This window comes from Pelodiscus sinensis, chromosome 16 (assembly GCF_052426305.1).
Source record: "Pelodiscus sinensis isolate ZL-2025 chromosome 16, ASM5242630v1, whole genome shotgun sequence".
Classification (NCBI taxonomy): domain Eukaryota; kingdom Metazoa; phylum Chordata; order Testudines; family Trionychidae; genus Pelodiscus; species Pelodiscus sinensis.
This window is the reverse complement of record NC_143067.1, coordinates 1,998,156-2,125,411: the sequence shown is the minus strand read 5'-3', so window position 1 is coordinate 2,125,411 and position 127,256 is coordinate 1,998,156. Positions and strand designations below refer to the sequence as shown.

The 127,256-nt window shown below is 54.5% G+C and overlaps 10 protein-coding genes across 17 annotated transcripts in view; all 10 read right to left on the bottom strand.

Moving 5' to 3' along the window:
- Window positions 1–6,141: 6,141 nt before the first annotated feature.
- LOC142818213 (ovomucoid-like) lies at window positions 6,142–18,513 on the bottom strand. 3 transcript variants are annotated; one of them, XR_016346928.1, is made up of 7 exons: window positions 18,199–18,513; window positions 16,439–16,461; window positions 15,629–15,744; window positions 9,985–14,445; window positions 8,091–8,141; window positions 7,630–7,745; window positions 6,142–6,410 (listed from the first exon to the last, which is right to left on the bottom strand). XR_016346928.1 is itself a non-coding variant. In XM_089769438.1 (6 exons), the coding sequence occupies exons 1-4, from the start codon at window positions 18,254–18,256 to the stop codon at window positions 14,361–14,363; spliced, it is 282 nt and encodes a 93-aa protein (XP_089625564.1). In that variant the 5' UTR covers window positions 18,257–18,333; the 3' UTR covers window positions 6,142–6,410; window positions 7,630–7,745; window positions 8,091–14,360. The 3 variants fall into 3 exon arrangements, 1 of the variants encoding a protein (XP_089625564.1); XR_016346927.1 differs by having other exon boundaries at window positions 8,091–8,224; window positions 18,199–18,489; XM_089769438.1 differs by having other exon boundaries at window positions 8,091–14,445; window positions 18,199–18,333.
- Window positions 18,514–27,264: 8,751 nt separating this feature from the next.
- Window positions 27,265–57,315, bottom strand: LOC102444914 (ovomucoid-like). 2 transcript variants are annotated; one of them, XM_089769437.1, is made up of 4 exons: window positions 57,062–57,315; window positions 56,413–56,435; window positions 55,581–55,696; window positions 27,265–27,646 (listed from the first exon to the last, which is right to left on the bottom strand). In XM_089769437.1, exons 1-4 carry the CDS (start codon window positions 57,117–57,119, stop codon window positions 27,562–27,564), a joined length of 282 nt encoding a protein of 93 aa, XP_089625563.1. In that variant the 5' UTR covers window positions 57,120–57,315; the 3' UTR covers window positions 27,265–27,561. The 2 variants fall into 2 exon arrangements, with proteins under 2 accessions (XP_089625563.1, XP_075756767.1); XM_075900652.2 differs by lacking the exon at window positions 27,265–27,646 and adding an exon at window positions 52,037–55,343 and having other exon boundaries at window positions 57,062–57,274.
- Window positions 35,692–47,966, bottom strand: LOC102460862 (ovomucoid-like). 2 transcript variants are annotated; one of them, XM_075900657.2, is made up of 4 exons: window positions 47,810–47,966; window positions 37,489–37,511; window positions 36,137–36,252; window positions 35,692–35,900 (listed from the first exon to the last, which is right to left on the bottom strand). In XM_075900657.2, the coding sequence occupies exons 1-4, from the start codon at window positions 47,865–47,867 to the stop codon at window positions 35,816–35,818; spliced, it is 282 nt and encodes a 93-aa protein (XP_075756772.2). In that variant the 5' UTR covers window positions 47,868–47,966; the 3' UTR covers window positions 35,692–35,815. The 2 variants fall into 2 exon arrangements, with proteins under 2 accessions (XP_075756772.2, XP_075756771.2); XM_075900656.2 differs by lacking the exon at window positions 47,810–47,966 and adding an exon at window positions 38,794–38,984.
- A 4,423-nt stretch (window positions 57,316–61,738) lies between the features above and the next one.
- On the bottom strand, window positions 61,739–65,712 carry LOC149523490 (uncharacterized). The gene is made up of 5 exons (XM_089769436.1): window positions 65,228–65,712; window positions 64,770–64,928; window positions 63,863–63,885; window positions 62,897–63,012; window positions 61,739–61,935 (listed from the first exon to the last, which is right to left on the bottom strand). Exons 1-5 carry the CDS (start codon window positions 65,439–65,441, stop codon window positions 61,851–61,853), a joined length of 597 nt encoding a protein of 198 aa, XP_089625562.1. The 5' UTR covers window positions 65,442–65,712; the 3' UTR covers window positions 61,739–61,850.
- Window positions 65,713–73,838: 8,126 nt separating this feature from the next.
- LOC112544697 (ovomucoid-like) lies at window positions 73,839–76,414 on the bottom strand. The gene is made up of 4 exons (XM_075900654.2): window positions 76,271–76,414; window positions 75,366–75,388; window positions 74,401–74,516; window positions 73,839–74,035 (listed from the first exon to the last, which is right to left on the bottom strand). The coding sequence occupies exons 1-4, from the start codon at window positions 76,326–76,328 to the stop codon at window positions 73,951–73,953; spliced, it is 282 nt and encodes a 93-aa protein (XP_075756769.2). The 5' UTR covers window positions 76,329–76,414; the 3' UTR covers window positions 73,839–73,950.
- An 11,575-nt stretch (window positions 76,415–87,989) lies between these two features.
- LOC142818757 (ovomucoid-like) lies at window positions 87,990–90,971 on the bottom strand. 2 transcript variants are annotated; one of them, XM_075900649.2, is made up of 4 exons: window positions 90,830–90,971; window positions 89,654–89,676; window positions 88,435–88,568; window positions 87,990–88,197 (listed from the first exon to the last, which is right to left on the bottom strand). In XM_075900649.2, the coding sequence occupies exons 1-4, from the start codon at window positions 90,885–90,887 to the stop codon at window positions 88,113–88,115; spliced, it is 300 nt and encodes a 99-aa protein (XP_075756764.2). In that variant the 5' UTR covers window positions 90,888–90,971; the 3' UTR covers window positions 87,990–88,112. The 2 variants fall into 2 exon arrangements, with proteins under 2 accessions (XP_075756764.2, XP_075756765.2); XM_075900650.2 differs by having other exon boundaries at window positions 88,435–88,550; window positions 90,830–90,966.
- A 5,466-nt stretch (window positions 90,972–96,437) lies between these two features.
- On the bottom strand, window positions 96,438–100,267 carry LOC149523489 (uncharacterized). Its single transcript, XM_089769385.1, has 4 exons — window positions 99,934–100,267; window positions 98,282–98,304; window positions 96,858–96,973; window positions 96,438–96,645 (listed from the first exon to the last, which is right to left on the bottom strand). Exons 1-4 carry the CDS (start codon window positions 100,244–100,246, stop codon window positions 96,579–96,581), a joined length of 519 nt encoding a protein of 172 aa, XP_089625511.1. The 5' UTR covers window positions 100,247–100,267; the 3' UTR covers window positions 96,438–96,578.
- Window positions 100,268–102,820: 2,553 nt separating this feature from the next.
- Window positions 102,821–106,759, bottom strand: LOC102456901 (ovomucoid-like). Its single transcript, XM_006110207.5, has 4 exons — window positions 105,721–106,759; window positions 104,787–104,809; window positions 103,808–103,923; window positions 102,821–103,031 (listed from the first exon to the last, which is right to left on the bottom strand). Exons 1-4 carry the CDS (start codon window positions 105,776–105,778, stop codon window positions 102,986–102,988), a joined length of 243 nt encoding a protein of 80 aa, XP_006110269.3. The 5' UTR covers window positions 105,779–106,759; the 3' UTR covers window positions 102,821–102,985.
- Window positions 106,760–107,792: 1,033 nt separating this feature from the next.
- Window positions 107,793–111,701, bottom strand: LOC142818759 (ovomucoid-like). Of its 2 annotated transcripts, XM_075900660.2 has the most exons (5): window positions 111,471–111,701; window positions 109,755–109,891; window positions 108,955–108,977; window positions 108,179–108,294; window positions 107,793–107,983 (listed from the first exon to the last, which is right to left on the bottom strand). In XM_075900660.2, the coding sequence occupies exons 2-5, from the start codon at window positions 109,810–109,812 to the stop codon at window positions 107,938–107,940; spliced, it is 243 nt and encodes an 80-aa protein (XP_075756775.1). In that variant the 5' UTR covers window positions 109,813–109,891; window positions 111,471–111,701; the 3' UTR covers window positions 107,793–107,937. The 2 variants fall into 2 exon arrangements, with proteins under 2 accessions (XP_075756775.1, XP_075756774.1); XM_075900659.2 differs by lacking the exon at window positions 109,755–109,891 and having other exon boundaries at window positions 111,471–111,675.
- A 13,718-nt stretch (window positions 111,702–125,419) lies between these two features.
- Window positions 125,420–127,256, bottom strand: part of LOC102457303 (serine protease inhibitor Kazal-type 6) — a 6,291-nt gene continuing 4,454 nt past the window's right edge. For both annotated transcript variants that reach the window (XM_075900662.2, XM_006110208.5), the window contains exons 3-4: window positions 126,539–126,654; window positions 125,420–125,628 (exon numbers count right to left, since the gene is read on the bottom strand). In XM_075900662.2, coding sequence (XP_075756777.2) covers window positions 125,583–125,628; window positions 126,539–126,654 — 162 coding nt within the window. In that variant the 3' untranslated portion in view covers window positions 125,420–125,582. The remainder of the gene's footprint in view (window positions 125,629–126,538; window positions 126,655–127,256) is intronic.

Genomic DNA, 127,256 nt, shown 5'->3' with positions numbered 1-127,256 from the left:
AAATCCAATTCAGCCAGGGCCGATGGAGGATCGGTTGTTAGAATGGAACGTGGGGTATTTTAACTAATTAGGCTGTTGTGGGGTCACAAACCATGCCGGCAGGCTGCCAGCAGAGTGGCTGGTGGAGGAAGCGGACCAGAGGAACAGTGCAAAGCTGGCATGGACTCAGGCTCAAGGCGTGGAGTCATCGGGGTGCCGTGTCTGGGTCCGCACTGACTGGACAGAGCTGCAAGTGGGGCGTTTGAAGTGGGGTACGGAGAAAGCTTGGGAAAATGAATGGAACCCTTAGCTTGTTGGAGTAGTGAGCCCGAGGGGCAAAGGACATTGCTCAATCCATTTAAACCGGGAAGGTTACTCACGAATTGGTTGTGGGATTTTCCCAAGCTAATGCCATGTGACCGATCTCTCTCTTTCATTAAAAGTTTCTTTTCTGCGCTCAGACTCTGCACTTGCGAGTGGGGAGGCGTTGCCTCTCTGAGGTGCCCATGGGTGTGTGAATTTCCCAGGCTACTGGATGGGGGCTCGAGCCGGTTGTGTGTGAGATGGATGAAAAGGGACCCCTGAATATTGAACCCGGCTCCGGCTGATTGGTCCCAGTAAAGGGTTCAGACCTTTCCAAACACCACTGGTTATGTCTCGCCATTCTGAAAATTGATCATTTATTCCTACCCTCTGTTTCCCGTCTTTTGAGCAGTTATCAATGCATGAGAGGGCCTAGCCTCTGGTACAACTTACTGTACTTAAGAAGCTTTGGTGAGGGACCCTGTCAAAGGCTTTCTGGAAATCTAAGTATACTATATCCACTGGATTCCCCCTTGCCCGCATGTTTGTTGAGCACCACAAAGCACTCTGGTAGATTAGGAAGGCAGAATTTCCCTTTACAGGAACCATATTGACTTTTCCCCCAACAAATTATGTTCATCCGTGTGTCCGACAATGTTATTCTTTACTATAGTCTCAATTAATTTTCCTGGTACTGACATTAGACTTACCGGTCTGTAATTGCGAGGAGCACCCCTAGAGCCCTTTGAAATGTTGGCCTCACATCAGCGATCTGCCAGTCAGTAGGTGCGGAAGCTGATTGGAAGGCGAGGTTACAAACCACAGTTCATAGTTTCACAAGTTCACATTTTGAATTCTTTCAGAACTCTGGGGTGATGCCATCTGATACCAGTGACTTGTTACTGTTTATCAATGTGTTACAAAACCTCCTCTAATGACACCTCAATCTGGGACAATTCTTCAGATTTGTCACCTAAAAAGACTGGTTCAGGTTTGGGACTCTCCCCAGTCTCTTCAGCTGTGAAGACTGAAGCAAAGAATTCATTTAGTTTCTCTGCAATTACCTTATCATCTCTGAGCGCTCATTTAGCATCTTGACCATCTAGGGGTCCCACTGGTTGTATAGCAGGCTTCCTGATGTACTTAAACATTTTGTTACTAGCCAATTAGCCCATCATAAGACGGGCTTTTCAGGTTTCTCCTCCATGTCAGTCTTCTCTCCTGAGCCTCCAGTCTCTCTCTCTCTCTCTCTCTCTCCTCCTCCAATTCCTGCCTCCCCCCCCAACCTCTCTCAGTTTTCCTCCGCCTCCCACCTCTCTCTCTGTCTCTCTTTCTCTTCTCCTCCCCCTCCTGCCTCTCACTCGGGGGACTACAGAGCCCAAACGGCCGTGTCCCCGAGTTCGAGAGCAACCAATATTGCAAATGAAGCTGTTAAACCTCATTCCGAGAGGAGCAACAGCTAATTCGAGTTAAGGGGTTTACTTCAAACTCCCATTTCACTGCCACGTACAGACGTGGGCGGTTATTCCGGGCTAGTCAGTATCCAAAATGGCGACTGCCCGGGAACATGCTAATGAAGCATGGGATATTTAAATCCCGCGCTTCGTTTGTGGTTTCGGTCGCCATCATTAGCCTTCCTAGTTCGAACTAGGGGTCTAGTGTAGACGTACCCGCAGCGAAGGAGAAAAAGTCATTATTCAAATAGAAAGGGGCACAAATTGTCAAATGATGTGTAAAAATATAATAAGAAAAGCCAAAATGGAGTTTGAAGAACATCTAGCAAAAAACTCAACAAGTAATCATATATATAGTCGCCCAGTGTCTGTGACTCTGTAACGCTGAAATGCTGGCTGTTCCCTCTGGGAGGCACTGTTGTTGAAATGCTGGCTGTGCCCTCTGGGGGGCGCTGTTGTTGAAATGCTGGCTGTGCCCTCTGGGGGGCGCTGTTGTTGAAATGCTGGCTGTTCCCACTGGGGGGCGCTGTTGTTGAAATGCTGGCTGTGCCCTCTGGGGGGCGCTGTTGTTGAAATGCTGGCTGTTCCCTCTGGATGGCGCTGTTGCTTGAAATGCTGGCTGTTTCCTCTGGGGGGCACTGTTGTTGAAATGCTGGCTGTTTCCTCTGGGGGCGCTGTTGCTGAAATGCTGGCTGTTTCCTCTGGGGGGCGCAGTTGTTGAAATGCTGGCTGTTTCCTCTGGGGGGCGCTGTTGTTGAAATGCTGGCTGTTCCCTCTGGGAGGCGCTGTTGTTGAAATGCTGGCTGTGACCTCTGAGGGGCGCTGTTGCTGAAATGCTGGCTGTTTCCTCTGGGGGGCGCAGTTGTTGAAATGCTGGCTGTTCCCTCTGGGGGGCGCTGTTGCTGAAATGCTGGCTGTGACCTCTGGGGGGCGCTGTTGCTGAAATGCTGGCTGTTTCCTCTGGGGGGCGCTGTTGTTGAAATGCTGGCTGTTCCCTCTGGGTGGCGCTGTTGCCGAAATGCTGGCTGTTCCCTCTGGGGGGCGCTGTTGTTGAAATGCTGGCTGTTTCCTCTGGGCGGCGCTGTTGTTGAAATGCTGGCTGTTTCCTCTGGGGGGCGCTGTTGTTGAAATGCTGGCTGTTCTCTCTGGGTGGCGCTGTTGTTGAAATGCTGGCTGTTCCCTCTGGGGGGCGCTGTTGTTGAAATGCTGGCTGTTTCCTCTGGGGGGCGCTGTTGTTGAAATGCTGGCTGTTCCCTCTGGGGGGCGCTGTTGTTGAAATGCTGGCTGTTCCCTCTGGGGGGCGCTGTTGTTGAAATGCTGGCTGTTCCCTCTGGGCGGCGCTGTTGTTGAAATGCTGGCTGTTCCCTGTGGGGGGCGCTGTTGTTGAAATGCTGGCTGTTTCCTCTGGGCGGCGCTGTTGTTGAAATGCTGGCTGTTCCCTCTGGGGGGGCGCTGTTGTTGAAATGCTGGCTGTTCCCTGTGGGGGGCGCTGTTGTTGAAATGCTGGCTGTTCCCTCTGGGCGGCGCTGTTGTTGAAATGCTGGCTGTTCCCTCTGGGGGGCGCTGTTGTTGAAATGCTGGCTGTTCCCTCTGGGGGGCGCTGTTGTTGAAATGCTGGCTGTTCCCTGTGGGGGGCGCTGTTGTTGAAATGCTGGCTGTTTCCTCTGGGGGGCGCTGTTGTTGAAATGCTGGCTGTTCCCTGTGGGGGGCGCTGTTGTTGAAATGCTGGCTGTTCCCTCTGGGGGGCGCTGTTGTTGAAATGCTGGCTGGTCCCTCTGGGGGGCACTGTTGTTGAAATGCTGGCTGTTTCCTCTGGGGGGCGCTGTTGTTGAAATGCTGGCTGGTCCCTCTGGGGGGCGCTGTTGTTGAAATGCTGGCTGTTTCCTCTGGGGGGCGCTGTTGTTGAAATGCTGGCTGGTCCCTCTGGGGGGCGCTGTTGTTGAAATGCTGGCTGGTCCCTCTGGGGGGCGCTGTTGTTGAAATGCTGGCTGGTCCCTCTGGGGGGCGCTGTTGTTGAAATGCTGGCTGTTCCCTCTGGGGGGCGCTGTTGTTGAAATGCTGGCTGTTTCCTCTGGGGGGCGCTGTTGTTGAAATGCTGGCTGTTCCCTGTGGGGGGCGCTGTTGTTGAAATGCTGGCTGTTTCCTCTGGGGGGCGCTGTTGTTGAAATGCTGGCTGTTCCCTCTGGGGGGCGCAGTTGTTGAAATGCTGGCTGTTCCCTGTGGGAGGCGCTGTTGTTGAAATGCTGGCTGTTCCCTCTGGGGGGCGCAGTTGTTGAAATGCTGGCTGTTCCCTGTGGGAGGCGCTGTTGTTGAAATGCTGGCTGTTTCCTCTGGGGGGCGCTGTTGTTGAAATGCTGGCTGTTTCCTCTGGGAGGCGCTGTTGTTGAAATGCTGGCTGGTCCCTCTGGGGGGCGCTGTTGTTGAAATGCTGGCTGTTCCCTCTGGGCGGCGCTGTTGTTGAAATGCTGGCTGTTCCCTCTGGGGGGCGCTGTTATTGAAATGCTGGCTGTTCCCTCTGGGGGGCGCTGTTGTTGAAATGCTGGCTGTTCCCTCTGGGGGGCGCTGTTGTTGAAATGCTGGCTGTTCCCTCTGGGGGGCGCTGTTGTGCTGCATGGGGAGTGCGGGGCCCAAACGGCTGCTTGCGCTGGTTGCTCCCCCGCGGCGGCCCGGCTGAGCGGCGCAGAAGTCAGCCGAGCGCCACAGCGGGAGTGGAAGGGGGGCGGTGCGGTGATGTACATGACCAGAGGTGGAGCCTGGCCGTGTACGTCACCGCCCCGCCTCCCTTCGCCTCCCACTGAGGCGCTCGGCTGACTTCTGCGCCGCTCAGCGAGGCCGCCACGGGGGAGCCCAAACGGCCGCTTGCTCCCCCAAGGCGTCCCGGCTGAGCTGGGAGGAGATGGGACGTGAGGCGATGATGTGCGGTGTGACAGCAGCTCCAGGCCCCGCCCCCTGGCCATGAACATTATCGCCCCGCGCCCCTTCGCCTCTCGCTGTGGCGCTCGGCTGACTTCTGCGCCTCTCAGCCAGGCTGCCGCAGGGGAGGAAGTGGCGCAAGCGACTGTTTGGGCTCTGCACCCCCACGCAGCACGGGGAGCACTGGGGCGGGCGGGAGCCGTGGGGTTTAGCAGGTCCTTGTCCCTTACCGCGATGTGGTCGTACCCAGGGTGCCTGCAGGTCGGTCCGGCAGCCCCAGTGCAGAAATGCTCCATGTAGCCAAGTGGGTGCCCAGGGTGACCAGGTGTCCGGTTTTGAACCGGACAGACCAGTATTTGAGTTTTCTGTTGGGAAACAAATTGAGAACATAGAACTGTCCGGTATTTTCTGAACAGGGTGCAATGCAGACTGTGCTGCCATGTCAAGTGTGTCCGGTATCTTTGCTGAAACCACCTGGCAGCACTATGGGTGCATGTTCTCGGGAAGACACTGAGGGTGGCAGCCGACCCCCCCCCCCAGTACTTGGTGCGCAGACGGCCGGACACCGAGGAGCTGGGCTACCACCGACGCCCGGCGGGAGGGCTGTGTGACCACCGGGGTGGGTCGACCCGCACTGCAGCTGACGGAGTGACCTCGACCCAGCTGGCCGAGAAGGCCCCACCCTCACAGACCTGCTGGGCATGCACCCTCGGGAGACTGGCTATAAAAGCCTTTGGAGCAGCTCACTCAGGGCTGGCTGCCGGAGGGGGAGGAGGTGCTGAGGCCGGGTGCTGTTCCCAGAGACGCTGCAGATGGACAGTGAGCACACGGGGATGACGTCAGGGCGGGGAATTGCACCCAGAGCCCTCAGTGTTGTGCCAGGAATCCCGCCTGAGTGAGCCATGGACCATGCCGCTGCCACAGGACTCTAGGCTGGGACCCGGTGGACGTGGGGGGCCTGGGACATGCTCCCCCTCCATACACCTCCCCGCCTGGGGGAGCTTTGCCAAGGCTGCATTGCCTTAGGCCGCAGGGCTGTAGTACCCTGACTAAGGGGGGTTATCCATGGCCTAAGGCCATGGGTCTGTATGACCTTGACGAGGGACTTGTGTATGTGGACTGGGGCCACTATGCGGTAATGCCATCAACACAGGGGTGGACTTTTTGGTAAAAACCACGGGGGCAATAGCGCCCTGAGGAAAGGGGCGTTTATACTGACTGAGACCGTTGGGCCGGGCCGTAAATAGAATCAGGAATTGGAAGGCTGAGCTGAGGAACTTCCAACCGCTTGCTGCTCCTCGACAGGTGGGTGCAGGCTCCGAGGCGGAGAGGCGGCGGGTGCAGGGCACGCTCCGGGGAGCTGCATGCGGATTCTCAGAGAGGAAAGGAGATGGGAGAAAGAGGAGGCATAATAACGAGTGGGGCCTTGATGGGCACAGTCCTGGTGCTGCACTGTCTATCCCAGTGTTTTTTAAACTTTTTAAGACTGAGGAACACCAAACAATACTTTATTTATTGGGAACACCAAGAATTTCTTTCTTGAGTAAAAAAAAAAGGAGGCTTGTTCCTTTAAGGGTGGCCATTTTGAATCTGTTCTCTCGGTGGCACACCTCCAACTGCCTCGTGGCACACCGGTGTGCTGCAGAACACACTTTAAGAAACGCTGTTGTATCCCTGGCCAGGCCGCACGGTCCCTGTGCTAAGAGCTGGTATGACGAACGGAGAGAGATCGATTTACCTCCTCAGTCTGGCCAGCAGCATCTGGAACAAAATGCAAACAGACACAGTGAAGGGACGCGTCGGAGGGGAGGGCAGTTAAACATGCTGGTCCCTGTGGAGCCCTGGTAGGACATGCATGCCTATTCCCCACCAGCACAGGAAGCAATAGCAGGACCCGGCCGGTAGACGCCGTGAGGCGCTGGGGCTTCCATGGGCCCCAGAGGAGAGGAACTGACCCTGGTGCCTCCGTGGGTGGGTGGAGCCAGGGCAGCTTTGCCCCTCCCACCAGAAGCCTGTCACCAGACCAGGAAGTATAAAGGGCGGCGCCTCCCACTCCGCTGGTGCTGAGAGGCGGTGGAGGCGGGTGGATGGGGCTCGCTCCCTGCGGCTGAGCCCGGGATCCCCCTGCCCACCGGGGCACTGGCTGCTGTGGCAGACCCGCCAGCACTGCAGTGGGCCAGCTACCCAGAGGAGGCCGATGCTGCCCTGCTCCCCCAGATACGCCCCAAGGGCAGGGCAGTCAGTGGCCTGGGGACATTGGAGCCCAGTCTGGCTGCAGGCAGCTGGCGGGTGGGTTTCCCGCGGACCGAGTGGAGGAACACGCTGCCACGCCCCGTTAGAGCCCTGGGCTGGGGTCTGTGGGGCAAGGTGGGCCCCATCCCCAGAGTGACCTGGGCTCGGGGTCGTCAGCTGGAGCCAGGACGCCCGACCCCTGGCGTTTCCCCTGGCGCGGCTGCAAGAGCCTAGAGATACCTGAGGGCTGGGTTTGCCCTGGGCTGGTGACAAGTGCCCGGCTGAGTGACTCTTGCGAGTGCCCTGCCTCAGGCGCCGCTCTCAGTGTTACTGGGCTTCTGGCGGCTCCCCCGCCGCACCACGGGACTGGACTGACTCCCGGGTTAGCTCTGCCTCTGTCCCGGGGGGTGGAGCCGCGTGACTGTGGACTCCGCTCTGCCCTTGCCTGAGGGCTTGGTGCTACCTCGCCCCTGGCTTGGCGCAGACCGCTGCCTGCAGGCTCAGGGACCGTAGCTGGCAGGCAGCCTGGCTCGTCGGCCTGGCCGGGGTCTCCCACGTACGCTAATTCCCCCCGGCACTGGGTGGAGGCCCCAACGGAAGAGGGAGGCGACATGGCGTCCCGGGGAGGCAGAAGGAGAGGGGCGGGCGCCAGGCCACGACAGCGAGATGCAGACGGGCAGGGAGGGGCGTGTTTGCATCGCAATTCTGGTCTCGCTCTTCTGAGCAGGCTGCTCCTTCCGTGACTTACAAGTAGGCAGCGCAAAATTCGCATTCGTTGTCGTACGTCGTCCCATCGGTGCCACAGACAGGGTCGTAGTCGTCAGGGCAATCATCTGGAGGGGAGTCGTACTCACTGCACATTTCCTAAGGAGAACAGCAGTATGGCTATTAATGGAACTGTCTGCGTTTCTGCGGTGCTCCTCTCCCGCCTCCCACGGGGCTGGGCGATCTTGGAGTCCAATCCTGTCCCCTGTCTCTGCTGATCTCCAGACTGACTGCCCCGGTCCTCTCTCGCTGCCAGGCAGAGCTGAGCCCGTCTCCCTGGTGCAAGAGACCCTATGTCTGCACACCAATCCGTGCGCCCAGATCAGCGTGACCCACTCCAGCCATGGTCAGGCTGCGGGTTTTTCCAGAGTAGTGTACTCGGGGTGGTCAGCTCCAGAGAGTCACTCTCCCCTGTCTGGGACACAGGGCAGAGCCTGCCCCTACCTTGAAGCCTGAGTCCTTCCAGGTTTCTAACCGAGGCTCATGGTCCCTGGGCTGCCACAAATGTCAGATTGGAGAGAGTGACCATTCACGAACGGAGAGAGATCGACTTCCCTCCTCAATCAGGCCAGCAGCATCTGGAACACAACTCAGACAGACACAGAGAAGGGACACATCGGAGGGAAGGGCAATTAAACATGCTGGTCCCTGTCGATCCCTGGTAGGACATGCATGCCTATTCCCCACCAGCTCAGGAAGTACCAGCAGGGCATCCCTCCTGCTCACACATCCCAGAATGCTGTTTGCTTCTGCTGCCGCAGCGCGATCCCACTGAGTCATAATCAGCTTGTGGTCCCAGATCCCTTTCCACACTCCTTCCTTGCATTTTTATTATCAGATCTGGCAATTTTTGACATGAAGAGTTTATTATTTTGAAGCGATTCAAGCTTCCAATTAAAAAAACCAATGTCTTTATCTGTGTATTCTGAAGGATTTGTTTCAAAACCTCTTCGCAATTTAGCAGGCACTACACAACTCTTACATGATATTGTGTTACCTCGAACACACTGGGAACCTGGAGCCTTTCCGTTGCTTGTGAATCCAAATGACAAACAGTCTTCACAATACCTGCCTTTCTTATTAGTCAGCTGTAATTTTTCATAATTAACTTGAACTGCCTCAGTATTTTCCTTGCTGAAAATATGGGAGTTTGAAATACTCACTTTTTTCTTTAAAGTTCCTTCTTTTAACCAAGGATCCCTGGGGAATTTGAATATTAACTTGTATATTTACAGTCACACAAGAGCCACGCGTGCTCACAGTGAGTGTGGGCATTTCCTCTCCCCCACAGTGATGAAAGGCTTTCCGGTGGTCTACACCAGGGGTCTCCAAACTTTTCAGCCCGAGGGCCACATTAACTATCAAACAGCAGTTCGTGGGCCGACTACACACTTGAGGTCCAAATACAAAACAATCAAAACATGGATGTTGTTTTTAATTATTTATTTAATATTATTTTATTCAGTTATTATTTAATAACACATTGATACACTACACATGAACACCTGTATTAGTGTGAATGGTGAAATTGTTTCCTGGATGCCAAAATTGTTTCCTGGATGCCAAAATTGTTTCCTGGATGCAGACATTTCTGGCTTTAGATTTGTTGTCCCTAACATCAACAGTGACCTGAGATTATCATCGGACAAGTTTGTTCTCAAATTGTTCTTCACGTATTTCATTCTTGAAAATTTTTGTTCACACAGGTATGTTGTTCAGGTATGTTGTTCACAGGTAGACTCTACACCATGGCGTGGGATTGCACCACTGACTGACAGCACCTTCACCCCCCGCCCACTCTCTGCCTTTACAAAGGGACCTAGCAGCAGCTGCTGGTCCCGCTTCTATTGATCAGCGCAAGATTCCTCTCCCCTGCCGCTCTGTCATTCCAAAGGGACCAGCTGCTGCTGCTACTAGATCTCTTTGTAAAGGCAGAGTGGCAGGGCAGGGGAGGGGAGGCGTCTCAAAGTCCTGCGGGCTCCTCTCTGTCTCTTTAGGAAGGGCAGAGGGTGGGGAGGGGGATGGGAGCGATCAGGTTCTCGCGGAACCCGAACTTTCACTTTGTGGAACCCCAGGGTTCTGCGACCGCAATTTGGAAAACACTATACTAAAGCATCCCTGAGAGTATCTGTCTAACCAGTTCTTCAATTTCTCCGGCGTTTGAGATTCCACACCCGCTCCCAGAAATTATTGTCTTGTTTAACCACCTGCACAGAGCTCATAGGACTATTACCATGAGTCACCTCAGAAATAGACTGGCTGCTACTGGAACTAGCCACTGTGGGGGGCTGTGAACTCGGGTACTGAACCGAGCTCAATTGAAGCGGAATTGACTCACCCAAGTAGAGGCAGCAAAGGGCCAGAGAGAAGAGTAGAACAGCTTCTGTGATTTTCATGGTCTGGTGGCTGTCTGGTCTGCTCCGCACTGATATATAGGGTGCCGGAGACCCCGCCTGCAGGATGACATCATCCAAAATAGGCGTCACAGCTCCAGCAATGGGAAGCAGAGCTCCCAAGGGAAATACCGAATCGTGAATGTTTCCTTGTCAACAAGTGTCCGGGATTCATGGGAGGAACCTGCAAGTCACGCCCTTCTTGTGCTGAAGAATGGAGCAATTCTGTGTGCCGAGTGCTTCCCACGGGCCAGGTGCCGCCCAGACCTGGGCATTCCTGTTTGTTGTGACAGAGTAGGAAGGAACCCATCATGCTGCAGCGTCAAGGCCTAGCAAAGGTACCAGCAACTGGCATTTGCCGTCTTACCAGCCTCTTTTGGCCACGGCCTGTCCTGGGGCCCAGCAGCAGGGGGCCAAGCTGTCCCGAAGGGATGGCCCTGCGGGCTGATCTTACAAGCGTTCGGCAGGGAGCCGGAGCGGGGAGAAGCGCAGAGGCTCTTTAGGGCAGGTCACACTCAATGGCCTGTGACCCCAACAAGACTTGAGATTCCAGGATCGTCCCCCTTTCCCCAGCTCGTGCCCTGTGATAACAGCGGTGTGGAAATCCCCTCTCGGCCAGGAGCGAGGGGCTGTGGCCGGGGCGCAGTGTGCAGCCAGCAGGCCCATGTCCCGGTGTTCACGGACAAAGAGACAGCTCCCCCAGGGCAGCCCCACACGAAGGCAGGGGACGGATCTGCTGGGATCCGGAGACCCTGGGCAGGCAGTGGCTGTGCTGCACAGGGGCAAGAGGGCAGCACGGAGCCCAGATAGAGGGGCCCTTTGTGTTTGAAGTAAACCCCTTAACTCGAATTAGCTGTTACTCCTCCTAGAATGAGGTTTAACAGCTAATTCGAGTGAAGGGGTTTACTTTGAACTCCCGGGCTAGTCAGCTTCCAAAACGGCGACTGCAGGGAACATGCTAATGAAGTGCAGGATATTTAAATCCCGTGCTTCATTTGCAATTTCGATCACCCTCGTTAGCCTCCCTAGTTCGAACTAGGGGGCTAGTGTAGATGTAACCTGCATGTTTTACGTGGTGGTTAAGCCATGATGGCACTCTTTTGGTTCTCTTACTGTGGTTTTTTTTAATTTGGGGTATACATTGAAGTTGAGCCTCCGGTAGAGTGCCTTTGAAAAGAGATAACAGCCAGGGGGCACTGTTGATTTGCCTACTGGTGCTTGATCTCTTAGGGGTCACATTGCCCAGCTTGTCTGCAATCCCAAGATCTAGAGACGGCCTTTAGGAAACAAAGCTGAGACTCCCCCATAACCTGGGACCCTGGAGCTGGGGCGTTCAGAGCAGGGAACAGCATGAGGCTCATTGGAGGAACATGAGGCACAGCAGGCTGTGTGTGGGTGCAAAGCCGAGGCCTACAGAGCAGGCAGCCAGAGTGTTGGGGCGGGCGGAAGCTGTGGGGTTTAGCAGCATCTTGTCTGTTACCACGATGTGGTCGTACCCAGGATGCCTGCAGGTCGGTCTGGCAGCCCCAGTGCAGTAATGCTCCATGTAGCCAAGTGGGTGCACAAGGTTACCAGGTGTCAAGTCCAGTATTTGAGTTTTCTGTTGGGAAACAAATTGAGAACATAGAACTGTCCGGTATTTTCTGAACAGGGTGCAATGCAGACTGTGCTGCCATGTCAACTGTGTCCGGTATCTTTGATGAAACCACCTGGCAGCACTATGGGTGCATGTTCTCGGGAAGACACTGAAGGTGGCAGCCGACGCCCCCAGTACTTGGCACGCAGACGGCCGGACACCGAGGAGCTGGGCTATCACCGACGCCCGGCAGGAGGGCTGTGTGACCACCGGGGTGGGTCGACCCGCACTGCAGCTGACGGAGTGACCTCGACCCAGCTGGCCGAGAGGGCCCCACCCTCACAGACCTGCTGGGCATGCGCCCTCGGGAGACTGGCTATAAAAGCCTTTGGAGCAGCTCACTCAGGGCTGGCTGCCGGAGGGGGAGGAGGTGCTGAGGCCGGGTGCTGTTCCCAGAGACGCTGCAGATTGAGAGTGAGCCCAAGGGGAAGACGTCAGGGCAGGGAATTGCACCCAGAGCCCTCAGTGTTGTGCCAGGAATCCCGCCTGAGTGAGCCGTGGACCATGCCGCTGCCCACAGGACTCTAGACTGGGACCCGGTGGACGTGGGGGGCCTGGGACACGCTCCCCCTCCATACACCTCCCCGCCTGGGGGAGCTTTGCCAAGGCTGCATTGCCTTAGGCCGCAGGGCTGTAGTACCCTGACTAAGGGGGCTTATCCATGGCCTAAGGCCATGGGTCTGTATGACCCTGACGAGGGACTTGTGTATGTGGACTGGGGCCACTATGCGGTAATGCCATCAACACAGGGGTGGACTTTTTTGGTAAAAACCACGGGGGCAATAGCGCCCTGAGGAAAGGGGCGTTTATACTGACTGAGGCCGTTGGGCCGGGCCGTAAATAGAATCAGGAATTGGAAGGCTGAGCTGAGGAACTTCCAACCGCTTGCTGCTCCTCGACAGGTGGGTGCAGGATCCGAGGCGGAGAGGCGGCGGGTGCAGGGCACGCTCCGGGGAGCTGCATGCTGATTCTCAGAGGAAAGGAGATGGAAGAGAGGGGGTATAATAACGAGTGGGGCCCTAATGGGCACACTCCTGGTGCTCCTGCACTGTCTATCCCAGTGTTTCTTAAACTTTTTTAAGACCGAGGAACACCAAACAATACTTTTTTTTATTGGGAACACCAAGAATTTTTTTCTTGAGGGGGAAAAAAAAGGAAGCTGGTTCCTTTAAGGGTGGCCATTTTGAATTCTGTTCTCTCCGTGGCACACCTCCAACTGCCCCATGGCACACCGGTGTGCCGGAGAACACACTTTAAGAAACGTTGTTGTATCCCCTGGCCAGGCCGCACGGTCCCTGTGCTAAGAGCTGGTGTGACACGGCAGAGGAAGGGGAAATGGAGCCAGGGAAAGAATCCAGCGGCGTGTGATTCTTCCCAAGCAGACGGAGTGACGGGGACTGTCAGGATCCCCACAATGCAGGGAGAGCGAGACCTTAAACTCCACGCAGGGTGCTGGTGGTGGATCGTGAGAGCAACTGGATCCAGCCTGTGGCCCACCGGGGAATTCAGCTTTCTGTGCGGTGCCCGTGGCCATGGATTCACCGGCTGCCCTAGAGGCACAGGCTCGACCCTGCGGCCTTCAGGGCCCAAGAGGCTGAAACGCGCCCATTACAGCAGTGAAGTGAGGCTGAGCGCCCGTGAAACGCAGGAGCCAGAGAGGTGCCGGGCTGGAGGTTGGTGCAAAATCTTTGGATAAAACGGTTTCCCATGAGAAAATGCCATTTCGTGTAAATCAACATTTCCCACAAGCTTGTGGCGATTTGGACACAATTTCAGTTTTGAGAAAAATACGTTGGGAGGATCTGGAGGGCGCCGGAATGATCCGCTCCGAGCGGTCACGGGCACTGTAGGAACCCCTGGGTCGGGATGTGGGGACTGACCCTTTCTGGGGTTGGCCGTGCGAGCCGGGTCGGACTGGATTCTCCCCTGGCAGCTTTTGCGATGTGAACGTGCTCCAAGGAGCGCTGCCACTGAAATGCTTCTGCCCCGCCCGCGAGGAGCTCAGTCAGGAGGGGTCACAGCAGAGGCCGCAAGCCGCCAGCTGCCCAATGACTGGCTGGCGAGGCAGCAAGGAGAGTGGGAGAAATGGCTGGAGAGGCGGCCGTGGGGGGGCAGCTCACAGCACGGCTCAGCATGGCCACACGGAGACCGAGGAAGGAGAAGGGCAAGCCCTTTACACCTCCCACCCCCTGGAAGGAGTCAGACACGGGGAACGAGTTTGGAGGGTTGGTCCTTTGGCCTCCCATCCCTTGATGGTGTCACAGGCAAACGCCTTTTCCCTGGGGCGATGCTCATAGTCTCGTTCGGGCCATTGAGCACACTCAGAGCAGGAAGGAGTCAGACACGGGAACGTATCTGGGGTTGCAGGGAGGTTTCTCTTGTAGGAAACGCCCTGGCAGGAGGCGATCTACTGATTGCCAGTCTGTGGCTTACTTAATGCACCTGACTGGTCGTTGCATTCTGGGTTCCCTTTGAGACCGGTCAGTAAACTTGGCAGAGCCTGTGAGAGACCCTGGAGAGCAGAGTCCCTGCTAGGAGAGCGGAAAAACCAGCGAGGCAACGGATTGTGCGGAGTTTCCTTTATTGCGCGGGCAGGGGGATGGGCAGCGACGCTACCGGGGGCCAGGCCGTGGAGGTGGGATGAGAAGCGGCTCCGTGCAGGGTTCTGGGCGTGGCAGCGAGCATCTAAAGTTCAGTTCTGGCTACGACCGCATCATCATATGGGTAACATTCGCCATAATATGCAAAGGAAACATACTCTGGGTCTGTCCTAGGGAAAGAGAGAGAGGCAGAGAACTCAGGGCTGCAGCAAAGCTTCTCCCAAGCCCCCGAAGTATCAACTAACCTGAGCCCTTTTGCTGAGGGCAAACCAGAGAGCGGGAGCGTTGACCCGGCCGGTAGGCGCCGTGAGGCGCTGGGGCTTCCCTGGGCCCCAGAGGAGAGGAACTGACCCTGGTGCCTCCGTGGGTGGGTGGAGCCAGGGCAGCTTTGCCCCTCCCACCAGAAGCCTGTCACCAGACCAGGAAGTATAAAGGGCGGCGCCTCCCACTCCGCTGGTGCTGAGAAGCGGTGGAGGCGGGTGGATGGGGCTCGCTCCCTGCGGCTGAGCCCGGGGACGCCCTGCCCACCGGGGCACCGGCTGCTGTGGCAGACCTGCCAGGACTGCAGTGGGCCAGCTACCCAGAGGAGGCCGATGCTGCCCTGCTCCCCCAGATACGCCCCAAGGGCAGGGCAGTCAGTGGCCTGGGGACATTGGAGCCCAGTCTGGCTGCAGGCAGCTGGCGGGTGGGTTTCCCGCAGACCGAGTGGAGGAACACGCTGCCACGCCCCGTTAGAGCCCTGGGCTGGGGTCTGTGGGGCAAGGTGGGCCCCATCCCCAGAGTGGCCTGGGCTCGGGGTCGTCAGCTGGAGCCAGGACGCCCGACCCCTGGCGTTTCCCCTGGCGCGGCTGCAAGAGCCTAGAGATACCTGAGGGCTGGGTTTGCCCTGGGCTGGTGACAAGGGCCCGGCTGAGTGACTCTTGCGAGTGCCCTGCCTCAGGCTCCGCTCTCAGTGTTACTGGGCTTCTGGCAGCTCCCCCGCACCACGGGACTGGACTGACTCCCGGGTTAGCTCTGCCTCTGTCCCGGGGGGTGGAGCCGCGTGACCGTGGACTCTGCTCTGCCCTTGCCTGTGGGCTTGGCGCTACCTCGCCCCTGGCTTGGCGCAGACCGCTGCCTGCAGGCTCAGGGACCGTAGCTGGCAGACAGCCTGGCTCGTCGGCCTGGCCGGGGTCTCCCACCTACGTTAATTCCCCCGGTACTGGGTGGAGGCGCCATGGCGTCCCGGGGAGGCAGAAGGAGAGGGGCGGGCGCCAGGCCACGACAGCGAGATGCAGACGTGCAGGGAGGGGCGTGTTTGCATCGCAATTCTGGTCTCGCTCTTCTGAGCAGGCTGCTCGTTCCGTGACTTACAAGTAGGCAGCGCAAAATTCGCATTCGTTGCCGTACGTGGTGCCATCGGTTGCACAGATAGGGCTGTACACAGGAGAGCAGTATTCTGGAGGGTAGTCGTACATACTGCACATATCCTACAGAGAACAGCAGTATGGCTATTAATGGAACTGTCTGCGTTTCTGCGGTGCTCCCCTCCACCTCCCACGGGGTGGGCGATCTCTGAACGCAGGGCAAGGGACAGTCCCGCCCCGGGGGCTCGCGGAGTCCATCCCTGTCCCCTGTCTCTGCTGATCTTGGGACTGACTGCCCCGGGCCCCTCTCGCCTCCAGGCAGAGCTGAGCCCGTGTCCCTGGTCAAAGACGCTTCCGAGATCACACGCTGTGTGCAAAGGGGCATCTCCTGACGGGGGATGCTCAGACAGAAAACCCTTCCGGCTCTGTGGGACCGTCCCCTCCCCTGCTGTGTCTCTGAGTTGCTCTTCGCTCTTCCAACAGGCCCAACCCCCCCCCCCCCCCCCGGGCAACAGCGCCTGGGATCCGCCCCTCGGGCCACGTGGCTCGTGTCTCCCCTGCCGTCAGACACCCCTGGCTAGCTCAGGTCAGCTGACTTGGGCTTGGGCTGCACAATTGCTCTGATGGCCTCTATTCTCGGGCTGGATTCTGAGCTGCAAGGAGGGGGAGGGTCCCAGAGCCCCAATGTCTGCACACGCTGCCCTGCCTTGAAGCCTGAGTCCTCCCAGGTTTCTAACCCAGGCTCGTGGTCCCTGGGCTACCACAAATGTCAGATTGGGGAAAGCGAATGTTCACAAACAGGGAGAGATCGACTTACCTCCTCGATCTGGCCAGCAGCATCTGGAACAAAATGCAAACAGACACAATGAAGGGACGCGTCGGAGGGAAGGGCAGTTAAACATGCTGGTCCCTGTGGAGCCCTGGTAGGACATGCATGCCTATTCCCCACCAGCTCAGGAAGTACCAGCAGGGCATCCCTCCTGCTCACACGTCCCAGAATGCTGTTTGCTTCTGCTGCCGCAGCGCGATCCCACTGAGTCATAATCAGCTTGTGGTCCCAGATCCCTTTGCACAGCACTCCCTCCTAGACAGTCGTTTCCCACTTTGTGTGCACGCTACCGATTGTTCCTTCCTAGGAGCATTTTGCATTTGTCCTTATTGAATTTCAGTCTGCTTACGGCCAACCATTCCTCCAGCCTGTCCAGCCCCTTTTGAACTATAACTCTACCCTCCAAAGCACGTGGAACCCCTCCCAGCGTGGTATCACCTGCAGACTTCACAAGCGTCCTCTCTATGCCGGTGTCTAGAAGTTGATGAAGAAATTCAACCGAACCCAGACCCATTCCCTGTGGGACCCCTCTCCATACTCCTCCTTCCCGCCCCCCCCCCCCGCCCTGCCCCTCGCCTTTCCTGTGAGCCACTAATAACTACTCTGTGGGAACGGTTTTCCAACCCGGTATGCATCCCCTTTTGTAGCTCCATTTAGGGCCTGTCTTTCCTCACATTGTTCATGAGAAGATTATTGATTGCTTAATAATTTGCCTCGTTATCATTCCAGATATGGATCAGCTGGCTAGTCTGTAATTTCCCGGTTGTCTTAAGCAACCAATCGTAAAACAACACGGAGAGGTTGGTCTCATCTGTTGGCTTTTGAAACACAGGTCCCTGCCATTTGAGCGGAAGAACTTTTCCTTGAGCTGCCAGCTGTAGTAATATCCCCTGATGTCCTTCCACAGCTACATCCAGGCCACCACAGCCAAAAAATGGCCACTGACATCAGCGGAAGCTGGATTAGACCCGAAGAAAAATGGCTTGTGACTGTCCCTAAAACAGCCTGTTACAGGATAGGCCATTTCATGCACAGACGCTTTTCCGCCACTTGGTTGTCCTGCTCTGCACTGGATCTGATCGGTGACTCCAGTTCCGGTGTCTTTCTTCCCTCGTCTCTCTAACCGTGAGGAGTTTCCTGATCTGCTCATTATAGGGACGCTTTTGAAAACCATGTGATCTAGGACTTCCACAGTCAGTCTGCAAAGAGCCAGTTTAAAGCAAGAGGGGTTGAACTCTAAAGACTGTCTCGGCACCTGTTTTGAAGGATCCAGGACCTCCCTGACAGTCCTAATAACCTAGCCAGCTGTCTCCTATGTTCCGTCTTTATTTGAGTGGGTCTTCATAATGAAATAATAGCAAAGAATTTCATCAAGAAACATAGGGCTGGAAGGGACCTCGAGAGGTCATCTAGTCCAGTCTCCTGCACTCACAGCAGGACCAAGCACCGTCTACATCACCCCGACCAGTGTTATTTAACTGGCTTCTAAAAATGTCCCATGAGGGAGATTCCAAATCAACGTTGGCAATATCCTCCAGTGTTTAACCTCCCTGACCGGGCTCATGGAACTAGCATGCTGCTTGTTGTGAGGATGGTGCAGGGGTATCTCAGACGTACCTCGGCTGCTACTGGAATGGGCCACAGTGCAGGGCTGTGTACCCAAGTCCGGACCAGAGCAAGGTCGACCCCGTCCTACCAACAGAGGGTTTGGAACGGAGCTCAGTAGATGTTGCAGAAAAGTGACTCACCCAAGTAGAGGCAGGAAAAGGCCAGAGAGAAGAGCAGAACGGCTCCTGAGATCTTCATGGCGAGGCGGCTGTCTGGTCTGCACTGGGCTCTCGGTGCTCTGCTCCCTCGGTAAACCCCACAGACGGAGCCCCGCGATATATAGGGTGCCGGAGAACCCGCCTGCAGGATGACATCATCCAAAATAGGAGTCACGGCTCCAGCAATCGGAAGCAGAGCTCCCAAGGGAAATACCAAATCATGAACGTTTCTTTGTCAACAAGTGTCCAGGAAGCATTGCAGGAACGTGCAAGTCACACCCTTGGAGTGCTGAAGAATGGAGCAATTCTGTGTACCGAGTGCTTCCCACGGGCCAGGTGCTGCCCAGATCTGGGCATTTCTGTTTGTTGTGACAGAGTAGGAAGGAACCCATCATGCTGCAGCGTCAAGGCCTAGCAAAGGTACCAGCAACCGGCATTTGCCGTCTTACCAGCCTCTTTTGGCCACGGCCTGCCGTGGGGCCCAGCAGCAGAGGGCCAAGCTGTCCCGAAGGGATGGCCCTGCGGGCTGATCTTACAAGCGTTCGGCATGGAGCCTGTGCAGGGAGAAGCTCAGAGGCTCTTTAGGGCAGGTCACCCTCAATGGCCTGTGACCCCAACAAGACTTGAGATTCCAGGATCGTCCCCCTTTCCCCAGCTCGTGCCCTGTGATAACAGCAGCGGGGAAATCCCCTCTCGGCCAGGAGCGAGGGGCTGTGGCCGGGGTGCAGTGTGCCGCCAGCAGGGCCATGTCCCGGTGTTCACGGACAAAGGAACAGCTCCCCCAGGGCAGCCCCACACGAAGGCAGGGGACGGGTCTGCTGGGATCCGGAGGCCCTGGGCAGGCAGTGGCTGTGCTGCACAGGGGCAAGAGGGCAGCACAGAGACCAGGCAGAGGGGCCCTTTGCCCCTTGTGCACCCAGAGATCAGGGCTGAGCTGAGCTTCCAGGTCGCTGCAGTGGGGCTCAGGAGGGGGGTCATTGGGGCGCTGGCGCTGGGGGGCTCCACACGGCCCAGTGCTGCTGGGGGCAAGGGAGGGGTGTTCTCTGCTCCCATGTGCAGGAGCCGCTGGAGAGCGAGTCACTGGGTGGGTGCCCTGGCCCTGCCTCTGGGCTGGGGGTTCCCTTCTCCCCTTAGCTCTCGAACTCTGGTTTGCTCTGGCCCAGGTCTTACTCCCCAGAAAACGCTGCTATGGAGCCGCTGACCCGTCCCTGGCCCACGACAGGCCCGTTCAGAGTCTGGCTGCTACAGAGCTTCAGTGTCTCTGCAGCGCGGTGCCATCGGGCGAGGGGAGCAGGCGCTGGGCGGAACTGGTGGCCACGCCAGAGCACAGAGCAACCAACTCCACGCTGCGCGGTTCACAACAATGACGGTATCAAGACTGCGAACATAAGAAGAGCCAGACTGGGCCAGACCAAAGCCCCGTCTATTCCAACAGCTTGTTTCCCAACAGTGGCCGATAGAGGTGACCCAGAGGGAATGAACAAAACAGGGAATCATCCATTGATTCATTTCCTGTCGCCCATTCCCAGCCTCTGACAAACAGATTCCGACCCATCCTGTGTAATAGCCATGGATGGACCTGTCCTCCATGAACTTAACTATTTTTTTCACTCTGTTAACATCCAGGTTGTCATAAGATCCTTTGGCAAGGAGTTCCACAGGTTGAGTGTGCAGAATGTGTAGAAATATTTCCTTTTGTTTGTTTTAAACCTGCTACCTATTAATTGTGTTTGGTGATCCCAAGTTCTTGCATTATGGGAACCAGTAAATAAGTTTTCCTTATTTATTTTCTCCACACCACTCATGATTTTATAGACCTCTAACATAACCCTCCTTTGTCTCCTCCTTTAACTTGGAAAGTCCCAATTTTTTCACTTTCTCCTCATATGCCAGCCATTCCAAACCCCTCATTTTTGTTGCCCTTTTATGAAGTTTCCAGTGTCAAGGTATCTTTTTTTAAATGAGGCGACCACAGGTGCCTGCAGTATTTATACAGTATGCATGGATTTGTATAGAGGCAATAAGAGATTTTGTCTTATTCTCGATCCCCTTTTTAATGATTCCTAACATTGGTTGCATTTTTCCACTGCTGCTACACATTGAGTAGATATTTTCACAGAGCTATCAGCAATGACTCCAAGATCTCTCTTGAGTCGTGATAGCTAATTTAGTCCCCATCATTCTGTAGACATGGGATTGCGATTGTTTTCAAATATATATGCCTTTGCATTAATCGACATTAACATTCATCTGCCATTTTGTTGCTAGTCACCTAGTTTCATGAGATCCTTTTGAAGCTCTTCTCCGTCCACTTTGGACTTCACTATCTGAGTAGGTTAGAACCATCTGTAAATTGTGCCATCTCACTGTTTACCCCTTTCTCCAGATCCATTTATGAATATATAGAATAGGATTGGTCCCAGTACAGAGGTCACACCGTTTCCAAACACCACGAGTTATGGGTCTCCATTCTGAAAATTGACCATCCCTACCCCTTGTTTCCTGTCTTTTAACCAGTTTATCAGTCCATGAGAGGACCTTCCCTCTCATCCCATGACAACTTACTGTACTTAAGAGCCTTTGGTGAGGGACCTTGTCGAAGGCTTTCTGGAAATCTACGTATACTATATCCACTGGATTCTCACTTGTCCACATGTTTGTTGACGCCTACAAAGAACTCTGGTAGATTATAAAAACAAATAGTCTACTAGCACTTTAAAGACTAACGAAACATGTAGATGGTATCATGAGCTTTCATGGGCACAGCCCACTTCTTCAGATGACCACACATCTAAAGAAGTGGGTGTTGCCCTCGAAAGCTCATGATACCATCTACATGTTTCGTTAGTCTTTAAAGTGCTACTTAGCTATTTATTGTTTTTTAAGTTATTCCTGCTACAGACTAACTCGGCTATCCCTCTGAAGCTTCTGGTACATTAGTAAGGCGTGATTTCCCTTTACAGAAACCATGTTGACTTTTCCCCAAGAAATTATGTTCAACTAAGTGTCTGACAATTTTATTCTTTACTATAGTTTCAACTAATTTCCTGGTACTGACGTTAGACTTACCAATCTGTAATTGCCAGGATCACCCCAACAGCCTTTTTTAAATATTGGCATTGCGTTAGCTATCTTCCAGTTATTACATACAGAAACGTATTTAAAGGCTATGTTACAAACGACAGTTAATAGTTCCACAGTTTCACATTTGGGGTGTGTCTAGACTACATGCCTCCATTGATGGAGGCATGTAGATTAGACAGATCAGCATAGGGAAATGAAGCCGCGATTAAAATAATCGCGGCTTCATTTAAATTTAAATGGCTGCCACGCTGAGCTGACAAACAACTGATCAGCTGTTTGTTGGCAGATCGGGGCAGTCTGGACGTGCCGCGGTCGACAAAGAAGCCTTTGTCGACCGGCGCAGGTATGCCTCGTGAAACCAGGTTTACCTGCGCCGGTCGACAAAGGCTTCCTTGTCGTCTGCGGCATGTCCAGACTGCCCCGATCTGCCGACAAACAGCTGATCAGCTGTTCGTTGGCTCAGCGTGGCAGCCATGTAAATTTAAATGAAGCTGCAATTATTTTAATCACGGCTTCATTTCCCTTTTTCGAATGAACTAATCTACATGCCACCGTCGACGGAGACATGTAGTTTAGACGTACCCTTGGAGTTCTTTCGGGGGGAAGGAATGGCTGAGTGGTTTGAGCATTGGCCTGTTAAACCCAGGATTGTAAGATTAATTCTCAAGGGGGCCATCTGGGACAAATCTGTCAGGGGTGGCACTGAGTCCTGCTGTGAGGGCCAGGGACTGGACTCAATGACCTCTCAAGGTCCCTTCCAGTTCTGTGAGAGAGGTATATCTCGGTATATTAAATGCCATCTGGTCCTGGTGACTTGTTACTGTTTATCAATTTGTTCCAAAACCTCCTCTAATGACACCTTAATCTGGGACAATTCCTAAGAATTGTCACTTAAAAAGAACGGTTCGGATTTGGGAATCTCCCCAGCTGTGAAGACTGAAGCAAAAAATTCATTTAGTTTCTCTGCAATTGCTCTATTGTCTTTGAGTGCTTCTTTAGCATCTTGACCAGCCAGGGCCCCACTGGTGGTGTAGCAGGCTTCCTGCGGCTGATGTACTAAAACATTTTGCTATTCCTTGTTGAGTTTTGGCTAGCTGTCCTTCAAACTCTTTTTTGGCTTTTCTTATTACACTAGCCAATTAGCCCGTCATAAGAGGTGATTTTTAGGTCTCTCCTCCACGTCGGTCTTCTCTCCTGAGCCTCCGGTCTCTCATTCTGTCTCTCTCCATCTGTCTCTCTCTCTCTCTCCTCCTCCTCCTCCTCCTCCTCCTACTACTACTACTTCCTCCCCCCACCTCTCTCTCAGCTCTCCTCCGCCTCCTGCCTCTCTCTCTGTCTCTCTCTTTCACTTCTCCTTCCTCTCCTGCCTCTCACTCGGGGGATCACGGAGCCTAAGTGGCCATTTGGGCTACACACTCCCCGTGCTGCGTGGGGGGTGCAGAGCCCAAACGGTCACTTGCGTCACTTGCTCCCACGCGGCGGCCTGGCTGAGCAGCGCAGAAGTCAGCCGAGCGCCACAGCGGGAGGCAAAGGAGGGCAGGGTGATGATGTTCACAGCCAGGGGGCGGGGCCTGGAGCCGCTGTCACGCCGCACATCACTGCCCCGCCCCCCTTCGCCTCCCGCCGTGGCGCTCGGCTGACTTCTGCGCCGCTCAGCCGAGCCGCCGTGGGGGAGCAAGCGGCGCAAGCGGTCGTTTGGGCCCCACACTCCCCATGCAGCACGGGCCCCCCAGAGGGCACAGCCAGCATTTCAGCAACAGCGCCCCCCAGAGGGAACAGCCAGCATTTCAGCAACAGCGCCCCCCAGAGGGACCAGCCAGCATTTCAACAACAGCGCCCCCCAGAGGGAACAGCCAGCATTTCAGCAACAGCGCCCCCCAGAGGGAACAGCCAGCATTTCAACAACAGCGCCCCCCAGAGGGAACAGCCAGCATTTCAGCAACAGCGCCGCCCGGAGGGAACAGCCAGCATTTCAGCAACAGCGCCCCCCAGAGGGAACAGCCAGCATTTCAGCAACAGCACCCCCCAGAGGGAACAGCCAGCATTTCAACAACAGCGCCCCCCAGAGGGACCAGCTAGCATTTCAACAACAGCGCCCCCCAGAGGGAACAGCCAGCATTTCAGGCAACAGCGCCTCCCAGAGGGAACAGCCAGCATTTCAGCAACAGCGCCGCCCAGAGGGAACAGCCAGCATTTCAGCAACAGCGCCTCCCAGAGGGAACAGCCAGCATTTCAGGCAACAGCGCCTCCCAGAGGGAACAGCCAGCATTTCAGCAACAGCGCCGCCCAGAGGGAACAGCCAGCATTTCAACAACAGCGCCGCCCAGAGGGAACAGCCAGCATTTCAGCGTTACAGACTTACAGACACTGGGCTACTATATATATGATTTTAACACACAATTTGACAGTTTGTGCCCCTTTCTATTTTAACAATGGCTTTTTCTCCCTCACTGCTTCTTTTACTTGCTGGTTAAGCCATGATGGCTCTTCTGGTTCTCTTACTGTGGGGTTTTTTTTTAATTAAATTTGGGGTATACATTTAAGTTGGGCATCTAGTATAGTGCCTTTGAATAGGGATAATGGACAGGTGGCACTGTTGATTTACCTACTGGTGCTTGATCCCTTAGGGGTCACATTTCCCAGCTTATCTGAAATCCCAAAGCCCAGAGACTAGGCTTGCCAGATGCTTTCAGTAAAAATCCTGAACATGGCAAACTTAGTGGAGCAAAAAAAAAAAGTACCTGCGCCTTTAAATGGCCCCACGCTCCTCACTCCCCCACCCGTGGCAGACACGGCAGGGGAAAACTGTACCCGCCGGGCTTCCGTCTGATGGAAACAGGAAATACTGGACATTTCACATGTCTGGTATTTTCTGGGTTTCTTTACTGGACAGCGGACCTGAATACCGAACTGTCCAGGAAAAAACTCTTCTAGAGACTGGCTTTTGGAAAGCAAAGCTGAAACTCCCCCATAATCTCTGGGGTCCTGGAGCTGGGGCATTCAGAGCAGCAAACAGCATGCGGCTCATTGGGGGAGCACGGGGCACAGCAGGCTGTGTGTGGGTGCAAGGCCGAGGCCTACAGAGCAGGCAGCCAGAGCGCTGGGGCTGGCAGGCCTGAGGGAGACACTGGGGGGCAGCCAGTGGCTGGCAAAGGAGAGGCTGTGGGAAGGGACAGAAGGCCTGCACCCTGGCTGAGGGAGCTGCAGGCCCGTATAGGAAAATCTCTGAGTGGGGGTGTCCCTAGCGCCAGGCCTGAGGAGCAGGGTTGAAACATAAATATTGACCCTCCCCCTCCAAAAAAAAAAAAACCCAGGAAAAAATTCAGTTGAAGGGAAAAAACGGGGGGGGGGGGGGGGAAACCAAAGTTTTTGTTGAACAAGAACCAAAAAAAAGAACTTCTTAAGTAAAAAAAAAAAAAATTTAATAACACAGCATTAAAACAGCATGTCCCCTTTAAGAGTGAGTGCAGGGATAGGAACAGGGGAGAGGTTGAGCACTAAGACCCAGGGGAAGCATTGCTTCCCCTTGGTCTTTTTGCCGGCAGCCATTTTGTGCTGGCAGACTTGGGGAACCAGGTAAGGATGGGGGCTGCGGGTGTCGGGGGAGGCCGGGCGCTGAGTGTTCGTAGGGTTGCCAGGTGCCCATCATTTTTGCCTTCTGGCCAGGGAAAAATTTCAGAGAATACTGGACATCTTAGGTGTCTGGTATTTTCTGAATTTTTTTACCAGACAGAAGGTGAAAATACCGCACTGTCCGGGTGAATACCGGACACCTGGCAACCCTATGTGAGGAGCCCCCCACATCACGCTGGGCTACTCCCCCCTCGGGACAGGTGGGAGCTGTAGGGTTTAGCAGAACCTTGTCTGTTACCGCGATGTGGTCGTACCCAGGGTGCCTGCAGGTCGTTCCGGCAGCCCCAGTGCAGAAATGCTCCATGTAGCCAAGTGGGTGCATGTTCTTGGGAAGCTACTGAGGGCAGGTGACAATCCCCCCTAGTGCTTGGAGCTCTAGTGACCTGTTGGCTTGGGGAGGAGAGAAAGGAGAGGCTGGAGCTCTGGGGACCAGTGATCAATTGGAAGGAGGGGGGTTCTCGCCTGGGGAGAGCAGCCAGAGCCCCCCTGGAGGTGATGAAGAGCGAGATGTGCTGGGTGAAGGGTTGCTGGTCTCAAGGGCCCTGAGAACTGCCTGGGCTGGGGTCAAGCGCTCGTCAGCCCTTGTGTGTGAGGCTGGTGAGAGTCAGGCTTGTCTGGAGATCCGGGCTGCATGGCTCCCTGTGGGCGTGTAGCCCGGGGGGCCACATGGAGTGAACTCCGCGAGGGAATCCACAGCGAGAGACGGGGCACAACGCCCAGAGGCGCGGCTCAGGAGCTCTCAGGGGAGGCCTTGGGGCCAGAGGGCCTGACCCGTGGGACGATGCCCCCTCGACAGAAGGCTGTCACGCCGAAGGGGGCCGCTCCCAGGGGCTGTGTGGCGCCCAGAGAGCACAAGGCCTGTGAGTCTGACAGGCTATGAGAGGGCTCCCTTGGCCAGCCCCTCCCTCAGAGCCCAGAGCATCTGTTTGGGGAGGAAGCGTTAGAGAGAAAACACCACACACACGAGCCAGGCTCCAGCGTGCTACCCCGGGGGGGGGTCCCCGTATTCCACAGGGAGATGCTGTGGAGTCCGTGTGAGACTCAAAGCAGGGTCCCTGGGCCAGTTCTGACTGTCGCTTTCTACCAACGTCCCTGTTCTTCTCTGCTGCCCTTTGGAAGTTGCATCCAGGCCTGACAAATCGGTGACATTCCCCTGGGGCTGGCTCTGCTCTGCAGTGTTGGGCTGCCAGGGATTCGCAGTAATTCCCCCCCATGAGTTCAGTTCCTGGAGGTAGTTCGGTAACTCTCTCCGCAGAGATGTGGGGCTGTAGTGCGTCGGAGTGGCTGCCCACTGACCCAGAGGGGGAGGAGCCCCTCTCAGAGCCCCGGTGGGCAGCGCCTGTTCCCAGCACATCACTGGAGGTTCCAGGAATTGTGGCCAGAGCTATAAAAGACCAGCCCAGGAGGCCAGTCTGCCCCCAGCCACCCGAGGATCCAGATGCCTGCTCCGTGCTCCCATGCTGGGAGGTAGCAGTGAACCTGGAAGAGGCGGAGGACCGGTCCAGACGGCCAGAGCCACAGACAGACTGTGACCTGGAGGAACGACACCCCCTGCCAGCAGTGCCAGGCCCCCAGTGACAGGTGACCTGCCATGTAGCCAGGTGTGCTGGGAGGGGGAGTGCGGAAGGAGCCCAGGGCAGGCATCCTTAGTCTGGTGGGGCCAGAGCCGGTGTCAGCGTGTGGTAGGCAGAATCCGCACTAACCCAGTGGCAGACGGAGCTGCAGCTGGCAGGGCTGGGATGCAGCAGGGCGGGCGGAACTGCATCCCCCCTGCCAGCCCAGCCATGGGGGCCCCCTCTCTCTCCCGCCGCGATGGCGGGCTTGTGTGTGAGGGCTCCCCGCCAGTGCTGGGAGACCCCTCTGTGTGCTAGTCCCCACCCGCCAAGCAGGGCCTGGCTGGTCCCTCAGGACTGTGTGTTTGATGCCCCACCCTGAACCCAGTTGGGGAGCAGCCGGGCAGCCACCACCAGCCTCCCCAGGGCTCACGCTGGCATCAGTTGCAGGCAGGGACCATCAGGCATCACTTGCAGGTAGGGGTGTGGATGGGTCCCAGTTAAGGCCTGACTCCCCTCTGGAGCCTGGTTCCTCAGAACATTGTGTCCGAGCTGCGACCAGGCCACTGTTGGCTCAGCCTGACCGTGAGCCCAAGCCCCTGAACTGACTCCCTAGGAGAGATTGAGCTGGGTGCAGTGAGGCACAGTGGCCACCCCTGCTTGTTCTCCCAGCCTTTCCCTGGGGCGCTGCTCAGGGTCTCATGATTTGAACCATTGATAACACTCCAAATGGGAAGGACTCAGATATAGAGAATATATCTGGAGGTTGTTTTGGGTTATTTTGTAGGAAGAGCCACGGCAGGAGGTGATACAGCAGTGGCCAGTCAATGGCTCCGAGTGTATATGAGTGGGTGTTGCATTTTGTGTTCCCCTTGACGCTGGTCTATAAGCTGGAGGGAATTTAATTGATACCCTGGGGAGCGGAGTCTGTCCTTTGAGAGGGGGAAACCCACCGAGGGCAGGAATGGCTCTGAGTTTCCTTTATTGCAGACAGGTGGGGAGTCAGCGATGCTGTCAGGAGCCCTGGGAATGGAGGCTGAGATGAGAATGTGGCTCCCCTAGTGAGAACTAGCGCCTACAGTTCCTCAACCTTGTGCCCAGTTTTGTCAGGCGGCTGGCATTCTCCATCGTGCTCAAAGCAAAGACTGCCAAGCTGTTCACTAGGGGGAAAGACAGAGACACAGAACTTAGTGGTGAAACCCCCGGCCAGTCGGAGCAAGCGTCTATCCAGGCCCCATTACATCAAATAACCAGAGCCCTCTGGCTGGCAGCAACAAGAATCCAGACACTTGACCTAGGCTCTAAATAGTCGCTCACAGCTCCAGGGCTCTCCAAGCTGTCATTAAAGTTATCTCTACAGTGGTTTCCAGAGCAGGTGGGAGGACGTGCCAGACACACACCTTGGTGACTATCGGGGCAGTGCTGTGGGCTGGGTCCCCCATGGGGCACATGCCGTCCAAGCCTGGGTGTTCCTGTTTGTTGTGACTGTGTGTGCTCAGGCTGCAGGTTGAAGGTGCTGCCCAGCAAAGCCCCTGAACAATTGCAGTGGTACCAGCCTCGTTTGGCCGGATCCTGCCACAGGGCCCAGCAGCGGGGGCAGGGCTGGCCACGAGTCACTGGGATGTTGTCCGGACCTTGCCCGTATTGTGCCTGGGGCCGGTGCCTGGCTCAGTCTGCAGGCGCTTGAGAGCAGCTGAAACTCATTCCAATGGCCAGTGACTCTGACAAGCTGTTTTGAAAATCTGGAGGTTCCAGGACTTCAGATCCTGCCTTTCCCGCTTGCGTGGTAACGTCCCCCTCTCGCCGTTGCCAGCAAGCCGCCTGCCACTCTCCTGAACAAGGAGACCTACTTGCAGAGGTTGTTTACAAACTGTTTTCCTGCAGCCCCACCTGATCCAGGGCCAGGCCTCTGCCATCATTCCTGGCCTGCCCAAACCCAGGGCTCCCTTGTCATTATTTACCGTTTGCCCACCCACCCTGAGGTCAGGGCGCGGGAACCCTGGACCGTCTGTTTGGGTGTTAATTCCCCCGAGACTGATCCGGGTGGACGGGGTTGGAGTGGCCACCCACGGACCCCGAAGCATCATCTCGGGATCCCTTTTGGAAAACCGGCGTCACATTCGCTACTCTCCAGTCATTTGATACAGATGCTGATTTAACCACAGTTGGTAACTAGGCAATGGCACATGGGAGCTCCTCCGACCTGGCGGAAGAGATCCCTCACGTCTGTCTGCGCTTTGCGCTGCCCATCAGAGCCCTTTTTGTGTAGACAGAATTTTCTGAGGCTAAATTAAAAGAGGTAAATAAACAGCCACTTTTCTTCCTGGGGAAACATGAGCGACAAGCAGCGCTCTTCGCCTGGCTGGGCCTGGATCTCTGCCGTCTGCCGGGGGGCTTTGGGGAACATCTTTCCTGCTCTCCACCCCGCCAGCACAGGTCAGTGGCACCGGGCTATGCGAGATTCCCAGGCCGATTGGAGTGAATAATGCAAGTTGCACCAGCTGGCTGTGGAGCCTGTAACCTTCTGTTTCTAAATCAGCCACTTTTCTGGAAAAACTTGCCAGCTGTCTACACTGGCTGCTTGAAATTCCGGAAAAGCACTGACGATCTCATGTAAAATCATCAGTGCTTTTCCGGAAAAACTATGCTGCTCCCGTTCGGGCAAAAGTCTTTTTCCGAAAGACTTTAGTGCGAAAGGGCCAGTGTAGACAGCACAGTACTGTTTTCTGCAAAAAAGCCCCGATCGTGAAAAAGGCGATCGGGGCTTTTTTGCGGAAAACCGTGTCTAGATTGGCCGTGGACGCTTTTCCGCAAAAAGTGCTTTTGAAGAAAAGCATCCTGCCAATCTAGACGCGCTTTTCCGAAAATGCTTTTAACGGAAAACTTTTCTGTTAAAAGCATTTCTGGAAAATCATGCCGGTGTAGATGTAGCCCCCTTGCAGGGATTTAAGCCTATTGCTGCTTGTCCTATCATGTTCCTCCTTGTAACACCCTTAAAGGCCACAACAGTGCACTAGCTGGGAATTGAACCCACACCAACTGCTCTGGAGGCAGCTCTGCTCAGCACTGCCCCACCCAGGAGGACAGCATAGTGTTGAGCAGAAAGACAGAGATAACCCTTTGCATGCTAACTCTGGCTAGCGAAAGAGCCACAGGTGATGCCCCAAGGGCTGGGTCACTAGTCCGGGCCAGGTGCGGGGAATGAACTCATCTGCCCCAGCACACTATAAGAGGGAGCAGAGCGGCACCATCTGTTGGAAGCAGGGGGGTGGATGGTTTTGCTTGCTGGGGGTGTGCCATGGGCATGCACCATGTTTGCTAGTGCTGTGCTCAGGGAGGCTCATAGGATCCTCTGGTGAAAATTCACCAAGCAGCAGGGAGGATTGGGGTGACCCTCTGATTGTGCTCAGCCCCCTCCTAGGGTGTTCCTAGATGGTTCATGGCAGAGAGAATGTTTCACAAGGAGGACACTTAACCACTGGGAGAATTGAGTAGGGGTGGTGGTGGGTTATCCATCGGGGGAGTCTTTAAAACCAGATGACCTGGCTTTCCGAAAGCTTGGTGGGGGTTGAAGCAGGGATGAATTCAGAGGAAATCCTGGGGTCTGGGCTATGCAGGAAGTCAGAGGAGAGACTCGTGATGGTTTCTTCTGGCCTTAAAAATGGACAAATCCTGGAATGGTGCAAGGTTGTAAAGGGCCTAATGACACCTCAGTCTGGGACAGTTGCTCAGATTTGCCCCCCCCCCCCCACACTAAATCTCCCCCACCTCAGCTGTGAAGACCAAGGCAAAGAATTCACTGAGTTTCCCCACAATGGCTTTATTGTCTTTGGGTGCTCCTTTAGCACCTTGATCAGCCAGTGCCCACGCTGGTTGTTTAACAGGCTTCCTGCTTCTGATGTAGTTTAAAAAATTAGCTTTTACTTTTTAAGATTTTTGCTAGTTGTTCAAATTCTTTTTTAGCTTTCACTGCTTTTTTAGTTTGTTGTTTGCTTCTCTTAGGTTACGTCTACACTGGCATGATTTTCTGGAAATGCTTTTAACGGAAAAGTTTTCTGTTAAAAGCATTTTTGGAAAAGAGCGTCTAGATTGGCAGGATGCTTTTCTGCAAAAGCACTCTTTGCAGAAAAGCATCCGTGGCCAATCTAGATGCGCTTTTCCATGAAAAAGCCCCGATCGTCATTTTTGCAATGGGGCTTTTTTGCGGAAAAGAAATCTCAGCTGTCTACACTGGCCCTTTTGCGCAAATGTCTTTTGGAAAAAGACTTTTGCCCAAACGGGAGCAGCACAGTATTTCCGCAAAAAGCACTGATTTCTTACAGTAAGAAGTCAGTGCTTTTGTGGAAATTCAAGTGGCCAGTGTAGACAGCTGGCAAGTTTTTTTCCAGAAAAGCTGCTGATTTTCTGGAAAAACTGGCCAGTCTAGACACAGCCTTACTGTTTTCTTTTTAAATTAGGGGTACACATTCCAGCTGAGCCTCTTCATGGCTTTTGTATTGGAGCATAAGCTTTTGTGGGCAAAGATCCACTTCGTGAGACCTCTTAGCCCATGAAAGCTTATGCTCCAATCCATCTGTTAGTCTATAAGGTGCTAGAGGACTCCTTGTCACATTTGCAGATCCAGACTAACACGGCTCCCCCTCTGATACTTTAGAACTTTTATAACTCTTTAAGCTATAGCATCTTTACAAAGCTTCCACACAGCTTGCAGGGATTTCACTTTTGGCACTGTGCCTTTTAATCTGTTTCACTGACTTCCTCTTCCCTGCATAGTCCCCCTTCCTGCAATACAATATAAGCGCGTTGGGCTGCTGTAGTATGTTCCTCGCCACAGGGATGTTAAATCTAATGATCTTATGGTCACTATTGCCAAGTGGCCCAGCTCTATATACCTCTTGGACCAGAGCCTGCTCCACTTAGAACCAATTCAAGAATTCTCTCTCCTCTTGTGTGTTCTAAGACTAGTTGCTCCAGGAAACAGTCATTTAAGGTGTCGAGAAACTTTCTATCTGCACCTTGTCCCGAGGTGACAACCAATATGGGGATTATTGGTGAGAACTTTTTATTTTTCGTGTCTCCCTAATCGCCCTGACGTAGGTGGTTGGCATTATGTCCCTACTGCGACATTCTTATCACTGTCCAGAGCTTCTGTGATACAGTTTGGCTCTTTTAAGTGTTTTACTTCATTTGATTCTATGTTGACTTTCATGCAGTGCCACTCCCCCAGCAGTGCCTCCCGTTCTGTTTTGTCAGTATATTTGGTACCCTGATATTATCATCTCCCACTGATTATCCTTATGCCACCAGGTTTCTATTATATCAATAGCCTCATTTGCTATGAGGCACTCTTGTTCACCCATCTGGTTATTTAGACTTCCAGAGTTGTATAGAAGCATTCTAAAAACACGTCACTTTTTATCTGTCTGCCGCTCCCTGACACAAGTGAATAGGGTGTCTGGCTTTCATTTGAGGGTTTCTCCTCAGACCTTACCTGTATTATATCCTCTTCCACCCTCTCCTCCTTACTGGGACACAGATAATCTCCATTAATAGACCCTCTCCTAAGAGACGTCTCTGTCCAATCCACATGCTCCTCCACACCTGTTGCCTTTCGCCCTGTCCTGCTTTAAAAACTACTGTAAGTGATTTCAGTGATGCAATAGCAGACAGATCACAGACAGTTACAAAGCAAAATAAAAGAAAACACGCCAGCTAAGCTTACGACTCTGCGACACTACCCTAACAGTAGTTCCAACGACCTTCTCTTACGAGCTTGGCAGCCTCCCAATTCATGCTTACCACACTGCTCTTTAGTGAGCACTTACCACACTGCTCTCTCGCATACGTGATGGGATGAAGTTGGGACATTTCGCAGGGTTTTACATTGTGCTGCAGGTTCTCTATGTGCTGCACATTTCACAAGGTGGTGGGAGAGGGCTTGTGATTTCAGATGAGGGAAGACTGAAAGAATTGGGTTTGTGTCGTTTAGAAAAGAGAAGACTGAGGGGGGGACACGATAGCAGTTTTCAAGTATCAAAAAGGGTGTCACAAGCAGGACAGGGAAAAATTGTTCTCTTGGCCTCTGAGGATCGGACAAGAAGCAAGGGGCTTAAACTGCAGCAGGGGAGGTTTAGGTTCGACATTACAAAAATCTTTCTGCCTGCCAGGGTGGTTAAACACTGGAATAAAGTGCGCAGAACTTTTGCGAAATTTCCATCTCTAGAAATGATGGAGAAGAGCAGGTTGCACAGACACCTGTCAGGGCTGATCTAGACGGTGCTTGGTCCTGCCGTGAGGGCAGGGGACAATTACCTCTTGAGGTCCCTTCCAGTTCTATGACTCTACGAGTCTGTGACCAGGTCTGCTCTCACCTAGCAACTGGAAACCCAGGCAGTGCCCTGGAGATGGGGGCTTTCTACCAACTGGTGACCTGGTGACAGAGACACCCAGCCAGGCTTGGAAGGCAGCTGGTTCTGGCCAGTAGGAGGACAGTGGGCTGAGGACACAAGTCCCTGATCATCCAGTTCCAGCCAAAGAGGGAACAAAGGCTGGAAGCGAGAGGGCTCCAGTGACTTGTTGTCTTGAGGAAGAGTCAAAGGAGAGGGCCGGAGCTGTGGGGCCAGTGATCAGTTGGAAGAAGGGGGATTCTAGACTGGGGAGAGCAGCCAGAGCCTCCCTGGAGTTGAGCAAGAGCGAGATGTGCTGGGTGAAGGGTTGCTGGTCTCAAGGGCCCTGAGAACTGCCTGGGCTGGGGTCAAGCGTTCGTAAGCTTGTGAGGCTGGTGAGAGTCAGGCTTGTCTGGAGAGCTGGGCTGCATTGCTCCCTGTGGGGGTGTTGCCCGGTGTTACCCTGGGACGCAGTAACGATTAATTAAAAACCCTGATTGGATGTGCCCTGACTTGTAGTGAAGATGGTAAATATCCCAAGTCCCAGAAGAAGGGATCACCTGAGGCCGATTACTTGTGGCTGTATCTATCACCGGCGCATGGTTTTCCAAATAAAACTCCGAGTCTCAGTTTAGGGCCAAACCATATATTATAAATTTAAAATACACAACAGCATGTAACAATAACTCTATAATCCTCCCTATCCCCGAAGACAAAGTAGATAGTAAAGACCCCTAAACAATAGGGCTATACATTACATTCACGTGGCCTAGAACAGCTGAGGCGCTCATGACCTCTATGCCTTGGCTAGTTGCAAGCCGTGGCAGAGGAAGAGTGAGGGGATCCCTCGACGTCACTTCAGGATCAGACCCTCTGGTTTGATGATGGATGGGATATGGATTATAAGTGGAAGGCCTTCCGCTCTCCGGGAATAATCCAATGGGATCCAAATGGTTTTCACTCAGGAATTCTCCACAGGCATAAAAACCCCAAAATAGAACCCACCACACTCACACAAACACTACACTAAGCTCACACTCTCGCACTCGTTCTACCATTCATGCTCCCACAGCAAGACATTCGACAGAACCAAACGCAATCAGGAACCCAACAAGGAAAAGGAACCCGAACCGCTCCTGAACGGGGGTATTTAAGCACTCCCCGGCGGGAAGATTCCAAAGGTGCGGAGTGCACTCTTTTGCGGGTGGGGTGCAGAACATTCTGAACCGTGTGCAGCTATTTTGAGCCGAGTGCAGAGCAATTTGGTACCGAGCGCAAAGAATTAGACTGGGGTGCAGAGCACTAGTACCATGTGCAATTTGGAAAGGCGGGAAACTTCCAACTGGCAAACTTCCTTGGTTCGAACTAAGATAGATGGTTTGAACCAACTGCCTTAGTCTGGTTTAATCAGGACTCATAACACACTACTTCACAATTTCCCCTCCACACAACCAATAAACACACAAACTGAGGTAACACCGGGGGGCCACATGGAGTGAACTCCCCGAGGGAATCCACAGCGAGAGACGGGGCACAACGCCCAGAGGCGCGGCTCAGGAGCTCTCAGGGGAGGCGTTGGGGCCAGAGGGCCTGACCCGCGGGACGATGCCCCCTCGACAGAAGGCTGTCACGCCGAAGGGGGCCGCTCCCAGGGGCTGTGTGGAGCCCAGAGAGCACAAGGCCTGTGAGTCTGACAGGCTATGAGAGGGCTCCCTTGGCCAGCCCCTTCCACAGAGCCCAGAGCATCTGTTTGGGGAGGAAGCCTTAGAGAGAAAACACCACACACAAGAGCCAGGCTCCAGCGTGCTACCCCGGGGGGGGGGGGGGGGTCCCCGTATTCCACAGGGAGATGCTGTGGAGTCCGTGTGAGACTCAAAGCAGGGTCCCTGGGCCAGTTCTGACTGATGCTTTCTACCAATGTCCCTGTTCTTCTCTGCCGCCCTTTGGAAGTTGAATCCCAGCCTGACAAATCGGTGACATTCCCCCGGGGCTGGCTCTGCTCTGGAGTGTTGGGCTGCCAGGGATTTGCAGTAATTCCCCCCTCCCCCCATGAGTTGATTTCCTGGTGGTGTTGGATCAGTAACTCTCTCCCGTGGAGTCAGAGCACAGTCCCTCGGTCACACAGAGATGGGACACACTTACAGCAGGAACCTCCCGACCATCCCAGGCACTCGGAGCGTCTGGCCCATCTCCAGGCACTTCCCGTGACATCTCCCCGCTCCCAGACTCTCCCGTACCACTGGGAGGTGGCACCACTTTACAGCACGGTCAGAGATGGGCCCAGCTCCCCCAGGGCAGCCCAGAGGTGTGCTGAGGACCAAACACATTTAGCAGGTTGCTGGGTTCTGGGAGGAATGTGGGGGAATTAGTCAGAGATACAGCCCACAGCCTGACTCCTCAGGGCCACACACAGCAGGGTGGGAGAAGGAGAAGCCCTTTACATTTTCCACCCTGACAGGTAGCCCTGTGCCCTGGTTTGGGTTCTTGATTCTATAACACCGCACCCCTGCTAGTTCTCCCAGCCTTTCCCTGGGGCGCTGCTCATGGTCTCATGATTTGATCCCTTGGTAGCACTCCAAATGGGAAGGACTCAGATATAGAGAATATATCTGGAGGCTGCTTTTGGGTTATTTTGTAGGAAGAGCCATGGCAGGAGGTGATACAGCGATGGCCAGTCAATGACGCCCTTAGTGTATGTGACCAGGCGTTGCATCGTGTGTTCCCCTCGACGCCGGTCTGTAAGCTGGAGGGAATTTTTGTGATACCCTGCTGAGCGGAGTCTGTCCTTTGAGAGGGGGAAAAACCACCGAGGGCAGGAATGGCTCTGAGTTTCCTTTATTGCACAGACTGGTGGGGAGTCAGCGATGCTGTCAGGAGCCCTGGGAATGGAGGCTGACACACAAATGTGGCTCCGTGCTCAGTTCTGCTAGTGGGAACTGGCAGCTACAGTTCTTCAACTTTGTGCCCAGTTCTGGGAGTCCGCTTGCATTTTCCGTAGTGCTGAAAGCAAAGACTCCCACGCTGTTCACTAGGGGGAGAGACAGAGACACAGAACTTAGTGCTGCAACCCCCGGCCAGTCAGAGCAAGCTTCTGTCACGGCCCCATTACATCAAATGAGCAGAGCCCTTTGGCTGGCAGCAACAATTCTTCAGACGCTTGCCCCAGGCTCTAGGAGGTACAGAGCAAGGGGAGCTGGCAGGGGCTTGGCTTCCATCACAGTTGCATGTTAGTTGTGTAAATGGGCTGTTTATTCTGTTACTCACTAGGCTGCAAGGCAAAAGGTGCATTTGTTGAGGTATGTTTTGTCATCACTGCCACAGATGGGATTGAAGTGGTCATTGCACACTATTGGTCGTGTGCTGTACTCCGTGCAGAAACCCTGCGGAGAACAACAGTATTGCTCTTAGTGTTACTGTCTGCACTGCAGTAGAGCCCTAACCCCGCCCTCCACTCCATCACAGGGCTGAGCACGCAGGGGAAGAGAAAGATCCTGCCCCGAGGAGTTCGCATGATCTCATACTATCCTTGTCCCTGCTGATCTTCCGACTGACTTCCCAGTTCCCTACTTGCTGCCAGGAGGATCTGAGCCTCTAGTCTGGGGAATAGTGATAGAGATGTAGCCGTGTTAGTCTGGGGTAGTTGAAGGAAAATGCAGGACAATGTAGCACTTTAAAGACTAACAAGATGGTTTATTAGATGATGAGCTTTCGTGGGCCAGACCCACTTCCTCAGATCAAATAGTGGAAGAAAGTAGTCACAACCATATATACCAAAGGATACAATTAAAAAAATGAACAAATATGAAAAGGACAAATCACTTTGCAGAACAGAAGGGGGATGCGGGGGGGGGGGGGGAGGAAGGAAGGTAAGTGTCTGTGAATTGATGATATTAAAGGTAGGGAGAGTGGGATGTTTGTGAGTTAATGGTATTACAGGTGATAATTGGGGAAACTGTCTTGGTAATGGGTGAGATAGTTCAAATTCTTGTTAAGTCCTTGTTGGCAAGTGTCGAATTTTAACATGAATGACAGTTCAGAGGATTCCCTTTCAGAGTTTGTGATAAGAGCCGACTCGTTCGTTTGACGGGAAGGGGGCACGCAGAGGGTAGAAATCACACGCTGTGTGCGCGAGGGGCCATGTCCGCTAACAGGTGATGCTCAGACAAAAAACCATCGCACATTTGTGGGACTCCTCCGTTCTGTCTCAGAGTCCCCCCTGCTCGTCCTACCATCCCATCCTCGAGTGCCCTCTGCAACAGCGCATGGAATCCCCTCCTCACACCACGTGGTTTGTGTCTACTCACTGCCATGTAGACATGTGCATTCATCCTGAGCCGTGGTACCCGAGAGGGTCCCAGAGCCCAAACCTCTCGCACTGATCTTTAGCCCTGTACACAAGACCCGCTAGCCAGAGTCAGGTGACCCACTGGTCTTTCCTTGCAGTGTCGCTGTTCCCAGCCGTGCTCAGTGCCTCAGATTCAGTCTCTGCTCAGTCGGGCACCAGGCAGACTCTGCTCCTGCTTTGACTCATGAGTTCTCGCCTGTTTCTAAGCCAGAGACCGTGCACGGGCAGCTTCACACAGGAGACAGTTAACGAACAGGGGGGATCGACTTACCAAATGATGGTGGCCATCAGCATCTGGAACAAAACCCAGACAGACCGGAATCAGTGAAGGGAACGTTGGCGGGAAAGTCAGTGAAAAGCGTTCACCCCTGTGTAGGACACGGCATGCAGCTCCCTAACTGGCCCAGGAAGTCCTGGGAGGAAGTGTCTTGCCCACAACACTCCTGCTAGCGGCCAGAATTACCCAGGGGACTGGCTCCGACCTGTCTCCTTCATTTCAGTGTCTTCTGAATTAAGCCTTTGCAAAAATGACATCAGCAATCACTCAAGTGTAATGAGACATTTCACCCCAAACATCTGTCTCTGTTCCTTAACAAACCTCTGCCCAGTGTCCCCAGGGGAGAATTTTCTGCATGAAGCGGCTGTGGGTCAGAAGGTCTCCAGCAGTGGAATTAAAAGAGCAGTAACTGTCTGGGAAGGATCTAAACCCTCCTGCTTCTACCTTGGCACCACTGCAGAGCCTGTCATGCCAATTAAGGATCATGGACTTGAATTACTTCGGCACATGGAGCAACACCTAAGGACAGGAGCTAAGAAGAAACTTTTCCTGGGCGAGAACCGTAGCTTAGAAGAAATTGAGCAGCCAAGGGGATCACAGGGACATTGGATTTGTAGGAGCTGGGAACCTTCTGAGCTGTCTCAGTTACTGGCAGTCAGGGATCTCCCAGGCAGAGAGAACCCCCGGAACAGCCCTTCAGAGCCATGGGATCGGGTCCGGGCAGTCAGAGCTCATGGAACCAGCCTGCTGCTCCATCTCAGGACAGTGCAGGGACATCTCAGGCTCTGTCTGCCCTACAGCATTTTTCTGAAAAAGCTCCAGTTACGTCCACGCTGCAATCGTGTTTTCTGAAATTAAATCGAAAGGAGCCTTTTCCCAAAAGAGGCTTTCGCAAACCGGCCCGTGTGGACGGGGAAGGGGGAGTTCTTTCGAAAGAAGAGGAAAGAGGGAAAAGCACAGGGGCCCTGGTGGCCCTTCCATCCATAGCAGTGACAGTGTACATGGGAGACACTGTCCATTCCGCGTGGATGCTCTCTTTCGAAACAGCACATCGCTTTTTCAATGTGCTGCTGTGTATGGACAGAAGTTTCCTGTGGAAGACGTTTCTTTGGAAGATCTCTTCCGAAAAACGGTTCTTCCGAAAGAAGCCTGCAGTCTAGACGCAGCCTCGGAAATAAACCGGCTGCTCCTGGACTCAGCCACGGTGAATGTGGGGGTGGGAACCCCCATACAGATCCAAGTGAGTCCGACCCCGTCCCTCCAGGGGCAGAGGTATCAGAGCAGGGCTCAGTGACTCACCCGAGAAGGAGCAGTAAAGGGCCAGAGCGAAGAGCAGAACGGCCCCTGTGATCGTCATGGCGAGGCGGCTGTCTGGTCTGCACTGGGCTCTCGGTGCTCTGCTCCCTCCGTAAACCCCCAGACGGAGCCCAGCGATATATAGGGTGCGGAGAACCCGCCTGCTTTATGACATCATCCGAAATAGTCGCTCACAGCTCCTAGGATCTCAGCCTTGCTGACAGCCTGCAATTGCCCTTATCTGCACAGGGCAGGCGGGAGGACTTGCCGGGCACACCCTTGGTGCAGTGACTATCGGGGCAGTGCTGTGGGCTGAGAGATCCCATGGGGCACATGCCGTCCAAGCCTGGGAATTCCTGTTTGTCGTGACTGCGAGTGCGCAACGTACGGCTCAGGCTGCAGGGTACAGGCACCGCCCAGCAAAGCCCCTGAACAATTGCAGTGGTACCAGCCTCGTTTGGCCAGATCCCGCCGCAGGGCCCGGCAGCGGGGGCAGGGCTGGCCACGAGTCACTGGGATGTTGTCTGGACCTTGCCCGTATTGTGCCTGGGGCCGGTGCCTGGCTCAGTCTGCAGGCGCTTGAGAGCAGCTGAAACTCATTCCAATGGCCTGTGACCCCGACAAGCTGTTTCCAATGTCTGGAGGTTCCAGGACTTCAGATCCTGCCTTTCCCCAGGTGTGCGCCCTGCGGCAGCTGCAGGGATGGGGGAGCAGGTCTTGACATGGCACCTGGAGAGCCCCATGCTCAGGGGAGATTCTCTGTGCCCACCTGCCCCACTTTCAAAGCATCGTTGCGATGGCCCCGCCTCATTAAACCACCAGGACTCAGGTGAGGCGCTGACCCGGCAGCTCCCGGTGGCTCCTGGGAGCTGCGTCCAGTTCCCTGCTCAGCCCGACGTGAGATCCAGCCCTTCTCTCCAGCCAGCCTGCTCTTGGGAGGTGCCCTTGGCTTTGGGTCTCACCTCCTGACAGCCCAGCCACTCAGCCCTGCACTGGGCGCTCGGGGGGCAGATTTGAGCCCAGCCTGGGTGATGCTGGACATGTTTGGGAAGGTCCGAGAGCTACAGGGGGTCCAGCCAATAGTGCAGCACAGGCCCCTGGGAAGAGACGGGCAGAGCGTGCAGCTCCTGGGCCTCCGGGCAGGGGGAGGCGATGGGAGGAACAAGGGCTTGCTGGTGCTGAGGGGAGGGCACCCCGCCTGGATCCACGTGGGCACAAGGGCTCCCATGGCAGGCGAAGGACAAGCCATGCACAGCTCTGCCCTCACAAGCAGGCAAAGCCCCACCTGTGTCTGGGATGGAAGCTGCAACGGGTCCTCGGTGGGCCCAGAGCCTAGTGGTTAGTGTCCGCTCGGTGGTAGGGCTGAGCCCTCGGGGGAACAGCAGCAGCATTTGGCCTCGCGGAGCTCCCCCCTGAGCTTTGTGCAGCCTCTCTGGCAGGAGCCCGCAGGGCAGCTCTGCTCTCCAGCCCGGCCTCACCGGCCCTGAGCCGCATGGGCCCCTTTCCAACCTCCTATCTGGCTGGGGCACCCTCAGCAGGGCCGGAGGGGCTGGCCCAAGTAGATAGTCCTGCAACCCCGCCCATCTCCGGGTGCAGGTTGTGCCCCCCTGGCCGTGTGCCATCCCCACTCGCCCCGGCTGTTCCCCCGACCACGGCCTCTTGCTGCAGCTTTGCCCATGACTTGGCCCATGGCTAGCACTCGGAGAGGGAGCCAGACGCTGGGAACGTGCCCGGTGGTTGCACATGCAGGTCGCTAGCTCGGGGCCTGGCAGAGACCCTGCAGAGCAGAGCCCCTTCTAGGAGAGCGGGAAAACCACCGAGGCGTCGGATTCCGCTGAGTTTCCTTTATTGCGCAGGCAGGGGGATGGGCAGTGAGGGTGCCGGGGCCAGGCCGTGGAGGCGGGACGGGAACGGGCTCCGTGCGGGGCTCTGCTCGTGGGAGCGAACAGCACACGGGGCTCAGCTCCTGTCCGCGCTGGACGCCGAGGATTCAGCATTCTCCATTGTGCGCAAAGCAAAGGCTGCCGGGCTTCTCACTGCAGAGAGACACCGAGTGCAGGGCTCTCGCCTTCTGGGCAAGGAGGCACCTGCGCAAACCTCACTGGGCTCAGGTACTAGAGCCCGTTGGCCGGCAGGGACAATTAGTCACCCAGGGTCTGTCTACACTACAGCGCTAATTCGAACTAACTTAATTTGAATTAGTTAATTCGAACTAAGCTAATTCGAACTAGTGCATCTGGACCTAAAAAGTAGTTCAAATGAGCGTTTTGCTAATTCGAATTAGCATGTCCACATTGAGTGGACCCTGAACTGAAGTTAAGGCTGGCCGGAACAGGTGTCTCAGGCTAGCCGAGGGCTGTGCTTAAAGGGACCCGACCCCCACCCCAGAGAGACAGTTCTCAGGGTTCCCCGCTCGCTTGTCTAACTCGATGAGGGACAGCCTGGCTCAGCACATCACAGCACTCGGCCATCAGCCCGGCTGCACTTGCTGCAGGCTGCCATCCGGAGGGGGGGTCAATCGGGGGGCTGCCAGAGAGCTTCCACCCCGAGGAGCCCGCAGAGACACCTCAGTCCTCCCCATCGGGGGCTCGTACCCCATTCCTCCCTCACCTCCTTCCACTTACCCCTCCCTAACCCCCCTTCCTGATGTACAAAATAAAGGACACGTGTTCAGAAATATAAACTCTCTTTATTTAACAAAACTGGGGGGGGGGGGGGGGACTGGGGAGACTGGGAAAAGAAGGTGGGAGAGGGGAAGAGAGAGGGTGGGAGAGGGGAAGGGGAAACCTGGGAGGAGGGAGCTTGAGGGGGGGAAGCCAGGGGAAGAAGGAGGAGGGGAAGTATCAAACTATGGTACGCCATATCTTCAGTACTGTGTACAGATGTGATCTCTTCAACCCAGAAAAGATGTTTTGGCCTTGGAAAGGGTTCCGAAAAGGGCAACTAAAATGATCAGGGGTTTGGAACAGGTCCCATATGAAGAGAGGCTAAAGAGACTGGGACTTTTCAGCTTAGAAAAGAGGAGACTAAGGGGGTATATGATACAGGTCCATAAAATCATGAGTGGTGTGGAGAGGGTGCATAAAGAAAAGTTCTTCATTAGTTCCCATAATATAAGGACTAGAGGACACCAAATGAAATGAATGGGTAGCAGGTTTTAAACTAATAACAGAAAGTTCTTCTTCACAAAGCACATAGTCAACCTGTGGAACTCCTTGCCACAGGAGGCTGTGAAGGCTAGAACTATAACAGAGTTTAAAGAGAAGTGAGATCAAGTCATAGAGGTTGGGTCCATGGAGTGCTATTAGCCAGGGGGTAGAATGGTGTCCCTGGCCTCTGTTTGTGGAAGGCTGGAGATGGATGGCACGAGACAAATGGCTTGGTCATTGTCTTTAGTCCATCCCCTCCAGGGTACCTAGTGTAGGCCGCTGTCGGCAGACAGGCTACTGGGCTAGATGGACCTTTAGTCTGACCCAGTACAGCCATTCTTATGTTCTTATGTTCTAAGCTCAGGGCTCAGGGTCAGGGGTCTCACTGGACCACCTTGATTTTCATGCAAACCTGCTCCTGGGTTCACATGTGGCCTTTGGTGGCCAGGCTGGCAGCTCTCCTGCCCTAGACGGCCACTTTCCTGTGCCTAGTGCGGAGGTTGTGGACGTTGGAGGCCTCCCCCCAAACCTGGATGAGGTCCACGATCTCTGCACTAGACCAGGCAGGCGCCTGCCTCTTACGGCCCCAGGCAGGCTCCTGGGAGCCGCCAGCCTAGTCCTGGGAAGAGGCGGAGAGCTGGGTGGCAGCGGGTGGCTGGCTAGTGCTGTGCCAGGTGCAGGTCTGCTGGCTGGGTGCTGGCAGGCTTGCACCTGGCACGGGCACCGTAGCCAGACCGTGCCCCTTTAAGGGCTCCGGGACCGGGAGGGGGGCAGACGAGTTTCCCTGGTGGTGCCCAGAGTGGCTACCAGGGCAAGCTGGGGAGGGTTAGCCTCCCACTAGTTCGAATTAAGTGGCTACACAGCCCTTAATTGGAACTACTTGATTCGAACTAGGCGTTAGTCCTCGTAGAATGAGGTTTCCCTAGTTCGAATTAAGTTCAAACCAGCGGTTCGCGTGTGTAGCTCCTATGAAAGTTAATTCGAACTAATGGCTGTTAGTTCGAATTAACTTTGTAGTGTAGACAGACCCCCAGGCACTAGGAAGTACTGCCAGGCCCCCAGCCAGCACCTGGACTGGTACCTCCGGACTGTCTGTCTGTTGCGCCCTCAGCCAGGGCTTGGGCTGGTCCCTCAGGACTGTGTGTTTGCTCTCCCCCTGTCCCCAAACCCGGGCCTAGACCAGTCCCCTCAGTCTCTTTGCTGCCCCCCCGCCCCAAACCTGGTTAGGGAGCAGCGGGGCAGCCACCACCAGCCTCCCCAGGACTCAGGCATCAGCAGAAGGGAGGGGTGTGGGGTGGGTCCCAGTGGTCTCACGGTTAAGGCATGAGCCTCTGCAGCCTGGTACCTCAGGACTCTGCCTCCCCACCCTGAGCATGGCCTGGGACCGGATCATTGTTGGCTTGGCCTGACCATAAGCCAGAGCCCGGGATAGCTGACTCCCTAGGAGAGACTGAGCTGGGTGCAGCGAGACACAGTTGCTGCCCTCTGACCCAGTGGGAAAAGTTCCTCTCCCAGGGCCTGGTGGGCTACAGGGACACATGCACAGAAGCAATCTCCCGACCATCCCAGGCACTCGAAGCATCTGTCCCATCTCCAGGCACTTGGCTGTGACGTCTCCCCGCTCCAGACTCTCCCGTATCACGGGGACGTGGCACCACTTCACAGCAGGGTCAGAGGTGGCCCAGCTCCCCCAGGGCAGCCCAGAGGTTTGCTGAGGACCAAACACATTTGACAGGTTGCTGCGTTTGGGGAGGAACGTGGGGGGCAACTTACTGGGCAGAGCGGCAGCCCACAGCCTGAATCCACAGGGCCCCCCACGTATCAGGGAGGGAGAAGGAGAAGCCCTTTACATTCCCCACCCTGACAGGTAGCCCTGAGACAAGCTTTGGGTGGTTGATTCTCTAACACCGCACCCCTGCTTGTTCTCCCAGCCTTTCCCTGGGGCGCTGCTCATGGTCTCAGGATGAGGTCCACTGATAACAAGTCTAAATGGGAAGGAGTCGGACACAGGGAATGTGTCTGGGGGCTCAGTTTGGGTTGTTTTGTGGGAAAAGCCACGGCAGGAGGTGATACAGCGGTGGCCAGTCTGGGACTCCCTTAGTGTATGTGACCAGGCGTTGCATTTTCTGTTCCGCTCGACGCCGGTCTGTAAGCTGGAGGGAATTTTTTTGATACCCTGCTGAGCGGAGTCTGTCCTTTGAGAGGGGGAAAAACCACCGAGGGCAGGAATGGCTCTGAGTTTCCTTTATTGCAGAGACAGGTGGGGAGTCAGCGATGCTGTCAGGAGCCCTGGGAATGGAGGCTGAGAGGAGAATGTGGATCCACTAGTGGGAACTAGCAGCTCAAGTTCCTAAAGTTAGTGCCCAGTTCTGTCACGTGTCTGGCATTTTCCTTCGTGGAGAAAGCAAAGACTTCCAAGCTTCATGCTAAGGGAAAAGACAGACACACAGAACTTAGTGCTGCAACCCTTCTGGCCAATCAGAGCAAGCTTCTGTCACGGCCCCATTACATCAAATGACCAGAGCCCTTTGGCTGGCAGGAACAATTCTTCAGACACTTGCCCCAGGCTCTAGGAGATACAGACTGATGGGTGCAGGAAAGGGCTTGAGTGACATCACAATTGTATTTTAGTTTGTATAAAAGGGGCCGTTTATTCTGTTACTTACAAGACTGCAGCACAAAACTCGCATTTGTTGCTGTACGTGTTGCCATCAGTGCCACAAACGGGGTCGAGTATCCGTGGGCAGCCTCCGGGCGGCTCCGTGTACTCATTGCAGTAACCCTGCAGAGATCATTAGAATTGCTCTTAGCGTTATTGTCTGCATTGTTGGCTATCCCCTTGTGACGTAGTGGGGGGTACCTTGCTGGTTGCTATGCTGGGCAGTGGGCGGTGGGTGACCTCCACTGGCTGCTGTCTGTAGCACGGCCCAGCAGGACAGAGGATGAGTCACTAGGCAAGGGTCTCTCAACCTGTCCGACCAGCTACCCCCGTAGGGAGAGAAACAAAGGAAGGTGGACTGCCGCCCCTGGCTGGGGGCAGGGCTGGAAGAGCATGGAGGAGACAGCCTGAGGCATCCTAGGCCTGCCCCGGAACCAGATTACTGTGCTGTATCCTGGAGAAGCAATAAACTCCCTCTGTTCTACTGGCTGGCGGAGTCTGTCCGTGCCATTACGGGGATGCAGAAGACTGGAAAACCCCAACGCGCCATCACACCCCCACTCCCTCCCCCCCACAGGGTGGGGCATTCTCTGAACACAGGGAAGGGACAGTCTCTATCCCTGAGAGTTCGCGGTATGTAACCCTGTCCCCCGTCTCTGCTGGTCTTTGGACTCCGAGCAACAGCACTGGTGAGTAGCTGTGAGGAATGGTGGGATTTTTTTTTAAAAGTAGCAGTATAAGGATTGGGGATAGCAAGTGATGGAGAGGAGGAGAATAGAGAGGGCGGGGCTTCATGGAAGGGGCGGGGATTCAAGGAAGGGGCGGGGCGGTAGATCTTGGCTTGGTCTGTCATTTAAAAAGTGATCGTGGGTGTAAAAAGGTTGGAGACCACTGCTCTACGCGTTATTGTCTGCATTGTTGGCTATCCCCCTCCCCCATCCCCCCGACGGGGCTGGGCATCCTCTGAACACAGGGGAAGGGACAGTCTCTATCCCTGAGAGTTCGCAGTATGTCACCCTGTCCCCCGTCTCTGCTGGTCTTTGGACTCACTGCCCAGATCCCCTCTCGCTGCCAAGAGGAGCTGAGCCCGTCTCCCTGGTGCAAGAGACACTGCAGCCCCCACAGCACACGGTGTGTGAGCGCAGGGGCATCTCGGCTGACAGCTGATTCTCACACATACAAACCTTGATGCTCCTGTGGGACCGTCCCCTCCTCTGCTCTGTCTTATTGTTGATCCCTGCTCTTCCCACAGGCCCATCCCCAACTGCCCTGTACAACAGTGCATGGGATCCCTCCCTCGACCACGTGGCTTCCGTCTACTCACTCCCATGTAGACACGTGCGTTCACCCTGAGAGGGTCCCTGAGCTCAACCATCTTATGTCGATCTTTCACCCTGTAGCACAAGACCCAGGAGCCTGGGGGAGGGTGGGGGTGCAGAGAGTAGAAATCACATGTTGTGTGCACGAAGGGCCCTGTGTGCTGACAGGTGATGCTCAGACAGAAAAACCATCACACGTGTGGGAATGTCCCCTCCTCCGTTCTCTCTCACAGACCCATCCCCGACTGCCATATACAACAGTGCATGGAATACACTGCCATGTAGACACATGTGTTCAACCCGAGCTGTGGTACCCGAGAGGGTCCCAGAGCCCAAACATCTCGCACCGATCTTTAGCCCTGTAGCGCACGACCCATGAGCCTGAGTCAGCGGAGACACTGGTGTTCTGTTGCAGTGTCGCTGTTCCCAGAGGTGCTCAGTGCCTGAGATTCAGTCTCTGCTCAGTTGGCACCAGGCAGACTCTGCTCCTGCTTTGACTCATGAGTTCTCGCCTGTTTCTACGCCAGAGACTGTGCCTGAGATGCTTCACACCAGAGACAGTTAACGAACAGGGGGGATCGACTTACCTTACCAGGGCTGCCAGCAGCATCTGGAACAAAACCCAGACAGACCGGAATCAGTGAAGGGAACGTTGGCGGGAAAGTCAGTGAAAAGCGTTCACCCCTGTGTAGGACACGGCATGCAGCTCCCTAACCGGCCCAGGAAGTCCTGGGAGGAAGTGTCTTGCCCACAACACTCCTGCTGACGGCCAGAATTACCCAGGGAACTATCTCCAACTTGTCTTCTTCATTTCACTGTCTTCCGAATTGAGTCATAGGGAAAATGACATCAGCAATCCCTCAAGTGTAATGAGACATTTCACCCCAAACATCTGTCTCTGTTCCTTAACAAACCTCTGCCCAGTGTCCCCAGGGGAGAATTTTCTGCATGAAGCGGCTGTGGGTCAGAAGGTCTCCAGCAGTGGAATTAAAAGAGCAGTAACTGTCTGGGAAGGATCTAAACCCTCCTGCTTCTACCTTGGCACCACTGCAGAGCCTGTCATGCCAATTAAGGATCATGGACTTGAATTACTTCAGCACATGGAGCAACACCTAAGGACAGGAGATAAGAAGAAACTTTTCCTGGGCGAGAACTGTAGCTCAGGAGACATTCAGCAGCCAAGGGGATCACAGGGACATTGGATTTCTAGGGGCTGGGAATCTTCTGAGCTGTCTCAGTTACTGGCAGTCAGGGATCTCCCAGCCAGAGAGAACCCCCGGAACAGCCCTTCAGAGCCGTGGGATCGGGCCAGGCAGTCGGAGCTCACGGAACCAGCCTGCTGCTCCATGTCAGGATGGTGCAGGGACATCTCAGGCTCTGTCTACCCTACAGCGTTTTTCTGAAAAAGCTCCAGTTACGTCCACGCTGCAATCGTGTTTTCTGAAATTAAATCGAAAGGAGCCTTTTCCCAAAAGAGGCTTTCGCAAACCGGCCCGTGTGGACGGGGAAGGGGGAGTTCTTTCGAAAGAAAAGGAAAGAGGGAAAAGCACAGGGGCACTGGTGGCCCTTCCGTCCAGAGCAATGACAGCGTACACGTGAGACAGTGTCCATTCTACGTGGATGCTCTCTTTCGAAACAGCACATCGCTTTTTCAATGTGCTGCTGTGTATGGACAGAAGTTTCCTGTGGAAGAAGTTTCTTTGGAAGATCTCTTCTGAAAAAAAGGTTCTGCCGAAAGAAGCCTGCAGTCTAGACGCAGCCTCGGAAATAAACCGGCTGCTCCTGGAATCAGCCACGGTGGATGTGGGGGTGGGAACCCCCATACAGATCCACGTGAGTCCGACCCCGTCCCTCCAGGGGCAGAGGTATCAGAGCAGGGTTCAGTGACTCACCCGAGTAGGAGCAGTAAAGGGCCAGAGCGAAGAGCAGAACGGCCCCTGTGATCTTCATGGCGAGGCGGCTGTCTGGTCTGCACGGGGCTCTCGGTGCTCTGCTCCCTCCGTAAACCCCCAGACGGAGCCCCGTGATATATAGGGTGCGGAGAACCCGCCTGCAGGATGACATCATCCGAAATAGTCGCTCACAGCTCCTAGGATCTCAGCCTTGCTGACAGCCTGCAATTGTCCTTATCTGCACAGGGCAGGCGGGAGGACGTGCTAGACACGCCCTTGGTGTGGTGAATACTGGGGCAGTGCTGTGGGCTGAGAGATCCCATGGGGCACATGCCGTCCAAGCCTGGGCATTCCTGTTTGTCGTGACTGCGAGTGCGCAACGTACGGCTCAGGCTGCAGGGTACAGGCACCGCCCAGCAAAGCCCCTGAACAATTGCAGTGGTACCAGCCTCGTTTGGCCGGATCCCGCCGCAAGGCCCAGCAGCGGGGGCAGGGCTGGCCATGAGTCACTGGGATGTTGTCCGGACCTTGCCCGTATTGTGCCTGGGGCTGGTGCCTGGCTCAGTCTGCAGGCGCTTGAGAGCAGCTGAAACTCATTCCAATGGCCTGTGACCCCGACAAGCCGTTTCCAATGTCTGGAGGCTCCAGGACTTCAGATCCTGCCTTTCCCCAGCTGTGCGCCCTGCGGCAGCTGCAGGGATGGGGAACCAGGTCTTGACATGGCACCTGGAGAGCCCCATGGTCAGGGGAGATTCTCTGTGCCCACCTGCCTCACTTTCGAAGCATCCTTGCGATGGCCCCACCTCATTAAACCGCCAGGACTCAGGTGAGGCACTGACCCTGCAGCTCCTGGTGGCTCCTGGGAGCTGTGCCCAGTTCCCTGCTCAGCCAGACGTGAGATCCAGCCCTTCTCTCCAGCCAGCCTGCTCTCGGCAGGTGCCCTTGGCTTTGGGTCTCACCTCCTGACAGCCCAGCTACTCAGCCCTGCACTGGGCGCTCGGGGGGCAGTGTTAGCTCAGTTTTGATCTGGAGGCCAGACTGGGTGATGCTGGACAACCTGGAGAAGCTCAAAGAGCTATTTAGAGTGACAGCACAGACCCCGTCAGAGGGAACCACAGTCGTCTGTGCCCTGCAGAGGAGATGGATGGAGAGTTCAGCTCCTGCAGCTCGGCTGTATACAATAGTTTGAGAACTGTCTTTATAGGGCATTCCTAAATCCAAAATACCCACCTGGAGAAGTGAAAAAACAGATTGACAGAGCCAAAGAAGTACCCAGATATGAACTACTTAAGACAGACCCAAAAGTGAGGATAACAGAATTCCACTTGTTATTACCTACAGCCCACAACTCAAACCCCTCCAACGCATTATCCACAACTTGCAACCCGTCTTGGAAAATGATCCCTCACTCTCAGAGTGGAAAAGCCCCTTCTCACTCTCAGACAAGCCCCCGTCCTGAAACAAATTCTTTCTGGTAACCATGCTACACAACCACATCAAACATCCAGGAACCCAGCCCGGCAATCAGCCCCAATGACAACTCTGCCCACAAGGGAATTCATTACTGGAGCCAACAACATAAGCTACCAAATCAGAGGATCATTGACCTGCACATCCAGTAATTTGATCTATGCCAGCAAATGCCAACAATGCCCACTGCTATATATATTGGACAAACTGGACAGCCCCTACAAGAAAGAATGAATGGCCATAAATCAGATATACATAAAGGGAACATACAATCACCTGTTGGAGAGCACTTCGATCTTCCTAATCACTCTTTAAAAGATCTCCAGGTGGCTGTCTTATCACAAACCGATTCTACCAGTCAAATACACAGAGAGGAGTTGGAATTGCAATTGATCCGCAAGTTCAATTCTCTCTCTGACGGCCTCAATCGAGATGAGGGATGGCTGGGACATTATCAACCTAACGTTCAATGAAGGTGCAAACAGCTCTTTGGGTATGTCTACACTGGCGGCTTCTTGCACAAGAACAAGGGTTCTTGTGCAAGAAGTCTTGTGCAAGAACACGTCCACACTGCCATGTGCGAGCTGTGCTTTTGCGCAAGAGCGCCCATGGCAGTGTGGACGCTCTCTTGCACAAGAAAGCTCCGAAGGCCATTTTAGCCATAGGGCTTTCTTGCACAAGAAATCCCTGCCGAGTGTTCACACTGCCCTCTTGTGCTAGGGAGAGGCACCCAGCAATGCAAGAAAGGCTAATTGCCAGGACAGCCGGCTGGTGGCGCCGTGGCCCTGTGACTGTTCTCTTCCTATCTATCGCTATCCTTATCCAATCTTCAGGTGTTTATAGATTGCCAGTTCTGCTTCCCTGTTTTTCCCTTTGATATTTTCATACCCACTGCTCCTTGTTTCCTGCCCCCCCCCCCCCCACCTGCCATCTCACCTATTTATTTTGGGTCTGCACATCCTAAACTCAACACTCCAGTCACCTGGATAAGTGGGCTGTGCCCACGAAAGCTCATGATACCATCGACATGTTTTGTTAGTCTATAAACTGCTACCAGATCATTTGTTAATTACACAGTTACAGGGGATGTACCTTAGTTCTAATCTTGAAAACTGTCTGTTTATTCCTACCCTGTCTCCTATCGTTTATCGCGTTACCAGTCCATGAAAGGACCTTCCTCTTAGCCCTGGACAGCTTACTTTTCCTAAGAGCCTTTGGTGAGGGACTTTGTCAAAGGCTTCCTAGAGATCTAATGCCCTACATCCACTGGATCCTCCTTAGGCACATAGATGTTGACCCTCTCAAAGAATTCCAGTGGATTGGTGAGGCAGGATTTCCCTTTACAGAAACTATGTTGCCTCTTCTTCAACAACTGATGTTCACCCGTGTGTCTGAGAATTCTGTGGTTTACTATCTTTACAGCCAGTTTGCCTGGTACTGAACTTAGACCAACCGGCCTACGCCAGGATCATCTCGGAATCCCCTTTTGAAAATTGGCGTCCCATTCGCTATTCTCCAATTGTTTGATACAGCAGCTGATTTAACCACAGTTCGTAACTGTGCCATGCTGGCTTTCACATGCGGTGTCCTCCCCCCGCAGCGCAACCTATTCTGTCCTGCCAATATATTTGGTACTTTGGTATTACTATGTCCCACCGATTATCCTCATACCACCAGACTTCTGGGATGCCTATATGACGATAGCCTCGTTCAACATGAGGCACTCATGTTCACCCATCTGATGATTTAGACTTCCAGTGTTTGTATAGAAGCATTCTAAAAACACTTCTCTTTTTATCTGTCTGCCAATCCCTGACACAAGTGAATAGGGTGTCTCTTTTTCATTTGATGGTTTCTCCTCAGAGCTTACCTGTATTATATCCTCTTCCATCCTCTCCTCCTTACTAGAACACAGAGAATCTCCATTAATAGACCCTCACCTAAGAGAGGTTTCTGTCCAATCCACATGCTCCTCCACACCTGTTGCCTTTCCCCGAGCCCCTACGTTAAAAACTGCTGTAAGTGATTTAAGTGATGCAAGTAATAGCAGACAGATCACAGTAGGTGACAAAAACCAAAGAAAAGAAAACACTCCAGCTAAGCTTAAGACTCTAAGGGTATGTCTACACTACAGTGCTATTTCAAATTAACTTAATTCGAAATAGTTAATTCAAATTAAGTTAATTTGAAATAACGCATCTAGACACAAAAACTATTTCGAAATAGCATGTCCATACTGAGTGGACCCTGAACCGAAGTTAAGGCTGACCGGAACCAGTGCCAGCAGGGCATCAGGTTAGGACTTAGTGTGTGGGGCTGCTGCCTGAGGCTAACTGAGCTCCATGCTTAAAGGGACCCTACTCCCACCCCAGACAGACAGTTCTCAGGGTTCCCCGCTTGCTTGTCTACCTCGATGAGGGACAGCAAAGCAGTCCTGGCTTGGAGTGCCCTGAGCGCCCGCACTCGGGACACCACAGCACTCGGTCACATGGAGCCAGAGCTGCCCCTGGGCATGCTGGTGCATCTCGTGGGATCGTTGCCATCAGCCCGGCTGCACTTGCTGCAGGATGCCAGCAGGGGGGTCCATCGGGGGACTGTCAGGATCCAGGGGGCCCTGAAGGAGAGTGTCTGCCCCAAGGAGCCCTCAGAGTCTCCCCAGTCCTCCCCACCGGGGGCTTGTGCCCCATTCCTCCCTCACATCCTTCCGCTTACCCCTCCCTAGCCCCCCTTCCTGATTTTAAATAAAAGACAGGTATGTTCAAAATTAGAAACTGGGTTTATTGAACAAAACTGAGGTGGGGGGGGGGGGAATGAACCTCTGGGGAGTCTGGGAAAAGGAGGTGGGAGAGGGGAAAAGAGAGGGTGGAAGAGAGGAGGGCGAAACCTGGGAGGAGGGAGCTGGAAGGGGGAAGCAAAGGGGAGGGGAAGCTCAGGGCTCAGGGTTGGGGGTTGTGCTGGGCCAACCTGACTTTCATGCTAACCTGCTCCTGGGTTCACATGTGGCCTTTGGTGGCCAGGCTGGCAGCTATCCTGCCATTGACGGTCACATTCCTCTGTTTAGTGCAGAGATCATGGACGTTGGGGGCATCCCCCCCAAACCTGAATAAGGTCCATGATCTCCATCCTGGATCAGGAAGGTGCCCACCTTCTCCAGCTCCTGTCAGGCTCCTGGGAGCTGGCAGACTGCCCCTGGGGAGTGGTGGAGGGCTGGCTGCCAGGGGCTTGCTGGCTCATATTTTCGGGACATTGGGTCAGGGGCCCCAGTGGCCACTGCTGGCTCTGGGCTGGCAGGCTTGGAGCTGGCACAGGCACTGTGGCCAGGGTCTACCCCTTTAATGTCTCTGGGGCTGGGGGAGAGGACAGTAAGCTTTCCTGATTGTGCCCAGAGTGGCCACCAGGGCTCCCTGGGAAGGGCTGGAGGCCCCCTATTCCGAATTAAGTGTCTACACAGCACTTAATTCGAAATAGCTATTTTGAATTTGGCATTGCTCCTTGTAGAATGAGGTTTACCAAATTCGAAATAAGGGCTCCACTATTTCAAATATATTTCAAAATAGCAGTTTGCCTGTGTAGACACTATTAACATTAATTCGAAATAACTGCTGTTATTTCAAATTAACTTTGTAGTGTAGACATACCCAAAGAAACTACCCTAACAGTAGTTCCAATGACCTTCTCTTACAAGCTGGGGACCTTCCCAATTCATGCTTAAATCTTTCTACTTTAGAAAAGAGAAGACTGAGGGGGGACATGAGAGCAGTTTTCAAGTATCTAAAAGGGTGTCACAAGGAGGAGAGAGAAAAATTGGCCTCTGATGACAGGACAAGAAGCAATGGGCTTAAACTGCAGCAAGGGAGGTTTAGGTTAGACATTAGGAAAAACTTCCTAACCACCAAGCACTCGAATAAGTTGCCTAGGGAGGTTGTGGAATCTCCATCCCAGGAGATATTGAAGAGCAGGTTGGCCAGACCCCTGTCAGGGATGGTCTAGATGGTGCTTGGTCCTGCTGTGAGGGCAGGGACTGGACTCAATGACCTCTCAAGGTCCCTTTCAGTTCTATTAGTCTGTAATCAGGTCTGCTCTCACCTAGCAACTGGAAACCCAGGCAGTGCCCTGGAGATGGGGGTTTTCTACCAGCTGGTGACCTGGCGACAGAGACCCCCAGCCCGGCTTGGAAGGCAGCTGGTTCTGGCCAGTAGGAGGACAGTGGGCTGAGGAGAGAAGTCCCTGACCAGCCAGTTCCAGCCAAAGAGGGAACAAAGGCTGGAAGCGAGAGGGCTCCAGTGACCTGTTGACTTGGGGTGGAGACAAAGGAGAGGCCGGAGCTGTGGGGCCAGTGATCAGTTGGAAGGAGGGGGGTTCTCGCCTGGGGAGAGCAGCCAGAGCCCCCCTGGAGGTGAGGAAGAGCGAGATGTGCTGGGCGAAGGGTTGCTGGTCTCTAGGGCCCTGAGAACTGCCTGGGCTGGGGTCAAGCGCTCGTCAGCCCTTGTGTGTGAGGCTGGTGAGAGTCAGGCTTGTCTGGAGATCCGGGCTGCATTGCTCCCTGTGGGCATGTAGCCCGGGGGGCCACATGGAGTGAACTCCCCGAGGGAATCCACAGCGAGAGACGGGGCACAACGCCCAGAGGCGCGGCTCAGGAGCTCTCAGGGGAGGCCTTGGGGCCAGAGGGCCTGACCCGCGGGACGATGCCCCCTCGACAGAAGGCTGTCACGCCGAAGGGGGCCGCTCCCAGGGGCTGTGTGGCGCCCAGAGAGCACAAGGCCTGTGAGTCTGACAGGCTATGAGAGGGCTCCCTTGGCCAGCCCCTCCCTCAGAGCCCAGAGCATCTGTTTGGGGAGGAAGCGTTAGAGAGAAAACACCACACACAAGAGCCAGGCTCCAGCGTGCTACCCGGGGGGGGGGGGTCCCCGTATTCCACAGGGAGATGCTGTGGAGTCCGTGTGAGACTCAAAGCAGGGTCCCTGGGCCAGTTCTGACTGTCGCTTTCTACCAACGTCCCTGTTCTTCTCTGCCGCCCTTTGGAAGTTGCATCCAGGCCTGACAAATCGGTGACATTCCCCCGGGGCTGGCTCTGCTCTGGAGTGTTGGGCTGCCAGGAATTTGCAGTAATTCCCCCCCATGAGTTGATTTCCTGGTGGTGTTGGATCAGTAACTCTCTCCCGTGGAGTCAGAGCGCAGTCCCTCGGTCACAGAGAGATGGGACACACTTACAGCAGGAACCTCCCGACCATCCCAGGCACTCGGAGCGTCTGGCCCATCTCCAGGCACTTCCCGTGACGTCTCCCCGCTCCAGACTCTCCCGTATCACGGGAACGTGGCACCACTTCACAGCACAGTAAGAGATGGCCCCGCTCCCCCAGGGCAGCTCAGAGGTGTGCTGAGGACCAAACACATTTGGCAGGTTGCTGGGTTTGGGGAGGAACGTGGGGAACTTATTGGGACAGGAGGCAGCCCAGAGCCAGAATGCACATGGCCACACATCCCTGCCCTGACAGGTAGCCCTGTGACCTGGTCTGGGTGCTTGATTCTCTAACACCGCACCCCTGCTTGTTCTCCCAGCCTTTCCCTGGGGCGCTGCTCATGGTCTCAGGATTTGGTCCATTGGTAACGCTCAGAATGGGAAGGAGTCAGAGATAGAGAACGTCTCTGGGGGCTGCTTTTGGGTTATTTTGTAGGAAGAGCCATGGCAGGAGGTGATACAGTGGTGGCCAGTCTGTGACGCCCTTAGTGTATGTGTCCAGGCGTTGCATCGTGTGTTCCCCTTGACGCTGGTCTGTAAGCTGGAGGGAATTTTTTTGATACTCTGCTGAGCGGAGTCTGTCCTTTGAGAGCAGGAAAAACCACCGAGGGCAGGAATGGCTCTGAGTTTCCTTTATTGCAGAGACAGGTGGGGAGTCAGTGATGCTGTCAGGAGCCCTGGGAATGGAGGCTGAGATGAGAATGTGGCTTCCTCTGGGATCTGCTAGTGGGAACTAGGAGCTACAGCTCCTCAACTTTGTGCCCAGGTTTGTCACGTGGCTGGCATTCTCCATCATGCTCAAAGCAAAGACTCCCAAGCTGTTCGCTAAGGGGAAAGACGGAGACACAGAATTTAGTGCTACAACCCCCGGCCAGTCGGAGCAAGCGTCTGTCCAGGCCCCATTACATCAAATGACCAGAGCTCTTTGGCTGGCAGCAACAAGGATCCAGACACTTGACCCAGTTTCTAGGAGGTACAGACCGATGGGCACAGGTAGGGGCTTGGGTTATATCACAATTGCATGTTAGTTTGTATAAATGGGCCGTTTATTCTGTTACTTACAAGACTGCAATGCAAAAGGTGCATTTGTTGCTGTACGTGTTGCCATCAGTGCCACAGACAGGTTTGTAAATCTCCTGGCATGCTGTAGGAGGCGCCGTGTACTCACTGCAGAAACCCTGCAGTGAACATTGCAATTGCTCTTAGCGTGATTGTCCGTCCCCTCGCCCGGGGCTGGGCGTTCTCTGAACACAGGGGAAGGGACAATCTCTATCCCTGGGAGGTCCCGATGTCTAACCCTGTCCCCTGTCTCCGCTGATCTTCGGACTGACTGCGCAGTTGCCCTCTTGCTGCCACGAGGAGCTGAGCCCCCTCCCCCTGTGCAAGAGACGCGTCAGAGCCCTCCCCAAATGTTTGTGTGCAAAGGGGCATCTCCTTCGACCGTCAGGATCTTTTGATACTGTCCCCTCCCCTGCTCTGTCTCAGAGTCGCTCCCTGCTCTTCCCACAGGCCCGTCCCCGACTGCCCCGTGCAACAGCGCATGGGATCCACTCCTCAGACCACGTGGCTTGCGTCTACTCACTGCCATGTAGACGTGCGTTCACCCCGAGCTGTGGGACCCCAAGAGGGTCCCAGAACCCAAACATCTCGCACCAATCTTTAGCCCTGTAGCACAAGACTCCTGAGCCCGAGTCAGCTGACCCACTGGTGTTCTGTTGCAGTGTCGCTGTTCCCAGAGGTGCTCAGTACCTGAGATTCAGTCTCTGCTCAGTTGGACACCAGGCAGACTCTGCTCCTGCTTTGACTCATGAGTTCTCGCTAGTTTCTAAGCCAGAGACTGTACCTGGGATGCTACACACCAGAGACAGTTAACGAACAGGGGGGATCGACTTACCTCACCAGGGTAGCCATCAGCATCTGGAACAAAACCCAGACAGACCGGAATCAGTGAAGGGAACGTTGGCGGGAAAGTCAGTGAAAAGCGTTCACCCCTGTGTAGGACACGGCATGCAGCTCCCTAACCGGCCCAGGAAGCCCTGGGAGGAAGTGTCTTGCCCACAACACTCCTGCTAGCGGCCAGAATTACCCAGGGGACTAGCTCCGACCTGTCTCCTTCATGTCAGTGTCTTCTGAATTAAGTCATAGCAAAATGACATCAGCAATCCCTCATTTTAATGAGACATTTCATTCCACTGGAATTAAAATAGCGGTAAATATTTGGAAAGGATCTAAACTCTTCTGCTTTCTACTTTGGCACCACTGCAGATCCTGTCATGCTAATTAAGAATCATTGACTTCAATTAATTCAGCGCATTAAGCAACACCTAATGAACAGCCACTATGAAGAAACTTTTCCTGTGGGATTACGGAGCTCATGGGACCAGCCTGCTGCTCCATGTCAGGATGGTGCAGGGGCATGTCAGAAACAAACCAGCTGCTCCTGGAATCAGCCACAGTGGGGGTGAGAACCCCAGTGCAAGTCAGGATGAGGCCGACCCCGTCCTTCCAGGGCAGGGGTATCAGAGCAGGGCTCGGTGACTCACCTGAGTAGGAGCAATAGAGGGCCAGAGAGAAGAGTAGAACGGCTCCTGTGATCTTCATGGCGAGGCGGCTGTCTGGTCTGCACTGGGCTCTCGGTGCTCTGCTCCCTCCGTAAACCTCAGAGACGGCGTCGCATGATATACAGGGTGTCACAGAACCCGCCTGCAGGATGACATCATCCGAAATAGTCACTCACAGCTCCAGGGCTCTCAAGGGCAATTGCAAGCTTTCAAAAAGGTTATCTCTATAAGTGGTTTCTGGGGCAGGTTGGAGGACGTGCAAGGCACGCCCTTGGTGTGCTGACTAGAGGAGCAGTGCCGTGGGCTGAGAGGCCCCGTGGGACACATGCCGCCCAAGCCTGGGAATTCCAGTGTGTTGTGTCTGCGAGTGTGCAACATACAACTCATGCTGCAGATTAAAGGTGCTGCCCAGCAAAGCCCCTGACGAATCACCATATTACCAGCCTCTTTCATGAAGACCTACAGGGCCGCCAGAAGGGGACAAGGCTGACCATAAGCAACTCTCACGCTGTCCTAATCTTCCAACTGTTCTGCATGAATCCAGTGTCTGGCTTAATCTGGAGGAGTCGGAGGGCAGGTCAAATTCATTCCAATGGCTTGCATCCCCCACAAGCTGTTTCCAGCATCTTGAGACACCAGGATCTTAGCTTGTCCCTTTGCGATGTAATATTCCCTGTGCTCTGTGAAATCATGTTTATGATACGAATGTTTCATCGGTCACAGCTGCTTGATGCAAGATGGCTCTTGTGACATACCATTGGAAAGGTTGTAATTTACCGAATGTGTTTCTCCTATTTGTGTGCATGCATCACTTCAGCGTCTGAAGTTCGGAATAGGGATTGTGGGTTTATTATCAAGGTGTTCCTGTTTGGAAAATTCTATTTCCAGCCCAACAGGTTTCACAAGGAAGATGCCAGACACAGAGGTAATGGCCCATTACCAAAAGAAAATAACTGTGCGAGAACCTGGTTTTTTTTGTAAGCGTGAGGATTATTCTGTACGACTACGTTTACACTGGGAAGTTTTGGCAACAAAAGTGCTGTCGACATGCAAAAGTGAAAATCGGTCAAACCAGTCTTTCTGCCTCCTGTTGTCGACATTTCCATGGCCACCTGGCCAGCTCCCTGTTAACAGCGCAAAGCATTGTGGGTAAGCATCCCGCAGTGCAGTGTTGTGGGAAGGCAGAGCTGAACCCTGTGCTGCGTGGGATTCCCTCGTAGCTCTGGGAGTGCTCTGTGCTGAGGAATGTCAAAGCAACACAGCAGTGTCTCCAGCCCCTCCCCCTACAGCAGCAGCCTGCCTGCCACTGTGTTCCTAGCCGGGCAGAACAGGAGCACTCCAATGACTTCTTCTCTTCTCCCCAAACAGAGCATCTCATTCAGCTATCAGATACTTCCCGGAGCTTTGAAAGGGGAGGGGAAATGCAGCCTTGCAGGGCAGCAGAGATCACTAAACACTGAGCAGAGCCATCAGGGCAGGCATTGTGGGATACTGGCGGAAGCCATTTTTCTCAACAAATCAAACAGCAGAGTCCACACTGGCTCTTTGTCGACAATAGAGGGAGGTGAAAAGACAAAAGTCATAATTCAAAATGATCTGGACACACTGCAGAAATGGTATGAGGTAAATCAGATGAAGTTTAAGGAGGACAAATGCAAAATACTCCACTTGGGAAGGAACAATTAGTTTCACACACAAAGAATGGGAAGTCGTTGCCTAGAAAGCAGTACTGCAGAAAGAGATCTAGGGTCATAGTGGACCACAAGCTAAACATAAGTTAGCAGAGTGACACTGTTGCAAAAAAAAAGCAAACATGATTCTGGGATGCATTAACAAGAGTGTTGTGAGCAAAACACAAAACTAATTCTTTCTCTCTTCTCTGTGCTGATTAGGTCTCAATGGAGGATTGTATCCAGTTCAGGGTGCCACATTTCAAGAAAGATGTGGAATAATTAGAGAAGGTCCAGAGAAGAGCAACAAATATGTTTAAAGGTCTAGAAAACATGAGCTATGAGGGAAGACTGAAAAAACTAGATTTGTTTAGTGTAGAAAAATTGAGGGGAGACTGGGAGTATCCCGAAATAGCTATCCCGCATCTACAAAGCAAGCTCATTATTTTGGGCTCACTATTCCAACGTCCCTGTAAACCTCATTCTAGGAGGAGTAAGGGATGTTTCGGAATAGCGCTTTATTTCGAAGTTTGGTGCTGTGTAGAGAGCACCATTTATCAAAATAAGCTATTTCAAAATAGCATCGAAATAGGATACAAAATTTACATAGCTCAAATAGTGCATCTTATTTTGAGTTATGGTGCTGGGTAGGTGCACCCTCTGTGACCATTTCACCTGATACTGGGAGCCATCTTGATTTCTGTAATTTTCCATGGGACGCTGGGTGGGGCGGGGGGTGGAGGTGTTTCAAACTTGGAACGAAGGATTCCTGTCTTGTGCAAATCCCACTCAAGGCTTATCCTTGTTGTCAAGTCTGTGTTCCCAGCCTCTTTGAGCCAGATTCTGCCACAGGGCCCAGCAGCGGGGACAGAGCTGGCCGTAAGTGACTTTCATGTTGTCCTGGTCTTCCAGTATTGTGCATGGAGCCGGTGCCTGGCTGAGTCGGGAGGAGCCTGTGGGCTGCTCAAGCTCATTCCAGTGGCTTGTGACCGCAACGAGCTGTTTGCCGTGTCCTGAGACTCCAGGACTTTAGTTTGTCCCTGTCCCCCAGCTGTGTGCCCTGCAGCAGCTGCAGTGAGGGGGGTGGGACCCAGGATTTGATACGGCACCCGGAGATCCCCGTGTCCAGCTGAACCCTCTTTCAAGCAGCTTGACGATGGTGCCGCGCCATTAGCAACCAGGACTCAGGTGAGTTGCTGACCATGCAGCTTCTGGTAGCACCTGAGAGCTCTGCCTTTGGATCCCTGGCAGGCCTGACAAATCGGTGACATTCCCCAGGGGCTGGCTCTGCTCTGGAGGTATTGGCCTGCCAGGGATTTGCAGTAATTATCCTCCATGAGTTCAGTTCCTGCAGGTAGTTCGATAACTCTCTCTGCAGCGATATGGGGCTGTAGTGCGTCGGAGTGGCTGCCCACTGACCCAGAGGGGGAGGAGCCCCTCTCAGAGCCCCGGTGGGCAGCGCCTGGCCCCAGGACATCACCAGAGGACTCAGGAATTGTGTCCAAAGCTATAAAAGACCAGCCCAGGAGGCCAGTCCGCCCCCAGCCACCCGAGGATGCCTGCCCCGTACTCCCACGCTGGGAGGTGGAGGTGGACCTGGAAGAAACAGAGGACCGGACCGGACGGCTGTGGCCACAGACAGACTGTGACCTGGAGGAACTGCCAGAGGTGCCAGCCCCCAGTGACAGGTGACCTGCCATGTAGCCAGGTGTGCTGGGAGGGAGAGTGTGGAAGGAGCCCAGGGCAGGCATCCTTAGTCTGGCTGGGCCAGAGCCGGTGTCAGCGTGTGGTAGGCAGAATCCCCACTGAGTCTGAGTCAGCTGGCGCTGCTCCTGGCAGGGTGCTGGGCAGGGACACAGTAAGGCAGGCGGCTCCCCGCCAGTGCTGGGAGACCCGCCTGTGTGCGTGTTCCCCCCCCCCCCCCACCAACCAAGGCCTGGGCCGGTCCCTCAGCACTGTCTGTTGCTGCCCCACCCTGAACCCCGTTAGGAAGCAGCCAGGCAGCCACCAGCAGCCTCCCCAGGGCTCAGGCTGGCATCAGTTGCAGGCAGGGACCATCAGGCATCGCTGAAGGGAGGTCTGTGGGTGAGTCCCAGGGGGGTAGTGGTTAAGGCATGAGCCTCTGCAGCCTGGCACCTCAGAACTTTGTGTTTGCCCTGAGCCGGGACCAGACCACTGTTGGCTCAGCCTGACCGTAAGCCCAAGCCCCCGAACTGCCTCCCCAGGAGAGACTGAGCTGAGTGCAGTGAGGCAGTGGCCGCCCTCTGACCCAGCGGGAAAGGATTCCTCCCAGGGCCTGGGTGGCTGCAGAAAGACACGCACAGAAACAATCTCCCGACCATCCCAGGCACTCGGAGCGTCTGGCCCGTCTCCAGGCACTTGGCTGTGACGTCTCCCCGCTCCCAGACTCTCCCGTACCCCGGGGATGTGGCACCGCTTCACAGCACGGTCAGAGATGGGCCCAGCTCTCCCAGGGCAGCCCAGAGCTGAGGTAGCTCATAGGTCTGCTGAGGACCAAACACATTTGGCAGGTTGCTGGGTTTGGGGAGGAACGTGGGGGACTTATTGGGACAGGAGGCAGCCCAGAGCCAGAATGCACATGGCCACACACCCCCGCCCTGACAGGTAGCCTTGTGACCTGGTTTGGCTTGTTGATTCTATAACACCGCACCCCTGCTTGTTCTCCCAGCCTTTCCCTGGGGCGCTGCCTATGGTCTCAGGATTTGGTCCATTAGTAGCACTCAGAATGGGAAGGAGTCAGAGACAGAGAACGTCTCTGGGGGTTGCTTTTGGGTTATTTTGTAGGAAAAGCCACGGCAGGAGGTAATACAGTGGCGGCCAGTCTGTGAGTCCCGGGTTAGTGTATGTGACCAGGCGTTGCATTGTGTGTTCTCATTGACGCTGGTCTGTAAGCTGGAGGGAATTTTTTTGATACCCTGCTGAGTGGAGTCTGTCCTTTGTGAGGGGGAAAAACCACCGAAGGCAGGAATGGCTTTGAGTTTCCTTTATTGCAGAGACAGGTGGGGAGTCAGCGATGCTGTCAGGAGCCCTGGGAATGGAGGCTGAGATGACAACATGGCTCCCCTAGTGAGAACTAGCACCTACAGTTCCTCAACCTTGTGCCCAGTTTTGTCACGTGGCTGGCATTCTCCATCGTGCTCAAAGCAAAGACTTCCAAGCTGTTCACTAGGGGGAAAGACAGAGACACAGAACTTAGTGTTGCAACACCCTGGCCAGTCGGAGCAAGCTTCTATGCAGGCCCCATTACATCAAATGACCAGAGCCCTTTGGCTGGCAGCAACAATTATTCAGACACTTGACCCAGGCTCTAGGACAACACTTCTTAAAGTGTGTTCCGCAGCACGCTGGTGTGCTGCGAGGGAGTCGGATGTGTGCCTCGGAGGGAACAGAATTCAAAATGGCTGCCCTTAAAGGGACAAGCCTCCTTTTTTTCTTTTTGTTTACTTTTGCTCAACAACTTTTTTCCCTGGGTTTTTTTTTTCACCCCCTGGGTAATGGTCGCCCTTTAAAGGGGCAAGCTTCTTTTTTTTAATTTTTTTTTCCTCTCAACAAAAAAATCCTTGCTGTTCCTCATGGCTGCGTCTAGACTGGCAAATTTTTCCACAAAAGCAGCTGTTTTTGCGGAAAAACTCGCCAGCTGTCTACACCGGCCGCTTGAATTTGCGCAAGAACACTGACGATCTCATGTAAGATTGTCAGTGTTCTTCTGCAAAAACTATGCTGCTCCCATTTGGGAAAAAGCCCTCTTGTGCAAATGCTTTTGCACAAGAGGGCCAGTGTAGACAGCTAAAAACTGTTTTGCGCAAAAAAGCCCCGATGGTGAAAATGGCGATCGGGGCTTTCTTGTGCAAAACCACGTCTAGATTGACACGGACGCTTTTCTGCAAAAAGTGCATTTGCACAAAAGTGTTCGTGCCAAGCTAGATGCTCTTTTCCGCAAATGCTTTTAACGGAAAAACTTTTCCGTTAAAAGCTTTTGCGGAAAATCATGCCAGTCTAGACAAAGCCTATAAGTTTAAGAAACACTTCTCCACGAGGTAGAAACCTCTGGGTGCAGGCAGGAGTTTGAGTGGCATCACAATTGCATTTTACATGGTATAAATAGGAGGTATATTCTGTTACTTACAAGACAGCACCACAAAAGACGCATTTATTGCTGTATGTCTTGCCATCAGTGCCACAGACGGGCTTGTATTCCATGGTGCACATTTCGGGAGGTTCGGTGAACTCACTACAGTAACCCTGCAGAGAACATCAGTATTACTCTTAGCGTTATTGTCGGCATTGCAGTAGTTGTGACGGACCGGGCCGGGTCTGGGCACAGCTGAGCAGACTGGTCCCTCACAGTGGTACCCTAATGTCCTCCCCACCCCCCACATCTTCACAGGCTGAGAACACAGGGGAAATAACAGTTCCTGCCCCTAGGCACGTGCAGTATCTAATCCTGCCCTGGTCCCTGCTGACCGTCTGACTGTCTTCGCAGTTCCCCTCTTGCTGCCAGGAGGATCTGAGCCTGTAATCCAGGGAGAGTTTTTTGATAGAGAGCAGACTCTTCCTTTGACGGGGAGGGGGACACAGAGGATAGAAATTGTTCTGCATGTAACAGACGCTTCATGTTGTGGAGCGAAGGGGCATCTCCGCTGACGGGGGATACTCAGACAGAAAAACCTTCACGCACGTCTGGGACTCTCCCCTCCCCTGTTGTGTCTGAGTCGCTCCCTGCTCTTCCCACAGGCCCATCCCCGACTGCCCCGTACAACAGCGCTTGGGATCCACCCCTCGGGCCAAGTGTCTAGTGTCTACTCACTGCCATGTAGACGTGTGTTCACCCCGAGCTGTGGTACCCGAGTGCATCCCAGAGCCCAAACATCTCGCACCGATCTTTAGCCCTGCAGCACAAGACCTGCTAGCCCGAGTCAGCTGAGACACTGGTGTTTTCTTGCAGTGTCGCTGTTCCCAGGCGTGCTCAGCACCTGAGATTCAGTCTCTGCTCAGTCTGACATCGGGCAGACTCTGCTCCTGCTTTGACTCCGTGAGTTCTCGCCTGTTTCTAAGCCAGAGACAGTTAACGAACAGGGGGAGATCGACTTACCTTACCAGGGTAGCCAGCAGCATCTGGAACAAAACCCAGACAGACCGGAATCAGTGAAGGGAACGTTGGCGGGAAAGTCAGTGAAAAGCGTTCACCCCTGTGTAGGACACGGCATGCAGCTCCCTAACCGGCCCAGGAAGTCCTGGGAGGAAGTGTCTTGCCCACAACACTCCTGCTAATGGCCAGAATTACCCAGGGGACTATCTCCGACCTGTCTCCTTCATTTAGGTGTCTTCCGAATTGAGTCATAGGGAAAATGACATCAGCAATCCCTCAAGTGTAATGAGACATTTCACCCCAAACATCTGTCTCTGTTCCTGTTCCTTAATGGACCTCTAACCAGTGTCCCCAGGGGAGAATTTTCTGTATTAAGGAGATGTGGCTGAGAAGGTCTCCAGCAGTGGAATTTAAAAAGCGGTAAATGTTTGGAAAGGATCTAAACTCTCCTGCTTTCTACTTTGGCACCACTGCAGATCCTGTCGTGCTAATTAAGCATCATTGACTTCAGTTAATTCAGCGCATTAAGCAACACCTAAAGAGGAGGAGCTAAGAAGAAACTTTTCCTGGGGGAGAACTGTAGCTCAGGAGACATTCAGCAGCCAAGGGGATCACAGGGATGTTGGATTTCTAGGGGCTGGGAATCTCCTGAGCTGTCTCAGTTACTGGCAGTCAGGGATCTCCCAGCCAGAGAGAACCCCCGGAACAGCCCTTCAGAGCCGTGGGATGGGGCCGGGCAGTCGGAGCTCACAGAACCAGCCTGCTGCTCTGGGGCAGGATAGTGCAGGGGCAGCTCAGAAATAATCTGGCTGCATCAGCCACCGTGGGGGTGCGACTCCTGGTGTAGATCGGGGGAGGCCGACCCCGTCGTTCCAGGGCAGAAGTATCTGAGCAGGGCTCAGTGACTCACCCGAGTAGGAGCAATAGAGGGCGAGAGAGAGGAGCAGAACGGCCCCTGTGATCTTCATGGCGAGGCGGCTGTCTGGTCTGCACTGGGCTCTCGGTGCTCTGCTCCCTCCGTAAACCCCACATTGGAAGCTTCGTGATATATAGGGTGCGGAGAACCCGCCTGCAGGATGACATCATCCGAAATAGTCGCTCACAGCTCCAGGGCTCTCTACCTTAATGACAGCCTGCAATTGCCCTTATCCCTACAGTGGTTTCCAGGGCAGGTGGGAGGACGTGCCAGGCACACCCTTGGTGTGGTGAATACTGGGGCAGTGCTGTGGGCTGGGTCCCCCATGGGGCACATTCCGTCCAAGCCTGGGTGTTCCTGTTTGTCACCGCGGTGAGCAGCGGGGGCAGGGATGGCCATGAGTCACTGTGACGTTGTCTGGACCTTGCCCGTATTGTGCATGGGGCCGGTACCTGGCTCAGTCTGCAGCACCTCGAAAGCCGTTGAAACACATTCCAATGGCCTTGACCCGAACAAGCTGTTTCCAATGTCTGGAGCTTCCAGAACTTCAGTTCCTGCCTTTCCCCAGTTACGTGCCCTGCGGCAGCTGCAGGAGTGGGGAGAGCAGGTCTTGACATGGCACCTGGAGAGCCCCATGCTCAGGAGAGATTCTCCCTTTCGAAGCATCCTTGCGATGGCCCCACCTCATTAAACCGCCAGGACTCAGGGGAGGCGCTGACCCGGCAGCTCCCGGTGGCTCCTGGGAGCTGTGCCCAGTTCCCTGCTCAGCCAGACGTGAGATCCAGCCCTTCTCTCCAGCCAGCCTGCTCTCGGCAGGTGCCCTTGGCTTTGGGTCTCACCTCCTGACAGCCCAGCTACTCAGCCCCGCTCTGGGCCGCAGGGAAAACTTCCCCCCAAAATCTTAAAAACCTAGACGTTGGGGGATAAAAATCCACTTCCACCACCCAAGTAATGATGGGGGCTTGCCGCCGCTTGCTCCCTCGCCGGGGCAAGGTGGGAGCGCTGGTCAGGTGGGCTCAGTGGGACAGGAAGGGGGGGCGGGGCAGTGATGTACACGGCTAGGGGGCGGGGCCATGTATGTCACGGCCCCCCCCTTCCTTCTCCCGCTGTGGTGCTGAGTAATGCGCCCCTCAGCTGGGCCACCGCGGGAGGGGGGGCGGTGACGTAGACAGCCCTGCCCCTGGCTGTGTACATCACTACCCCACCCCTCCTCTTCTCCCCCGCGGCAGCCCGGCTGAGTGCACAACACTCAGCCGAGCCGCCACGGAGAGAGGGGAAGGGGGCGGGCGGTGACGTACACAGCTAGGGGGCAGGGCCGTGCATGTCACCGCCCCCTTTCCCCTCCCGCTGTGGAACTCCGCTGAGTGCTGCGCCCCTCAGCCGGGCCACCGGGCGAGCCAGCAGTGCAAGGGGCTGTTTGGGCTCCCCCGGAGTGGGAGGGGAAGGGAGGGCGGTGATGTACATGGCCCTGGCCCCAGCCATGTATGTCACCGCCCTGCCCCCCTCGCTCACGGCAGCACTCAGCCAAGCACCACGGCGGGGGGAAGGGGAAGTGGAAGGGGAGCAGGGAGAGATGGAGGGGAGAGAGGCAGGAGGGGGAGAAGAGAAAGAGACGGAGAGAAAGGCAGGAGGAGAGCTGAGAGAGAGGGGGGAGGCAGTAGGAAGAGAGAGAGAGAGAGAGAGAGAGAGACAGAGCGAGAGAGCTCAGGAGAGAAGACCTGAAAATCCCGTCTTATGACGGGCTAATTGTCTAGTAAAACAATAAAACCTGATGGGTTGATCTAAACTTTACCCTCGATAGTGAAGGGTCTTTTCTTGGAGGGAGACATTCTGTTTCCCTCAGTAGCTGGAGAGAAACTGCCCAGGGACAAAAGAGGGAAAAACCAAAAATTCCTTTGTCCCACTTTGAAATTCCCAACTACATTCCTATTGGCCGATTCTACCTGGCTTAGGTAGAGTTAACCCTTTAGTCCCCAGGCTGCTGGCCATCTCTCATGATCATGACATGCCCCCCAAATCACAGACGGTGTCGGACAGCTTCTGGCCACACTGGCTGTGCTTTCTTCCTGAAGGTCTGAGGTAAAACATAGTAAATAGGTACTTGCACAGCTTACTAGACCTTTGAAATACATGAAAAGTAAACAAAACCCTTCCACATCTGTGGAGCACCATGACTTAGATACACAGAGCGTCCTAAGTAATGGAGTCCAGAAATGCCTCTTTAACCAACCAAACTCTCCGTTTCAAAATCAAATTTCGAATTGCGCGGGGTCCTGATCCAATGCTTAATTGACCAGGTTCTGTGCACCCTGCTGAATACACCGCTGTCATACACCAGGCCGGGTCTTGGCACTGCCGAGGGCGTCAGCTTAGGGCGAATTGCTTAAAACCAGGGCTACTTACCGCCCTCAACTGGGGTCCTTCCCAAGACACCCCGCTAGTTACACAGAGCACCTCAGCTGCCACACCCACCAGCAGGAAGCCTCGCCAGCGAAACCCCTTAGGCACCCCAGCTTCCCTGTGCCATAATCAGAGTTAGGCCTCACACACAGGTGAGAGGTTATAACACCCACACTCACCAACTGATGTCCATCCACACCCAAAAGTCACCCGAGGGTGTTCACACTGGTTAATTCTGTCGACAGACCATGCCCACACTGGGGTCCCCAACACAGATAGTTGAGCAGTGCAGTGGGGTAGGTATCCCATAGTGCCCTCTTGTGGGACGGGCGAGCTGATCTCTGTGCATCCTGGGATTCGGCCTGAGTTATCTCACAGCCTCCTCAGTGGCTGGGAGCAGCACCACGAGTAGCTGAAGCATGTCAAAGCAGTCCAGCGTCTGTCCCTCTTCCCCCGCTGCCGCCTGCCTGCCGCTGTGCTCCTGGTGCAGGGCAGAACAGGAGCACTCCAGTGGTTTCTTCTTCCTTTGTTCCCCAAAGGAAGCAGCATGGATCCCTGTGGGCATGTGTACTCTGAGGGGAAGAGAAGAACCAGCCTTCGTGTTTGCATTAACACCTGTCCGTGAGCTGTGGAGAGCCTGTGTGAGACCCGGCCCCTTTCAAAGCCTCCAGCTGCCCACCTGCTGAATTTTGTATTGGGGTTCACTCACGCTAGCCCCAGACAGAGCTCTTACCTCCAAAGCAGCCTGAGTGCGACGTGTGATGAATTCGGAACGTGGGAGCAGCCCAGCCTTTGGGGCAGGGTGTCTGTTTACGGACAGAGACAGGATGATTAAGATGATAAAAGGCGTCATTACACTAAATCGAGAGTCATTAGATGATCCCGGTAGCATTGCCAGGCACGCCAGTGAAAAGATAGGAAACAATAGACATTACCTTGCATTTATCAACATGGAATTTCATGTCTCCTTTTATTGCCCGCTCACCCCATTTTCTGAGATCCTTCTGCAGTTCTTTGCAGCGTGCTGTGGACTTAACCATCTTGAACAGTTTTGTATCCTCTGCCACATTTGCCAGCTCACTGATTGCCGCTTTCTCCAGATCATTTATGAATATGTAGAATAGGCTCAGTCCCAGGACAGACCCCTGGGGGACACCACTAGGTACCTCTCTCCATTCTGAAAATTGTCCGTTGATTCCTACCCTTTGTTTCCTGTCTTTTAACAAGTTCTCAGTCCATGAGAGGACCTTCCCTCGTATCCCAGGACGGCTTACTTTGCCTAAGAGCCTGAATTAGACCTACCGGCCTGTAGTGGGGTGGAGTGGCCACCCACTGACCCCGAAGGGGGGCACCCCTCCCAGAACCATGGTGGGCCGCACTGGGCCCGAATGAGCCATCTGACCGGAAACCAAGGGTCGGAGCCAGAGAGGTAAAAAGCCGCTAGCCAGGCCAGTGAGGCAACGACCACCGAAGAGGCCAGAGGGCTCCTCTGCACCTCGAAGAAGGGACCTGAGGCGTGGGGAGGTGGAGAGCTGGCGTGGGCCGCCGGGGCCCCTGCTGCACAGCGGCCTGAAGGAGCAGCTGAGACCAGAGGGCTCCCCTGCACGCTGCAGAGAGGAGCAAATGCCTGGGGAGATGGTGAGCTGGCGTGGGCCCTGCTGCACAGCAGCCGGGAGGAACACCGGCCTTGCCTGGACTTCCTGAACTGCCTGCAAGCCGCCGAGGAAGGGCCTATGGACCTCGACCCCCGGACACCGCGGGAGGCCTGCGTGACACCAGGTACGCATGGAGGGGGAGGCGGGACGTGGCCCAGGGGACAGCATGGACATAGACATGCCCGGATCAACGTGTTTCGGGCTGGAGCCCCCGCTGATCCAGCAGCAGAGACCTGCTGCCTCTAGGGCCCTGGGCCGGGGCACAGTGGAGTGGGCAGGCCTGTGTCCCCCCGCCACCCACCGCTTGGGTGGTAGCCTTGCCATTGCCGCCAAGCGGCCTGTCGCCCTCCTGAACAAGGAGACCTACTCACAGAGCTTGTTTACAAACTGTTTTCCTGCGGCCCCACCCCGAGCCAGGGCTGGGCCTTGATTGCCCGTGTGGGCTAATAGACTGCTTGGCCTGCCACCTGGCCTGGCCAAGGGCCGGCTCAGAAACTGTGGTGCCTGCCAGCCCGCCCTGACCAAACGCAGGGCTCTGACCCGTTTACCGGTGGCCCGCCCTGGACTAGGACGGAGCCCTCTTTACCAGAGACTTGGCAGCCCGCCCTGAACTGAGGCCGGCCCTCCGCCATCATTCCTGGCCTGCCCAAAACCAGGGCTCCCTTGTCATTATTTACCGTTTGCCCACCCACCCTGAGGTCAGGGCGCGGGAACCCTGGACCGTCTGTTTGTGTGTTAATTCCCCCGGAGACTGATCCGGGTGGAGGGGGTTGGAGTGGCCACCCACGGACCCCGAAGCGTCATCTCGGGATCCCTTTTGGAAAACCAGCGTCACATTCGCTACTCTCCAGTCATTTGATACAGATGCTGGTTTAACCACAGTTGGTAACTAGGCAATGGCACATGGGAGCTCCTCCGACCTGGCGGAAGAGATCCCTCACGTCTGTCTGCGCTTTGCGCTGCCCATCAGAGCCCTTTTTGTGTAGACAGAATTCTCCGAGGCTAAATTAAAAGAGGTAAATAAACAGCCACTTTTCTTCCTGGGGAAACATGAGCGACAAGCAGCGCTCTTCGCCTGGCTGGGCCTGGATCTCTGCCGTCTGCCGGGGGGCTTTGGGGAACATCTTTCCTGCTCTCCACCCCGCCAGCACAGGTCAGTGGCACTGGGCTATGTGAGATTCCCAGGCCGATTGGAGTGAATAATGCAAGTTGCACCAGCTGGCTGTGGAGCCTGTAACCTTCTGTTTCTAAACACAGGATCTAAGAAAAAAAAATAATGCGGCTCTTGTCTGGGCTCTCAGTGGTTCTGGCCTGATCTTTACAAAATAAGATCGAAATATTCGGCAGAAGTGAGTTTTAAAGGGACACGCTCCCATTTTGTTCGGCCACAAATGCACCAGTCTGCGTCTAAAGGCCACACAATTCTCTCTCTCGATTGGAACCAAATGGGTCGGTAGTTTTTACGTTCTGACGGCAAAAGCTTGGCCCCTGTTAATACTGTTCTAATAATAAAAAGTTCCTATAATAACAAACCCGGACCATCGCCCAGCCCTACAATCACAAACAGCCACGCACCACCCGGCTCCCACAAATAGCAAACTGGTCTGCACATCCCACTCCCCTAAGCAGCCCTATGCTAACAACCCCAGGTGTGCAGCCCACAAGTCACCTGCACAGGCCAACGCTCATGAGCAACCCTCCAACAAGAAACTGGGTGAGCACAGGGAAGAGAGCAAACTCAGCCAGAAACAGCTTATCGGCTGAAGCTGCCAAGAGGCAAAATGATTTAAAAAATGTTTAGGTGCTTCTTAAAATACTGTACGTGGCAATGCCTCAGTCAGACAGACCTTGGACAGCGGAGCTAGATGCAGTTCAGAGCCCAACTACAAGACGCCTTCTTGCCGGGGACCACGCACATTCATAAGGCCTCAGAAATGGGTTTATTGCCTTTAGTTTCCTAGCAGCTATCTCACCCCTAGCCACTTCCTTTAAGCTCTTTCTGCTCAGCATGACACGCACAGCAAAGCAGCGGAAAAGCAAACCCCAAAGCCAACAAATATTGGGGCACAAGAAACCCAACCTCATCCTTCCAGTGGCTTCTCAGGAGTTCAAAGGACACCCCACATGCTGTGCCACCCAAGCAGAACAAGTGAGAAATATTCCCCTCTCACACCAAAGGGGCACAGACAAGTAGATTTTGGGGTGCACCAGGCAGGAGCACCAACTTGGGCTCCCCCACACTGGAGGGACCTCTGAGCCTCAGGGACCCAAATCCAGCTCCCCCCAATGTTCCCCACTGCTGATGGTAGCCCATCCCTAACAGGTGTCTGTCTAACCTGCTCTTAAATATCTCCAGCAATGGAGATTCCATGACCTCCCTAGGCAACTTATTCCAGTGTTTAAAACAACTGTGGTAGCTAGGAAGTTACTGCGCATGGCCAAGCTAAACCTCCCTTGCAGCAATTTTAGCCTGTTGCTGCTTGTCCTATCACGTTCCTCCTTGTAATATTCTTAAAGGCCACAACAGTGCACTAGCTGGGAATTGAACCCACACCAACTGCTCTGGAGGCAGCAATGCACCACACTACCCCACACAGGAGGGCTGTATGGGCTGAGCAGAAGGACAGGGATAACCCTTTGCATGCTAACTCTGGCTAGCGAAAGAGCCACAGGTGATGCCCCAAGGGCTGGGTCACTAGTCCGGGCCAGGTGCGGGGAATGAACTCATCTGCCCCAGCACACCATAAGAGGAAAGCAGGTGGGACATAGATGGTTTTGCTGACCGGGGGGGCTATGGGCATGCACCATGTTTGCTAGTGCTCTGCTCAAGGAGGCTCATAGGATCCTCTGGTGAAAATTCACCAAGCAGCAGGGAGGATTGGGGTGACCCTCTGAGTGTGCTCAGCCCCCTCCTAGGGTGTTGCTAGATGGTTCATGGCAGAGAGAATGTTTCACAGGGAGGACACTTAACCACTGGGAGAATTGAGTAGGGGTGGTGGTGGGTTATCCATCGGGGGAGTCTTTAAAACCAGATGACCTGGCTTTCCGAAAGCTTGGTGGGGGTTGAAGCAGGGGTGAATTCAGAGAAATCCTGGGGTCTGGGCTATGCAGGAAGTCAGAGGAGAGACTCGTGATGGTTCCTTCTGGCCTTAAAAATGGACAAATCCTGGAATGGTGCAAGGTTGTAAAGGGCCTAATGACACCTCAGTCTGGGACAGTTGCTCAGATTTGCCCCCCCCCACTCAATCTCCCCCACCTCAGCTGTGATGACCAAGGCAAAGAATTCACTGAGTTTCCCCACAATGGCTTTATTGTCTTTGGGTGCTCCTTTAGCACCTTGATCAGCCAGTGCCCACGCTGGTTGTTTAACAGGCTTCCTGCTTCTGATGTAGTTTGAAAAAATTAGCTTTTACTTTTTAAGATTTTTGCTAGTTGTTCAAATTCTTTTTTAGCTTTCACTGCTTTTTTAGTGTGTTGTTTGCTTCTTACTGTTTTCTTTTTAAATTAGGGGCACACATTCCAGCTGAGCCTCTCTATGGCTTTTGTGTTGGAGCATAAGCTTTCCTGGGCAAAGACTGACACGGCTCCCCCTCTGGTACTTTAGAACTTTCAGCTATAGCGTCTTTACAAAGTTCCCACACAGCTTGCAGGGATTTCACTCTTGGCACTGTGCCTTTTAATCTGTTTCACTGACTTCCTCTTCCCTGCAGTGCCCCCCTTCCTGCAATACAATATGAGCGCGTTGGGCTGCTGCAGTATGTTCCTCGCCACGGGGACGTTAAATCTAATGATCTTATGGTCACTATTGCCAAGTGGCCCAGCTCTATATACCTCTTGGACCAGAGCCGGCTCCACTTAGAACCAATTCAAGAATTCTCTCTCCTCTTGTGTGTTCTAAGACTAGTTGCTCCAGGAAACAGTCATTTAAGGTGTGGAGAAACTTTCTATCTGCACCTTGTCTCGTTCACCCATCGGATGATGTAGACTTCCAGAGTTGTACAGAAGCATTCTAAAAACACGTCTCTTTTTATCTGTCTGCCGCTCCCTGACACAAGTGAATAGGGTGTCTCGCTTTCATTTGAGGGTTTCTCCTCACAGCTTACCGGTATTATATCCTCTTCCATCCTCTCCTCCTTACTGGGACACAGAGAATCTCCATTAATAGACCCTCACCTAAGAGATGTCTCTGTCCAATCCACGTGCCCCTCCACACCTGTTGCCTTTCGCCCTGTCCTGCTTTAAAAACTACTGTAAGTGATTTCAGTGATGCAAGTAATAGCAGACAGATCACAGACAGTTACAAAGCAAGATAAAAGAAAACACGCCAGCTAAGCTTACGACTCTGCGACACTACCCTAACAGTAGTCCCAATGACCTTCTCTTACAAGCTGGGCAGCCTCCCAATTCATGCTTACCACACTGCTCTTTAGTGAGCACTTACCACACTGCTCTCTCGCATACGCGATGGGGTGAAGTTGGGACATTTTGCAGGGTTTTACATTGTGCTGCAGGTTCTCTGTGTTCCATGTTTCACAAGGTGGTGGGAAAGGGCTTGTGATTTCAGATGAGGGAAGACTGAAAGAATTGGGCTTGTGTCGTTTAGAAAAAAGAAGATGAGAGGGTACATGATAGCAGTTTTGAAGTATCAAAAAGGGTGTCATAAGAAAAATTGTTCTCTTGGCCTCTGAGGATCAGACAAGAAGCAAGGGGCTTAAATGCAGCAGGGGAGGTTTAGGTTTGACATTAGACAAATCTTCCTGCCTGTCAGGGTGGTTAAACACTGGAACAAATTGCTTAGGATGTTTGTGAAATTTCCATCTCTGTAAATGATGGAGAAGAGCAGGTTGCAAGATACCTGTCAGGGCTGATCTAGACGGTGCTCGGTCCTGCCGTGAGGGCAGGGGACAATGACCTCTTGAGGTCCCTTCCAGTTCTATGACTGGATAGCAGTTTTCAAGTATCAAAAAGGGTGTCCTTTGAGAGGGGAAATAACCACCGAGAGCAGGAATGGCTCTGAGTTTCCTTTATTGCAGAGACAGGTGGGGAGTCAGCGATGCTGTCAGGAGCCCTGGGAATGGAGGCTGAGATGAGAATATGGCTCCACTAGTGAGAACTAGCGCCTACAGTTCCTCAACGTTGTGCCCGGTTCTGACACACGGCTCACATTCTCCATCGTGCTCAAAGCAAAGACTTCCAAGCTTTACACTAGGGGGAAAGACAGACACACAGAACTTAGTGCTGCAATCCCTGGACAGTCAGAGCAAGCTTCTATCAAGGTCTCATTACATCAAGTGACCAGAGCCCTTTGGCTGGCAGCAACAATTATTCAGACCCTTGACCCAGGCTCTAGGACAGCAGTTGGAAGTGTGCTGTGTAGGGAACAGAATTCAAAATGGCTGTCCTTAAAGGGATAAGCCTCCTTTTTTTTTTCTTGCTCAACCCTGCTATTCCCTGTAAGTTTAAGAAACACTTCTCCATGAGGTAGAAACCGTGGAGCCCAGGCAGGGGTTTGAGTGGCATCACAATTGCATTTTACATGGTATAAATAGGAGGTATAGTCTGTTACTTACAAGACAGCACCACAAAAGTTGCATTTATTGCTGTATGTGTTGCCATCAGTGCCACAGACGGGCTTGTATTCCGCGGTGCAGACTTCGGGAGGTTCTGTAAACTCACTGCAGTAACCCTGCAGAGAACATCAGTATTACTCTTAGCGTTATTGTCGGCATTGCAGTAGTTGTGACGGACCGGGCCGGGTCTGGGCACAGCTGAGCAGACTGGTCCCTCACAGTGGTACCCTAATGTCCTCCCCACCCCCCACATCTTCACAGGCTGAGAACACAGGGGAAAATAACAGTTCCTGCCCCTAGGCACGTGCAGTATCTAATCCTGCCCTGGTCCCTGCTGACCGTCTGACTGTCTTCGCAGTTCCCTCTTGCTGCCAGGAGGATCTGAGCCTGTAATCCAGGGAGAGTTTTTTGATAGAGAGCAGACTCTTCCTTTGACGGGGAGGGGGACACAGAGGATAGAAATTGTTCTGCATGTAAGAGACGCTTCATGTTGTGGAGCGAAGGGGCATCTCCGCTGACGGGGGATACTCAGACAGAAAAACCTTCACGCACTTGTGGGACTCTCCCCTCCCCTGTTGTGTCTGAGTCGCTCCCTGCTCTTCCCACAGGCCCATCCCCGACTGCCCCATACAACAGCGCTTGGGATCCACCCCTCGGGCCAAGTGTCTAGTGTCTACTCACTGCCATGTAGACGTGTGTTCACCCCGAGCTGTGGTACCCGAGTGCATCCCAGAGCCCAAACATCTCGCACCGATCTTTAGCCCTGCAGCACAAGACCTGCTAGCCCGAGTCAGCTGAGACACTGGTGTTTTCTTGCAGTGTCGCTGTTCCCAGGCGTGCTCAGTGCCTGAGATTCAGTCTCTGCTCGGGCTGACATCGGGCAGACTCTGCTCCTGCTTTGACTCCGTGAGTTCTCGCCTGTTTCTAAGCCAGAGGCTATTAACGAACAGGGGCGATCGACTTACCTCACCAGGGTTGCCAGCAGCATCTGGAACAAAACCCAGACAGACCGGAATCAGTGAAGGGAACGTTGGCGGGAAAGTCAGTGAAAAGCGTTCACCCCTGTGTAGGACACGGCATGCAGCTCCCTAACCGGCCCAGGAAGTCCTGGGAGGAAGTGTCTTGCCCACAACACTACTGCTAACGGCCAGAATTACCTAGGGAACTATCTCCGACCTGTCTCCTTCATTTCAGCATCTTCAGAATTAAGCCTTTGCAAAAATGACATCAGCAATCCCTCAAGTGTAATGAGACATTTCACCCCAAACATCTGTCTCTGTTCCTGTTCCTTAATGGACCTCTAACCAGTGTCCCCAGGGGAGAATTTTCTGTATGAAGGAGATGTGGCTGAGAAGGTCTCCAGCAGTGGAATTTAAAAAGCGGTAAATGTTTGGAAAGGATCTAAACCCTCCTGCTTTCTACTTTGGCACCACTGCAGATCCTGTCGTGCTAATTAAGCATCATTGACTTCAGTTAATTCAGCGCATTAAGCAACTCCTCAGGCAGGAGCTAAGAAGAAACTTTTCCTGGGGGAGAACCGTAGCTCAGGAGACATTCAGCAGCCAAGGGGATCACAGGGATGTTGGATTTCTAGGGGCTGGGAATCTCCTGAGCTGTCTCAGTTACTGGCAGTCAGGGATCTCCCAGCCAGAGAGAATCCCCGGAACAGCCCTTCAGAGCCGTGGGATGGGGCCGGGCAGTCGGAGCTCACGGAACCAGCCTGCTGCTCTGGGGCAGGATGGTGCAGGGGCAGCTCAGAAATAAACTGGCTGCATCAGCCTCCGTGGGGGTGCGACTCCTGGTGTAGATCGGGGGAGGCCGACCCCGTCGTTCCAGGGCAGAGGTATCTGAGCAGGGCTCAGTGACTCACCCGAGTAGGAGCAATAGAGGGCGAGAGAGAAGAGCAGAACGGCTGCTGTGATCTTCATGGCGAGGCGGCTGTCTGGTCTGCACTGGGCTCTCGGTGCTCTGCTCCCTCCGTAAACCCCACATTGGAAGCTTCATGATATATACGGTGCGGAGAACCCGCCTGCAGGATGACATCATCCGAAATAGTCGCTCACAGCTCCAGGGCTCTCAAAGGCAATTGCAGGCTGTCAATAAGGTTATCTCTACTGTGGTTGCCAGAGCAGGTGGGAGGACGTGCCAGACACACCCTTGGTGCGGTGACTATCGGGGCAGTGCTGTGGGCTGGGTCCCCCATGGGGCACATTCCGTCCAAGCCTGGGTGTTCCTGTTTGTTGTGACTGTGAGTGCGCAACAAACGGCTCATGCTGCAGGTTGAAGGTGCTGCCCAGCAAAGCCCCTGAACAATTGCAGTGGTACCAGCCTCGTTTGGCCAGACTCTACCACAGGGCCCAGCAGCGGGGGCAGGGCTGGCCACGAGTCACTGGGATGTTGTCTGGACCTTGCCCGTATTGTGCCTGGGGCCGGTGCCTGGCTCAGTCTGCAGGCGCTTGAGAGCAGCTGAAACTCATTCCAATGGCCTGTGACCCCGACAAGCTGTTTCCAATGTCTGGAGGTTCCAGGACTTCAGATCCTGCCTTTCCCCAGGTGTGCGCCCTGCGGCAGCTGCAGGGATGTGGGAAGCAGATCTTGACATGGCACCTGGAGAGCCCCATGCTCAGGGGAGATTCTCTGTGCCCACCTGCCCCACTTTGAAAGCATCGTTGCGATGGCCCCACCCCATTAAACCGCCAGGACTCAGCTGAGGCGCTGACCTGGCAGCTCCCAGTGGCTCCTGGGAGCTGTGCCCAGTTCCCTGCTCAGCCCGACGTGAGATCCAGCCCTTCTCTCCAGCCAGCCTGCTGTCGGGAAATGCCCTTGGCTTTGGGTCTCACCTCCTGACAGCCCAGCTACTCAGCCCCACTCTGGGCCACAGGGAAAACTTCCCCCCAAAATCTTAAAACCTAGACGTTGGGGGATAAAAATCCACTGCCACCACCCAAGGAATGATAAGAAAGCCAGGGGAGAGGTCACGTGGGAAATCTCAGCCCTACAGTAAAAACCAGGACACACAAAAATTAACTTGAGAGTCAGCTTGTTAATGAGATCCCCTCGTAGGTCAGTCAGCGAGTGCTGGATGCAGGCGGTTAGCAAAGGAGCACAAACTGCTCGCTTAACCGTCTTCAGTGTCAGCCTCAGAGGGCCCTTTGATCTTCCTTGTGTCTTCCAGCTGGAGCTGGTCACATCCAAGCTGCTTTGCAGTCTCCCAGATGGAGGCCTCCGGTCATTGTTCATGGTGCTCCGTAGCATAGCCATTTATTGAATAAGCAGCGGGCAGTCCACGCCCACGTAGTCCTTCCAGACAGAAAAATGTTAACGTACAAGAACAAAGTCCATTCCATAACTGCATATACAAAACCCACAGAAGTGCACACGCATCATCCGTAGAATCAGCAGAGTACAAGCGTTCATTAGACACCTTACACGGGCCCCTTTTCACAGCATTTGGACCCCACACCCATTAGTGGGCACAGCAGTGCCCTTGCTCAGAGCCAAAGAAATTAAATGTATCCATGTCAGCTTCGTCAGTGGCCTGAAGTCTAATTAACGCTGATATAATGTATGTATCCTTATTCCCCATAGTGTAGGCATCTTGGCTCTTAGCCACGAAAACACAACGGACTCGTGCCTCAGTTTCTCTTTTCCACACAGCAACCCAATTCTGGAATGCCCCTTCTCAGGTGAGAAGCTCTAAAGCCAAGTACAGGTATCAACAGTGAAATACCCATATCACAAGGCTTTGGAACATACTGTGTGCCCTTGGGTACATTTCTTAAGAGTTTCCAGGGTTTGGCACCAGATCGTGCACATTGGACGTCGTTTTGATTCTTAGTACCAGCAGCACAATGGTTGCAACAGTTGAGATCAGCAATGGGATCAAACCCGCAGCAAGTGCACTCTGACAGTTTTGGGCTTTTTGATTTAAAAAGCTGCAGCCTTCCTTGGCAACACAAGTCTTGCCTTTCCCCCATTGCCCTGTGGGTTTAAATAGTGAACTCTCCATCTTAACAAAGAGAAAGGGCTGGCTGGGTGAGTCTCCCCTGCTCACGGTGGCTATGGAATTCCCTTGCTCCCCATAGCTAATCAGGAAGGAAGAAGTCCAGACACTAACCTGGCACCCTGCTTTCAATCTAGTTTTCCATCTACTTTTCCAAGTGGGTCACTGCTCACAGAGACAGGGCCTAGGTGTACCACGAGGTGTACCGGTAGATCGGAATAGGAAGCCTAGTCCGAACTACCTAGTTCGAGCCCCGTGTAGCCGCGCTGCACGGGGTTCGAACCAGCGGGGTTTTAAAAATGGCGGCGCCCCGCTTATGCAAATGAAGCCCGGGAAATTCAAATCCCGGGCTTCATTTGCAAGTGCGGTATGCCTACATTACCCTGCTAGTTCGAACTAGCGGGGTAGTGTAGACATGTCCCCAGAGGGCTGTTTCATCTCCCTGGCTGCTTCCACCCCACCTGAAACACCCTCCCATCCCTCTGCAACTTCCTCGCCCTTGTCCACATTAGATCTTTCCAAATCCAAGTCACCTTCACCCACAGCAAACTGCTGGCCAACCTCACCATCAGGATCCTCTTCCCTATGGCCTTCTGCAAGCAAAAGCTCCCCTTTCCCTGGCCCTACAGTAGCTGAGCCACCACCAACTCCTCCTGAGTTCTCTTCACCTTCTGAACAGGCAGGTCTCCTCACGACCCCCCCTCCAGGCAAACGCACAGACTCATCCCGGGGGAGGTCAGAGACGTCTCCCTCCCCCTTGCAGCTTTCCAGACTGCTACACGCTTCCATGCTGCCTGTAGGTCCCACACTTCCCACCCCCTGCTGGCCAGGGTAGCACCCTGATCACACAGAGTCACTCTCCGCCCTCCCAGCAACACGCCGGCACCAGACTGGTCTGGTCCCTGGGATCCTGACATGATGCTGACTGGGCCCAGCCCACTTACAGCACCGCTCTCCCCAGCGCACACAAACCTAGGGGCCTCCCCTTCCTGGGCTTCAGCTGTCCCCAGAACTCAGTCTGGGCCTGCAGCCCTCTCCTCAGCCACCCCAGGCTGACAGGCACCCCCTGCAGACACAGAGGTGGGAAGAAACCCTCCCCCTCAGGCACACTGGCCCTCCAGCAGCCAAACCGCCACACAGCGGCTGTTCACACTGAGCTCCCTCAAGGAAATCGGCTTGTGCTGGTTCAATTGTACCAACCTCACCAGCCAACTCCTCACCCTCCAGAACTTGGCCTCTTTCCTCAACTAAAACTCCGCTCTGGCCAGGCACTCCAGACTGCTCTCCCTGCCCTGTTTCTGATTCCAGCCTCACCTCTGAGGCTTCAGGCAGACATGCAGGAACGTTAGCCACAGACACACAGCTCTCTCCCACCGGCAAACATTGAGAGACACGTTTACCTGGCGCCCAGTAGGCCTGACTAGCCACAGACAATTCCTCAGAATCCGGGCCGGCCCGAGCCATTTTGGTGCCCCGGGTGGGCGGTGCCGCCCCGGGCGCACAGGGCATGCATGGGCCCACCCCCAGAGCATGTTGGCCCATCACCGGGTGCATGGCCATGCATGGGCCCACCCCCAGAGCATGTTGGCCCATCACCGGGTGCATGGCCATGCATGGGCCCACCCCCAGAGCATGTTGGCCCATCACCGGGTGCATGGCCATGCATGGGCCCACCCCCAGAGCATGTTGGCCCACCACCGGGTGCATGGCCATGCATAGGCCCACCCCCAGAGCATGTTGGCCCATCACCGGGTGCATGGCCATGCATGGGCCCACCCCCTGAGCACGGCTCATGGCACATGCACGAGCCTGCCCCCGGGGCATGCGGGCGGGCACACGGCGCATGTGCTGCCCAGCCACCACTGCTGGCGTGCAGCCTGGGGCTGCGCCTGGCGGTGAAGGGCCCCACGGCCGCGGGGTCAGAGCACTGCGGGGGATAACGCTGCCCCCACCCTGGGCAGCCACTGCAGCCCGCCGGGAGCCAGGTGTGCGGCGCCAGATGGCAGCTATAGGGGGCACCATGCGCCCTTACAGCTGCCAGAAAGCGCCGCCCATTGGTTGGCACCCCGGGAAGCTGCCCGGCTCGCCCACCCCTTAGTCCGGCCCTGCTCTGAATCATACTCACCCCTTTCACAAACCTCATACATGTTCTGGGGCTGGGTTAAGGTACCAGCCTAATTACACATAGTAGCCAAGCTAGAATCACATTCCATACCCACACAGTTGTACTCTGAACTCCTGGGCGGATACAGTCTCTGTTGTTCTTCCACTCCCTGGGTCTGGAGTTCCTTGGGACATTGAACAGTGACTACAGCATTCGTGGGAGCAGGATGGTCGGTTGGTGGGTCTTCCCGTTAGCAATCCTCTCCTGTGTTCCGCTTCCATTCGCCTGGTCCCTGCCTTTATTTTCTCTGTTTTTACCTGCGCGTCCGCTTCCATTCGCCTTCTCTTTGCTTGTATTGCTGCTAGCCTGGCTTGATGTTCTTGTTGGGCGCACGTCTCCTCGGCCTCCCATCACACACGCTTCTCCTCTGCTTCCACTTCTATTGCTGCTAGCCTCGCCAGATGTTCTGCTTGGGCTCGCTTCTCCTCCATCTGTAGGGGAAACTCCACCGCTTTCTGAGTTAGAGGTCTGCCGGCTGCCTTACAGGCAGCTTCCCGCAGAGAAGGCATTGGTTAGGGGAGAGGAGGGCTGCTATACCTTCTTCCTGCCTTCTTAAGGTTACTTCCCCCTGGACTCACAGGGACCTGCTCCTGACTCCTCTCCTTGGGGTATGAATGCGTCCTAGAGCTGGACATCACGCCTTAACAAGTCTAGCTATCCAGTTGCCCCGGAAGCTAGAAAAAACCAAACTGTTTGCGTAGGAAGGTCTGTGTCTGGCTTTAAGTTAACCTTCTGTCTGCCCCTCCCCAAGGCAGCATAGAAAAAAAAAAGAAAAAAAAACTGCACAGCTTGCACCTCACATGAAAAACCTGTGTCCTTTTAAAAAGCCTGGGTTCTCAAAATAATCCCACCGCTGCCACCATGTCAAGGCTTTTCCCCCACTCTGGCACAATGAATGCAGAAGTAGGGACCTGCAAAAGTCCCCCAAAACCTGATCTTTCCAGGCTTTGGTATAAAACTTCCCCCCCAAAAATCTTAAAAACCTAGATTTTTGGGGATAAAAAAAACTGCTGCCAGCACCCAAGTAATGATAAGAAAGCCAGGGGAGAGATCACATGAGAAATCTCAGCCCTAAAGTAAAAACCAGGACACACACAAATTAACCAATACCAGGTTAATAGAAAAGAAAGAGAAAGGACTTTTATTCTCCCCTCCATATTCCTGTTGCAAGCATAATGACTAGCTGGAAAAGTCACAAATGAATATACTGCTAGGGGAAACCCCAGCATGGGCCCAGAGCTTAGTTGCAAAGAAGAGGAAAACCCATTTTTAAATGCACAGACATCAGATTCCCATTCCCAAACCATAAAACAATAAAACCTGATGGACTGATCTAACTCTTATCCGCCTTACAGATAGGATGTGTCTAAACTACATGCCTCCATCGATGGAGTCATGTAGATGAGGCTGATCGGCAAAGGGAAATGTAGCCGCGATTTAAATAATCGCGGCTTCATTTAAATTTAAATGGCTGCCGCGCTGAGCCGACAAACAGCTGATCAGCTGTTTGTCGGCTCAGCGCGCTAGTCTGGACGCTCCCGCACCGACCTGAAAGCCCTTTATCGACCTCCCCGTTATACCTCGTAGGATGAGGTTTACCGGGGAGGTCAATAAAGGGCTTTCATGTCAGCAGGCGAGCGTCCAGACTGCCCCGATCTGCCGACAAACAGCTGATCGGCAGAGCGGGGCAGCCATTTAAATTTAAATGAAGTCGCGATTATTTAAATTGCGGCTTCATTTCCCTTTGCCGAACAAACAAATCTACATGGCTCCGTCGACGGAGCCATGTAGTTTAGACACACCCATAGTGAAGAGTCTTTTCTTGAAGGGAGACATTGTGTTCCTCAGTAGCTGGAGAGAAACTGCCAGGGGACAAAAGGGAAAAACCAAAAATTCCTTTGTCCCACTTTGAAATTCGCATCTACATTCCTATTGGCCGATTCTACCCAGCTCAGGTAGAGTTAACCCTTCAGTCCCCAGGCTGCTGGCCATCTCTCATGATCATGACACCTCCAAACCAGCCCAGTTACTCAGCCCCGCTCTGGGCCGCACGGCCACTTTGAGGGCAGATTTAGCTCAGTTTTGATTTGGAGGCCAACCTGGGTGATGCTGGGTAACCTGGAGAAGCTCAGAGAGATATTTAGGGTCAAACTCTTAGCACAGGACAGAGCCCAGTCAGAGGGACCCGCAGTCCTCTGTGCCCTGCGGAGGTTATGGATGGAGCGTGCAGCTCATGGAAGTCGTCGGAGGTACTGAGAGGTGTGTCAGGTTGGGTCACTGAGAGCCCCTTGAGACTATCACTTAAAGGGCTGATATTACCACTGAACCTGTCTACCGTCCCTCTGGACACCTCACCGCCCTGTCCTGCTCTGTCTGACCCTCTGGTCTCTTCCAGTAATGGCACAGAGATTGGGCACAGCCCACAGCAGAGCAACACGGACACTGACTTCTACTCTGCTCTTGTGAGGCTCAGTCACAAGGACTTGACACAGCACCCAGGTGCACAGAAACCCGGACACACGCGTCTTACTTTGTACAAGCTTTATACAGAGCAAGCTCATGAGTTGCTTGTCCCCTTTCTCAGAGAAGGAGAGAGATGCACATCTGTTGGCCCCTCACAGGTAATCATTGTTTACACTGGGTATATTTCTACAAGTGTTTTTATTTCGTATCAAAGGTGATAGCAGACAGGTCACAGTAAGTTAGTAAGAAAAATAAAACAAAACACGCCAGCTCCAATTCTCCAAGGAACTTGTTCCCTGCAACTTCTCACCCCAGCAGTCGTTCTAATCATCTTTTCACTCAAGCTGGGCAGCCTCCCAAGTTAAGCCTGGTCCTTCCCCCTGTTCAGTCTGTGATATTCCAGCAGTCCTCTTAGACTGAGGCTTCACTACCCACATTTGTCTATGCAACCTCCGTCGACACCCAAAAGTCACCCGAGGGTTTTCACACTTGTTAATTCTGTCGACAGACCATGCCCACACTGGGGTCCCCAGCACAGATAGTTGAGCAATGCAGTGGGGTAGATATCCCATAGTGCCCTGTTGTGAGAAGGCCGAGCTGATCTCTGTGCATCCTGGGATTCGGCCTGAGTTATCTCACAGCCTCCTCAGTGGCTGGGAGCAGCACCACGAGTAGCTGAAGCAAGTCAAAGCAGTCCAGCGTCTGTCCCCCTTCCCCCGCTGCCGCCTGCCCCGCCGCTGTGCTCCTGGTGCAGGGCAGAACAGGAGCACTCCAGTGGTTTCTTCTTCCTTTGTTCCCCAAAGGAAGCAGCATGGATTCCTGTGGGCATGTGTACTCTTAGGGGAAGAGAAGAACCAGCCTTCGTGTTTGCATTAACACCTGTCCGTGAGCTGTGGAGAGCCTGTGTGAGACCCGGCCCCTTTCAAAGCCTCCAGCTCCCCACCTGCTGAATTTTGTATTGGGGTTCACTCACGCTAGCCCCAGACAGAGCTCTTACCTCCAACGCAGCCTGAGTGCAACGTGTGATGAATTTGGAATGTGGGAGCAGCCCAGCCTTTGGGGCAGGGTGTCTGTTTACGGACAGAGACAGGATGATTAAGATGATAAAAGGCGTCATTACAGTAAATCGAGAGTCATTAGATGATCCCGGTAGCATTGCCAGTGGCTCCAGGCCCCGCCTTCTGGCCGTGAACAGACCCTGGCCGGGGGGAAGGCAAGGGACCAAGGAGGATGGGGAGGTGGAGGACAACTGGCAGGCTGCAGGATCAGTGCTGGGGTGAAAGGAAACGGTACAGGGGATCAGCTGGAGCTCATAGGCAGCTGCTCAGCCAGGCTGCCACGTGGGAGCAAGAGGTACAAACAGCTGTTTGGGTTCCGCGTTCCCCATGCAGGAGGAGGAGGAGAAGAGAAAGAGAAAGTGAGAGGCAGGAGGAGGAGGGGAAAAGAGAATGAGAGGCAGGAGGGGGAGAAAAGAAAGAGAGATGGAGAGAGAGGCAGGAGATGGAGGAGTGCTGAGAGAGAGTGGGAGGCAGTAGGAGGAAGGGAGAGAGGGAGATGGAGCGAGAGACCGGAGACTCAGGAGAGAAGACCAAGATAGAGAGGGAATAGGACGTGGAGAAGAGACCTGAAAATCCCGTTTTATGACGGGCTAATTGGCTAGTGATATTATGGTCACTATTGCCAAGTAGTCCATCTGTAGTTTCCTCTTGGACCAGAGCCTGCTCCACTTAGAACCAATTCAAGAATTCTCTCTCCTCTTGAGGGTTCTAAGACTAGTTGCTCCAGGAAACAGTCATTTAAGGTGTCGAGAAACTTTCTATCTGCACCTGGTCAAGAGATGACATGTATCCAAGCAATATGGGGATTATTGCTGAGAGCTTTTTATTTTTCGTGTCTCCCTAATTGCCCTGAGGTAGGTGGTTGGCATTATGTCCCTACTGCGACATTCTTATCACTGTCCAGAGCTTCTGTGATACAGTTTGGCTCTTTTAAGTGTTTTACTTCATTTGATTCTATGTTGACTTTCACATGCAGTGCCACTCCCCCAGCAGTGCCTCCCGTTCTGTTTTGTCAGTATATTTGGTACCCTGATATTATCATCTCCCACTGATTATCCTTATGCCACCAGGTTTCTATTATATCAATAGCCTCATTTGCTATGAGGCACTCATGTTCACCCATCTGGTTATTTAGACTTCCAGTGTTTGTATAGAAGCATTCTAAAAAGACGTCACTTTTTATCTGTCTGCCGCTCCCTGACACAAGTGAATAGGGTGTCTCGCTTTCATTTGAGGGTTTCTCCTCACAGCTTACCGGTATTATATCCTCTTCCATCCTCTCCTCCTTACTGGGACACAGAGAATCTCCATTAATAGACCCTCACCTAAGAGATGTCTCTGTCCAATCCACGTGCCCCTCCACACCTGTTGCCTTTCCCCCGGCCCTACTTTAAAAACTACTGTAAGTGATTTCAGTGATGCAAGTAATAGCAGACAGATCACAGACAGTTACAAAGCAAAATAAAAGAAAACACGCCAGCTAAGCTTACGACTCTGCGACACTACCCTAACAGTAGTTCCAACGACCTTCTCTTACAAGCTGGGCAGCCTCCCAATTCATGCTTAAGATCTGACTTTAGTGAGTGTCTACCACACTGCTCTCTCGTATACCCGATGGGATGAAGTTGGGACATTTTGCAGGGTTTTACATTGTGCTGCAGGTTCTGTGTGTTGCATGTTTCACAAGGTGGTGGGAAAGGGCTTGTGATTTCAGATGAGGGAAGACTGAAAGAATTGGGCTTGTGTTGTTTAGAAAAAAGAAGATGAGAGGGGACATGATAGCAGTTTTGAAGTATCAAAAAGGGTGTCATAAGAAAAATTGTTCTCTTGGCCTCTGAGGATCAGACAAGAAGCAAGGGGCTTAAACTGCAGCAGGGGAGGTTTAGGTTTGACATTAGACAAATCTTCCTGCCTGTCAGGGTGGTTAAACACTGGAACAAATTGCTTAGGATGTTTGTGAAATTTCCATCTCTGTAAATGATGGAGAAGAGCAGGTTGCACAGACACCTGTCAGGGCTGATCTAGACGGTGCTTGGTCCTGCCGTGAGGGCAGGGGACAATGACCTCTTGAGGTCCCTTCCAGTTCTAAGACTCTACGAGTCCGTGACCAGGTCTGCTCTCACCTAGCAACTGGGAACCCAGTCAGTGCCTTGAAGATGGGGGGTTTTAACAGCTGGTGACCTGGCGACAGAGACCCCCAGCCCGGCTTGGAAGGCAGCTGGTTCTGGCCAGTAGGAGGACAGTGGGCTGAGGAGAGAAGTCCCTGACCAGCCAGTTCCAGCCAAAGAGGGAACAAAGGCTGGAAGCGAGAGGGCTCCAGTGACCTGTTGACTTGGGGTGGAGACAAAGGAGAGGCTGGAGCTCTGGGGACCAGTGATCAATTGAAAGGAGGGGGGTTTTGGACTGACGAGAGCAGCCAGAGCCCCCCTGGAGGTGAGGAAGAGCGAGATGTGTTGGGCGAAGGGTTGCTGGTCTCTAGGGCCATAACAACTGCCTGGGCTGGGGTCAAGCGCTCGTCAGCCTTTGTGTGTGAGGCTGGTGAGAGTCAGGCTTGTCTGGAGATCCGGGCTGCATTGCTCCCTGTGGGCGTGTAGCCCGGGGGGCAGAGGGAGTGAACTCCCCGAGGGAATCCGCAGCGAGAGACGGGGCACAACGCCCAGAGGCGCGGCTCAGGAGCTCTCAGGGGAGGCGTTGGGGCCAGAGGGCCTGACCCGCGGGACGATGCCCCCTCGACAGAAGGCTGTCACGCCGAAGGGGGCCGCTCCCAGGGGCTGTGTGGAGCTCAGAGAGCACAAGGCCTGTGAGTCTGACAGGCTATGAGAGGGCTCCCTTGGCCAGCCCCTCCCTCAGAGCCCAGAGCATCTGTTTGGGGAGGAAGCGTTAGAGAGAAAACAACACACACAAGAGCCAGGCTCCAGCGTGCTACCCGGGGGGGGGGGGGTCCCCGTATTCCACAGGGAGATGCTGTGGAGTCCGTGTGAGACTCAAAGCAGGGTCCCTGGGCCAGTTCTGACTGTCGCTTTCTACCAACGTCCCTGTTCTTCTCTGCCGCCCTTTGGAAGTTGAATCCAGGCCTGACAAATCGGTGACATTCCCCCGGGGCTGGCTCTGCTCTGGAGTGTTGGGCTGCCAGGGATTCGCAGTAATTCCCCCCCCCCCCAAATGAGTTGATTTCCTGGTGATGTTGGATCAGTAACTCTCTCCCGTGGAGTCAGAGCACAGTCCCTCGGTCACAGAGAGATGGGACACACTTACAGCAGGAACCACCCGACCATCCCAGGCACTCGGAGCGTCTGGCCCATCTCCAGGCACTTCCCGTGACGTCTCCCCGCTCCCAGACTCTCCCATACCACTGAGAGGTGGCACCACTTCACAGCATGGTCAGAGATGGGCCCAGCTCCCCCAGGGCAGCACAGAGGTGTGCTGAGGACCAAACACGTTTGGCAGGTTGCTGGGTTTCTGGAGGAACGTGGGGGACTTATTGGGACAGGGGACAGCCCAGAGCCTGAATGCACATGGCCACGCACCCCGTCCCTCACAGATAGACCTGTGATGTGTTTTGGGTTGTTATTCTCTAACACCGCACCCCTGCTTGTTCTCCCAGCCTTTCCCTGGGGCGCTGCTCATGGTCTCAGGATTTGGTCCATTGGTAACGCTCAGAATGGGAAGGAGTCAGAGACAGAGAACGTCTCTGGGGGTTGCTTTTGGGTTATTTTGTAGGAAGAGCCATGGCAGGAGGTGATACAACGATGGCCAGTCTGTGACGCCCTTAGTGTATATGACCAGGGGTTGCATCGTGTGTTCCCCTCGACGCCGGTCTGTAAGCTGGAGGGAATTTTTTTTATACCCTGCTGAGCGGAGTCTGTCCTTTGAGAGGGGGAAAAACCACCGAGGGCAGGAATGGCTCTGAGTTTCCTTTATTGCAGAGACAGGTGGGGAGTCAGCGATGCTGTCAGGAGCCCTGGGAATGGAGGCTGAGACGAGAATGTGGCTTCCTCTGGGATCTGCTAGTGGGAACTAGGAGCTACAGTTCCTCAACTTTGTGCCCAGGTTTGTCAGGCGGCTGGCATTCTCCCTTGTGCTCAAAGCAAAGACTCCCAAGCTGTTCACTAGGGGGAAAGACAGAGACACAGAATTTAGTGCTGCAACCCCCGGCCAGTTGGAGCAGGCGTCTGTCCAGGCCCCATTACATCAAATGACCAGAGCCCTTTGGCTGGCAGCAACAAGGATCCAGACACTTGCCCCAGGCTCTAGGAGGTACAGACCGATGGGCACATGCAGGGGCTTGGGTTACATCACAATTGCATGTTAGTTGTTTTAAACAGGCCGTTTATTCTGTTACTTACAAGACTGCAATGCAAAACATGCATTTGTTGCCGTATGTGATACCATCAGTGCCACAAATAGGGGCCAACATCTTGTTACACGCTGTTGGAGGCTCCGTGTACTCACTGCAGAAACCCTGGAGAGAACATGAACACTGCTCTAAGAGTTGTTGTCTGCATTCTTGTAGTCCCCTCCCACGGGGCTAGGCATTCTCTGAACACGGGGAAAAGGACAGCCCCTGGCGCTCGCACTCTTCCCCTGTCTCTGCTGGTCTCTGACAGACTACCTGCCCTGGTCCCCTCTTGCTGCCAGGAGGAGCTGAGCACCTCTCCCCAGTGGAAGAGATGCTTCAGAGCCCTCGTCACATGTTGTGGGCGTCTCCGCTGACAGGTGATGCTCAAACATAAAAACCTTCACACACTTATAATACTGTGCCCTCCCCAAAGCTGAGCAGACTGGTCCCTCACAGTGGTACCCTAATGTCCTCCCCACCCCCCACATCTTCACAGGCTGAGAACACAGGGGAAAATAACAGTTCCTGCCCCTAGGCACGTGCAGTATCTAATCCTGCCCTGGTCCCTGCTGACCGTCTGACTGTCTTCGCAGTTCCCCTCTTGCTGCCAGGAGGATCTGAGCTTGTAATCCAGGGAGAGTTTTTTGATAGAGAGCAGACTCTTCCTTTGACGGGGCGGGGGACACAGAGGATAGAAATTGTTCTGCATGTAAGAGACGCTTCATGTTGTGGAGCGAAGGGGCATCTCCGCTGACGGGGGATACTCAGACAGAAAAACCTTCACGCACGTCTGGGACTCTCCCCTCCCCTGTTGTGTCTGAGTCGCTCCCTGCTCTTCCCACAGGCCCATCCCCGACTGCCCCGTACAACAGCGCTTGGGATCCACCCCTCGGGCCAAGTGTCTAGTGTCTACTCACTGCCATGTAGACGTGTGTTCACCCCGAGCTGTGGTACCCGAGTGTGTCCCAGAACCGAAACATCTCGCACTGATCTTAGCCCTGCAGCACAAGACCTGCTAGCCCGAGTCAGCTGACCCACTGGTGTTTTCTTGCAGTGTCGCTGTTCCCAGGCGTGCTCAGTGCCTGAGATTCAGTCTCTGCATGGTCAGGCACCAGGCAGACTCTGCTCCTGCTTTGACTCATTAGTTCTCGCCTGTTTCTAAGCCAGAGACTGTACCTGGGATGCTTCACACCAGAGAGTGTTAACGAACGGGGGGATCGACTTACCTTACCAGGGCTGCCAGCAGCATCTGGAACAAAACCCAGACAGACCGGAATCAGTGATGCAAGCGTTGGCGGGAAAGTCAGTGAAAAGCGTTCACCCCTGTGTAGGACACGGCATGCAGCTCCCTAACCGGCCCAGGAAGTCCTGGTACGAAGTGTCTTTCTCACAACACACTGGGTGTGTCTAGACTACACCTCTGTCGACACAGAGATGTAGATCAGGCACATCAAAATTGCTAATGATGCCCAGGTTTAAATATCCCACACCTCATTAGCATAAACATGGCCGCCGCTTTTTTTTAAACAGTTTTTTAAAAAAAACGGCAGTCTAGACTCAGATTTGTCAAAAATAAAGCCTTTTTCGACAGATCCTGTAAAACTCATTTTTTGAGGAATACAGGATTTGTCGAAAAAGGGTTTATTTTCAACAGAGCTGTGTCTAAACTGACTTTTTTTCGAAAAAACTCCATTTTGAAAAAAAGCGGCAGCCATGATTATGCTAATGAGGTGCGGGGTATTTAAACTCGGCTTCATTAGCAATTTTGATTTGCTTGATTTGCATCCCTGTGTTGACAGAGAGATGCAGTCCAGACATAGCCCCTGTTGACAGCCAGAATTACCTTGACGACTGTCTCCGATCGCTCTCCTTTATTTCTCTGTTCAGAATGAAGTCATAGCAAAAATGACATCAGCAATCACTCAAGTCTAGGGAGACAGTTCATCCCAAACATCTGACTCTGTTCCTTAATGAATCTCTAACCACTGTCCCCAGGGGAGAATTTTCTGTATTAAGGAGATGTGGGTAAGAAGGTCTCCAGCGGTGGAATTTAAAAAGCGGCAAATGTTTGGAAAGGATCTGAACTCCTCTGCTTTGGCACCATTGAAGATCTTGTCATGCTAATTAAGTATCGTTGACTTCAATTAATTCAGTGCATTAAGCAACACCTAATGAACAGGCGCTATGAAGAAACTTTTCCTGTGGGAGAGCCGTGGCTGAGAAGAAATGTAGCAGCCAAGGGGATTACGGAGCTCATGTCAGGATGGTGCAGGGGCATGTCAGAAACAAACCAGCTGCTCCTGGAATCAGCCAAAATGGAGGTGCGACTCCTGGTGTAGAACGGGGGAGGCCGACCCCGTCCTTCCAGGGCAGAGGTATCAGAGGAGGATTCAGTGACTCACCTGAGTAGGAGCAGTAAAGGGCCAGAGAGAGGAGCAGAACGGCCCCTGTGATCTTCATGGCGAGGCGGCTGTCTGGTCTGCACTGGGCTCTCGGTGCTCTGCTCCCTTAGTAAACCCCACAGATGGAGTCACGCGATATATAGGGTGCGGAGAACCCGCCTGCAGGATGACATCATCTGAAATAGTCGCTCACAGCTCCAGGGCTCTCCAAGCTGTCGTTAAGGTTATCTCTACAGTGGTTGCCAGGGCAGGTGGGAGGACGTGCCAGGCACACCCTAGGTGTGGTGAATATTGGAGCAGTTCTATGAGCGAGTCACCCCATCGGGCACCTGCCGCCCAAGCCTGGGAATTCCTGTTTGTTGTGTCTGCGAGTGTGCAACATACAACTCATGCTGCAGGTTAAAGCTGCTGCCCAGCAAAGCCCCTGACCAATTACCGTGTTACCAGCCTTGTTTTGCAAGACCCGGCTGGGCCCGGCAAGGCTGACCATAGGCAACTCTCACGCTGTTCTAACCTTCCAAGTATTCTGCATGAATCCAGTGCCTGGCTGAATTTGGAGATGCCAGAGGGCAGGTGAAACTCATTCCCATGACCTGCATCCCCAACAAGCTGTTTCCAATGTCGTGAGATGCCAGGATCTTAGTGTTGTACTTAAAAGAAGTACTCAGGATCTTTTTCAGGGGGATAAGGCAACACGCCACATGTATTGATCACACATAGAATAATCAATACTTCTCATATGCATATGACACATCACACTCATGCACTCTGTCACACACACACACAGGCACACTCCATCTTGTTGTTACCAAAAGTTGCTCCCCCTAACTGCACTGGCCAGGGGAGTTAGATGGGGGAGAGATGGAGCCGGGCTTCTGCTGATCCGGATCGATGCTCCCATGATGACAAGATGAAAACCCGGGATCCCTCTGCAAGATGCCTCCTATTTATCCCTCTCCTGCAGCCAATTAGGCATCACCTCGCCTTTCTTAATGCTGCTTCAGAGAGAGTTCTTCCAAGGGCAGGCACTTGCTGCTTGACTCCCAAGGCGTCTGTCTGTCCAGTCTTCTTAACGAGCTCACTTTGCAGGTATTGTCTTGGGTCTGGCTCCCAGCCACTCTTCACCCTGGCAACTGCTGCTGGAGGTGCTCACCTTTCATTCTCCATTCACACCTCATTCATTCCAACAGGGCAATCGAGGAAAGGGGAGAGCTCAAAAGACATTTTTTTCTTACAAGATCTATATATCTTAATACAAAGTTATCGGAGAAATGTTACAGAGATTCTATAAGAACACTTAAAGATACATCTAAAAGGACAAGATCTTAATACAAAATATAATATTACAGGGATTTATCCACATTAGCTTGTCCCTTTTTTTGTGTAATATTCCCTGTGCTCTGTGAAATCATGTTTATGATACGAATGTTTCATCGGTCACAGCTGCTTGATGCAAGATGGCTCTTGTGACATACCATTGGAAAGGTTGCAATTTACCGAATGTGTTTCTCCTATTTGTGTGCATGCATCACTTCAGCGTCTGAAGTTCGGAATAGGGATTGTGGATTTATTATCAAGGTGTTCCTGTTGGGAAAAGCCTATTTCCAGCCCACCAAGTTTCACAAGGAAGATGCCAGACACAGAGATAATGGCCCATTACCAAGAGAAAATAAATGTGCTAGAACTTGGCTGGTTTTGTTTTAAGCGTGAGGATTAGCCTGTAGGGCGATGTTTAACTGGGAAGTTTTGGTGACAAAAGTGCTGTTGACTTGTAAAAGTGAAAAACGGTCAAACGATTTTTTTTTTTTGTCTCCTGGGCTGTGTCTAGACTACATGGCTCCATCGATGGAGCCATGTAGATTAGGGTTGTAGGGAAAGGGAAATGAAGCCGCGATTTAAGTGGGATGAGGTTTACCAGGGCTGCCGACAAAGGGCTTTGATGTCGGCAGGGGAGCGTCCAGACTAGCGCTGAGCGGACAAACAGCTGATCAGCTGTTTGTCGGCTCAGCGCGGCAGCCATGTAAATGTACATGAAGCCGCGATCATTTAAATCGCGGCTTCATTTGCCTTTGCCAAAAAAACAAATCTACATGGCTCCGTCAACGGAGCCATGTAGTTTAGACGTACCCCTGTTGTCAACATTTCCTGGCCACATGGCTAGCTCCCTGTCGACAAAGCAAAACATTGTGGGGAAGTGTCACGTTTCTGGATTTTAGGGGAGCAGCCAGATCACTGCTGAACCCATGGCGAGGGGGGCGGTTGGTACAAAGGGGGCAATGTGAGGTGTCAAACGAGAGCTTTCTGTCTACGGGTTCTGTATCTGCTCTTCATATACCTGTGTAATGTCTGGGTGTGAAGTTTATAAATATGGACTCTGTGTTGATGCTGAAAGATTCTCGGTCTGAGGCAGAGCAATGGGCCAGGAATGTTTTCCCGTGGACATGCTAATGAGCAAAGCTCCAGGGAGCAATGGACCTCTGGAGGCCAAAGACACACCTGGCCAGCTTGGAAGAAGCCAGGGAGGGATGGTCTTGATGGCGCTTGGACCTGGGGTGAGGGTGGGGACTGGACCTGACGACTTTCTAGGTCCCTTCCATTTCAACTGTGCTGTGATTCCATGAAAAGTCTCTGGCAGAGCTGGACGTTTTTTGACCCCGTAACTGGGTGTATTTGCTGACAAAAGCGACAGTGCAGTGTAAACACTCTCACTGTTTAATTTTCAAAAGGGACTTTTTGGTGACAAAACATGCCAGTGAAGACAAGGCCTAAAATTGGTAACTGGCTCTGCAAAACTCTGGGTGTATCTACACTGCAACGCTATTTCTGGATACCGGAGCGTCCCAAAATAGCTATCCCAAGTCTTCACGGCAAGCCCGTTATTTTGGGCTTGCTATTCCGATGTCCCTGTGACCCTCATTGTACGAGGAGTAAGGGACGTTTCGGAATAGCGCTTTATTTCAAAATTTGGCGCTGTGGACACAACACCAAGTAACAAAATCAGCTATTTCGAAATAGCACTGAAATAGGATATGCAATTTGCTTAGCTCAAATTGTGGATTTTATTTCAAGTTTTGGTGCTGGATAGATGCACCCCCTGTGACCATGTCACCTGATACTGGGAGCCATCTTGATTTCTGTAATTTTCCATGGGACGCTGGGGAGTGTCAAACGTGGAACGAAGGATTCCTGCCTTGTGCAAATCCTACCGAAGGCAGGGGAAGGAGGTTTTCCTTGTTGCCAGGTCTGTGTTCCCAGCCTCTTGGAGCCAGATTCTGCTGCAGGGCCCAGCAGCGGGGGCAGAACTGGCCGCCGGTGACTTTGATGTTGTCCTGATCTTCCAGCATTGTGAACAGAGCCGGTGCCTGGCTCAGTCGGGAGGAACCTGCGGGCCACTCAAGCTGATTCCAGTGGCCTGTGACCCCAACAAGCTATTTGCAGTGTCCTGAGACTCCAGGACTTCAGTTCATGCTTTTCCCCAGCTGTGCGCCCTGCGGCAGCTGCACTGATGAGGGGGACATAGGACTTGATACGGCAGCTGGAGAGCCCTGTGTGCAGGAGAGATTCTGCTGTGTCCAGCTGAAGCCTCTTTCAAGCAGCTTCATGGTGGTGCGGAACCATTAAACCGCCAGGACTCGGGGGAGGCGCTGACCCGGTAGCTCCCGGTGGCTCCTGGGATCTGTGCCCAGTTCCCTGCTCGGCCCGACATGAGATCCAGCCCTTCTCTCCAGCCAGCCTGCTCTTGGGAGAAGCCCTTGGCTTTGGGTCTCACCTCCTGACAGCCCAGCTATTCAGCCCCGCTCTGGGCCACTTTGGAGGAATGTTTAGCTCAGCTTTGACTCGGGGCCCAGCCTGCGTGCTGCTGGACTCGCTTGCGAAGGTCCGAGCGCTATTTAGGACCCAACCAATTGGGCAGTGCAGACCCTGTGGAGGAGAAAGTCAGAGCATGCACCTCCTGGGTCTCTGGGCAGGGGGAGGTCATGGGAGGAACCCTGCCTGGATCCACGTGGGCACAAGGGCTCCCAGGGCAGGAGAAGGACAAGCCATGCACAGCTCTGCCCTCCCAAGCAGGCAAGGCCCCACCTTTGTCTGGGTTAGAACCTGCAATGGGTCCTCGGTGGGCCCAGAGCCTAGTGGTTAGTGTCCGCTCGGTGGTGGGGCAGTGGTAGGGCACTGCCCTCGGAGGAACAGCAGCAGCATTTGGCCTCCAGGAGCGGCCCTCTGTGCCACCTTCCTTGGGCCGTCCCCACCACTGCTTCCCTCCCTCCCTCCCTCAGCGCCTGGCCCTAGCGCAGGAGAAAGGAAACGGAACCCAAACTGCCCGCCCCTTCGGAAAGCTTTGTCCAGCCTCTCTGGCGGGAGTCTGCAGGGTAGCTCTGTTCTGCCCGGCCTCACCGCCCCCGAGCCGCATGGGCCCCTTTCCAATCCCGTCTCTGGCTGGAGCATCCTCAGCAGGACCGGAGGGGCAGGGCCAAGAGGACAGTCCTGCAACCCAGCCCATTTCCGGGAGCAGGTTTTGCCCCGCTCCCCGGAAGGGTTCCAGCCCCACCCGCCCCGGCTGTTCCCCCGGCCACGGCCTCTTGCTGCAGCTTTGCTCAGGGACTCCTGACTTGGCCCATGGCTAGCACTCGGAGAGGGAGCCAGACACTGGGAACGTGCCCGGTGGTTGCACATGCAGGTCGCTAGCAGGGGGGCTGGCTGCAGGGAACTACCAACGGTGGAGCCGTTTGCTTCCTGTCACTGGTCACTGCCCGTCCTGCTCCGCCAGCCCTGGCTGGAAGCTGGGCAGAGCCTGTGAGAGACCCTGGAGAGCAGAGCCCCTTCTAGGAGAGCGGAAAAACCACCGAGGTAACGGACTCCGCTGAGTTTCCTTTATTGCGCAGGCAGGGGGATGGGCCGCGACCAGCCGACCTCAGAGCCTGGTCACTTCCTTTAGGAGAGACACGTGAGGGGGAATCCCCCCCCAAAGCAGTCGCCAGTCGCCGGGTGTCCCCCCCTTCCTCAGCGAGACCTGGCAGAGGCCGTTCGGCCAGACCTCCAAAGAGGGATCTAAGAGGATAACCAGGAAACTGGAGGGGGTGGAGCAGCGCCCGGCCCTTGGCAAATCTGGCCTGGTCCCACTGTGGGTAGGGGCTCTCCAGCCCCGCCAAAGCACCACGGCAGGGGGACAATCCAGCCCAGCTGTGGTGGGCCGCTCAAGCCCAGCCGTGCTGGAGTGCTCCCCACCCCCGTGAATCCGTTAACTGGTTCACTCTCATGTTTAACCAGGTAACTAGTGAAAGAGGGTTTGACACCCCCACCTCCCGCTTCGCTTCAGGCCCCTGTCAGCGGGGGAGTCCAAGCAGGGCCCCCGAGCCGTTCCGGCTGCACCTCCCGCCCCCGCCCCGCTCAGTGCCTGCTGCCTCGGGGAGCTGAACCCCACGGGGACCAGCCCAGGCCGCGCGCCCACGGCTGGAACGTCTCCGCAGGGCGATGGAAGCAGGGAACTCCCAACGGTGGAGCCGTTTCCTTCCTGTCACTGGTCACTGCGCGTTGTGCTCCGCCAGCCCTGGCTGGAAGCTGCAGAGCAGAGCCCCTTCTAGGAGAGCGGAAAAACCACTGAGGCAATGGATGATGCTGAGTTTCCTTTATTGCGCGGGCAGGGGGATGGGCAGCGACGCTACTGGGGCCAGGCCGTGGAGGTGGGGTGGGAAGGTGGCTCCGTGCGGGGCTCTGCTCGTGGGAGCGAACAGCACACGGGGCTCAGCTCCTGTCAGCGCTGGGCGCCGAGGAATCTGCATTCTCCATTGTGCGCGAAGCAAAGGCTGCCGAGCTTCTTGCTGCAGGGAGAGAGACACAGAGCGCAGGGCTGTCACCTTATGAGCAAGGAGGCCAAAACGTCTTTCAAGGCCACATTCGGCTCAGTCACCAGGGCAGGAGCACTGGACACACGCCTGCCCCAGGTTCCAGGCCGAGGGGCGCAGGCAGGGCCGTGCGGGACGGCACAGCTGCAATTGAGTTTTTGGAAAGGGGCCGTTTTCCAGTTACTTACAAGACTGCCATGCAAAAGGTGCATTTGTTGCTGTACGTGGTGATATCACTGCCACAGACAGGGTCGTACCTCTTGTTGCAGGCTGACGGAGGCTTTTTGTATTCACTGCAGAAACCCTGCAGAAACATCAGCATTGCTCTTAGCGTTCTTGCCTGCATTGCAGTGGGGCCTCGACGTTTCCCCCTTCCCTGGGGCTGGGGGATCTCTGAACACAGGGAAGGGACAGCGCCTGCCCCTAGGAGCTCATGGAATCTAACCCTCTGCCCTGTTGTGACATAGTGGGGGTCCCTTGCTGGTTGCTATGCTGGGCAGTGGGCTGTGAGTGACCCCACTGGCTGCTGTCTGCAGCACGGCCCAGCAGGGCAGGGGATGAGTCATTATGCAAGGGGGCTTCGAACCTGTCTGACCAGTTATCTCCCAGAGAGTGGAACAATGGGAAGAAGGGGAGGGGAGCCCTGGCTGGGGGCAGGGCTGGAAGTGAGGGAGTTTGGTTTCTGGCTGGTTTCATGGAGGAAGCAGCCTAGGGAAAGGGGCTGGGATTTAGGGGCCCAGTCTCCCCCATCTCAAGGGGGCTGAGGCATCCTAGGCCTGCCCTGTAACCAGATTCCATCTGTGCTGTGCTGTATCCTGGAGAAGCAATAAACTCCCTCTGTTCTACTGGCTGGTGGAGTCTGTCTGTGCCACTATGGGGGTGCAGGAGACGGGAAATCCCAAAGCGCCGTCACACCCGTCTCTGCTGATTTTTGACTGACTGACCGCCCAGGTCCCCTCTCGCTGGCCGGCAGAGCTGAGCCCTCTCCCTGGTGCAAGAGACCCTGCAGAGCCCTTGTCACACGTGTGAGCGCAGGGGCATCGCCTTCAGCCTTCATGCTCTTGTGAGTGAGACCTTCCCCTCCCCTGTTGTGTCTCAGAGTCGCTCCCTGCTCTTCCCACAGGCCCATCCCTGAGTGCCCTGGGCAACAGCGCCTGGGATCCGCCCCTCGGGGCACGTGGCTTGTGTCTCCTCGGCAGTCAGACACCCTTGGCTAGCTCAGGTCGGCTGATGTGTGGTCGGGCTGCACAATTGCTGAGCAGACATTCGGGTTCGGGCTGCGGGCCGAGCTGTGGTGCCCCACAAGGGGGGAGGGTCCCAGAGCCCAAACAGGAATCGTTAGTCCTGGAGTCCAAGAGCTGTCAACTCAAGTCAGTTGACTCAGTCAAGGGATGCCCAGGCCTTGGGTGCCTTGTTCCAGTGCAACATACCCAGAGGTGCTCAGCTCCAGAGATTCACCTCTCCCCTCAGTAGGGCACAGAGCAGAGTCTGCTCCCGCTCTGACTTCTGAGTTCTAGCACGTGGCTAACCCAGAAATCATGGTCCTTGTGATGCTACAACCCAGAGACCGGGGAAACAGGGCTCTTCATGAACAAAGAGGAGTTCAACTTACCTCACCAGGCTGGCCAGCAGCATCTAGAACAAAACCCAGAGAGAAATGACACCATGAAGGGAAATGTTGGTGGGAAAGTCAGTTAAAAATGTTCCTCCCTGTGTCAGACACAGCACACAGCTTCCTAGGCAGCACGGAAATATTAGCAGGAAGTGTCTCGCTTACAACACTCCGGCTAACGCACCTCAGAATGATGTATTTCTTCACTCAGCACACAGGGAACCTGTGGAACTCCTTGCCAGAGGATGTTGTGAAGGTCAAGACACTAACAGGGTTCCCCCCACAAAAAAAGCTAGATACATTCATGGAAGATAGCTCCATCAAATGCTGCCTCTTCTCTCTGTTTGTCAGAGGCTGGGAATGGGTGACGGAGACGGATCCCTTGATGGTTTTCTGCTCTGTTCACTCCCTCTGGGGCACCTGGCATTGGCCGCTGTGGGCAGACAGGACACTGGGATAGATGGACCTTTGGTCTGACCCAGTGTAGCCGTTCTTATATTCTGATCTAAAGGCCCATTATGTCAAATAACTGGAGTCATTCTGCTGATATGAAAAATTCGACTAAGTTGACTGAGCCTGCAGGAGTTCCAGACAGATGGGTGCAGGCAGGGGACTGAATTGTGTTACGACTGTTAATTAATAGGTTATTCAGTGTGTGTTTACTTGGCTGCTCTGCCAAAGAAGCATTTGTTGCTGTAAGTTCTCCCGCCAATGCCACCAATGGGGTCGTGCTCACGGCAGAACCCGACACGAGTGTCACTATTCCTGCCGGTGTCGTGTCTGTGCTGAGTAGTGCCCCAGTGTTCTCTTGGTGCCGGGTGTGCCATGGACACAGAGGAAGGGACACGCCCTGCCCCGAGAGCTCCCGCTACCTCACCCTGCTCCTCCTCTCTTTCCACTGTGGGTCGGATGAGCTGACTTCCCAGCTCCCCTCCCGCTGCCTGGAGGGCTGAGCCCATCCCCCGGTCTCCGAGTCTCCTCCAAACCCACCCCACAAAGTGTCTGAGCGAAGGCGTGTCCGGTGTGCCAGCTACAGTCCCATGGGTCCCCACCAATGCCTTTCCCTGCGCCTCCACAGGCTGGGCCATCGCAGCTCTCGTTGGCTGCCCATCGGCGATCCCGGCCAACGGGAGCGACGGGAAGTCATGTGTTCTGGGACACCACTCCCCACCGCTCCCATTGTCCGGGAACGGCGATCCACGGCCACAGAGAGCTGCGATCGCCGACACTGTGGGGTGCAGGGAAAGACAGCGGGGGCGCCCCGCCAGCAGCTAACACTGGCAGGCTGCCTGCCGCCTTTCTACTGCCCACCCCGGGGTAGGGTCTGCTCCCACAGTGTCTCACGAGTTCCACCTGTCTCCTACCCGGGGACTGTGACAGACAGCGTCACGGAGGGTAACACGCCCGGGGTCACCCCTGCAATCCCAGCCCCCGGCCGGCAGTGAGTTGCTCCCCAGGCGTCTGCAGCTCCCCGACCGGCATCTGCATAAAGGCCCCTCGTGGCCCCTCACTCGCATCTTTCCCCGGGAAACTGCCTCTGCAGCGAGCCCCTTCCCCTGCCGCGTCCTGGCCCCCAAGCGCCCGGAGCTGGTGCTGAGCTGGCTTCTCACAGCCCAGCCCCGCCGGACGACAGGCCCCAGATGCCCACTCACCCAGACAGCTGGGCAGGAGTCCCAGGGCGAGGAGCACGGCGAGAGCGGCTGTCTTCATGGTGGCCATGGTTCGTGGCTCTGCACAGTCGGTTCGTGCGGCACTCGGCAGACGATCACGCAATGCAGCCCGGGGTGGAGATCTCATATATACAGAGTGTGCGTGGGTTAGGAAATCCCTGTGAAACCACCGATTGTAGAAACCATCCCAGCCAACGGCCATTCCCTGCTCCCCATGCGCGCTGTCCGGTTGGGCCGCTAGGTCAGATTTGTTGTTCTGTGATTGGTCGACACTTGCCAACACAGGATAAAGCATTAGCTGACTAAGAGCAAACCCTCCTGTCGTGCACGAGAGTCGTCGTTCTCACGAGCACAGGGGTTTGCACGAGGAACGGCAGCCCCAACTGAAGCAATCTCGCATCACTGGGTGCTCGTGAGTAGGGCAAGAATGCGGCAGCCTCAGATACCTTGGGGACATCAACAAAGAGTAGCCAGGGACGGGTAAACTGCCCTTGACACGTGGGCACGTTCTGCGTCAGCCTGTGCCTCGCTTGGAGCACCATTGCAGAAGAAGGCCGATTATTTGTATTCAATCAGGTGCGTCCAGGGCTCTGTCAGTGGCTGAGAACCGCCACCTCGCATCCCCGTCACGCTCCTCTTTGCTGCCCCGCACCAGAAAGCGCCATGTGGCGGGGTCCATGTGCCCTTTGCCTCTAGTCTGTCGGTACGACAGCGGGGCACTTAGCTCTCGGCCCGTGTGCAGTCAGTGTGTTAAAGGAGAGAGGGCCGGTCCAGCACTGGGACAGCAGATGGCTGGGCTGGGTCCAAAGGAGCGGGGCAGGCGGTGGCTGCGCACACGGGCAGGAGGGCAGCACGGACCCAGGCAGAGGGACCCCTCGGCTTTGTCTGTTCCTGTGGGCCGTGGTACCCAGGGTGCCTGCAGGTCGTTCCGGCAGCCCCATTGCAGAAATGCTCCATGCAAGCAGGGGCGCCTCTAGGGGGCCTGCAGGACACGCCATGCACGTGGGCTCACGGCCAGGGCGGGGCTCAGATCCAGAGGTGAAAGCTAGTGCCCCCCAGCGCGGCGCTCCGGCAAGAGGAATCCGGCGGGCTCGGGCGCTCCCATCTGGGCTCCCAGAGCTCTGCCGAAGGCTCCCTTGCTAAGAAGCAGGCAGCCAGGCAGATAGATGGGTGAAAGGGGCTGGCTGGGGGTGTGCTTCCCCCACCCCGGTCTGGGCCTGCCCCCGTGCCTAGACACCACCCCACACACCTTTAGGAAGGGGAGGGGCTTCAGCCACGTGTCCCTGGAACCCTGCTGCGCCTCCCTTCCCCTGACGCTCAGGGCGCGAGGGGACCGTGTCCGGGGAGGAGCAGAAGAGACATCACACAAGCTGCGCACTCCCCCTTGTCCCCTATCCTCGGGGGAAGAGGAAGGGCAGCAGCAACCCGAGATGTGCAGCTGTCGCCCCTCTGCCCCCCAAAATAGTGCCCGTCCCCCCTGCACTCACCCATACACCTCCAGTGCCCTGCCCTGACCACCCACTGCCAGCATCCTGTCCTGCTGCCTGCGCCCCCCACACTCTCCCTCCCTGACCCCCCAGAGAGTGCAGCCGACAGTACCTGTAAGGAACTGACATCATTTCCCCGTGTCTTTAAATGACACACGAGGCACAGTTACAACCCCTGAGCAAATGGGGCACAGTAATTCCCGGGGCCTCCTCGGCGGCACCCCGGTTTATCTCGGCCGTCGCCGTCATGAATGGGGAGCCACATGCTTCCCCCTGTGCACACACCTCAGCTCGCCGCGCCTTCGCAATGCAGGCGTCAGCTCCGGCCACGGGAGCACTCGCCATTCCACGCTCTCGCCCACGGGCTGCCCGACCAGCCGACCTCAGAGCCCGGTCACTTCCTTTAGGAGAGACACGTGAGGGGGAACCCCCCCCCCCAAAGCAGTCGCCAGTCGCCGGGTGTCCCCCCCTTCCTCAGCGAGACCTGGCAGAGGCCGTTCGGCCAGACCTCCAAAGAGGGATCTAAGAGGATAACCAGGAAACTGGAGGGGGTGGAGCAGGGCCCGGCCCGTGGCAAATCTGGCCTGGGCCCACTGTGGGCAGGGGCCACAAAGATTAACATCTCCGCGGAACAGGGCATTCTCAGCTTCTGCGCCCAGGCTGTGGAATTCTCTTCCTCGGGATGTTCTCGTGGCGCCAACGCTAGCGTCAGGCTAAAGCCGCCCTTTTTACTCGTGCTTTTATTAATGTTTGAGTCTGGATGTGTGTTCCTCCGCTCTGTGTTTTTAGCTGGTTATGCCCCTCTGGGGTCTCATATTTTAAATGTGCATATATCTTTGTATTTTTTGGTTTGTTTTTGTAAGCAGCCTTGAATATTTGAAAGAGAAAGGCGGAGTAAACATATTGAAATAAAATCAATCCATAAAAAGCAGCCCCCACCCACGGCAGGGTGGGCGGGTGGGCCGCTCAAGCCCAGCCGTGCTGGAGTGTCCCCCGCCCCCGTGAATCTGTTAACTGGTTCACTCTCATGTTTAACCAGGTAACTAGTGAAAGAGGGTTTGACACCCCCACCTCCCGCTTCGCTTCAGGCCCCTGTCAGCGGGTGAGTCCAAGCAGGGCCCCCGAGCCGTTCCGGCTGCACCTCCCGCCCCCGCCCCGCTCAGTGCCTGCTGCCTCGGGGAGCTGAACCCCACGGGGACCAGCCCAGGCCGCGCGCCCACGGCTGGAACGTCTCCGCAGGGCGATGGAAGCAGGGAACTCCCAACGGTGGAGCCGTTTCCTTCCTGTCACTGGTCACTGCGCGTTGTGCTCCGCCAGCCCTGGCTGGAAGCCGCAGAGCAGAGCCCCTTCTAGGAGAGCGGAAAAACCACTGAGGCAACGGACAAGGCTGAGTTTCCTTTATTGCGCAGGCAGAGGGATGGGCAGCGACGCTGCTGGGACCAGGCCGTGGAGGAGGGACGGGAAGGTGGCTGCGTGCGGGGCTCTGCTCGTGGGAGCGAACAGCAAACGGGACTCAGCTCCTGTCCGCGCTGGGCGCCGCTGAGCAATCAGCACGGTCCATAATAGGCAAAGCAAAGGCTGCCGAGCTTCTGACTGCAGGGAGAGAGACACAGAGCGAGGGCTGTTACTGGGAGGGAGGCCGAGCCCACGAAACTTCAGGAGCCACCTGCATTTTTGGTCAGTCTCCAAGGGGCCGCAGGACCAGGGTTTTTTTAAGTCCTTTGAGGGCATGTCTAGACTGCATCCCTCTGTCGGCAGAGGGGCGCAGATTGGGCAGATCGACAATGCAAATGAGGCAGGGATTTAAATATCCAGTGCCTAATTTGCATAAAAATGGCCGCCGCATTTTGCCAACTCAGCACTTCGTTGGCCAAAGGCGGCAGTCTAGAGGGGGTCTGCGGAGAAGAAAGCCTTTTTCAACAGAACCCTTATGCCACCCGCAAGGAGGTTTACAGGATCTGTCGAAAATGGCTTTGTTTCTCCGCAGACCCCTTCTAGACTGCTGCTTTTTGCCGACAACGTGCTGAGTCGGCAAAACGCAGGGGCCATTTTTATGGAAATTAGGCATGTGATATTTAAATCCCTGCCTCATTTGCAATGTCGACCTGCCTCATCAGCATCCCTCTGCCGCCAGAGGGATGCAGTCTAGACATGCCCTTAGTTACAGACTAACAGAGCTCCCCCGCCCCCCGAGGGTAACTGGCAGGGCCTCCTTTGGCTCAGTCGCCAGGGCCCGTTGGCTGGCAGGGGCACTGGACAAACACGTGGCCAGGCTCTAGGCGGCGCAGACCGACGGGCGCAGGCCGGGGTGAGCGGCAGCACAGCTGCGCTGGGGATTTTACGAACGGGACGCTCGCCGTGGGACTCACAAGACGGCGGCACAGAAGAAGCATTCGTTGGCGTAGGTGAGGCCATCGGTGCCGCAGACGGGATCGTAGATCTTGGGGCAGGCTCGCGGCGGTGTCTTGTACTTACTGCAGAAGCCCTACAGAGATCATCAGGAGTGCTATTACTGTCTGCATTTCTGTGGTGCCCCGATGCTCCCCCCCCCGCCCGCCCCCATGGGGTGGGCGATCTCTGAACACAGGGAAGGGACAGCCCCTGCCCCATGGAGCGCCCTGTGTCTAACCCTGTCCCCTGTCTCTGCTGATCTTCTGACCGACTGACCGCCCGGGTCCCCTCGCGCTGCCAGGCGGAGCTGAGCCATCTCCCTGGTGCGAGACGCTTCAGAGCCCTCGTCACACGTTGTGTGCGCGAAGGGGCATCTCCTGACGGGGGATACTCAGACAGAAAAACCTTCACGCACTTGTGGGACTCTCCCCTCCCCTGCTGTGTCTCAGAGTCGCTCCCTGCTCTTCCCACAGGCCCATCCTCGCCTGCCCTGGGCAACAGCGCATGGGATCCGCCCCTCGGCCCACGTGGCTCGTGTCTCCCCTGCCGTCAGACACCCCTGGCTAGCTCAGGTCTGTTGACTTGGGGTCGGGCTGCTGTGTAGACAGTAGGATTTGGGCTGGAGACTGCACTGCAGAGCCCTACGATGGGGGAAGATCCCAGAGCCTGAACCTCTACAGTCATTTTTAGCCCTGCAGCCAAAGGCCGGTGAGCCCAAGTAATTACTCGGTCAAGCCATGGCCAAGCCAGGGGTGTTTCTTTCTGACCTAGACATACCCGGAGAGCTCAGATCCAGAGATTCCCCTCTCCCCTCACTAAGCCACGAGGCAGAGTCTGCTCCTGTTTGGACCTCTGACCTCTGGCACGTTTCTGACCCAGAGCTCATGCTCCTTGTGATGCTACAACCCAGAGATGGGGGAAGCGACTCTTCATGAACAGGGAGGGGTTTCAACTTACCTCATCAGCCTTGCTACCAGCATCTACAACAAAACCCAGAGAGAAACAACACCGTGAAGGGAAATGTTGGAAGGAAAGTCCGTTACAAACATGCCTCCCTGTGTCAGACATGGCCTGGAGCTTCCTCACCGGCACAGAAATCGTAGCTGACGGGTCTCACTCACGACTCTTCTGCTAGCACCCCCAGAAGGAAGTCTGCTTTTTTTGCAACAGTGTCACACCATTGACTCATATTTAGCTTGTGGGCCACCATGACTGCCAGATCCCATCCCTCCATGCGCCTCCCAGGCTGGCATCTCCTTTGTTGCAACTGATTGGTCCTTTTCTGCATTTCACCCTATCGGGACCATTTCGCCAGTTTGCTTCCCGTGGCTTCCTTTGGCTAGAACCGGCAAACCGGAGCCATTGGGGGCCATGAGGCCTCCTGGCCTCAGAGCCTTTAGGGAAACAGAGGCACGGGCCTGCCGGTGGCCTTCCCAAAGAGGTCCCTGGCCCATTAGCCAGGCGCTAACCCCATGCCCCTGGCCAACAGCCTCTGGAAGAAAACACAGATGCCAAGGGAAATGTCACGGGGAAATCAGCTGAAACCTTCATCTGTGCCAAGGACAATGGAGTGTGGGAAGGTTCCTGCCCCCCCATCCCATTGCTGTGACAGACCCACAGAGGGTAACGCGCCCAGGGTCACCCCTGCAGTCCCAGGCCGGCAGTGAGTTGCTCCCCAGGCGTCTGCAGCTCCCCGACCGGCATCTGCATAAAGGCCCCTCGTGGCCCCTCACTCGCATCTTTCCCCGGGAAACTGCCTCTGCAGCGAGCCCCTTCCCCTGCCGCGTCCTGGCCCCCAAGCGCCCGGAGCTGGTGCTGAGCTGGCTTCTCACAGCCCAGCCCCGCGGGCTGTCAGGCCAGAGCTCTGGGCAGGCCCCAGCCACCTACTCACCCAGACAGCTGAGCAGGAGTCCCAGGGCGAGGAGCACGGCGAGAGCAGCTGTCTTCATGGTGGCCGTGGTTCGTGGCTCTGCACAGTCGGTTACTGCGGCGCTCGGCAGATGTTCTCGCAGTGCAGCCCAGGGGTGGAGATCTCATATATAGAGACTAGAGGTTGGCTCTCCATGAAACTGCCACTGATTCTGGAAACCGTTCCAGCCAATGGCCATTCTCTGCTCCTCATTCATGATGTCTGGTTGGGCCTCTATCCGAGATGCACATTTGTCGTCTTGCGATTGGTTGGTTGACACTTGCCAACGGAGGACAAAGCATTAACGGACAATAGCAAGCCATCCTTCCATGCATGAGAGCTGTCATTGTCCCACGGGCACAGGGGTTTGCATGAAGAGCAGCCGTTCCCGAGCCTGAACCGAGACAATCGCACATTCCTGGATGTGTGTAGATAGGACAAGAATGTGGCTGTCTAGATGCCTTTGGGGACAGCAACAAAGAGTAGCCAAGGAAGGTTAAACTGCCCTGACGTACTCTGCATCAGCCTTTGTCTAGCTTGTTGCTCCAGTGCACAGGTTCTTTACATTCAATCGGGTGTGTCCAGGGCTCTGTCGGTGGCTGAGAACCACCAACTTGCATCCCTGTCACATTCCTCTTTGCAGTCCCGCACCAGAAACCGGCCTATGCCAGGGTCCCTGTACGGTCTGTCTGTACAACAGTGGGGCACGTAGATCTTGTCCAACTTGCAGCCAATGTGTTAATGGAGAGAGAGACGGTCCCCGCGCTGGGGCAGCAGATGGCTGGGCTGGGTCCAAAGGAGCTGGCCAGGCAGTGGCTGCACAGGAGGGCAGCACGGACACCTGGCGGAGGAACCCCTCGGCTGTGTAATTGTGCAGCCGTAGTACCCCGGGTGTTTGCAGGTTGTTCAGGTCGTACAGAGATGCTCCAAGTAGCTAAGTGGGTGCATGTTCTTGGGCAGCCACTGAGAGCAGGATCCACCCCCCCAGTGCTTGGAGCACAGACAGCCGGACGCCGAGGAGCCGGGCGACCACACCCGACACCCGGCAGTAGGGGTGCAGCGCTCCAGAGCGGCGGGTGCAGAACCCACTCCGGGGAGCTGCATGCAGATCCTCTGAGAGGAAAGGCAATGAGAGGGGTCCTGACGGGCACGTTGCCAGTGCTGCACTTTCTATCCCCTGGCCAGGCCGCACAATCCCTCCTCCAAGGCCGGCAAATGATGCCAGCGGGAGCCTGGCCCTACCGCCCGAAGCCACACCCCTTCCCTCCAGACCGTGTGCCTTCAGCAACCTCTCCCCTCCCCACAGTCAAGCCTTGCCCAGCCCAGCTGAGGGGGGCTGCCGTGAGGTGTGGCCCCTTCCTCAAGGAGCAGCCCCAGCCCCTCCCGTGCGGTGGGGCAGCACAGGCAGTTTTGGGAAGGCAATGACTTCCCTTGCCTCCATACCCCGCTGGCCATGAACTCTGCCGAGAGCTGGTGTGACACAGGAGAGCGGCGTCCACCCCTTGGCCAGGGCAAATACAGCCTGGGAAAGAATCCAGCTGTGCGTGTTTGCTAAGCAATGGTGCGGGAGGTGGCAGCAGGGTCCCTGCCATGGCGGCTGAGCAGAGAACTTGTCCCCATGCAGGGATCGGCTGGTGAAAGGTCAAAGCAGAATGGGTCGGAAAGGGTCAGGCTCAGGGACCACACCAGGGTTTGCTCATCGGGTCTCCCGCAGGCAAAGCCCTGGCAGCAGGTGAGGTGAGAATCGCCAGCCCGAGGCTCCCTGACGGCATGTGACTGGCTGTTGCACTTTCTCTTCTCGTGATCTCTGCTCTGCAGGCTGCCCCACAGGTGACTCATGGTAGCACTTGGGAGGGTCACCATCGCCCTATCCCCGGCCAAAGCTTGGATTGCTAAGTGGCGTGCCCCCGCCTGGCCCTCTGGGTGGCACTCCCTGCGCATGCACCCCGCCCCGGCAGCACCCGTCACCACTGGGCTGCAGAGAGCCCGGGTCAGACCCTGGAGAGCAGGGTCCCTCCTTGGAAAGGGGAAAAAACTTCCACCAGGACAACGGATTCCACTGAGTTTCCTTTATTGCGATGCTGCCAGGAGCCGGGCCGTACACGTGGGACGGGAACGGGGCTCCGTGCAGGCATCTGCTCGTGGGAGCAGGCAGCAAATGGGGCTCAGCTCCCTGGTAGCGCTCAGCACCCGGAGGATTCAGCATTTTCCGTAATACGCAGCGCGAAGCCTGCCACGCTGACCCCTGGAGGGAAAGAGAGACAAGAGCTCAGGGAGGGCAACTTTCTGTAGGGCCTCATTCACCAGGGCCCGTTGGCTGGCAGGAGCACGGGACAGGCACTTGCCCCAGGCTCCAGGCCGACAGGCGCAGGCAGGGCCGTGAGCGACCGCACAACTGCATTGGAGTTTCTACCGAGGGGCCGCTAGCTCTGTGACTTACAAGGAGGCAGCGCAAAAGTAGCACTTGTTGCTGTACGTCTTGCCATCGGTGCCGCAGATGGGGCTGTACTCCATGGTGCACACCTGTGGAGGCGCTGAGTACTCGCTGCAGAACCCCTGCAGAGAACATCACATTGCTCTTAGCGTCATTGTCTGCACTGCAGCAGTGCCCTGACACCCCCGTCCCTCAACGGGGCGAGACGTGCTCTGAACACCGGGGAAGGGACAGCCCCTGCCCTGGGACTCGCAGTGTCTCACCCTCTCCCCTTTCTCTGCTGGTCTTCTGACCAACTGACTGACTGCCCGGGTGCCCTCTCGCTGCCAGGAGGAGCCGAGCCCCTCTCCCTGGTGCAACAGCGCGGGGAATCCATCCCTCGGGGCACGTGGCTTGTGTCTCCTCTGCAGTCAGACACCCCTGGCTAGCTCAGGTCAGCTGACTTGGGCTCGGGCTGCACAACTGCTGTGCGGACATTTGGGTGTGGTGGCCTGGACAGCTGCACACCAATCATTAGTCCTACAGACCAAGCGCTGCAAGCCTGAGTCAGCTAGCTCCTTCCAGCCATGGCCAGGCCGTGGGTGTTTTGTTCCAGTGTAAATGCACCGAGCACGACTCAGCTCCAGAGATTCACCTTTCCCCATCCAGGGCCGGGGCAGAGTCTGCTCTTGCTGTGAGCCATGAGTTCTAGCACGTTTCTAGCCCAGAGACTGGTCTCTGGGATGCTACAAACCAGGGATTGGGTAAAGTGACTGTGAATGAACAGGGAGAGTTTGACCTACCTTACCACGCTGTCCAGCAGCATCTAGAACAAAACCCAGACAGACACGACACAATGAAGAGAAATGTTGGAGGGAAAGTCAGTTAAAACATTCATCCCTGCCTAGGACAAGACATGCAGCTTCCTAACCAGCACAGGAAGCCCTGGTAGGAAGTGTCTTGCTTACAACACTCCCGCTCACAGAAAGTTGTTCGCTTGTTTTGTAACAGGGTTATCCTGCAGACTCTTATTTAACTTGTGGTCCACTGTGATCCCAGATCGTGTTCCCCAGCACTTCTTCCTACACAGCATGGGTGCAACTGGTTGTTCCTTCCTAAGCAGAATACTTTGCTTTTCTCCTGATTGATTTCATCCTATTTACCTGAGACTTTTTTTGCAGTTTGCCCAGCTCATTTTGAATTTTATTTTTATCCTCCAGGGCACTTGCAACCCCTCCTAGCTTGGTATTATCCACAAACTTTATGAATATAGTCTCCAGGCCATTATCGAAATCACTGATGGAGAGATTCAACAGAACCAGATCAAGGGCTGATCTTTGGGGGACTCCCGTTTGGTTTTACTGTGAGCCACTAATAACTACTCTCGAGGAGGGATTTTTCAACCAGGTGTGCTCCCACCTTATAATAGCTCCATCAAGGATTTGGTTATGAGAAGATCTCGCAAGACAGTATCAAAAGCCTTTCTAACGTCCAGCTATGTCACATCTACCGCTTCCCCCTTCCACAGGGGCTGCCCTGTCCGAGATAGCTATTAGGTTGGTTTGACAAGACTTGCTCTTGACAAATCCATGCTGCCTCTTACTTGTCACCTCTTCATCTTCTAGGTATTTGCAGACTGATTGCTTAATCATTTGCTCCATTGTCTTGCCAGGTACTGACGTTAAACTGACTGCTCAGGAATTCCACCAGTCTCAGAGAGGTAAACATGTTAGTCTGTATCTGAAAAAATAACCAGGAGTTCTGTGGTGCCTTAAAGAGGAACAGATTTCTTTGGGCATTAGCTTTCGTGGGTAAAACCCGCTTCATCAGAGGCACGGGAATCTCACCGTTTTCTTAATCCCGTGTTAAATCAACACCTATGTGTCAGTCCCATCGTTTAGCTTTCGAAACACAATCCTCTGCCACTTGAGCTGAAGGACTAGTCCTGTGAGCTACCAGCTCTAGTAATCCCCCGATGTCCTTTCACAGCTACCTGCAGCCACCTACAGCAGTGGAAGCAGGATTAGACCCATGGTAACCCCTAGCAAAAACAGCTAACGGCTTGGCGTCAATAGGCCTGTTACGGAGCAGTGCCTGTCAGAGACACTTCATGCCACAGCTGCCTTTTTGCCATTCGGTTTCCCGTCACTGCTCTGGAACCAGCCTCTCTCAGACTCCAGTTCAGGTGTCTTTGTTGTTCCCTGATCTCTCTCTAAGTGCGAGGGGCTTCCTGGTCTTGCTCATTAGGGGCTCTCTTCAGATACAGGTGAGCTGGTCTTCAGCAATCAGATTCCAAAGAGCCAGCCTGAGCAGCAAGGGTGAAACTGGACCCTCTGCCACAGTGAGCAACCTGCTTGTCTCACTCTGGCGTTCTTGTGTGTGCTCCTAGGAATAAACTGGGGGGACACTGCAAGCTTCCAGACAGAGAGCTTTACATTCCAGTTTCACATCAGTGTGCACATAACGAGGCACATTCACCCCTGCACTCCACAAAGGCTGTCTGATCCATCCAGGGACACTGCCCAGCAAATACCAGAATACCAACACTGGTGTCTCAGGAGCTCTGTCGCAAGATCCATGATCCACAACAGCCATAAAAACCTACGCGGCTGTCGCCAATCTCTCTTTTTTACGTCGGTGTGTCTTAAAACCTAAGTCATAGCAACGCATTGTGTTGTCTCAGCTGTCTGTCTCTTAACAAAACTGCCTCCGGTTCACTAAGCCCTCAGTACCCCAAGGAGATCTGGTTAACGAGGTCTTCAGCATCGCAAACTAGGGGTTAAGAAAAAGGCAAGTGTTTGGAAAGGCTCTAAGCCCTCTTGCATTCTATTATGGCAGCACCGTAGATCTTGTCATGCTAATTCAGTATCTTTGAATTCCATTGAAACAGGGCATGAGGCAATGCCTAGGTTACAAAAGCTAGGACAAAACGTTTCTGACCTACTCTCTGACCTACTTCTCTGACCTACTCTCTCAACCAGAACCGTAGCTCAGGAGAAATTCAGCTGCTCAGGGGATCACAGGGATGTTGGATTTCTAGGGGCTGGGAGCTTTTTGAGCTGCCTCAGTTGCTGGCAGAGTCATGGGTCTCCCAGCCAGAGAACCCCTGGAACCGCCCTTCAGAGCCATGGGATCAGGCCGGCCAGTCGGAGCTCAAGGAACCAGCCTGCTACTCCATGTCAGGATGGTGCAGGGGCAGCTCAGAAATAAACCAGCTACACTAGCCACAGAGGTGGGATACAAACCCCGGTACAAGTCAGAGTGAGGCCGACCCCGTCCTTCCAGGGCAGAGGTATCAGGGCAGGGCTCAGTGACTCACCCAGGTAGAGGCAGGAGAGGGCCAGAGAGAAGAGCAGAACGGCTGCTGTGATCTTCATGGCGAGGCGGCTGTCTGGTCTGCACTGGGCTCTCGGTGCTCTGCTCCGTTGGTAAACACCACAGACTGAGCCCTACAATCAAAAGGGTGCCGGAGAACCTGCCTGCAGGATGACATCATCCTAAAAAGTCATTCACAGCTCCCAGGTTCTCAAGGGCAATTGCAAGCTGTCAACAAGCTTTTCTCTACAAGTGGATTCCAGGGCAGGTAGGAAGACTTGCAAGTCACACCCTTGGTGTGGTGACTATGGGAGCCGTGCTGTGGGCACATAGCAACCAATGCGCCTTCTAATCTTTTCCATCCATGTGCAAAATACATTGTTATGTGCACGGAGGCATGTGCAAATGTGCCCCCTGGGACAGACGCAGACCAGCTGGCTGCTGCACACTGATGCAGGGAAAACATACTGGGGCTTGGGTGAACAGCTTTCTCTTCTCTGAGTAAAGGAAACCTAACTGGCACCTGGGGTCAATTAGAGCTTGCTAGAAGCTACAGGCTGACTAGACACCTGCAGCCCATTGAGGCCTGTGGGGCTGCTTTAAAAGGGCTGCCCCCAGGCTAGGAAGCAGGAGGGAAAGAGTGAAGGACAGGAGGGAGGAAGAGCTGCATGGGGATGAGCTGGGGATGACGAGCAGGTACCAAAGGGAAGGTGCTGGGAGGGATCGTTTGAGGAAGTGGCCCAGGGAAAAGCTCTCAGAGTGCGAGTGTCCATAACCCTGCATGTTGTTGCTGCCTGAGCGTCCCTGAGCCGGGACCCGGACTAGTGGGTGGGTCTGGGTTCCCCTCAGCCCTTCCCCCGGCATCTCAACCTTTGTCCTGAGAAGGGAGATCAGGGCTCCAGGGGATTTGACCTCATACTTATGAACTATCCTGTGATGAGGTTGGCTCCGTAGGCTGTGGCTCCTGCCTCTGGTAAAGAGAAAGAGGCTGTGTGGAGGCCACAGTGAGCCCGAGGCGGACACTAGCCACCAGGAGTGTGAGACCCCCGGGGAATAGCCGGAGCTTTGCCACAACCCCCAGTGGAACCAAATACCAGGCTGTGGGCTCCCTGCTAATCGGCCGGGCAGCATCAGAATTTCTCCTGAGCAGCCGCACAAGTGTCCTGCTTACAGGGAACTCTGAGGGCTGCCCCAGCCTGGGCGTTCCTGTTTGACGTGACTGTGAGTGTGGACCGTACGGCCCATGCTGGGAGTTAAAGGTGCTGCCCAGCAAACCCCCTGACAGTTGCCGTGTTACCAGCCACAGGGCCCAGCAGCGGGGGCAGAGCTGGCTGTCAGTGACTGTCGTACTGTCTGGATCTTGCCAGTATTCCGCATGGAGCCGGTGCTTGGAAACTCATTCCAATGGCCTGAGACCCCAACAAGCTGTTTGCAGTGTCCTGACACTCCAGGACTTCAGTTCATGCCTTTCCCCAGATGTGCGCCCTGCTGGGGGGGGGGGGGGACCCTGGAGTTGATACGGCACCTGGAGATCCCCGTGTCCAGCTGAGTCCCCTTTCAGGCAGCTTCGCGGTGGTGCCGCGCCATTAATGGCCAGGACGCAGGTCAGGCGCTGACCCTGCAGCTCCCGGTGATGCCTGGGATCAGTGCCCAGTTCCCTGCTCGGCCAGACGTGAGCCAGGCTGCTCTCTGGAGATGCCCTTGGCTTTGTGTCTGCACCTCCTGACCAGCCCAGCTACTCAGCCCCACTCTGGGCCGCTGGGCCACTTTGGGGGCAGAGTTAGCTCAGTTTTGACTTGGAGACCAGCCTGGGTGATGCTGGACACCCCGGAGAAGCTCTATGAGCTGTTCAAGATCCAATCAATCCGACTAATACAAATGATTAAGAACATAAGCAATGTTCTTAAGAGATTCTGTCTCCTTCGGTTGGTCCTGCTCACCTTCTCCAGGGCAGCACAAATGCTGCATTGAATGTCGGACTTCCTAGCCAGGGATATCTAAGGCCCCCAGTTCAAAGGGAGATGAGCAGAGATTTTTTTCTAACCATTTGCAATAGGAGGTTATTTCTTCCTGGGTTGTTACCCCTGGAATATTCTGTTTCCAGCCACCCAGTGACTAGCCATTCTTTGGAGAGGAAAGTGTCTTTTTCCATAAGTTATGGTTGACTGAACACATGCTCTCTCCTTCCCTTCCCTTCCCTTCCCTTCCCTTCCCTTCTCTTCCCTTCCCTTCCCTTGGGAGCAGAGATATTTGGGTTTCAAAGCTTGTGTTCATATCATCTTGGAGGCAGCAGAGGAATGGTAGGGAAAGCCTCACTTCATGCCCTTTGCGGAATTGAAGCAGGGCCTCTGAGAAGATACTGAGGTACCGACAATGTGTCCAGGTACATGGCACAACTACTCATTCTTCTTCGAGTGATGTCCCCGTGGGTGCTCCACTGTTGGGGTCGGGTCATCCTGGCTCTGCAGCTCGGAGTTTTCATGAGCAATAGTCAACCAAACCACGCATACACGGCATGCGCTTTGGGCTGTTCGCACCCTTTCGATCTCTCACGTGGTCCAGGTCTCGCCAGTTCCTTCTTCGCCTCCCACAGTCACAGACGGAGCGAGCCTTCTCACAGAATCCTATCGGGAGTTAAGAACATTTGAATTAGCATTTATACTTAGTCATAGTTAGAATAGTTCTGAGTTTATAGTTAGTTGTTTCCTTTTTTCAAAAAAAGTTTCTCTTATATTAGTTGACAGTGTAGTAGCTATGCTAGGCTCCTCCGGTTTTAAGAAGTGCGCCACATGCCAAGACGCAAGGCCTGCTTCAGATAGCCATGCCGAATGTATTAAGTGCTTGGTTCTGCCATGGAGGCAGGAGACTGGACTTGATGACCTCTCGAGGTTCCTTCCAGTCCTAGTATTCTATGATTCTATGATTAAGTGCCTCAGAAATGCGTCCATTGTGCCAAACTCACTGTAAGAGCACGTATGAACAGAGAAATGAGGCTGAAAAGGATCCTTTTTGACAAGGCATTACAACCAGTGGAGCTACCCCAGTCAGCCTCAACTCCATGGTTTCCTAGGGCTGACAAAAGGAAACCCATCGTGCCATAGTCGGCTCCAGCTGGAAAAATAGCTTCACCAGCCCGTTCCCTACCATCGGCCATCTCAGCCCAAGTAAGTGTAGGTGATAAACCTGGCACGTCTGGTACCATCACATCCAGGTATAAATCGGTTTCAGAACTGAAATCCCAGCAAAAATCTTCATCGATGCCATCAACGGTCGTAACGATCTGTCGCTTGGCACCACCGCTGACCACAGTGACCACCACAGTACCGACGGCACTGGCACCATCTGTATTGGTGCCGCAAACACGCGTGCCTACTACATCGGCACCTGCGACCTTGGCACCGGCAGCATCGGCATCACCATCGCCACCTCCTACATCATCACGGGCAGTATCGGCACCGTACGCACCATCCAGCCCCTCCACACTGAAGAAAGCAACCCAGAAGTCCGATCTCCCTGTACAGCTGAGTCCGGAACCACTATGATTATGGCTACCCTTGCTGCCACAGTCATCCAGTATCTTGTGCCCCTACAGTTTCTCCTCAACCTTCTCCTACACAGCAACTAGCAGTCACACCTCCTAACACTCCCTTTATGGCTCATCATTCAGAACCAGAAGAGAGTCAACTTTCAGATGTGGAGGAACACCCACCAGATGTTTCACCAACAGAACAGTCCTCCTCACCCCCTGATGAGGTGGTTATACCTGGGGGCCAATCTCCTCCAGATGACCTGAAGCAATTTCAGGAGCTCTTCAAGAGAGTGTCTGCATCTCAAGACATACAACTAAGTGAGGTACCAGAGAAGCAACACTGGCTTCTCAAAAACCTTCAGCCCTCGCAATGAGGAGGCTATTATGGAATTCGTGGATAAGATATGTCAGACCCCAGCCTCAGGACCACCAACTAATAAACAGGCTGACAAGAGGTACTTTGTCCCTCCAAAAAGGGCTGATTTTTTATTTACTCATCCACAGCCGAATTAATTTATTGTTGACGCTGCCCAACACAGGTCCAAACTTCCACAATAAAAGACCACTACGGAAAGACAACCAGTGCATGGACTTGTTCGGTAGAAAACTTTACTCCTCATCCACACTACTTCTATGTATAGCCAACTATGCAGCGCTATTGTCTAACCACAATTTTGACAATTATACAAAACTTTCCACCCTCATGGAGCTCCTGCTGGACTCAAAGGGTACGTCTAAACTACATGCCTCTGTCGACAGAGGCATGTAGAGTAGACAGATCGGCAGAGGGAAATGAAGCCGCGATTAAAATAATCGTGACTTCATTTAAATTTAAATGGCTGCCCCGCTCTGCCGATCAGCTGTTTGTCGGCAGATCGGGGCAGTCTGGACACACCGCGTCGACAAAGAAGCCTTTCTTGATCGGCACAGGTATGCCTCGTGAAACCAGGTTTACCTGTGCTGATCAAGAAAGGCTTCTTTGTCGACGCAGCGCGTCCAGACTGCCCCGATCTGCCGACAAACAGCTGATCAGCAGAGCGGGGCAGCCATTTAAATTTAAATGAAGCCGCGATTATTTTAATCGCGGCTTCATTTCCCTCTGCCGATCTGTCTAATCTACATGCCTCTGTCGACGGAGGCATGTAGTCTAGACACACCCAAAGAGGCCCATACTAAAATCTGTTGTTCAGGAGGGTTACGCTTCCTCCAGAACGGCCCTTCAAATAGCACTGGATATAGCCGAAACAGCAGCCAGAGCTACTGCAACATTGGTGGTTATGAGGAGAGCCTCTTGGTTACAACCTGCGGAGTCCCTCACGAGTTACAATCAAAAGTGGAAGACCTCCCTTTCAATAAACTAAAGCTGTTCATGGGGAAGACCAATGAGGTCCTACACTCAAGCAAAGAATCGAGAACAATTTTGTGTACACTGGGGATGTACCCACCACGTACCGCCACAAGTGATACACCCTGTATAAAAGCACCAGGAGTTCTCGTACGCCAGATGTAATCAGTGTGGGTTTGATTATTCAAAGATCAAGCAGCTCCCTCAGAGGAAACATCCACAAAACACTCGTAGTTCGAATAACCAGACCAACAAGCAGCAGGTTTGACCTGTTGGTTGAGGGTTTGCAAAATCTCCCCATCTCTCAACATCTAACACGTCCTACCCTAGCCTTTCACCATCATCTAAGGCCTTTCCGACATTGCTGGCATGCCATCACTTTGGACCGCTGGGTCCTCGAAATTATAACATCAGGGTACACCATCCCCTTTACCACACTACCCCCTACTTCCCCACATTCCTTGTCCCTCTTCAAGGACCTCTCTCATGAAGACCTACTCAAGCAAGAGGTACAATGCCTGCTCGACCTTGGAGTGGTAGAGATGGTACCCAAAGGCTTTGAGGGCAAGGTGCTCTACTCCCATTACTTTCTCACCTCAAAGAAGACAGGAGGATGGAGGCCTATCTTAGACCTCCACCGTTTGAACCGCTATCTCTGAAAACAGCGGTTCAAAATGGTTACCCTTGCATCAATAACACCAGCATTAGAGAAGGGAGACTGGTGTGCAACCCTCAACCTGCAGGATGCCTATTTCCACATAACTATTCACCCCACACACAGACGATTCCTGCGGTTCATGGTGGGAACAGATCATTGCCAATATCGAGTGCTACCGTTCGGCCCTTCTTCTGCACCCAGAGTATTTTCAAAGACTCTGGCTATTGTTGTAACATACTGTGACGTAGTGGGGGTACTTGCTGGGCTGTGGTGACCTCTGCTGTCTGGAGCAAGACCCAGCAGGGAAAACCTTACTATGCAAAGGTGACGCCAAACCTGTTGAACCAGACACCCCCATGGAGAGGAACAAAGGAAGGGGGAATGCTGCCCTGGATGGGGGGCAGGGCTGGAGGAGTGTGGGTTAGTGGCTGTCTGGGAGCATGGAGGAGACAGCCTAGGGAAAGGGGCTGGAGTTTAGGGGCCCAGTCTCCCCCATCCCAAGGGGGCCTGAGGCATCCTAGCCCAGCTCTGTGACCAGATTACATCTGTGCTGTGCTGTATCCTGGAGAGGCAATAAACTTCCTCTATTCCATCGGCTGGTGCAGTCTGTTTGTGCCATTTCGGGGTGCAGGAGACGGGGGACCCCCAACGCGCCGTCACACATACCTTAGCAGACAGGCTGTAATTATTTTTCCCTGCCTGGATGATTGCGACAGCTCTTCCAGAAAAAGCATCAAATTGGTATCCAGAAGAGAAGGAGACAAAGGAAGACGGAGTGAATAACGGGAGGCCCTTAGACACCCCATGGGACCTGCAGTTTTTCATCAGAGGTGGCAGCTGACGGTCTCTTTGTGATATGGGAATAGATGGTGACGGTCCTCCCCATGTGGCGTCTCCAAGGTATCACAAGTTGAAGGACATCCTCGTGTATCACTAGCCCAGAGAAGAAAGGGAAGGCCGCTGGTGGGTAAGTACAAGCGCAGCAGATGCATCCCCATGTCTTGCCTTCCCTGAGGCCAGCTTCATACCTGACATCAACCCATTGTAGATGCTATCCCGTCAAAATATGAATGGCATCACAAAGCACCTTTGCTCCATCTTAACAACGGTAATGGAGAGCTCCACAAAATGTGCTGGTCCTCTGGATTTCAGCCTCTGTTTTAGTGTGTGGGGACAGCCCATTAAAATAAGCCCTCCCTTGCCTCCTTGGGAGATGCAGGAAATCTGTCAAAATGTGCCCTGCGCTGCTTTATGCCCTCAGCACCAATGGGGCAGATTCTGGTGCATTTGCTGAGCCAGAGAACTTCAGCTACAATAGTTCCTGTCGGGCACGTTTTGAAATCAGAAGAGAAGACGGAAGAGATTTGTGCTGTTAGAATCAGAATCCTAGCACACTAGCACTGGAAGGGACCTCGAGAGGTCATCAAGTCCAGTTCCCTGCTCCTACGGCAGGACAAAGCACCATCCAGATCATCCCTGATAGATGTCTATCCAACCTGCTCTGACATATCTCCAGTGTTTTGTTATTTATTATCAATGAACACATAAAACCAGAGCTGGGTGCCCATTGAGGCTGGTTTAGACATTAATGTGCCTACCACACACTTTTAAAATAAGGAGATGGAACACCACACCCATCTTCTACACCTCTACCCATTGAGACAGGCCTTGCTGCTAGCACCAACACCACACACCCCTACCATCCCTTCTCCACAACTCCTCCTTGATCAAAGATAGTCTAGGACACAATGCAAGCGTTGCATGACTACCAAAACGCTTTCCCCATGCTCCTAGCTCTGCCTTGGTTTCAGAAGCAGAGAACAGTATGAAAAAGGCATATTACAGAAGACAGTGTTGCGTTCCTCTTCTAAACGGCTCTACAGGGTATCTATATACCACACCAGAAGGAGTCAGCATTGCCCACTTTCTCTGCTGGGTAGCAAGGGCACACAAAGATTCCAGTGGTGATGAATAAAGTTCTTATTTCTAAAGCCCTACCTGTCCTTACCCCACATCAGGCAGGTAGTACCCAGATAAAGTCTGGGTTCCATGGTGTGGTCAAATTGTCTAAGACCTGAATGAGAGGGCTTTCCTGGGAGGTTCCCACCCACCTGCCACTGTTCCCCGCTGCACTGTAGTGCGCTATCCCTGCAATCAGGGAAGTGGAAAGTGCCTGCAGAAACTGAGAGCCAAGCGCCGGGGGAAAGCAAAGGTCTGACTGGCAGGGGCACCATTTAGGAGGGGCAGGAGGGCTCTAGCCCCCTCCACTGAATTTCGTACCTGAGGTCTGCTCACCCTAGCCCCAGATGGCGCTCTTAACCACAGCCCATTCATGAGATGTGTCATGAATTGAGGAACTGGAACAGCCCAGCCTTTGGGGCAGGGTGTCTGCTTGTGAACAGAGTCAGGGTGACTAAGACAGCAAACGTCTTGTAATTAAAGAACATCAAGGCTCACTAGATGATCCTGGTAGCATTGCCAGGCACTTCAGTTAAAAGACTGGAAACAAAGACTAGGAATAACCGGTGTGAATCGGGAGAGGTAACTGGTGGTGTCTGTACTGAACCAGGGCCACATCTGGAGGATTGTGTCCAGTTCTGGGCCCCCCACTACAGAAAGGATGTGGACGCATTGGAGAGGGTCCAGCGGAGGGCGACCAAAATGATTCAGGGGCTGGAGCACAGGACCTACAAGGAGAGACTGAGGGAGCTGGGTTTGTTCAGTCTGCAGAAGAGAAGAGTGAGGGGGGATTTGAGAGCAGCCTGCAACTTTCTGAAGGGAGGTTCCAAAGAGGATGGAGAGAGACTGTTCTCAGTGGTGACGGATGGAAGAACAAGGAGTTTGGGAAAGGTACAGAGAAGGACAGCCAGAATAAAGAGGGATACTGAATACCTTCTGTATGACAAGGGGTAATAAGAGTGGGATTTTTCAGCCTGGAAAAGAGATGACTAAGGGGGATGTGATGGAGGTCTATAAAACCAGGAGTGTCTTTCCTCCGTCCAGTAACACAAGAACTAGGAGTTACTCGACACAAATGACCAGGTAGCAGGGTTAAACCACATGAAAGAGAGTGTTTCTTCACAGGCCGCCTGTGGAACTCGTTGTCGGGGGATGTTGTGAAGGCCAAGACTAGAACAGGGGTCAAAAAGGAGCTAGCTGAGTTCCTGGCCAATGGGTCCCTCAATGGCCGTTAGCGGGGAGGGGGGGGGGGGGGCGGGATCCAACGCCATGGTCTGCGTGTGCCCTGCCTTTGTGTGCCAGCAGCTGGGAACGGGGGGCAGGGTGAATCCAGAGCCACCCCATCCGTTGGATGATTCCAGTAAGCCACCTGGGCCTCACACTTGGGGAGGCCCTGCGGGGTCTAGGTCAGCTTGGGGGGATTGTTACTGGGGTGGGGGGGGAGGGACTGGTGCCAGCAGCCAGAGCCAGGCCTGCCCCTACACTCACCAGTGGTGGGGGGAGCCGTGGGAAGCGGAGCACCCCGGCCCCAGCCCGCTCCGCTCCACCATCTCCCAGCCAGCATGCTCCACTTGACTGCGGCTGCAGGAAGCCGGGCTCGGGACACTGCTTCCTGCCGCCATGGCGAGTATCGGAGGCAACCCCTGCTGCCAGCAACAGGCCCCCCAGGAATCCTGGGGTAACCCCACTCAAGGGAGGGTGTGACGGGAAGGGGCGGGGCAGAGCCAGGGTGGGCGTGGAGCAGGGCCAGGCCTTGGAGACAGGGTGGAGTGGGGTGGGAAGAGTTGGGGCAGGACCTGGGTGTGTGGGGTCGTTGTTTCGGGGCCTGAGGGACAGCGCTGGAGGAATCGTGCAGTGCCTGCTTGTTCCGAAGCACCGGCATTGGCCAGTGTTGGAGGACACGAGTCTGGGCCGGTGTGGCCATTGCGATGTGCTTCTCTAGAACCCAGGTGTATCTGCCCTGCTGTAACCCACCAGCCCCCAGAGCTGAGGCAAAACCCAGCAGCCCTGACGGGGTCTCTCCCTTCATAGTTAATAACAGAAGAGGAGAATAAAAGCTTCCAAGGGGGAGCCAAGCGGGTCAGTAACCGGAAAAACGTACAAAACAACGACTAGTCCTGCAGCACCTTGATGACTAACGAACCATGTCGATGGGATCGGGACCTTTCGTGGGCAGTTCAGATTGTAACCGCAAGAGCATCCCTAGCGTGACTTGCCACAAGCTACCGGAACAGGAGTACTGGAGACGTGCGGCTCTATGTGTATATATAGGAGCTAGATACTGGGCTTCTGTCTGCTGAAGTGGCTGCCCAAAAGCTAGTGTTTTCAAGTGCCGACGTAGCCCTGGGATCATGGAGAGAGTCGCTCCCTCCCTACCAAAATCGGAGCCGGCGCCGTGCCCTGGCTGAGATGTCCCAAGGCACCTGTGGGCATGCCCTGCACATGCTCCCTGCTCGTGGTTAGGCCGCTCATTAGCCGTTTGGTGCCGTGCCCGTTCGGCCAGGACTCCTTTCCTGGCTGGCTGCGCTCTGGTGAAGTCTTTAGAAAGCGGAAGTGATGTCCCTCCCATTGGAGAACACATCAGCAGTTTTATGGGGATTCTTGGCTCCCCAGCAGTGGTAATTAGGCAAATGTGAATGGTTAAAAGGCACCTGGTTTCGATAAAATCCCCTGCCAGAATTTCCCATCACAGGCTAGGACACTGGGGCCTGTGGTGGTTGCTGGGGCGTGGTGGTTGCTGCTTCTCAGGCTGGCTTGGTTACAGTTTCTCCTCCCTCCCTGTGGCAACCACAGCTGCACCTCGGCTTCTGACGGCAGCGTGCCGGAGTCTCCACTGACTCACGCGCCTTCTGGCAGCGGCTTCGTTCCAACTGGGCCTCAGATCATATGGCAGGCAAAGGAGCGGCAGCCCATGAGGAGGCTCCCGGTAGACTCTTTTCCTGGCCACGGCCCGTTACCTCTGGCAGCGACAGTGGCTGAACATCGGAGCTGTCTCTCTGCGGCTTCCAGAGCCCTGTCTGCAGCGCCATAGGACGGGGAGTCCCTTTGCCTCTCCAGGAGGCTCACGCACTGTCCCCACCTCCCACCCCTCCTCCACCTGATTCCGTCCCCCTTTGCCACAGGAGGAGACGGAGCTGGACAAGACCCGTGGGTCGCGTCAGTGGAGGCAGGAAGAGTGGTGGCAGCGATGAATTCCCCATTAGAACAGACGGAGCAAAGTCCGTCCCGATAAGCAACTTCACAGAAGCCACGGGCCCGCCTGAGCACCCACGGAACGTGGCCCCTTCTCCTTAGCTGCATGGAAGCTGTTGGAGGGGAGGGGAAAGAAAAGCTCCAAAGAGTTTTGGATGGAAGCAATGTGGAGCTGGCTTGGTGATGGGAAAAGACCAGGCAGAAGAACACATGGGAATATACGTAAACAGCAAGCGTGGTATCCTTTATCATTTCTTTCTTTTAGAGCACTTCTGGGTGGGTGAGCAGAGCTAAGGTGGGGCTATCCTGATGCTGGAGGATGTTCATGGCTGCCGTCAATTGCAGAGCTCGTTAGAACCAGTGGGTGCGCTAGCTACTTTTCTTTCAGGGTCCATGGAAGGAGCAATTAAGCCCCTGTGATCACCAGAAATAATAGGAAGCCACTGTCTAAGGCACTCGGCCATATGGCCTGATCAGTGGGTTGAGGAGCGTCTCTGGGACTGGTTGCACATGCAGAGGTGAGAGGATGGATTGGTGGAGGTGTTGTGCATCTGTGAGACAGAAAACCAGCAGCCAGAGGGAGAGAAGCAGTTAGTGCGAGTGGTTCTAAGTGGGCGAAGAGAGCATATGTGGCAAGTTTGGAAACTGTGAGCAAAGGAAATTCGTTCCTACTGACGCTGCACATTTAAATCAACGATCACACCAAAGAACTACCTGACTAGTATAATCGATTTCTCCTCCTAAAGAGAAACAACTTGACAAGGCCCCAAATATTGGTTAGCCACTTGGGACAAGCGGGCAAAAGTATGTCCCTAGACACAGATGAAATCAAGCATCTCTTGAGTCTGCAAAGAATGCAGGTTGGAGATTTTCAACCAGCAGTCCAAGGGTTCCAAATGGGGCCACATCGCCATTCAAAATATTTTAGAGGTCTACAAATGAAAAAAGGTTGGAAACCGCTGCTCTAGTTCAGTATCCTCAGATGATCAGAATGAGGAAAGGGAAAGGGAAAACGAGAGAGAAAGTTGTGTAAAGAAAGAAGTAGGAGAAGTTACTGAGTACAGTGCACATCACTGAGCCTTGGAAGCCAGGTGAAAATTCGTGTTGCCGGTATCCTTTGAAATATCATGATTCCCGTTCAGACGAGATGAGCTGCTCCTTCAGTCTTTGCTAGGACGCTGTCTGATGACAGGGAAGCAGGCCTGATGTTTATAAAAAATAACTCAACGCCAAAGAGGGGGGTTAATCTCAGAATATATCCCCTGTGCCCATGGGAAGATGCCTTCGCAATCAGTTACAATGACGTGGAAGATTGTCATTAGGATTTGGGTCAGCAAACCTGCCAAGGCCAGTGTGGATGACATTTAGGGCTGGGTTGGGAATTTTTTTATGACATGTTTTTTTCATTAGAAAATGCCAATTTATCAAAACCAAAGTTGTTCAGGGGAAAGGGTCAGTGGAGATGAATTTCCAAGCTTGAAAAAAATGGTGAAAAATGAAAACTGTTTAGAATTTGCCGAAGTACACCAGTTAGAAATGCTCTAAATGAAATAAACGGAGACTCATGCTCAACTTGTGGGAATTGTCAAACTGCCCCAACATGATTGACAAGAGCCAGTACCTCTGCCTTCCACTAAGGCTATGTCTAGACTGCAGGCTTCTTTCGAAAGAGCCTCTTTCAAAAGATCGCGTCTAGACTGCAGGCGGATCTTTCGAAATAGAAATCCACTTTTTCGAAAGAGAGCACCCAGCGAGTCTGGATGCTCTCTTTCGAAGACGGCCTCTTTACATTGAAGAACGCCTTCTTTCGAAAGAGGAACTTTCGAAAGAAGGCGTTCTTCCTCGTAAATTGAGGTTTACCGCCATCGAAAGAAAAGCCGCGTTCTTTCGAAATAATTTCGAAAGAATGCGGCTTGAGTCTGGACGCAGGGGAAGTTTTTTCGGGAAAAGGCTACTTTTCCCGAAAAAACCCCTGAGTCTGGACACGGCCTAAGTGTAAATGTTTGATATAGCTGCATCTTCTGACAACAACACTGCCTCTCTTCTGAATGACTGCAGAATTCCTGGGCCATGCAGTTCAGTTTCTCAGAGTCTGTTTTACTCTGAAGAGTTTTTGCACAAGATCATGCCAGTGTAGACATAGCCTCAGTGTAACCTGCTTTATTTACACCAGGCCTGGAACAGAGGTGGTTGCAAACAGCATGCAGGCAATCCCCTCTACCAGAAATTCCGGCTCACAGCCATATGTCTGGTTCCAAGAAAGATTCTCTGTCCCAAGTATTGCCTCTAAATATAGAACAAATAAATCAGGGTATGTCTACACTACCCCGCTAGTTCGAACTAGCGGGGTAATGTAGGCATACCGCACTTGCAAATGAAGCCCGGGATTTGAATTTCCCGGGCTTCATTTGCATAAGCGGGGAGCTGCCATTTTTAAAACCCCGCTGGTTCGAACCCCATGCAGCGCGGCTACACGGGGCTCGAACTAGGTAGTTCGAACTAGGCTTCCTATTCCGAACTACCGGTACACCTTGTTCCACGAGGATGGATTGGTGGAGGTGTTGTGCATCTGTGGAGGTGTTGTTCCACGATCGCCATTTTCACCATTTTCGCCATCGGGGCTTTTTGGCGCAAAACAATACCGCGTTGTCTACACTGGCCCTCTGTGGAGGAGCTGAGGGCTCTGGCTGGGTGTGTGGGCTCTGGGGTGGGCTGGGGGTTGGGGCATGGAGGGGGTATGGGGCGCGGGCTCTAAGGAAGCTGCCAGCATCTCCTGGTGGCTCTTAGGTCAAAGCAGGACCATGTGGCTCTGAGCACTGTGTGCACCTGCAGGCACCGCTCCCTCAGCTCCCATTGGCCACGGTTCCCTAGATGGGAGGAGCTTGAACCCACCACTGAGACACGCCCTTGTCTCTGGCCTCTGCTCGACTTCACGTGGACTAGGACCGGGGCCGGAGCGAGCCCGACCCTGTAGGTAGGGAAGCCCCTGAGAAGTCCGAGATCCCGCAGGGCCTACGTGGCAAAGGTGGGAACTCTTCACCCCAGCCCACGCGGGGCCTGGGCAGCCCATTCCCTCGGACACTCTCGGTGGGACTGACTGGGCCACGGCGTGGCTCCTGCTCCCTCTTTCCTCTCTGGAAAGGGAAGGTGATGGAGTGATCGCCCACAGACGGCGCCCCCTGGTGCCCCTCACTGGCGTTACACGCGGCACGCGCAGGCCTGGTCCCACCGCAGCCCTGCTAGTGATGGGGACCAGAAACAGCCCAAGGAGTGTGCTGAGTTTCTTTATTGGACAAGCGCAGTGGAGACGCCGCCGCCCGCAGCTCCCGGGGGCAGGGCGAGGGGCGGCTGTGGCTGGGGGCAGGGGCCTGCGGCGGCTGGCGGAAACCGAAAGCAGGCGGGCAGCTCCCAACACTCAGCCGGGAGGGGGGGTTCAGCATTTCCCAATGTGCCGCAGTCCAATGCTTCCCTGACTTTTCCTGCAAAGAGAGCAAAGCAGGCTCAGGCTCTGGCGGAGACGGACTGTTTCATTCAGTGCCCCGGGGACAGGTACACACGGGAGGAGAACTGGCACCTTGGAACGGCCCAGCTCAGACACCAGCCAGTCCCTGGTGTGTCCGAGGAAGGCTCAAGCCCCCTTTTTAACGTCTTGTCGTAGGCAGGGCTGTCTGGAGGGGAGGGGGCTCTGGCTTTCCTGGGGGGCAGCGGGGCTAGCGACTCTGCTCCACAGACAGCCCGTTTTAACGTTTAATTAACGTTTAATTAACATTTCTCCGTGGGGCAGGGGGTTCCAGAGCCCTGGGACACCTCTCTGCATGTTCTTGCCGCTGCAATCCCCTCCCCCCTTGCAGCGGTGCTGTAGGATAGGCCGGGCACTGAGGTAATTCTCTTCACCCAGGAGGGACTGACCTGGGGGCACAGGCCGTGGGCCAGCTCCCTGCATGAGCCGATTTCATTCAGAGAGCAGAAAGGAATGGGCTCAGGTTGCAGTTGGCTATGAGGAAAAACTATTTGCCTAGGAGGGGGGAAGCCCTGGGCTGGGTTCCCTGGGGGGGGAGGGGGGAATCTCCATCCCTCGAGGTGTTTAAGTCTCGGCTTGACCAAGCCCTGGCTGGGCTGATTGAGTCGGGTTAGTCCTGCCTTGGGCAGGGGGCTGGACTAGATGCCTCCTGAGCTCTCTTCCAGCCCTGCGATTCTAGAAAGTGGCTTCCAGTGAATTTGGTTTCACGTGGGTCTGCTCTGGGGGGAGGTGCTTCACTGAGAACCTCTCGCTGCGCCCGAGCGCCAGGCGGGCGCATAGAAACCCACGAAACGGAGAGAAGGAAGGGGGGGGGGAAGCGGGGAGCCAGATCCACTCGACTCGTTTGGGTTCCTGGTGCTTCCACTCACTTGACGGCCTTGCAGAAGGCGCATTTGTTGCCGTATGTCATGCCATCCGTGCCACAGTGGGGGTCGGACTCCCTGGTGCAGTACATGCCATCGTCCATGTAGTCCTTGCAATCGATCTGCAAAAGGAGTAGCAAGACCCGTTACAACTCCTCCCCCCTCCCTCTTCCTCCACGGGGCTGATAAGAAATTGTCTTGCTAACTCCAGTCTTTCCACTGAGAGGAGGAGTTCAAACAGCAGGCCCGGCATTGCCTCTTCCCGGGAGAGAGATCCTTCCGCGGCCAGCGGACGGGACATAAGAAGGAGCATCTCTGAGCTGGGAGAAAAGCTGCCAGCACCCACGGGGCAAGAAGGAATGCAAGTTTCCCAGACAGGCTGGGCCAGTCAGGTCGGAAGCGAATTGATCTCACACTCTAAAACCCAGCCAGCCTCCAGGGCACTGGTGGAATGGGGGGGGGGGTCCCTGTGGATGGGGGTCAATGCCCCCCTTCCTGAGACATTTAGAAACCAGCTGGCGTCACACAGCTCCCGTTGACTGGGACAGGTTACGGCCGCGCTCGCAGAACTCCCCACAGGCCAGACGCTTGGAGTAAGAGTTCAGAAGTGTCTCCACGGGGACAGAGAGTCAATACAGATTCTCGTCCCAGGGTACCCTTGGCCTGGCTTTGGTCATGTTGGACTCTCCCAGGGGGAAGTAACCACAGGCTCTGGGAGAACCCT

What these genes read in the sequence shown, in the direction of transcription:
- LOC102456901 (XM_006110207.5), bottom strand. Translation starts at nt 105,778, where the DNA reads ATGAAGACAGCTGCTCTCGCCGTGCTCCTCGCCCTGGGACTCCTGCTC. An exon ending in ACTCCTGCTCAGCTGTCTGG is followed by an intron (nt 104,810 to 105,720) that starts GTGAGTAGGTGG and finishes GTTTTGTTGTAG; the next exon opens with ATGCTGGTAGCAAGGCTGAT. An exon ending in CTGGTAGCAAGGCTGATGAG is followed by an intron (nt 103,924 to 104,786) that starts GTAAGTTGAAAC and finishes TGATCTCTGTAG; the next exon opens with GGCTTCTGCAGTAAGTACAA.
- LOC149523490 (XM_089769436.1), bottom strand. Translation starts at nt 65,441, where the DNA reads ATGCTTCGAAAGGGAGAATCTCTCCTGAGCATGGGGCTCTCCAGGTGC. An exon ending in CCTCTATTGCTCCTACTCGG is followed by an intron (nt 63,886 to 64,769) that starts GTGAGTCACTGA and finishes GTTTTGTTCCAG; the next exon opens with ATGCTGCTGGCTACCCTGGT. An exon ending in GTCTTTTGTGGTGCTGTCTT is followed by an intron (nt 61,936 to 62,896) that starts GTAAGTAACAGA and finishes CTTTCCCCCTAG; the next exon opens with TGAACAGCTTGGAAGTCTTT.
- LOC142818757 (XM_075900649.2), bottom strand. Translation starts at nt 90,887, where the DNA reads ATGAAGATCACAGGGGCCGTTCTGCTCCTCTCTCTGGCCCTTTACTGC. An exon ending in CTGCTGGCAGCCCTGGTAAG is followed by an intron (nt 88,569 to 89,653) that starts GTAAGTCGATCC and finishes CTCTTAGAGCAG; the next exon opens with TGTTCATGTTCTCTCCAGGG. An exon ending in ATGTTTTGCATTGCAGTCTT is followed by an intron (nt 88,198 to 88,434) that starts GTAAGTAACAGA and finishes CTTTCCCCCTAG; the next exon opens with TGAACAGCTTGGGAGTCTTT.
- LOC142818213 (XM_089769438.1), bottom strand. Translation starts at nt 18,256, where the DNA reads ATGAAGATCTCAGGAGCCGTTCTGCTCTTCTCTCTGGCCTTTTCCTGC. An exon ending in CTTTTCCTGCCTCTACTTGG is followed by an intron (nt 16,462 to 18,198) that starts GTGAGTCACTTT and finishes ATTTTGTTCCAG; the next exon opens with ATGCTGCTGGCCAGATCGAG. An exon ending in GAATTTTGCGCTGCCTACTT is followed by an intron (nt 14,446 to 15,628) that starts GTAAGTCACGGA and finishes CTCTTTCCCTAG; the next exon opens with GACAGACCCAGAGTATGTTT.
- LOC142818759 (XM_075900660.2), bottom strand. Translation starts at nt 109,812, where the DNA reads ATGGAGCAAATGATTAAGCAATCAGTCTGCAAATACCTAGAAGATGAA. An exon ending in CTGCTGGACAGCGTGGTAAG is followed by an intron (nt 108,295 to 108,954) that starts GTAGGTCAAACT and finishes TGTTCTCTGCAG; the next exon opens with GGGTTCTGCAGCGAGTACTC. An exon ending in TACTTTTGCGCTGCCTCCTT is followed by an intron (nt 107,984 to 108,178) that starts GTAAGTCACAGA and finishes CTTTCCCTCCAG; the next exon opens with GGGTCAGCGTGGCAGGCTTC.
- LOC149523489 (XM_089769385.1), bottom strand. Translation starts at nt 100,246, where the DNA reads ATGCTTTATCCTGTGTTGGCAAGTGTCGACCAATCACAGAACAACAAA. An exon ending in ACTCCTGCCCAGCTGTCTGG is followed by an intron (nt 98,305 to 99,933) that starts GTGAGTGGGCAT and finishes GTTTTGTTCTAG; the next exon opens with ATGCTGCTGGCCAGCCTGGT. An exon ending in CTGCTGGCCAGCCTGGTGAG is followed by an intron (nt 96,974 to 98,281) that starts GTAAGTTGAACT and finishes ATGTTTCTGCAG; the next exon opens with GGTTTCTGCAGTGAATACAA.
- LOC102460862 (XM_075900657.2), bottom strand. Translation starts at nt 47,867, where the DNA reads ATGAAGATCACAGGGGCCGTTCTGCTCTTCGCTCTGGCCCTTTACTGC. An exon ending in CCTTTACTGCTCCTACTCGG is followed by an intron (nt 37,512 to 47,809) that starts GTGAGTCACTGA and finishes GTTTTGTTCCAG; the next exon opens with ATGCTGATGGCCACCATCAT. An exon ending in ACCTTTTGCCTTGCAGCCTA is followed by an intron (nt 35,901 to 36,136) that starts GTGAGTAACAGA and finishes CTCTCCCCCTAG; the next exon opens with TGAACAGCGTGGGAGTCTTT.
- LOC102444914 (XM_089769437.1), bottom strand. Translation starts at nt 57,119, where the DNA reads ATGAAGATCACAGGAGCCGTTCTACTCTTCTCTCTGGCCCTCTATTGC. An exon ending in CCTCTATTGCTCCTACTCAG is followed by an intron (nt 56,436 to 57,061) that starts GTGAGTCACCGA and finishes GTTTTGTTCCAG; the next exon opens with ATGCTGATGGCTACCCTGGT. An exon ending in CTGATGGCTACCCTGGTGAG is followed by an intron (nt 55,697 to 56,412) that starts GTAAGTCGATCC and finishes TGTTCACTGCAG; the next exon opens with GGTTTCTGCAGTGAGTACAC.
- LOC112544697 (XM_075900654.2), bottom strand. Translation starts at nt 76,328, where the DNA reads ATGAAGATCACAGCAGCCGTTCTGCTCTTCTCTCTCGCCCTCTATTGC. An exon ending in CCTCTATTGCTCCTACTCGG is followed by an intron (nt 75,389 to 76,270) that starts GTGAGTCACTGA and finishes GTTTTGTTCCAG; the next exon opens with ATGCTGCTGGCAACCCTGGT. An exon ending in CTGCTGGCAACCCTGGTGAG is followed by an intron (nt 74,517 to 75,365) that starts GTAAGTCGATCG and finishes TGTTCTCTGCAG; the next exon opens with GGTTACTGCAGTGAGTTTAC.